General features: G+C 43.1%; 2 protein-coding genes and 1 long non-coding RNA gene across 11 annotated transcripts; 1 reads left to right on the top strand and 2 right to left on the bottom strand.

Annotated features, from left to right (window-relative positions):
• Positions 1-10,030: 10,030 nt before the first annotated feature.
• Positions 10,031-60,400, bottom strand: tacc2 (transforming, acidic coiled-coil containing protein 2). Of its 9 annotated transcripts, none has more exons than XM_085368797.1 (25): positions 60,337-60,400; positions 58,812-58,912; positions 58,076-58,144; positions 53,958-54,202; positions 52,527-52,637; positions 45,100-51,186; positions 43,808-44,446; positions 39,926-40,204; positions 28,688-28,794; positions 26,401-27,802; positions 24,716-24,773; positions 24,403-24,610; positions 23,993-24,042; positions 23,720-23,829; positions 23,291-23,444; positions 22,726-22,872; positions 22,295-22,387; positions 17,102-17,161; positions 14,701-14,841; positions 14,527-14,603; positions 13,531-13,574; positions 12,020-12,180; positions 11,817-11,923; positions 11,012-11,132; positions 10,031-10,924 (listed from the first exon to the last, which is right to left on the bottom strand). In XM_085368797.1, the coding sequence occupies exons 2-25, from the start codon at positions 58,842-58,844 to the stop codon at positions 10,859-10,861; spliced, it is 10,569 nt and encodes a 3,522-aa protein (XP_085224923.1). In that variant the 5' UTR covers positions 58,845-58,912; positions 60,337-60,400; the 3' UTR covers positions 10,031-10,858. The 9 variants fall into 9 exon arrangements, with proteins under 9 accessions (XP_085224923.1, XP_085224924.1, XP_085224925.1 ...); XM_085368798.1 differs by having other exon boundaries at positions 52,527-52,634; positions 60,271-60,400; XM_085368799.1 differs by having other exon boundaries at positions 26,401-27,799; positions 60,271-60,400.
• Positions 18,105-20,008, top strand: LOC146620156 (uncharacterized). The gene is made up of 4 exons (XR_014906656.1): positions 18,105-18,191; positions 18,891-18,956; positions 19,307-19,462; positions 19,915-20,008. It is a non-coding gene; the product is annotated as an uncharacterized LOC146620156 (long non-coding RNA).
• Positions 60,401-63,684: 3,284 nt separating the features above from the next.
• nsmce4a (NSE4A component of SMC5/6 complex) lies at positions 63,685-69,166 on the bottom strand. Its single transcript, XM_085369420.1, has 11 exons — positions 69,049-69,166; positions 68,180-68,431; positions 67,995-68,075; positions 67,777-67,907; positions 66,737-66,882; positions 65,264-65,363; positions 64,381-64,471; positions 64,195-64,289; positions 64,061-64,109; positions 63,878-63,963; positions 63,685-63,766 (listed from the first exon to the last, which is right to left on the bottom strand). The coding sequence occupies exons 1-11, from the start codon at positions 69,164-69,166 to the stop codon at positions 63,701-63,703; spliced, it is 1,215 nt and encodes a 404-aa protein (XP_085225546.1). The 3' UTR covers positions 63,685-63,700.
• Between the last annotated feature and the right edge of the window lie 72,130 nt (positions 69,167-141,296).

The following is a 141,296-nucleotide window of genomic DNA, read 5'->3' on the forward strand; positions in this document are numbered from 1 at the left end:
ATTTCGCCCGGGCCTTGCCAGTGGCTCATGAGCTTGGGGGTCAGCCCCCGCTTCCTCTGGGGGCAGAACACCCAGACCCGATCTCCGGCCCCCAGCATAGGACCGTGCGCACGGGTATCATACGCCCGTTTCTGGCGGGCCCCGGCTCCCTCCAATGTCCGTCTTGCCAGTTGATGCACCGTGTGCAACCGCTCCCTGAGCCGCCGGAAGTAGTCCATCTCTGGTCCACCAGCAATCTCCGGCTCAGGGGGCGCTCCGAACACCAAGTCCACCGGGGTCCGGAGCTCCCTTCCGAACATCAACGCTGCAGGAGTACACTGACTTGACTCCTGCACTGCTGTTCGATATGCCCACAAAACAAGGGGCAGGTGTTGGTCCCAGTCCCTCTGATGTTGGCTGGTCAGGATGGCCAGCTGGGTGGCCAGCGTGCGGTTGAACCGCTCAACCAGACCATCGCTCTGAGGATGGAGGGGGGTGGTCCTCGTTTTTCTCACCCCCAGCCTCCGACACACTTCTCCCAGCACCTGGCTCTCAAAGTTCCTCCCTTGGTCGCTATGGAGCTCCTCCGGTACACCAAACCGCGTGAACATCTCATCCACCAGAGTCCGCGCCGTCGTCACCGCACTCTGATCCGGCACCGCGTACGCCTCTGGCCACTTTGAGAAATAATCCATCGCGACCAGGACATACCGGTTGCCGGCATCAGTAACAGGGAATGGACCCAGGATATCCACTCCGATCCGCTCCATTGGCGCCCCAACTAGGTATTGCTGCAATGGGGCATGGGAGCGCTGGCTGGGACCTTTCTGCGCCGTGCAGTCGTCACAGCAGTGGACGTGGATCTCCACGTCCTGACGACACCCCGGCCAGTAGAACCGCCGTCTCAGCCGTCGCAACGTCTTGCCGTTCCCAAAATGGCCAGTACCTGCAGCCCCATGGACCCAGCGGAGGACCTCAGGCCGCAAGGCCCGGGGAACCAGGAGCTGGAGTATGTCGCCTCCCCCGTCTGGCGCTCGCCACCGCCGGTAGATTACACCGCCATGGAGCTCCAGGCTGTTCCACTGGGAGTACAGCGACTTTGTCTCGGGCCCTTGGGAAGACACGGCGGACCAGTCTGGCCGTGTCCCTGCCTCCATCCAGTCCCTCACCATCTCCAGCGCTGGATCGCTCACCTGGTGCTGCTGTAGCTCCGCCGCGGTGAAAGGTTCCTGCCCTTCATCCACACCCTCAGGTTCTGCTGCTGCCGATGTCGGACCCCGGTCCAGCTCCTCCATGCGCCTGCAGTACCGGCACTCATCCGCAGAACAGGGGCGCCTGGACAGGGCGTCAGCGTTGGCGTGTTGCCGCCCTGGTCGGTGCTGGGCCTCAAAGTCGTACTCTTGTAGTATTTCCAGCCACCGGGCCACCTGACCCTCTGGCTGGCGAAAGTTCAGCATCCAGGTTAGGCTGGCGTGGTCTGTCCTGAGCAGGAACTTAGTGCCCAGGAGGTAAGGTCGGAAGTGACGAACCGCCAGGACCACAGCCAACAGCTCACGCCGGGTAACACAGTAATTCCTCTCGGCCCGGCTGAGGCTGCAGCTGTAGTATGCCACCACTCGCTCCTCAGCCTCTCCCCTCTGGGAGAGCACCGCTCCGACCCCCACGTTGCTGGCGTCGGTGTCCAAAAGGAAAGGCTGGCTGGGGTCAGGATACGCCAAGACCAGGGCACTCACAAGGGCAGTTTTCAGCTGCTCGAAAGCCGTTGCACAGCCCTCCGTCCAACCAAACCGCTGACCCTTGTTTGTCAACTGATGCAAGGGGCTAGCGACGGTGGCAAAGTCTTTTACAAACCTCCTGTAATAGGAGGCCAGCCCCAGGAAGCTTCGTAGCTCGGCGACGTTCGATGGGGTAGGCCAGTCCCCCACAGCAACCACCTTCTCGGGGTCAGTAGCCACCCCCTGTTCGCTCACCACATGTCCCAGGAACTTCACCTGGCGAGCAAGAAGGTTGCACTTGGCCGGGTTCAGCTTTAGTCCGGCCCCGCGGATGGCAGTCAGAACCTCTCGTAGGTTGGCCACGGCCTGTTCAAAGTCCTTAGCATGAGTCAGCAAGTCATCCAAATAGACCACGCAGCGGGCACGGGGAATGTCTTTGAGGACCCTTTCCATTAACCTTTCGAACGTGGCTGGTGCATTGCATAGTCCAAAAGGCATCACCTTAAACTGCCACAGTCCTTGCCCTATGGTGAATGCAGTCTTGGGCCGCGCCTCGGCAGCGAGCTCCACCTGCCAGTACCCACTGCGGAGGTCTAGCGAGCTGAACCAACTGGACCCAGCGATGTAATCCAGTGCGTCATCGATGCGAGGTAACGGGTAAGAGTCCTTGCGGGTGACCGCGTTCAGACGCCTGTAGTCCACACAAGGGCGCCACCCCCCTGTTTTCTTCCGCACCATAACCATAGGTGCGGCCCATGGACTATCCGAGGGTTCAATGACGCCATTAGCTGCCATCTCTTTTATCAGTCCCTCGGCAGCTTGGCGTTTGGCGAGGGGCAGGCGGTGGGGCCGCAGCCGGATTGGAGCAGCTGCTCCAGTGTCTATAGTGTGTTGCACCAGGCCCGTCCTTGTGCAGTCCTCTTCCCTGGCGGCAAAAGTGTCCATAAACTCTGCCAAGAGGCTCTGCAACTGCTGCTGCTGTGTCGCACTGAGGTGCACCCCACTTCGCCGCCCAAGCTCCTCTACTGCCGCGACAGTCTCAGGTGACGGGGAGACTGCCGAGCTAGGCGGCGACTCTGGCTGCGGGATGTTGGCCCTGCTTACGTCCACCCCCTGGGTCCTCTTCCGCACCCCTGCCGCCCTCGGCCCCTGGCTGTGGCATGGAGCTGCGGGGCGTAAGGGCTTTGGGGGTGCTGGTGGGGTGGGGGTCTGTCCCTGGCTACCGCGGCCCACTTGAAGCTGCACGGTCTCAGCACCAAGGTGGATGGCAACTCCCGGTACATCGACCCGTGCCCCCCAGTGGGCCAGCAAGTCCAGTCCAACAATGCACTCGTCTGTTATGTCGGCAAGCCAGAACTCATGGTTCACACTGTTCGTTCCCACCACCACCTGCAGAGTCTTTTTCCCCGGCATCACAGTCTTTTCTCCTGTGACAGTGTACAACGCTGTGTGAGTAGGGGTCCAGTCTTTTGGCAATGAGCCACCCGTCTCCGGGAGCACCCCCCTTCGCAGCAAGCAGATGGTGGACCCCGTGTCTACCAGGGCCCGGCAAGACCGTCCATCAACTATACAGTCCAGGTACAGTCCACGGGTGGACCCACAGCGGCCCACCACGGGATGAGTGTCATGGAGAGGGTTTAACGATTGGGGTGGGGGTTCCCTCACTGTCCCACCCCGTGGCCGTTTCCCGTCGGTGATGTCACTCGGCTCCGAGGACTAGGTGCGGGACAGTTCCGGGCGAGGTGACCAGGTTCCCCGCACCGATAACAGCAGTCCGTCCGGCGCCTCCGACGTGGAACTGCCTCTGATTGGGCTCGTCTGGCCTCCTCCTCCTCATCCGACTGGGACGCGTTCATCTCTCGCTCGACCATCCTGGCCGATCGTCGGGTCCCTGGCTCGCCCCGCAGCACCTCCTCAGCCCGCTCAGCCTCCCTCAGTGCCTCCTCCAGGTCTCGGGGGGATGACAGCCGGACATGCTGTCGCAGCCTCTCCGGTGTGAGGCCCCTCAGGAAGGCGTGGAGACCCAGCTCCTCTCGTGCCGCTCCTGGGAATGTCGGGTAGCCCCGTCGGGCATAGAGGCGGACGTCCGCAGCAAAGGACCCCAGGCTCTCTCCCTCGCGTCGGCGTCGGCAAGCCAGCTCCTCCCTGCTCTGTTCGGCTGGTGGTCTCTGTCCAAACCGTCTGCCGAGCGCCGTGGTCAAGGCCCGGAGGTCGCGCTGCTCCTCTGGGGGCAGGTCCAGCAGAACCTGGAGCGCTGGGCCCTCCAGTGCAAGCGCCAGGTGGGTGGCAGTCTCTTCTTGACCCCACCCGTTGTGAGTGGCAGCCAGCGTGACTTGGGCCAGATACGGCTCCAGCTGCGTCGCCCCAGTGTAGTGCTGTAGCTTAGCAGCCGTCCTGCCAGGAAGCTGTGGTGCGGCCCCAGGAATCCCCTCCCGTCGCAGGGAGAGCAGGGGGTGGCTGTTCCGGGGCGCGCTGTGGCCCTCTGGCTGCCCCAGCTCGGGTCTTCTCCGCTGGGTCTCGGCAGCCATGCTTTCCAGAAGCGAGCTGTTGTCTCGGATTACACGCTCTAATTCGCCTATGGTCGGCTCCATAGTGTCTGCTAGACACTCATGAATCCCACTTCTGACACCAATTGTAGCGACTGTGGGTTTGGGGAGCTGACTGGCTAAACTGCTCACTAGCTAAACGGCTAGCGGGGCGCTAGCAGCTATCGCTAAACTTCGCAATGAATGGAGAGCGCTCGTGCCTCGTACACCGCATGACCCCGAGCGTCTCAGCAGCAGACTGGTAATCCCCGAATAATCCAGCAGGAGGCAGTAGTGGTTCACCACAGGCATTTATTCACCATCTTTTTCAACAACAACGTAACACTGCTGACACCGAACCCCTATCACGCTCCCACCACATAGAGTCGCGGTGTCAGCCAACCATGCCAATTCACCCCCCTCCACAGAACACACATCAACTTCACTGTGGCTTACATTAACATAACACTAACACAACATGCAAATCAAACACATATGAACTAGCAGAACGATAGAAAACACAGAGACAACACAATACCCAGAATGCACCTGGCTAACAACCCCAGCCAGGTCATTACAATATATATGTATATAAATAAGTATCTAAAACATTTGTAAAAACATAAAACCATAATATACATAAAACACAATTACTTAAAATAAATCAATAAATACACAAACACTTTAACCAGTGCTTTCTGAGACTGGATGAGTAACGGGAACCACTCACTGTCGGATCTGTGAGTGCTAAAATTATACTGTTACTCGAACCGATAATTGGAGGTGAGCTTCCCTCCCTCCAAGACATCTACAGGAAGCGCTGCCTGAGGAAAGCGGGGAGGATCATCAAGGACTCCAGTCACCCCAGCCATAAACTGTTCAGACTGCTTCCATCAGGAAGGAGGTTCTGCAGCATCCGGTCCCGTACCAGCAGACTGAGAGACAGCTTTTTCCATCAGGCCATCAGACTGCTGAACACGTCATAGACACCTCAGCTTCACTACTGGAACTTCAACATTATGCACTCCACACTGTATATAAATGCCACTTGTTTTGCACATATTCAACTCTGTATATTTTATATATTTTATTATTATTTTTTATTTATTTTTTTTTTTTTTACTATTTAATTTGTAAAAATGTGTATACACACACACACACACACACACACACACACACACACGTAGGAAAATATTTAGTATACACATCCAGAAATGCATACACTATTATATATTGTACATATATTTATTAGTTTCAGGTTGGCCATTCTTGTATTTTGCTCGTTTGTGTTGTTGTGTTTGCACATCTCTGTTGCTTGTGGGGCTCGCACACAAGAATTTCACTCGCATGTGCTGTGCCAGTGTGCCTGCACATGTGATGTGACAATAAAAAGTGATTTGATTTGATTTGAACCATCCAGTCGTTCTCTAAAATTGAACATTAGCTTCCTTAAAAGTGCTTTAAAAGTCCAAACACCCACAGCTACAAACATCTGGCTGGCACTACCACTTCTAGGTATCCTGCAAAGGATTCTCATCGCATCATTATATGCAACATGCAGCTTCTGCATGCTACATTGTTTGTAGGATGACCACAAGGGGGCAGTATATAGCGGTGTGCAATACGCTTTAAACAAAGCCACTTTAACTGGAAGTGAACAAAAGCTGAATTTGCGTGCAATAGTATTTGCCTGCACATAGAGCTTACACCGTTGTCTGTATATGTCATCATCATCATTCATTTGCTCAGTAATAAAGTGACCGAGGTATTTCACCTTTTTATGAACTTCAAGAGTTTTTTGTGCCAGTTTAAACAAAGGGAAATTTAGCTGTTTATCCTGCTTGGTTCTACATATCAAAACAGCACTTTTAGCAGCATTGTACTCAATGTCATATTGCACACCATATTCAGTACAGACATTAAGAAGATCCTGTAACCCAGCACTGCTTGGACTAAAAACAACCAGGTCATCTGCATACATGAGATGATTTATCAGTGCTTTACCTAATATACACCCAGTGTTACAGGCTCTCAGTTGTATGGACAAATCATCAACATACAAATTAAATAAAATTGGAGACAAAATCCCACCCCGTCTAACACCATTGCTGACACCAAAGGGGGCAGAAATACTGCTTCCCCATTTAACCTGCATGTTCTGATGAGCGTACCAGTAAGAGAGAATCCTCACGATGTACTGAGGAACTCCCCGTGTCTTCAATTTATCAAAAAGTTTTCTGTGATTCACTCGATCAAAAGCCTTAGAGGCATCAATGAAACACATGAGGACAGATGAATTTTTAGCCCTATACAAACTGACTATTTCCTTGAGTGCATATATGCACATGTCAGTGCCGTGCTTTGAAGCCAAACTGATTATCCAGAGAAGAGATGAACACACTAACTCTGTCAAACAAGATTCTTTCTAACACCTTAGATAAAATACTGGCTAGTGCAATTGGCCTGTAATTATCCAAGCAGCTCACTTTTGCAGCTTTGTCCTTCATAACTGGTACCAGTAAAATACACAGCATTGAGTCTGGTAATATGCCATGAATCATAAACCCAGTGAAACAGAGTGCTAAAAGAGGAGCTAGCCTTACACTAGCATGTTTAAATGTTCTGCAGTGATGTGATCCAAACCAGAGGATTTATTATCAGACAACCTATGAATGGCTTCATATACTTCATGTGTCCTTACACTTATTGTGTCATTACTCATGTCAAGATTGTCCTCATATGGTTCACTTTTTATACAGTTAAACAACACACTGTAATGCTGTCTCCATAATGCTGCAATGTTATCTGCCCCAGAAACACCTTCAACAGTTGATGGTAGAGATGGTTTACAGTTATTAAGAGCTTTCACCTCTTTCCAAAAATCTGCCGTATTATTACACAGCATTTTCCTGGCCAAAGAATCTGCTCTTAGCATTTGCTCATTTTTAGTTATAAAGCGAACAGCGTACTTATATCTGGCATTCGCACATTTTTTCTGTTCAAATTCTGGGCCTTGTTTAGGTCTTCCAGCCATGGCCCAACATTTATAAGCTATGCGAGCTTCATCATGGTACATGGATACATGTTCTTTCCAGCCAGGTCTGATGTTAGGTTTCTTATGCTTATATTGTTTATCAAGCAGTGTGCCACTTTTATACAGAGCAGTCACTATATCATCATACATGGAGCAGAGTAAATGTTTATGCACAGCATTCTTACAGTTGACATCTTTGCACAAAATAGCTTCTTTATTTATATGCATATTAATAATCATACGGTTCTTGGAGTGAGTGCACACACTCATGAAGTTTAGTAACTTCCGGTCACTGCAACAAGCCCAGGTACAGTTTACCGACGGATGGGTGCAGGACCTTGAAATGCACCGTGTAGAACGAAAGACCATTGTACGTATCATAAGTTTACCAATCTCACAAATCGTCGTCATAAATACACATTCCTTAACCGTTTATTAATATAACCTTTGAGCTCAACGGTAATTAATTAGTGGTGGAAATAATTTCTGGTAGCATCACAGAAATGTAGCAGTGACAACAATACTGTATGCTGTAATCGTACTGGGCAATTAGTGATACAAAAAAAAACCTGTTTTATCCTGTGAATAAACGTATATGTTTTTGTCAATGTACCATAATAACATAAGCGAAACGCAATATTGTGTCAGGACAATTCACTATTTATGCACAATAAATAAAGGAGCATAGCGCCACAATTTCTGTTCAGCGCCAGACTTGCTTGTAACCTATATCACCAATTATGTTATGAAAATGACGTATTAACTACTAAAAAACACTGACCTTCGTGTAAATGCTTGGAGCAGACTAACCTGTGAGCTGGAGTGTTCTGGGACGTTATATTTGATCTTTGAATGGCTGCAATCCAGTCGCCTCTTTGTTACTTCGGAAACATGGCTCGAACAATTTCTCTTCAACGACGTAATCCGATAACAACCGATCTCTTTACCCGTCGGCTTCCCGTGGCTGTCATGCGACCGGCTATTGCAGTTAATAATACAACAGCTTCTTGACATTTTTGTGTTTCTTTTTATCGCTGTATAACTGATTTTAATTGAAAGCCTGCGTGCGCTAGTACCGCTTGCCACGAGTTCCCAGAATCCTTTGCGGTTCTACCCGTGAATGACGTCACATTTTCAATCTCTATATAATATGCATGTTAAATTTTATATTTGGGGTAAAATATCAAGTCTTTTCAAGTAAACCGGTTCAAGTCCAATTCAAGTCCCAAGTCATGGGTGTAAAAGTCCAAGTCAAGTCACAAGTCTTAGAACATTTTTTCAAGTCAAGTCTAAAGTCATAAAATTAATGACTCGAGTCTGACTCGAGTCCAAGTCATGTGACTCGAGTCCACACCTCTGGTTATTGAGGTTATAAATTCGGTTTCACTTTTACTTTGACCTTTTGGATTACAACACAAAGACAGAGACAGGAAGAGAAGGAGACACAGCAAAATGAAACACAATGGACGTATGGACAGTGGATGCAGTTAAAGTCAAGGTAATAAGTCAAAGTGACGTCATCAAACACACATCCCCAGCCTGCAATTAGAATCATTTAACTTAAATTATTTTTATGGCAATTTATTGATAAATATAATATGTTTATATGTGATTTTAGGTGCAAAAGAGGAGCGTGAAGAGAGTGACGACTGAGAGAAGAACAAAGTGAGCAGATTGCCAGAAGTTAGGAGGAAAAACTAAAGTTTAGCAAAATTAAAATAAAAAAAAATGATGCCCTGTGATGAGCCTGCACAAAGCGAGGGTTTGTATAAACTGGAGAAGCTTGATATAAAAGCAGCTCTCTTACCAGCTTGCTTCTTGTCCAGCGTGCATGGAGTAGCATTGTGATTGTTATGTGTCTGCTGAATGCTACTACTTACTTAATTGCTTTATAATTTGGTGGACTGCCTCTAAATGGTTAAGAGGCTAAAACAATGTTGTGCATCTTTCACCTCTTCCCTGCTTTACTAATTTAAGTATTTTCTCAACTTTCTGGAAAGTTGTAATCAACATGATTGATACTGTGTCTCAGATTTGATAACTATGGGGTCCACAGTTATCAAATCTGTGAGTATTCAATCTGATTTATTCTTAAGCATTACAACAAGTCATTCAACTAATTCTTTTGAATTTGAAAGTAAATTTGTAAAGTGTACATGATTTGAATTGAAGTTCACTATAGTGAAAAGGGTTGGATATGTTTGCATGCAGCATATTCTAATAGTGTTAATTGCAGGGCACTGTATGCATGACATTATGATTGGGGGCTAGTCCTATTCCATGTGCTTTTTGTTTTTTTAGTTAATTTGGGGGAGGTTTGGTTTATGTTTCACGTATAACAGAGCTCACTGGGAATCCAAAATCTCTGCTGTGTCTGCTTACCTACCACCTTACTAAACACTCAAGCCTGACTATTTCACGCTTACCATGTAGATCATGTTTATGACCATGTTTATGAGCACAGTGTAAACTTCTTCTCCTGTTCCCAACATGATAATGTGCCATTTGTCCCTAAATGGCCTCCAGTCACTAGATCTAAATCAGTAGGGCACCTTTGGGATGTGGTGTTATTGGAAGCACATCATGGATGTGCAGCCACCAAATCTGAGGCAACTGTGTGATGTTGTCATGTCAATATGGGCCAAAATCTCTAAAGGGAAAGAAGGGGTACAACATGGTACTATTAAGATGGGTGGATATCACATAGAGGAATATAAAAGATGTAAAAATGGGGGGGAAATGAGAAAAAAGAACCAAATTAAACTCAGCATGCTGTATTGCCATCTTTTATTGCACTTTGTAAGCAGATGCTGTACAGTAGCTGTGCAGAGAAGTTATTCCTCAGTGTGACAAACAACCATTGCAGGACTAGGACAGGTTCATCCAAAATTAAATTACTTCTGGTCACAACTGAACACAGTCACAATTAGTTTGCTTTTTATCAAAATAAAATCCCAAAAATAAAGTTCCACAATTTCATCAAAAAAGCTATGACAAGTATGACAAATATCTACAATGTTATGTGAGGGGAGTGGCTGAAGACAACAGAATAACTATCAAAAATGCACAAGTCTTGTTTCCTACAGTATATACAAACATTAACATTACAAGTTCTTCTTTATCTCTCACATGCAAGAATCTATAGTGATCGCTTGTATTCTCTTAGTGGTGCATCACCATTTTATGGATAACTCTAACAATCTGGTTCTCATCTTCAAAGTCTATCTTTCTCTTTATTAAGAGGAGACAATAACAGGAGTGGGTAAACAGTCTTCTCCCTCAGTGGCTGTCATGGCAACATCATAATAGATAATTTAACCCATAAACAATGCTTGCACTTTCTCATTATCATACACGCACTCGCGCACACAGGCATACTCATTAGTGATATGATAAAACTTGAAAGCAGACCCCCTGATACAGTACGATACACTGAAACATCAAAAATATACAGAGTAATTAGGAGGAAGCCAATCCTGTGGATGATGTATACACATGGTCAGTAGGAAATACAACCCCAAGACCACTTTGGTCTTAGAGGTCCATCAATTTGAGAAGGAGTGCTTCTCTTCATTTTCTGCTTGGCTTCATTGTGATGTGGCCTGCTAACTCTTCCCCATCTTAGCAATTAGTTCATCACAGATCTTTGTTAACTCCTCGATCTCTTTATTCTGTAAAACAGTTAGCAACAAAAAATTATACACTTGGATAACTTTAGAAAATTTTAATTTAATATCTTCTTATATCCTAAAACTGACCTTCTGCTCTAAAGTGCGTTCCAGAGAGTCCACCTTCATCTGCTCCTTCCTCAGACTGGCCTGAGAGGCAGCTTGCTCCTGCTTGGCCTTGGCCCGCACCTGAGCTATCTCTGCGTTGGCCCTGGAGGCACACAAATGATACAAGAAATCACCTCTTCGCAACTCACAAAAGCCTATAAAATCTAAAAAGCAAATAAAAGTCAACAAAGAGTTAATATGGATCATATGTAATCTATAGAAATATGTTTCGATACGAGCCACTGTAAATACTGGTTTAGCTTCAGCTAGCAATGTTAGCTAGACTCATTGCTAGCTAGCTAGCTAGACTTGTTTCCAATTACACTGACTCATATACAAACATAATTCAGCTCAGACAATAAGTTATGCTGTACACTTAAAGAACAGTTTTTGGTACAGGAAAGTACCAATGTTATGGAGACTCACTGCTAGCTAAACTTCAACACTGTTCTCAGTCCCACAAACGCTAGAAATCACATCACATATCGAGAAAAAATAAATAAATAAAATATGACTACAAAGAACTGAAATAAGCATTTAAACCAAAGTATTTGAAGTCAAAAATTTATATTGTTCATGAGCTTTTGTGCTCAGGAAGTAAGAAAAACTGAAATGCACATAGTGAAAAAATTAGCAGCTTTAAAAAGCACCAGCATTTACTTGCATTCACATAAGACACTGCATTACTGTACTACATTTACTGCATTTACAGTGTAGATAGTGTGGTGGCGAAAATAACACAGTTATTGCAGAAAATGTGACATAATAAGAATATGCACAGACTCACCGGTCTAGTTTCTCCTCTGCATGAATTTTCAGGGCTTGATATCGCTGTTCCTCCTTGCGAACCCTTGAAAGATACTCCTGAGCGCATTTCTTCAATACCTCTTCATTCTGTATGTGGGTGACACAAGGGGGCAAGTAAAAAAAATCTGAGATGACCAACCGAGATGTTCATATTGATAAAAACCTGGGAATAAATTGTGTTACTTTGCGAAAGCCCTCCAGCACATCTTTCATCTTCTCATAACGACGGAAGAGATCGGCAAGAGACTTCTCCACAGAGTTAAGGTCGGCCAGTGCCTGGTCCTTCTCCATGATGAGCTGCTGGATGGTGTGATGGGAAAGAGATTTCTCTTTCTGGTCATCCTCTGATGGACACACATAGAGAGGATGCAGATAAAGAGTCTACTAGGTGAAGAAACTGCTGTTATGGGTAAAAATACTGTTAAAAGACCCCAATCAGCACACAAACACACACACACACAAAAGACTTCTCTGACATTTTTCACAATATATCTAAATGTATTTGTGGTAGTATGATTCAACAAGATGTTTTACTACACTATATGAGGATTTCTGATAAACCAGTGTAGCATGCAAAACACAAAAAGCTGAACAATGAGAAAAGAAAAACAGAGGAGAAACATCAGAGTGGCCTCAAGACCTTTCAGTGTTAAATATCAATGTGCCTACACTATTTCAGCCTACAAATATCCCTTTCATTTCCCATCGATGAGCAACTCGGTTAACTCACCAAATCTGCACGAATGACTTCACAGCCATCGCCAGTCATGGGTGAAGTGCACGTGTTCATGTACAGATTTACAGTGTGTATTACATCTGACTGAATATGTATAATATTGTACTTTACATGAACAATAACAACAACAAAGTCATTTTTTAAAACTCATTAGATTCAGTCCTGTCTCTCTTTTAAAAACTAGTCTCAGCCTGCAGGGTGAAAGCCAAACCCCCCCCAAAAACCAAACAAATGAATGAATGGCTCTGAATGAGATGAAGAAATTGAGCACAGCTGCTCCCCTCTCTGATGGACGGATGGAGAGATGCGAGCTGACACAAACAAATGAAAGACAATTCCTCGTTACTCACCTGGCATGCCTGTCAGGGTTATCAAATAGTAAGGGGGGCAAAGATGGGAGCAGAACAGAAAAGAAGGGACTGTGTTAAGTCAAGCTGGGAGGGCAAGACACGTGACAGAGCCGAGTGTTAGACATTAGCAGAGGCAGACTGTTCCTGTGTGTGACAGTGTTTTAATGAGAGTAGGAAAAAGAAAAAGCCGGTCGCAGTGAAAGAAAAAAAATCAAATCTTCGGGGATGTTCAAAGGTGGAAAGGAAGATGTGGGTGAGAGCAGGAATAATGCAGGAGTGTGAGCCTGCGGTGAAATTTAATGAGTCCAGAGAAGCTGAACAAGAGCGGGCAAAGGAGAGTGCTGTCCCCTCCACTGACATGAGGATTCAGTTCACGTCATTCAAATATGAAAGCAAACACAGAGAAAAGCGAAATTTTGCAAAGGACAGAAAAAAAATTCAAATAAGATTCAAATATCTGTGATCAGTAGCACTGGGTAAGGCCTCACAAGGACCTTATAGCAGATCAGTTTGCAAATGAACAAGAGTAAAATAAAGTGGAAGAGTACGGGAAACAAAAATAGCAGCTTTAAAATGAAATTTGCGTGCTTATGGTTACGTGAACTCACCTATCATCTGGGCAATTGTCTTCTCATACTCAGCTACAATTCTCCTGTGGATGAGAAGTTGCAAATCTTCAGTATATGTCACATAAAAAGTCAAAAAAGAAGACTCCTCACATCGAATACCAAGAAGTCTATTTTTTCCAAAAATTCCCATCTCTCCCTCTGACATGTGCAGCCCTGCACCACCCGCCTGTTGCTCGAACCCTTCCAACAAACACCTGTGAGCTACTTATCGCCGTCCAGGTTTACAGTAAATGCGCCGTATTTAGAGGAAATGGAGAATTTGCTTTGAATTAGCTCCAAAATTTACTGCACAACTTTTCAAAATCAAATTGAATTTCTGTTGTTTGAAGTGTCTCGACACAACTAGTAGAAAAGCAACAGGACCCAGTACGAAGCTTCGTCTTTTTAAAAGCAAGTTTCCAGAGGTAAGAGGATAGATTAGCCATGCCTTCCCCTTAGCCTCTTAGCCTCTCCTTATCCAAAGTCTAATCATTCAAATGAAGTAAGCTCCGACTTATCCACACTAACTGAGCAGCAGACAGCTGACACCCGCCACCTGCTGACACACAGTAAAGTTTCTTTACTGTACATCTTTCCCAAAACCCCAATTGGAAGCTATGAATTTAACCTAGACTGATCATCATGAAACAAGTGTAGCTACTGCTAGTTACGAGCTCAGTTGAGCATAACCTAGGATATTTTCTCACATATAACTTTTTAACAGTAAAACCTCTACATTTACATCACATGATCTCCATCTATTTATCTCTACTCCTTGCCAACAGGACGAGGTGTTGATTTTTTTAAATGGCTATCCAGTCTCCCGTTAATCATGGCCTTGTCTGACACCTTAAGCGAGATAAACCGCTTGAGAGGTTCGGCGGTTGATAATGGGCGGAGTCCGAAACACAGCTAGGTGTTAGATTCATGCTTCAGTGTCTGCGTGTGGGATCCTGGTGTATGAAAGCGATAACAACCCAAGGTGTCTCTTCTTACCTCATCTCCACCACTTCCTGTCGACTGTCTTCATACTTCCTCTGCCACTCCAGCACTTCTTTCTCCTTTGTCACAATCTGAGGATGGAGACAAAATCATTTCATTAAATGTGAGATGCAGACTTAAAGGAACAAACAATGACTTACGGAGGAACAAGAAATATTTTCAGGGCACCTCCTCTCGTGCAATTCCCAAAGAGTGGTCCAGTTCTCTGGGCAAGTGGGGACTCTCCCCTTCGATGTAGCTGGCCGTGGTCCTGGAGTACAGCGAGTTCTTGGACACGCCACTCTCTAGTGAAGATGACACGTCTCTGTGCTGCTTCCGGAAAGCAAAGGAGAGGAGAGAAAGGACGCAAACATAACCTGTTACCAACGAGGCTGTGGCAACCGCAGGACACCCTCGCCCTCAGGGTCACTCGCACATTCTGGACTGAACCAAACTGCTAGGCAGCGTCAAACTATATCAAAATGTGCCACACAGCAAAAACAATACAAAATGAGGCAAGCCAGGGATGTTCTTGAAGACTTGGTCAGCTGCTACATGATTGGATGAAACAGTCTTCATTGCCACAGTATTAGCCGTGTTATTGGCTGATGCTGGCCCCAGCCGAGCAGTCCTGGTCAACTGCTCATTGAAAGAGCTTGAATGTGATTGGGTCCAAGCAAGACAGAGGGGAAGGTGGGCAGCAGCTGATAGTATACAGGAGAGGGAGGTTAGGGGGGGGCAGATTGGGCAGCAAGGGATAGATATGTTAGTCTAATGTTAAAGCATGTTAGAGCATAGTTAACAGGTCTTACCCGTTGTTCCTAGAATCACAGGATTTAACTCATTTTTTTACAGCTACAGAGACTGTAATGTGATGAGGGCTAAGGTGAATCAGAAAATCTTCAGGGTTAATCATTAGAAAGAGTCAGACTTTGGATCTAAAGTATAGACACTACAAACCCAAATGCATCTCCAAGTGTCCGTTGCAACCTATGACAAAATAAATAAAAGCCTCCTCACTTTATCATATTAAAATACAGTTGTTCTAGTACCACGTTTGGGTCCCTGAAAACTCTGAAAAGGATTTAGCTATCCTTGGTAGATAGGGATTACAGGAGGATTTGATGATGGGGGGTCACAGGAGACAAGGAGAGGTCTACCGCTACTTTGGAAAGAGTTAAGTGTTTGGTCCGGCTGTACAGCTAATTGCATTACTTCTCTGAACAGAAACGGTCAAGTACATATAACAACAAACATCAGTCAGATACTGATTAGGTTTTTATCTACCAATACAGAAAGGTTCAGGTTCAGAGACTTTAAGGAAACAAATCAAACCTGTGGTTCTTTGGTAAAGCTGCAGCAAGAATCCGCTAACAAAAAGCCCCTTTTAGTAAATCATCCTGAATCACATGTTAAATAAAGAGCTTTTTTCGTTTAGTAGTACTTCAGGCAAATGTCACAGACTTTTCATTAACAGCACTGACTGTACTGCATGGGACAAAACATGCAGGATTCAGATTTTTAACGATAACCTGCTTTGTATTTGTTTTGCGAGGAAAGACTCACGTCTATGAAGCCTCAATGATGCACCTGAAATACCATGCCAAATGCCATGAACTAAACACTCAAAATGTTCACTGTTGTTTATCTACTGAAGTGAGAGCCAGGTTTCAAGTTGGAGATGAGTTACCATGGTAACCCAACCTCAGCTGAGATGCACAAAGTAATGACTAAAAAATAGAAAAAGGAAAATAAACTGGATTGTTTAATTTCTGCTGCCTTACTCATCACTGAGCAATGTCTGTTATGTTGTGAGATGTGTTTTCTGCTGGCACACTCTAATAATCCTCCAGAAACAGTCTGCACGTCAGGTACTACATGTAATATACTACATGTACTACAGGTAATGCAAAGATGTTTTGGACTGGCTAAAAAACACACACATGATATCAGCATAATAAATAACACATTAGTATGCAATTTCAGACACAGACAAGGTGAGCACACTGAAATCTAACCTCTCTTTACACGAAATGCCTTAATTGTAGATTTAATGCTAACAAAAAAGACCCAAAAACACAAGTCGAAGCCACATCCCCCAAAGACAGAGAGGACTGATTATTAGATGCACAAAGGCTACAACAGACATACTACATAGCTGTAACTGCACATAACAGCTCACAAAGAGCTTTTGGTAGGCAGCAAATTAATGGACTCTCTGTAACTTATGGATCTATTAGACTAGACAATCTAGTGGAGTCTGCAAGAATTTGGATGACAGTTTTGGCTTCACAGTCCATTACTAGGAGGCTAAAGTGCTGAATTTCAGCTATAATTGGAGTGCAATTACCTTCAAACTCTATGAATAATAGCGTTTATCGCCCTTATCTTGGTTTTACAAAAAAGTAAGCTATAATTCTTAACCAGTGCAGATGTGAACACCTTTAATCACCTTTAAAGCTTATATTCAGGACATTAATCTGGTCTGCTGACATACTGAGCCATTAAAACTATGTGTTTATAATGAAGTACTTGGACTGCGCTATGGGTGGACGTGAACACATCACAGGGGGAACTATGTTGCGCTTACTTTGAGTAAGGGTGAACCGTTGATATTCCACCGGCGAGTACTGGGTTTCTTGAGACGAGACTGTAAAATGCGTGGGACAACAGAATGAGACATGGAAGGAAAGACGTAGGTGGGAAGTGCGTGCCCTGCTCCAACTCTTGCAAGAGTTTAAGTTCAGCACCTGCCTCAGAATTTGGACCAGCAAATTCCCAGGTACTACTTACCCTGCCTAACGCTGTTTTGTTAGTACTGTTAGTCAAATAGATGGACCAAATCACAAAACAAGAATGTGACCTGGGATTTGGGGAGGTGATCATGAAACGTCAACAGATCTGCACCGTAATATGTAACTCCTCAGCTGCCGAGTCTAATGTGAGACATTCCCAGTCACATTCATGCTGACGTAAGTTTCTCATGAAACAGGCAACATGCATGTTGCCCAACATGCATCACAAAGGCAAGGGACTAAGACACAGCACTTGGTTCCTAAGGCTTAATGGAGCTCGCTGGTAGTCAGGGTGGGAGCTGGGACGCATCAAGCCATGTTAGAGTCCAATGTGGGGACGCGGAAGGTGGCGGGACTGTGGATGCAGCTGTACAGCCACCATGTTGATAAGGCCATGGATTCACAGTCACACTCAAAATGGTGTGTTTAAGGGGAGGGAGAGGCAGGCTGAGACACACTCATGCACACACACACACACACACACACACACACACGCACACACAGTCACGCACATGTGCATTTCACACACACACTCAAAAAAATGAATGAGGTGGATTGTTCAGTGTATATTAATTATTTATTTTCATTTTACTTAAAATATATGTTTTTGTTAAGTTAACATATGTTTTTCTAATCAAGTCTACGTAATTGTGTCTATTATTCAACGTACATAATACTAATGTGTTACTTGATCGCATAACATTTAAGTTAAGTCAATTAGGATCGATATACCTTGTATATCCACAAGGTGGCAGTAATGCAAAAACAGTTGTAATGAAACCGCGCAGAACAAGAAGGTTTCACGGCTTGTGCCTGCTCATGCACAAGACTTCAAATTTAACTGAAAAAGGCTGTTTTGGCGCCAAGCTGCTGTTTCTTTGAGAGGTAAGACCACTTTTTTTCTTTGACTATGTTGTGTAGTATCTATATGTCCAGCATGGTTATATTTTGCGTTTGTCTTACAAGACATGTTATATCGTTTGCGTGTGCTTGTTTTACATTAGTTTTACTGGGTCCTGGACATGCTTATTTTGTGGACTGTGTAAGAAACATTTTTATTGTTTTTTGTTTTATTAAGGGATTAGCTACAGGGGTTCATGGGGTTATTCTTTCAAGGGGTTATTTTTCCATTTGCTTTCTTGGGATTCCTTTTCTGTAATCCGAGAGTCGGAAATATCGAATAGGATAGCAAGGATAGCATAAAGTGACATTTAAAATCCAAAAAGTCAAGGGCGAAAGCCACTGTGACACCATTGTTCTGCTCTATCAGTAATCTGTATTATGTAAAAATGGTCTGTAAATACAGCATGTTTCCTAGCGGAGTTATACATATCAATGTAGTTATAAATTACAGTTTGTGAAAGTACACACTTAATTTTTTTTAATAAAATTATTCAAGACATATGAGTGGACAGACAATGGAGGTCGACAGACCTGGTGATAATTGCTTCTATAGAAAGTTTGCACATGGCAGTGTCAATCTCTTGCTTTTCTTCTGAGTAGTATTTTATTTAGTTGTAATTCAAACAATAATTTGCTTCTTGAAATTAAGGAATTAATTTTTTTTTTCTTTATAAATCTCAGATCCTGCCTTTACCTGCTCCCTCCTATACTGATGTGGTGTATGTGGTATTGCTGAGCTTGTATGTGGTATGTGAACTGTTATACTTTTAAAAACAAAACTGTTTTATAAGTTAAGTTTTCTTTTGTGACCCATCCCATGCCCCTGTTATTTCTTCTCCACATCTGAACCATGGTAAAGGTTGCAGTTCAAGGGCCTGAGGCATGAAATTCTTTTCAGATCAGCTGTGATCAATATTTTTTGGAACTTGATAAATAACAATAAAAGCTGTAATGGCTCCATTAGCATTTTGTGTAAATGTTTGTGTTAAAATTATAGCTTTAATGAGGTCTTACTACATTAGTTTTAGTTTGTATATGTGTACATATAGTATGTATATTTACAGTACAGTATGTTGTGTTTGTTGACATATTTTCAGGTGGAAGCAGAATATGTGAGGATTACTACTGCTGCACATGTTCCAAGGCTTTTTACACAACTTGACCAATACACTGACCAGCTCATAAAAGTCTTCAAGAAAAAAGGAGGCGTTGCAGGGAAGAAAATTAGACAAACTTTGGCCCCAGCCACACAGGTGCGTTATTCTGTTGGTAGCAAAATATTATGGCTAATAAGATCATTTTCAAATTTAAACAGCTAGTGTATGGTAGCTGCACAGTGCACTTACATTTATATTAAGCAAGACAAAGTTTGGTACTCAAAACGTTGGAAAATTTAAATTACCTAAACATATGTAAAATCTGATCCCTTGATTTAGGTTAAACCAGAAGTGAATGTTTTTATGTTATGTTTTGAATGCAAAAAAGATGATGTATTAGTTTGTCTTTACCTCCATTATGGACATATATAATGTGGTGGAAACCCTGCCCAACAGGTTAACTATTCATGTCCATGTGATGATTAGTTGGTCTTGTGTACATGTCTATCTGTGCAGTGGATATGTCATTCATTTTGCGTATAATGTGAGTTTCTGTCATCCTAAAGTATATCTGTTTTCTCTTCCTGTATCTCTGCCACTCTCTACAGAAGGAAACCATTGAAAAGGGGAGGGAGTGTGTCCTCAGGGCACTACCTTTTTACCTGAATGAAGACCCAAGCATCCTCTTCAAAGAATAATTGGTTGGTAATTTTAGTTTAGTTTTTTATCTGTATTAAACCAAATTTTGAATAACTAATGTTGTCGCATGTTGTAATGTTGTTGTTGTTGTAATTTGCATGGAACCTGTTTAAATGTTTTGGGAAATCTTCTTGTATACCCAAACTATTTATATTTATCGTTGAATCTGTAGTCTGAAATAGTGGCACACTGGGGTGCATGTTCCTAATATTGTGTTTACGTCATTAAAGGGTAGCTTTGGCCCTTTTTCTTTCTTTTTTTAAAACTGGATGCCATTTTTCTATGTTTTTGTGTCTAAGCTACAGCTGTTCAGAGGGAGCTGGAACAAATTACCCTTGCTATCTTTACCATCGAAAGAGCTGATGCCAGCACTCCTCCAGCCGATGTGGGTATAACCATCTAGTGTGTCCTGCATGACCTGGAAGACCTGGCCTCTGCATGTGCACTCTTAATGGGTGGGATACATGCACTGAATCTCAGTTAACCTCAAGACTGAAAGCTAAGAGACAAAAGTATTGAGATTTAAAGGATTTAATTGAGAGATGATACTGCACCAGAAATGTTGAAGGGTGGTGTGTATATTAGCGTTCAAGGCATATTGTTATGAGGTGGAAATATATTCATATTCAGTTTGTGTTACATTGTGTGCATTGTAAAGGTAATTGCAATACATACTAAAAATAAGGGTAAGTTAGGAGGTTGATCTGATATCCTCGTGTTGGTGTTGTTCCCAGATCATCATACTAAATGTTGTTCCAGGATCAACATTGCAAGTGACCAATCAGAATGTTGTGACGTCATACCTTTGCGACTTCGGGAAAAACCGGCGTAAAACAAAAAACTGTACTTAAGCTGCGTGAAACCGCCTCTGTCCGCCGATCAACTGACCCTAACCCTAACCGTAACCCTTTAATAAACAGTAAGCAGAATTGATATTGTCCTTGCAACACTGGAATTTCATAAATGCACGAATGGCTTGGAATAGAATAACGTCACAACAATGTGATTGGTCACTTGCAATGTTGAACCTGGAACAACATTTTCATGATGGTCTGGGAACAACACCAACACGAGGATATCAGATCATCCAAGTTGGGAATGCAGGATGAATGTATATTTTGTGGACTTTTAAAGACGAACAATTGTTTCCATGTTAAAATGTTTACATCTGAAGTTTTTTGCCCAAACACTGGTAAAATAAATGTTGACAGTGGCGAGTGTTAAATGGTTACTGCTGTGCTGTTGCAAAAAAACTGAACGCTGACAAGCTGTTTTATTGTTAGACCATAATGTTGGCATGTTTTGTTAAAGTTTTATTTGGGATGGTGATGTAATTTTCTTTGATTGCTAATATCAGTGGACTATTTATTATTATTATTGTTGTTGTTGTTGTTGTTGTTACATTTTTTTTTTAAATTGTGGCTGTTGAGGTGGACACTTCACTTTGCATTGTTAAAGGAAAGCACTTCATTGGCATTGTGTTACTGGACTGACCCTAAGCAATCATTGCAAATAGCAACTTTGCTATCCATTTTAGACACTAAAAGAAAAAAACACTCACAGACCTTACTAGCATCACATGTGCATAACTCAAGTGTCATCTTATCAATGTGTTATGTGATCTTCAATGCGTTTTTTTTTCTTCTATTTCTGGTAGATACAGACATTTAATTTAAAGTCTTGATGTTGCATCTGTCTACATACTGTTAATTACTAACCCTAATGAGCTGTTGTGTTTTATTTTGGACTGGGTTTACACAAATGCTCACTGAATGTGTTGGCAATAAAATAAATTTAAAAAAATAAGTTGGATGTACTTAATTCATTTGTGTGGAACCTGTTGACAAAATAGATTTATGTAAAACTAATTAATAAAGCACAAGGTGGCTGAAAATATAATATTTGAATTAATCTAACTTAAATTTAACATTTTACTGCCACAAATAAGAAATGTGTTGAAGTAACTAATCTAAACTATCTAACCTGAAAATATATCATCTATGTTCATACAACATAACTTGATTTAGTTAGTCTTAAATATGTCTTGTTAATCTTAAGTAGTTTTTTTAAATTAGATGAACTAAAGATTTTTGCTTTAAACTAACATAATTCAATTTCGTGGAACCTGTTGACAAAATAATTTTAATTAAAGTCAACGTTTCATTTTTTTGAGTGCACCTGCGTTTCGCTAATCCCTCATTCAAGATGCATCTTTTGCTCTTGCAAACACACTTGTTCACCCACACACACACTTGCATACAGCAGGTGCAGGCTGACTCAGCGCAGTACCTGGGGGGTTACAGTGGAGAGGGAGGGGCACTGAGAGATGTTTTTGGCTACCTGCAGAGCCTCTATCCTCAGGGCAGCAAGCACCAGCTCCTCCTTGGCCGCACACATTGGGAGGGCCGAATTTCAGTGGTAAGGGAGGAGAGGTTGCAGCCCAAGAATGACAGAGTAAGAGGGAAACACATGAAATTTGAGTTGATCTGCCATCTACATTTTATGCACCAGTAATCTATTTTACCCAGCAAGCTAAAAAAAAACCTGCAACTTATGGAGGAGGAGGAGGAAAAAATGGGAAAATGAAAAGGCAGGATGTAACACAGTGACACAACGGGGAATAATGTTTTGTACAAAAACACACACAGAGACAAATATCAAGGCCCAAATATGGGTCGGCAAATTTATCAAGTAGGGTCTTGTGTGGTTTCTCAACACACCTGCAGTTTTTGGGCGAATGCTGTGGGGTTGGTCTCAGCCAGGTCAGGCTCCAGGTACTGCAGGGGGTCGTCACACTCAGACAGCCTGTCTAACAGGGGCATGGCCAGGGCTGGCGCAAGTGCCTCCACGGGGCCCTGGCTAGGGGGCTTCAAGGGCACCAGGAGGTATAGGCAGAAGGGGAGGGAGGAGGGGGCAGGGGGACAGCATGGCAAAGCAAGCGCTGAGATTTTTTTTTGAGTGGCAGCATTGGGAGGTGGTTTGCTGAATCTGAGCTGGGAACCTAGTGTGACTGACTGGCTTTTCATTATCAGTGACAAGGATTTAATAAGAATCCCTGTGACTGATGGTGTTCACTTTGGAGGGCTGAGTCACAGCCTATGACAAAGCATTTACAGCGTGGCACTGTCTCCCCCTTGTGACTAAACAACAGCATGGTGCAAATGCTCCGAAATCAAAAAACATGACAGTTTCCCCTTAAATGGTAATGACTAGACATGAGTGTAAATTACATTTATGCACAACAAATTAACTGTAATTAAATGTCCGCAAAGGCACTTGACTTACCTGCTCCTCCATCTCGGTGCTCTGTGTTCGACTGAGCACCTCGCTTTCTCTCTTCCTGCCCTTGTCTGCAGCAGAGCCCTCGGGGCCAGGCCGGGAGCTGAGCACCGGTGTCTTCATACCTGCTGTAATCTGGGCCTCCATCTCTTCAAAACTCCTGCACAGAATGAGAAAAACCCAACAGGAGATGAGGCGGGGAAAGGCACGGCATGTAATGCATCGCAGATGATGGACGACAGCATTAATGAAAACATTGCTGAAGGAGCTGAAACGAATACATTATACATTATTTGTGGTGTACACTTAGCACACACGAGAATAAGAAAGGGACTTAAAAATGCAGTGTAAAACTCACATAGTATACGTTAACAAAACCATTACGTAGTACAGCAAAGAAACAAAGTTGCAAGCGTAACAAGTAAACTATTTTACCCTGTGCAGGGGGAGCTGGGTTCAGATCCATGCGCACATGTATTTTTGGTTAAGTTGTCAGATACTGAGTCCAACTTCAAGTACAAAGATGGCTTCTTTGCAGACGGAGGCTAAAAGACACACAAGGTTAAAAACAAGAACGAAGACTATCTACTTTTAAAAGCTAAAATATCATATAGCACACAAACAATGTAAAATAAATGCTATAAATACTAAAAGTAGTGACCATAAGACAAGCTCAAATACAATCTCTCTGTAATATTAAATACTCACTGGGGAAGAGGAGCCAATCTTCTCCATGTACTCAATTTCATAGTCTTGTACTGAGAGGGAAAGGCAAAACAAAGCATTAGATACAGTAAACAAAATGAAGAGACACATCAGTGGTGTGCTGAGCTCTGGTTTGACGAGTTCAGAGGACGAAGCAGGGCTGTTTGTTTTCCCATCTCTGACCCAGATGGGGTGAACCAGATAGCCTCTGGGAAGCGTTGGCTCTTGCGTAAGGTCAGAGGGTAGTACAGAATTGGGCCAGCAGACTTATATCGCTGCCACAAGAAAAATCAATAACACAGCAGTATGAATAAAAGCTAAAGTTTCTGATTCATATACAGTATGTAAGGATTTATCCAGACATAAGCTCTGAATTACCGAGAGTTACAGAGAGTCAGACAGTTATGCCTCACCTGGAGTCTCCTTAGGAAGGCTGTTCTCATTAACAAAGGATGTAAGGTCGCACGGTTGAGGAAAGTCTTGCTGGTCAGAGTTTAAATCTCCATCCATGTCGTGCAGGGCTGCCCACTTATGACTGGTGGAGGAGGCTAGTTTCTCCTCATCTGTGGCATGGTCATCCTGCTGGTGAAGGGAGGAAGGTTCATCTGCGGGTATAAGATCCTGCGACACAAAAAAAGGCGGCAGAGAGTGATGACACATGAAAGAGGGAGAAATGCACATAGATAAAGCGGGAGAGCCAAGCGAGATTGCATATCAGATACATACCTGTGATGGGTCAGATAAGGGTGATTTCTTTGGCGACCTCTTCACTCTGAAAGTATTACTGAGGGGATATAAAAAGATCCACCGTCAAACTCTAGAGTCAATCATTATCTGTATTTAATTCTGCATTTGCTGCACATTTATATAGCATTTGTGTAGTCGTAGATGCTAAAATATGAGCTAGTTGGAAAGACTGGATTTTGCATAAAATCATCATTGCAAAAAACATTAATTTGCATAGTTCATTTCCACATGTGCAACAGTGCTGCTTACTGTGTGTGGCTGAAATGGATAGAACAGTAAATGCTTCTGAAGAGGGCTGAATCTATAGTTAGTAACTGGACAGTGAAGAGTAATGGAAAATTAATATTATGTTATGAGCAGCTTGGTTTTCCAGGTTTAGTGATCATGATGATGAGGTAAACAATACTGTAGCTTAATTATTAGAACTTTGCAACAACCTTTAGAAGGAATTATCCAATTTTACACTTACTTACACTGTAAATACATACAGTCACGTGCAAAAACAAGTTTTCACACGGCTCTATGCAGTTTTCTTTTTTCTCAGACTTTATCAGTCTCTCACATTGTTGTGGAGGAATTTTGACCAACCTTTCTTTACAGTGCTGCTTCAGTGATGATCAGTTAATCAGGTGCATTAGCAGCACCTGGCTACTACTTACCCCCTTAATTTTTATCAAAGCAGTAATGATGTACTTAGTTTTTCACAGGACTGCATAGACCCTGTTGTTTTTATGCTCAGTGTTTAATGTGTAATGCATGCCTGAATTAATAAAAGGGTTATGTATCCCTGTAAAAATATATTAAATAGCAGTAGTATCAGATACAGTATGTGGTCTGAGCCAAATTTGCTCTAATTCACATGCAATAAAACATACTGTTGACATTGTACATGTTTTTTATGATATCTGGGTCCTTGATTAAATATTATCACTAAGTTGTAGTTCACTGCATTAAAAGAAAGGTAGCTTCTGGTCCAGCCTGTTTCAAACTGTATGTGATCCTGGCACACGCTGATACACTGTAGCTTTCGTTCTTTCCTCAATAGCAAACAATGAACACCAGAGGGGGCACCAGCACCTTCTTTGTTAAACACTTACAACTGGATACAAATGAACAAAATTATTGCAGATACTTCAGTGTAAAAAAGGAAAGCAAAATAACAAAAAACAAGAGAGTTTTTCACCACTATCCATCCATAAGTCAATAGAAATATAGCATTAATTTACTAACTGGATCTTCTATTGGAGGGATTATGGGTGATTTAAACTGGCATGGATACTCCAGTTAAAATGGGTACGTTTCTGATGAGTTTCAGTGATTTAATAGCGAGCGCAAATGATTTTGATGTTTCTGTTAATAGGGACAACAGGGCAACATGCTGGTTCAAAGAGGGCCAGATTGAATTAGAGGGCAAAAGGGTGGATGGCTGTATTGTCCCTGTACTTACAAAAAACAACATAGAGAAGACACACCCCTGGACTTCCTGTGACATATGAGAATACACAGACACAGGTGACAGACAGACAGACAGACAGACAGACAGAGGACACTGGCAAAACTGGCTAGAGAACCACATACAAACACAGACTAACCTAAAATCCTCACAGACTGATGCAGACTTTTCTGTGAATAGACAATCCTCTGGTAATACAGAGTGAACTTACGATTTGATGGGAGTTTTCTTCTTCTTGGCAGGTTTGTTCTGGTTCTGGTCCTCTAATTCCCCGAGGTTGTCATTTTCAGTATCATTGTCATTGGATGACAGTTCAAATGAGGCAGAAGTCTTAGGAGGGGAATTGGCCAACTTGTTGGAGCTTTTGAAAGGGTCTATGGAGTCATCAAAGTTATAAGGCGGCCTGGATAGTTTGGGGGAGTTGGTGATACTTTTCCTTGAAGTAAATGGATTCAAGTTTGGATCTTCATACTTGTCGAGTTCAAAGGTGTAAGATGCTTTAGTTGCCGGGATTTCATCCTCGTTGCTGTTGTGAGATGCCGGAGGAATGTTGTCCAGCTGCTCTGTCTGTGCTGGAGGCGCCTTTTTCAGCCCCAGCTTTGGTTTCCTCAGAGGCATCTTGGCACCTGGCTTCTTGCCTAGCTTCTTAGGTGGAGGAGAGGCCTGATGTGATGCCTCACCACTTTCCTCGGAGTAGTCAAACTCCAGTCTTAGTGACTGACGCTTGGGTATAATGGGCTGCTCCTCAGGATTCGTGACTGGCTCTCTAATAGGAGCGGGTGGACTGGGGTAATGTGGTTCCTCAGATGGGACGGGGGGACTCTCTAGAGGGGTGGAAATGGGGGCACACACAGGCTCCTTACGACCCAAAACAGGGGAATTGGCAATTTTACTACCTCCGGTTTTAAAGGGGTTGATGTTCTCAAAGTTGTCTGGATCCCATTTGTAGGAGCCACTGGGAGGGATGGGGGTTTCTTCTTTGTCTGCTTGACTTTCAGGGAGGGGTATCTCCTCCTGGCATAAAGGTAAGGCAGGAACAATAAGGCTCTCCTCTTGGGTGGTATGATTGGTCTCCTCTGGCAGGGGAGGAGGAGTCTCAACACGGGTCTTTCTGGCTTTTCGCTGCGTTCCTCCAGGACTCGGTGTTGCAGAGCCTCCTTCAGTTTCCTCCTGAGCCTGGAGAGGGCTGGCTGTTCGAGGTTTCGCCCGCTTCTTAATTTCTGGGGTGCTGCTGGATGAGTCTGGCCTTGGGCTCTCTGGGTTAGAGTTCTGTCTGAGAAGAGGCTTTTTCTTTACAGACCCAGGACGACCTTTCTTGGGCCTGCGGAGTGTCCCTGGGGCACTCTCAGTGCCTACACTGAAAGACTCGGAGTGTGGACGGAAACCTCCTGAAGGTGATCCGTCCAACAGAGCAGAACTATCTAGTTCTCCTCCCTGGAGGCTCAGAGAACGGGTTAGAGTGTGAGTCGTTGATTCTGCAGCAAAAAAGTCAATGTTATATGTACCACTGGCAGCGATGGGCTTGTTTTCATCAAAAGTATTTGACTCAGAATGGCATGGTAGTTCGGCTGCAGTGAAGTCAGATGTAGGATCAGTGATTGAGGTGTCTTCTACTGCAAAAGGAGATTGAAAGATGTGGAACATAAGACAAAGATTTCTAGAGTCTAACTAATCCAACCATTCAGTCGAACATAACATGCTTTTTCTTGCTTGTTTTTTTTTTCGAATCAGTGAAAAATACCAAAGATACAGTTATACATGCATGAAATCATATTTTTGCAAGGTGATTGCCAAAGAATAAAGTACAGTGAAGACCCTATCATTTTATGGGGAGGCGTTTTAGCCTTTTCTTGATAATCTTGTCAAAATTGATGGGATTTATGAATACAGAAAAATATGGTCAGATTTTGATCCACCATACAGTACCATCTGGTAAGCATCTGAATGGCAACAGCTTCATTTTTCAGCACGAAACCTTTGCTAAGAGTTCAGGCTGTGTTGAAAAATAAAGATGGTCATACCAAATATTGACTAAGCTCAGTAGAATTGTAAAAGCTTTATTTATTCCCATCTGTATTTGCACATATTTTAATAAACTGCTGGGCCTATTTCCTGCTTTTCTGAAAAATATAAAGAAATGAGGGGTGAAGTTTTGCACAGTACTGTAGATTATGGTAGAATTTAACTGCTGTGTGATTGTCTTTGTGTGACACTTTAAACTCTAGAGATGGATGTGTTATAAATAATTCAATGAATGTCCCAACTGGACAAAAAGGCATGAAAAAAAAACACATAAAAGAGAGAATAAAGTGTCCCCAGAGATGTAGCTCTGAGCGCTGTAGGCTGACACGGCAAAAAAAAAAAGGCAGATTTAAATTACAACTTCATTCCACTAGGTGGTGTAACAATCCATCCAGTAACAACACTTTTTCAATAGTGAAACAGCTTAAATCGGTATAAAACTAAGCAAAGGTCATGAAATAATTGTCCTGCTGTACCTTTCTCGTCAGATGTTGTTTGCTTTATCTGAGGCTCAGCTGGAGAAACAGCCTTCACTGGAGTTGTAGATTCAGGGGTCTCAAAAGCGCCATCAGAGTCTGAGCTCCTACAATAAAAGATGAGGAAACATTAAGTGAAAGGTGCTGTGAAGCAGGCCGATACCCACTGGACTATAACGACCCATATCAGGCTCATTAACATAAATATCCATCCATCTCAAGAAAAAGGTGAAAGATAATATCATCACGAAGGACAGAATTATTTTCCAGTCGTGCAGCTCTAATGTTATTCTTTATGTCACGGTATGTTGGAGGTATTTTTAATCAGAGGCTACACAGTTTATTACACGCTTGCAGTACATCATGTGGGAATGGCAGTAAGAGTATTTCCTGTCATGTGTGATGGTTTAAAAAATTTAAAAAGCTCCAGGCTATGATGAGTTTATGTTTTCATTTCTAGGTGCTCCAATGAGAATGCTGAATCTGCAGTGAGGTGACAGATAACGACACGCCTGAGACAAAGCATTACCTTACACAGCACACACTAAGACTCAAATATACCAGAAAGCCTCAAGAGCCTTGATGAGATATGACAGCTATAAAATACAGGAAATACACAGGAAATACGGAAACACCTGAATTAAAACAATGAGAAATTAAAGCTTTCTGCGTGCAAATAAAGTCTGTACATCTGATCATTCTCAGCAAAACACACTCAAGTACACAAGTGGCAGCGAAGCTGGAAACATAGCCTGGCTACCCAGCTTAATGCTATGCTGATCAATGGATTATCTGACGGTATATGATTCCGGTCCCCCATCCTGTCTCACCTCTGTCTGACCGGTTCCCTGGCAGCCCTGATCATGCTGTCATGACGTGAGCCCCAGGAGAGACGGCGAAGGAGCCCCAGAGCCGGATCAGCGTCTGGGCTGTTCCCGTCTCCTGCCCCACCCAGCAGAGTGTCCCAGCCCCATCGAGCCCACTGCAGTGGAGACAGAGCCTGCCACGCACTCACTGCCATGGTTGCTGGTGGGCTGCACCTCTCCGCACAAGAGCTACTGCCTGACACACAGGTAGGAGCCCACAGATAGGATCCTGGATGCAGCCTTCCCTCTGCCTTGTCTCTTTCTCTCTGTCGTCTAGTATCCAGATCTCTTTGTCTCTAATCTACAGTCCTTTCATGCTGCTCTTCTTTGTCATCTGTAGCCATATCAGTTTGTCTCCACTCCTGTTCAGTAGGAAATGCTGTCTCCCAATCTAAATGCGACCGCCTGCAGAAGCCCACCTCCAGCAGTACACTATATTCTCTCTCGCTCTCTCTCGCTCTCTCACTCCTCCATCCCTCTACCCCTTCCTCCTTTTTTCCTGAAAATCTTTGCTATAACCACACTGCACAGGTCTAAAACACACCAGCCAGTTAAACCTCATTCTCTTGGATTGTATATTATACTGTACTGCAATAACACCATTTCAACTGGCATGTAATATATGTTACAGCACCCTTTAATCTTTTTCTATTCATACTGTCCATTCCTGCCTGAATTCAACAAATTTTGCTTTTCTTCAAGCAAAGACACACAGAGATTTACCCCCCAGGCAAATTCCAAAGCTTTCAATGGCTGAAATAAATGTGTACCATGAATGAGAAGGGTACATGGGACACCACTTAAGCCTTCAATGTGGTCAATAATAGAAACCAAGCAAGCTAGCAGTAATGTAGCATTACATTACAGCAACAGCAGATACTGCTGTAACAATATCGCATGCATCTAAAACATGAATGTTAATACACCAACAGCATATCAAATATTAGGTGGGCGTAATTAATACTTGTTTTTTTTATCTTAACTCTACAAAGGTGCTGTGATGCCAGATGAGACAGCACATGGTCTAGATGTGAGACAGAGCTGTAATCTCTGTGAGGGCCTAGTGTGTCCCAGCAGGATAAGACGGGTATGCCTACAAATCCATCTGGATCAGTCACTAGTAACTGCTTTGTACATTCAGGTGGTCAGGCAGGCAGTGACACAGACAGCTTCAAGGACAAGGACCCACTTACAGGGAGTAATATGCAAAGAGCAAATAAGCTTACAGACCACCGATCTAGGTTTACTGTACAAAATAAAGCCACTCAGTTAATTCATTGATAAAAAAGAAATTTAGCCGCCTAGTTAATGTTTATAAATTTAAAAAAAAATCTCAAAAGCTTCTACTTTCCAGATGTATGCAAATAAAGCAAAAAGGCAATAACAAAGTAATTAGGGCTCATTTCAGAGCTCTGTTTATGTCCTTGTGGATAGCATTTTTCATGCAACTGCAAACACAGTGTTGCTATGGTAACTAGAAGTTGCTCGCGCCATATGTTCCACGAATACGGAAGAAAAAAAGCTGTCTGGATCCACGCTGTTGAAAATACACACACAACCTAAAAAGGCCCCCACAGCTGACTGAGTGAAGTATATTATGATACGTGAAATGCTATAAATGCACACTGTAGATCTACACAGAGGTAAGCAGCTGTTGCATCAGCATCCTTTTGTTCAAAGCTCATTAGGAAAAACATGATCAATTTCTATTTACTTTTGCTCTATTACTTAATCCAGTAAATGTCCTTATTGGCCATCATTATTCTAATTTATTCCACTGGCATCTATTCGATCAAACACCGACAGAATTTATATAATTAAATGTGGATATCATGGAAATTAATAAGATGAATAATAATCACCGGGGAATGCCCACTGTGTTCATGCAACCATATCAGCAGCAGCTCCTGTGCTACATAGCAGCTGATGAAACGTAGAAAGAAGATGAGCAGGGTGTGGGAGAGCAGTCGGGAATATGGGGACGAGCGGAGACAAAGAGAGCAGCAGTTAATAGCAGCCTCTCGCAGGCTGAGATGACTGCCTGGAGACAGAAACTCTGCAGCGTGAGGCAGGAAGATGCTGCTTTTCAGACAGCCAGCTGTGTCGCTGCTTCCAACCGAATCCAACGCAGTCTGTCTAAACAGCTTTCAGAGCGCTGGAGGGAGAGCCGCCGGGAGAAACGGGGAGCAGGGTTAAAACCGACACAAAAACAGAATCCGGCTCAAAAGAATAAATTTTAAATTGTAAATTGAGACGAGCAATCGTCCGTTTTTTGCAAAAAGAGTAAATCTGCCATTGTCACTAAAGAGAGAAATAAGGAGACATGGAATGAGATGGGGGGGGAAAGAAGAAGGGAGGGAGGACTAGAGGCAGGCTGATGGTCTCCAAGCTGCTGTTTGATTAGCCTTAAAGGATTAGCTGCTGCACACTCCCTCCATCAAATCTTGACTGTCATACATCCCCAAAGCTAAACCTCTACAATTCATTACATCTTTGTTTTCTGCTCCTGATCCAGCGATTTTTTTTCCACTCTCAGCTCTGCACGGGTTTCAGCATCGGGCAGATTTGTGATTTGCTTTTAGCATTTTGGCCAACAAAGAACCTACTTCCCCCCCAACAAAAAGGGAAAGAACAGTGTAAAGTAGCAGTAGCAATAATCTTTATCTTAATCTGTTGGATGCTTCATAGCAATTATGAGTGACAAACTAATTATCACCAAAGAAAATGGATAATGAAAAAGGCACAACTTTTACAAAGTGTCTTTTCTAATAAGGTAACGCTGTGTTTTGATCTATACTAGGAACAGAGAAGGAAGAGGAAAATATGGCATCATAATGAAATATAGAGGCATACTATGCCTGTCCTAGATAGTTTAACTACAGAGGCCAACAGAGGGAGCTCCGACACATTTATCCTACTGATGAATGAGTCTGAATATGAAATATTGCATCATAGCCACTGTACGCTACAACCTATTTTCATTTTACAAAAGCACGTGCACAGTTTCTAGGATGGGATTAACAGGGAGCAGCCTGCAGAGGATTTACAGTGGAAAAAAAACAAACAACTATGACATCTGCAAATGATTACTGAACCTGCACTATCAAAATAATCTCTCAAACAGCAGATGGTTTGAAGTTTTCGTCTCTCATCTCCATCCAGGCTGACGTCAACTCTGATCAGCGATCACCTGTAATCTGGGGTCATTTGTCCAAAGTCTCAGAACAAGGAAGCCATTAAGATAGAATGTCAGGCTAAGATAATCTTTATGAGTAATACCACACTTAGCCTAATCTGACCAATGACTGTAAGCAGATGGCGCATTAAAAGGCAACAGGCCAGGCTGACGCCAGTAAAGCAGGCGATCGGCAAGTAGGGGGCTGCAACATCTCTCTCCATTTGGATTATGAGATCAGATGCTTGGTTCGTTCTCCTACCTTGGAAAGCAAAGGTAGGCGAGAGACAATGCCCCAGTCCTCATTCAGTTAAATTCAATTTTATTTACATAGCAGCAAATCACAAAAACTGTCACCTCTAGATGATTTATACTGTAAGGTAACGACACTACAGTAATAGACAGAAAACCCCCAAAATCAGACGGCACCCTATGAGCAAGTACTTGGCGACAGTGGAAAGAAAAAACTCCCTTTTAATAGGAAGAAACCTCCAGCAGAACCAGGCTCAGGAAGAAGCAGCCATCTGGTATAATCAGTTAAGGATGAAGGGAGAAAGACAGGACATGAGAACCAGAGATTAATAATAACTAATGATTAAAGAGCTTGGACTCTTGTTTTACATTTTAAAATAAAATGTGACTGAAAAGAACTAAAAGTCAGTAATTTGGTCTTTTTTCTTACACTCCGATTAGTAACATATAATGTTTTGATGTGTGAAAGCTTCTTATTAGTGCCTTAAACAGTGTTCCACAACTGATGGAGTAAAGTAGAAGTCGTACTATTAATGGTTGGGAAAGCTCTGCACACCTTTAAGAAAAATAGCTGCTGACTTTTATTACAGCTAGCCTGTGATAAAAGCTCACAGCAGTGAGTTGTGAATATTAATACAAAAGTATCCAGTCCTCCGAGGCCTAGACTTTGTAGGACTTTAAGATGAAAAATGACTTTATTATGCCATTAATCTTTAATTTCTACAGCACACAAACACCAGCGTTCAGTCCATTTCCCTGATCTCTCTCCTCTGTTGCTCCCCCGGGCGCAGTAGTGTGTCTGAGTTATAAATAAAACAAAGCAAAGTGGAGCACTCTTGCTCCGTCTCGCTCCCTCTAACTCCCTTTCTCTCATCCACTGATATTCCCGTGGTAACTCCCTCCCACCCCACACACGCAGCCACACACACATGCAGCGTGTTCTATTTCAACACAGTCACCACGTCCCACTCCCAGCGCGTCAGACGCGTCCTCCTTCCCAGAGAACGAAACATCACCCCACCAGCTTCCCAGCAGTACTTGCTGCACTGTATTCTGGCTCTGCTGAGCCAGGTCTCATCCGTACTGTAGTCGCAGGCAAAACGATGTGCATTTGCATGCACACGTGCTCCGATTTCCTCATCCTTGTTGACATCACAATAGCAAACAACAAAACAATACTGGCATCCTCAGCTGGCTACACAGGAGCGTTACAGGCTGGAAAGGTTTTGTGGGCAGAATGCATAGGGAAGAGCTAATAGGCTGAAGTGGGAAGGTTTCAAAAACAACAACAACAGAGGAGGGAAACAAAAAAGTGAGCCACAGGGATTGTCTTCAGCCTTCATCTCTCAGCCGTATCAGTGACATAACCAACAATCAGCCCTGTATGCACCTATAGTCACAAGTGACGGCACACTGAGCATTCGTGTGGCATGAAAGACTAAGGCAAAGCCATGAATTCATAGAAAACAAACACACCACATGTCAGTACACCTCAGTTCTCAATGGATCTATGATGTTGTTCTCCTTGTTAATGGGTTTGATCACACCTCTGAACATCTTCAGACGCCACACTGAGCAGCGATGCAAGAGTTAAAGTTAAGTTCACTCACATGTGTTCTTGAGAGGGACAGGGACTCTGTCCTTGCTCCATGGACTCGTTGGCTCCCATCCTCAACTAGCTCAGCACCCCTGCCCCCCCCTGCCTCTTCCTGTTCTCCGGCCACCCTCCACATCCACCTGCTACCCCCAAAACTCCTTCCTCCTTTTGATGGTGATCCTTGCAGAGCAGGCAGGCAGGGAGCCTGTACCGGAGGCTGGCTGAGCGTACAGTGCTGCAGTGCAGAGGATGAGCGAGCTTCTCGCATCAGGAGCAAAACACGGGATGATTAAGGGCTCCTCACTTCATGCACATCATCCCCGATCCTCTACACCTCTACAGACGGGGAATGTTCCTGCTTCACATCTGGCGTTAAATAAAGCTACAGGAGGGAACAAAATATCCAAGAGCAGGATGTAAAAGAGGGAATGAAGCAAAACAAAAAGGATGTAAGTGTAATCCTGTTTTCATGCAAGTCTCTCAGAGGTGCCTCTTGTCTCTTTGGTTGCTGAGATCGCTGAGCGGTGTTGCTGCTCTCGCTGCCTCCTCCCCCCTCTTTCCTTCACTCTCTCCCCTGACACCAGCCTCCTGTGCCTTTAAAAAGACAAGCAGCTTTTCTTTTCTTTTTTTCATCTGCTACTGCAACTATGGGGGAGCCAAACAATAGCAGTTTCTCCCCCCAAATCCAGTCTGATTAAGAGACGCTTTCCCCTTCACTCTGTTTGTCCCTCACTCCCGCATTACCAGCACCTTGCAAATTTGGCTCTCTCCTGCCAGGGTCCCTCTGACTCGTGCAATGAGCTGCATAGTGAAAATGTCATTTTTGTGCCTCCTTTTCACACAATGGAAGCTTCCAGCACTCGGCTTAGCCAACCAGAGTGATGCACGGGGTAAACAATAGACTCTGAGAAACTATGCGTGAGTGTGAATGTGTGTTATTCAACTTCAGCTCCACTATAGTCTTCCCTTGAAGACAGTCGAACAGTGCCTCTATGAAAAAAAACACAAATTATAAAAACAAAGAAAAAATTTTTTTTTTAATGCATTTCTGTGTGACATACAAAGAATGGAAATAAGAGTAGAAACAATATATTTCCTACTGACTGTCAATGAGCAATAGGAAAGAGAGGCACTGGAAATATGAGAAGAATAAATCCATTGTAGACTCATGGGAACGTGAGGAATTGAGGACTCACTACAATAACATGAGCCCGAGGGACTGGTAGTCACAGTGAGTTGCTGTATTGAGGTATCAGGTATCTTATCTTTGCCTGGGAGGACAAAAAAAACACAATGAAATGGGGAATCTCCAATTCCCCCCCCAAAACCTAACACAGCATTTGAAAGGGGGAAGTGTTTGCATGTAAACATGGGAGTCCATTAACCCTGATTTTCACAAAGAATATCGATGTGATCTGAGACTCTGATGGGCATGACAATCGATATTCCACGACCCGAGGGGACAAGCAAACTCAAAACCCACAACTCACAACACAGACCCCTTCTAAAAAATATTGATCGCCCAGTGTTCCCCCAAGATTGGATGCTTTGGAAGGGGGGCAACACGAAAGTGGGTGGAGACTGGGTGTGCTGGGTGGGAGCATGTATAGACAAGTCTCCCCATCTGGCATTATGTGGAACCTTCACTAGGTCTTTTATTGCACTTAGAATAATATGTGATGTTTCATCTGAAGAGTGGAGAGGCTTTACACAAAGACAGAAGCATGGTGAACATGGTCGACACACAAGGTAAAACCAAAAAAAGAGGAGAGAGCCTAGCACATCTGGAAAATGGAAACTAATCTCTGTGCAGAGAAATTAAGTAAAAAAACAAAAGAAGATGTTATTTCTATTCTTTTTCTACTCCTTTTGAGACTTCAGCACATACAAGTTCTAGATGATTCCATATACAGGCTGTAGTATCTAGTGCAGTGCTGTTTGTGGAGTACATGTTCCTGTCATATTGAATGTCTGACATAAACATCCACCTTTTGTCGCAGCTTTAAGGGCCTGGCCTTAAACTTGAGCTTCGACTGCACGCTGAAAAAAATGAAGAAATGAAAAATTCAGCAGACTCAGGCACTGGAAGATATAGCTCTGGCAGATTTATCTGAAAAATTCATAACGCCACTCAAGAAGAATCAGGTCATCACAATCCATATATACAATATACATATGTATATATAGCCTTGTTGAAGTCCTTTCAAAATGAACTTTAGGTGTATTAAAAATCCACAACATACAGCTTTGTCTGCATTAAATATGATTAGAAGAATGCAGGACATGTTGGAAAATAATCATTTAAAGCATAACTAGAATTTTATGATGTAGAAAGCTTCATTATGAAAGGAACTTCAGTGTAGCGGGTCCACATTGAGAGCAAGTAAAGTCTCAAAGTTAAAAAACAAACAAAACCAATTATATATCGAATAATGTGGCACCAAAAAAAAAACTTCATAAGAGACCACAAAAATTTGGCCCTCAGCAGTGAGCTGTAGAACGATCCATGGCTCTGTAAGCAGTAGGGGGCTTTTTGCTTCCATGGGTCACTGGGTCACTGCAAATCAAAGCTGTACTGAGAGTTCGCCTCCTGATTGGAGTGTTCACCTCCGGGTCACAACGCTCCCATCCACTGTGCACGAGGGGTCACCGACAAATATGTTACCAGTGACAAAGCTGTGGCAATAATCGAAAATGGGACACTAACTCCGCATTTGTTCATGTTTGTAGTGTAACTCCTAAGTACAGGGAGACTGGAATAGCTATGCTTTCGTTCCATTAAATCAAGAAGTTCTAGGATACATCTTACAGGAATCTTGACTTTAGATGATGACACATGCTCCTCTGATCCTCCTGCCTTAGAGCTGCTGACTGAGCAGAGTAGTCTCAAGCTTTAATTCTTATATGCCAAGAAAAACCTGCATTCCTCCCATTAATCACTTGTGGGACTGACTCCTCGGGTTGGCACTTACAGTACACTCCTCCACCACACCTTGAGATTCAGTGGGATTTCTTTTTGTTTAAGTAAAAGACGAGAGCAGGCGAGTAAGTGGAGCACCTCAAAATGAAAAAGAAGCTGTTAAATTGGAGCTGAGATAGCCATCAGTCTAGTATCCTGATTACAGTCATGTGGTCACGTAAAATAGCGGCGAGAACACATTTGCCACAAACACATTTCAAAGAAGAGCGTGAGTTGTTTAAATCCTATAATCTTGCTTTGTCCATATTCTGAAATACATGAATTGCCAATTAATGTAACAGCATGGGAGGAGCTTTTGTTTTGAGGGCTTTTGCCAGAATCCCGTCAGCTGTCAGGAACTTACTTCACACAAAAAAGCATGTCTCTAAGATGTGTGGGAGGCTTTAACGGATTAATTATTCAGAATATTTGTTTTGGCTCTGTTGCATTCATCTCAATGTGATATAATTATTACTCTTGAAAATCAATGAGTCATTTATGAAAAAGGGACAAAATATAAGTTTGTTTTTGTTTTTTGACGTATTGGCATTTTCATTACCTCATAGCTATAAAGGTCAATTTTCAATTAAAAATAGTTTTAATACTGCCCAGTGTATAAGTCAAATTAATGTCTAGGAGCAGAGAGGGTGTGGCACATGCACTCTAATACTATAATAACCTGTGTTTAAGAGGTGTTTTTGCAGTGCACATAACTCAAAACGCAATCTACAGATTAAATTTATATATACAGCCGCACTGGCACTGTTGCTGTGCGTGCAGATAAATGGGAAACTCGAGCATCCAATCAGAATATTCAGTCAATGTTGCCGCACTGGTGCTCCACTCCTCTCCAGTTCTATCTAACAGGCCTCTCAGATATAAATAATGTAGCATCAATATGCTCGCCTTGCATTCTCAAAATCAACTCTTAGTGAGGGGTATGCTCACAAAGCTGAACAGTCACACAGTTTACATCTGCCACAACCAAATGTGCAGAAAACAGGTTTGGTCATTTGCTCTAATTGAGCATATGTGCATAATCCGGCACAGGAGAGCTGAGGTGTATTCATGTGTGCTCCAGGTTACTGCAGCATCCAGACGGCAGAGTGCAGACACAGTCTGGCAACACAACATGAAGACTGGACTCTGCAAACCCTCTGCTGGTGGTAAATGACACTGCAACAGGGAAAGTGGCTGAGTCATTCCTTCTAATATAATAAAGTCTATGATACAGTTGCAAAGGCCAAAAGCGGCTGCGGGGGAATGTTTAAATGAATAAACTATACTTGAAACAATAAAATAGTAATCACAGTGTCAAGTAATTCAGTGAGAAAAATAATGTTTCTTAAGTTGAAACAGCCAGTTAAAGGTCAAGATATGTGCTATACCACATTAAAGGACTACTTGGTTAGACTGCACTGCAATAGTAAAAACTGCGGAATGTTTAAGCATCAATAGGTACATTTTGTCTTGGTGTTTCTGCTATTTTCACCATTAACAAGCCACAATTATACAGTATGCATTTGGCTTTCCATGACCACTAAGTTCACATTTTGCAAATCTTATTTTCTTTGAGTCCATGTGGTGGACATGCATAGCAATGGTATACTGTAATTTTGTCAGTGGTGTAATGAGACTGGGTGTTCACATAGCTGTGGTTCTTTATATAGAAAATGTCAACAATGCTGTGTATCATTTATCTATATATGGCCAGCACTGTCAGGAAATATATGTCACAATTTTTCATATAGGAATAAATCAATATTTAAGCAAACACACCTAATGCTTTCTTGCTGACAATTAGATATGACTGATGCCACCTTCATAGTAAATATGAAGCAGGAGCTTGTAGCTAGTTAGCTTAACTTAGCCCGAAGACACAAAATATAACCCAGTTCTCCCCAATCACAAGAAAAAACAACACATTTTATCTTTTTTTTCTTGGTTTGTACAAAGGATAATAGTGTCTTTTTTGATGTGCGTCTACTTCTCACTGGAAAAAAGTGTGCAGCCACCAAAGACATATTCAAGCACACAAAGATATGCGAAGACAGAATATAATAAGAATATTAACCACAATGCTAAAATAGTCCTTTAGCTTTGAATATTTGAACAGGATAGATGATTGATTTTGACTAGTTTTCTGTTTAGTACCTCTAAGAATCAAGACTTGTTAATCAAGTGTGCCAGATGTCAGTTTAATGCTGTAATTTGACCTGAACCTAATGACAGTTAACAGGATAAGGAGAAGACTACTTTTTGTGAAGCACGCTAAAGAGACAAGTGTCAGCAAATCTACGTCAAGGACTGAATGAGAACACACAGTCACATCACCTTTTTACAAGTGCCAAAAAGATGAAGAGGTTCAGGAGCAGCCACATGTTCATACCTTAAAGGGATATGGCAGGGTGCAGAAGCGGGGTAAACATCCTCACAGGGGTCAGCAGAAGATGCAGGAGGGGAGGCAGGGGCTGGGTGAGGAGGACAGGGGGACGCAGGCGGGGTTGGTAGGGCTTCAAGTGTGTGACCCTCTGGAAGTGTGGGGACGGAGGTAGGGAACTCTGCGGTGTCTCGGAAGTGAGTAGGAAGGAGGTGGTGATCGGAGGGTAGTGGTTGAGGAGAGGCGGGGGCCAGGTGACCGCTTTCTACTTTGTCACCGAGGGAGGGCCTGCATGGGAGGGAACACAAAACATCAACAAACAGACCAAAACAAGAAAGCCAAGTTTGGAAATTTGGAGTTCCCACTCAGTTTTTCTCCAAATTCCCATCCAAATGGCCCATGAAGTAAACTCACCACAGAGCAGAGTAAATGTAAGGAGGATCGCTCTGTTCTGTGCCATCACTTAAACCTAGCAGCGACTTGAAAAACAGAAGACTCGCTCCAACCATCCTAAGAACGTTTTGTCACCTCTCTCATCGCTCCCCTTACACGATAGTCCATGCTTGCCCTACGGAGAAGTAGCCCACTTGAGGGAGTGCGGCTCTGTCATCATCGGCCACCTGGTGGAGTGGATTTGGCACTGATCCAGGCCCTGCTTATCAGGAGTGGTAGGCTCTTCTAATCTGACAGGCAAGGCGATGGACGCCCTTGCAGCTGTTCCCCACTTGGGGCATGCCTCCTGTTTAGTGCTAAAAATATCCCAGTAGTCGCTTCTGGAAAATAGAGCTTCACAATGCCTCCATAAAGTAAAGCACATGTATCGTGTGCTTACGCTCAACCATCTGCTGAGCTGCACTTTTTAAATGCCCCTGCCAGCTCGTGTCAGACTGAAACAGAGCTCAGTTATTCGCCCTCTCTCTCCGCAGCAAAGCCTGAACTTAATAGCATTTAATGAGGGTGTGTGCTTTTCTTAAGGGCGCAGCAAGTTACAGGTTACATTTAACAATGTGGTTATTATCATTCCACTACAAAGCAGGGAATTTTCTAATTGATGCAAGGCCACTGCATACATGATTTTTAATGTTCTCTGAGTTCAAATCAGATTTTTTTTCTGTTTTTAATTTGGTCCCATTCCTCTCTTTTTTTTTACCCACAATTAGAAACTTACACCAGAAGGCCAAAGCTATACATGTGCCAGCATCTGCGGCCAACTTGGCACATGCAGTTTGAAAATAGAAGCATAAAAGTGTCATAAAGCTCACTGCTGCCTCCGAAGATGGACAAAAGCAGTCCTGGGGGGGCATGAAGACAAAAACATTTTGTATTTTCTGACTCGCTGCCTTCTAAATGTAGCTAATATCAGCTGACCCGCTCAGGTTAACAGCTGGCGATTTCCAGCCGGGTTCTGCCTCCAGATCCAACGTGCATGAAGTAACAGAGGCTTCTCCTTCCAGAGTGGGATGAACAAATTAGATGGAGCACATGTGCTCATTTACAGCCAGACATCAAACAGCTTAGTTCTACTGTTGGCATTAACACCTGGAGTCTGCTCAATACAGAGTTTACTGTAAGTAATTCAGCTGTGCGCATTACTCAAAGGCACCTCACGGGCAGTTCAAAGAGAGCACAGATATGACAATTCTCAGAAAAAAGCACCGATCCTCTAACGCCCATGCTCATGACTTTGCCAACTACAGCATTCACGCCAAACACACGCACACAAGTTGAAAGCGACCAACAAGAAATAACAAGACACAAAGTCCAGAGAGTGTGTTTAATGAGTGTTTATAAGGATGACTGTTTAAGAACACACGAATGCGCGTTTCATAATCATTAGCCAATGCTGAGCTTAAAGTATTATTAGGCAGGCATGAAAGTGGGTTTTTTTTTTACTCCACTTGTGCCGGCACAGGCAAATGAACCTACTATTACCATGGCAACACATCTATTTACAGTACAATGTGGGTTATAGGACATCCTACCTCTGTTTTGAGAAATATCCCACATTCTGGGCTAAAGAGTCACAGCTGTTTTCCTGCGTTCCTCAACAGAAAAAAACTAGCTGTGCTGCTTTTTAGAAAAAAAAAATTTATATGATACTTTTATGTAATGCAGTCACGAGCCCTCAATGTTTCCTGGAAGACCCAAAAACATTTATTAAATCACAGAGCTATGATTTAGACTGGATTTATGGACAACTTTGATTGTTAGTGTTGATCTTTACCATTACTGAGGAGATTTCCAAGGAAGCATAACGTGTTCTAACCTGTTTTTTCTTTTAACATGGGAGGAGGTGCACCTTTCATTTCACAACTTAGTTCTGGAAAAGCCTTCTCTTCCCTTCGTCTCTCTCTGCTCTTCCCTCCCCTCCACCCATCTGGTGAGGTCAGCAGAGGCAGAGCATAATTAGAACTAGTTACCTACAGACCATCTGCTGCATCCACCTGGAAGGACGTACGCAAACACGCACACACATGCACACATAAAACTACCAGAGCTACTGTTTGTCAACTCACCCAGATTTCAGCCATCACACGACTTCAGAGGTTACAGTAATTACAGTAAGCGATGGAAATGACCTGAACTCCAAAACAGCGGAGCCGATGACCGCACGTCCCAGTCCTCCTCTCCTCTCTCTTTGACTCTCGGACTAACTCTGTCAAACAAACTCGCACCGCAGCACATGCTCGAGTGTTTCTCTGAACCCTGGCTTTTGTTCCACTCTGTCTGGTCTGTGCAAATGACTTCAGTGGGGCTGAGTGCCTGCCCAAATTCCTCCCACTACAAGCTTCAGTTCACAAAGCCGCACAGACTGAGTAGGACTGACAGCTCGGACAGCCTTCGGGGGCGGAGAGAAAAAAAACACAATGTACACACAGACACACACACACACACGCGTATCATATCATATATCATATGCTGTCACGTTTGTTTCTGTGGCACATGTACGCAACAGTAACTGTATCTTTTGATGAAACCTCAGGGAAATAACATTCTTCCTTTTTCCTGCTCTGAACAATGCTGTGTGGATCCAACAGCAGTGATGGGACAAGTGTTGAGACTGACAGGCAGCAAGTGCTAATCTGGCATGTGGGATGGCTCCACGGCATGTGGTCGGAGACAGTGACAAATAAGGGAATTTGAGTTAATGAAGATAGGCCGAAAGGGATGGATCCCACGGAGAGGTAAATGGAAAAGCATTGTGCTTTTACCTAATTCTAGTGAGAAATCTGGCTTTTCGCTAAAGGAATTAGTCAGTCCAACTTGTGCTGCTGAAATGCTTACATTAACACTGACTGATACACTGCTTTACAGCGCTTATTTAACTTGGAAATTTCAACAACTACATATAAATCAGTATACATCTGAGATTCGTATTAGTTCGTAGGCACTGTTAAACCTCTGTAGAGAGAACAGTCACCCAGACACCGTTGAAGTGTCTGAAAGCCAAAACAAATCCACCAAGGTTGTTTTCCAAGCACACGGAAATCAGTTTTAAATGTGTGGCACGCACAGCTGACCTGTAAAGCACATGTCCCCCAAAGCTCCCTATTTTACACACATCTTCGCTCCAATGAAATGCATCTGATAGATCAGTACAAAGGAAATGTTATGACAAAATCTCCTTTGTTTGAATTATAAATGATCTCCAGTTGGGAAATCACTAAACCACAAAAACTTCAGATCAGCTGGGGGTTAAATGGACGTCTTTTCTTGAATCCAGACCCCGAATGCGGTGTGAAGAAGAGCGAGTCTGTTGGTTAAAGGAGTTTCTAAGGAAACATTAGTTGGCTGTTTTACTTAAAGCGGTGAAATGTGTTTCCACTGGAAACTGTGGGCATCAATTCAAAAATATGACAAGCATGTGATACAGACAGTAAAAACACTCACCCACTGTCCCGTAGCTCTGCAGCCGGATCCTGAACAGCCTCTGTCGCTGCAGTTTCCTCAGCTAGGACTTCAGCTGGCTCCACGGGCTGGATGTCTAAAGGTTTTTCCACTAGCTCCACTGGCAGCTCGCTGACCGGCTTCTCCTCTGACTGTGGGGACTCTGTAGTCGGCTTTGTTGTTTCTTGTTCTTCATACTTTGCTGGTTCTACGAGCTCATTATCATTAGCTGTTGGTTCTGGGATCTCATCTGTCCTTTCTCTTGCCTGTTCCTCATTCACTACTTCTGTTGAAGTAACTTGCTTCCTTTTTGGTTCTTGAACCTCATCTGGATGCTCTTCTTCTTCTTTCTTGGCTGCTTCTGGAAGCTCTGCCTTTGTCGTTTCTTCTTCTTCTACTTTTATACTCTGCGGTGGTTTGGAAAGCTCTGCTATCTCATGTGCTGATTCTAGGAGATCTCCTGCCTTTTTTAAAGGTCTGGGAAGGTCTACTGGCTTCTTCACAAGATTCACAGGTGGGATCTCTGCTGTCTCCTCCGCTGCTAGTTCTGGTGGTGGGGTCTTCTCCTGTCTCACGGGAGCTGCTATCTCCTCAGTCGGAGTGAGAAACTCTTGTTGAGGAGACTCCAGAGATGGAAAGGGTCTGAGAAAAAAACAACAGAAGAAGAGAAGAGGTGGGGGGTTTGTTGTTTAGTTTATAGCACATGCTCAAGGAATTACTCACAAATCAAAAATGTGTGTGTGAGCAAGAGGATGTGTGTGGGTGAAGTGCTCTAGGTATGTTGTTGTATTGTGTTGAGCAGTGTGTTTTGTGTAAGAAAGGCTCATTCTTGCCCAGGGGACCAGGGACGATGTCACGGCTGATGTCACTCTTTGAATATAAAGGGCTGCATTACTTCCATTAGACTCCAACAGGCACAGTCATCTGACCCGAGCTCGAGTTAATACAAAGTGCAGCTCTGTGTTTACCTCCTCATTCATATTCATTGTCACACTGCTCTCTGTAATATCCCTTCAAACAAGCCTTGAACATGGTGCTACTTGAATGCTAAGTTAGGGGAACAAAATGCCAGAAATCTTTGGTAAAAGACACAAAAAAAAAATGTAGCTGTTTGTCCAGTTCATAATTCGTTCCTTTCCTCTTTCTATTTTCTTTGCCTTTTCACGCTGAGCTTTAACATGCAACATGATACATCTGTATCACTGTGAGGTTCTGACTGCGCTGCTCTGATCTGCAGTTCCTAACATATTTGGCTCATATGATCATTTTAAATAAGCACACGCTCTTTCGTTTACCTTAAGGCATCCACTGGGTTCACTTGTTCGCTTTGAGAATGGGATGCAGCTTCCCTGAGCGCTTTTATCCAGTTTGTGTCTGCTTCAGCAGCTTCTACTTGTTCAGCAGGAGGGCGGCGGGCTGGAGCTCTATCGAGTGATTCTGATTCGCACCGAGAGGCAGCAGCAGTGGGTTTAACCACAGTGTCATCTGGGGGCTTTGACAGTGGCACCACATCTTGTGGTTTCTCTGAGTGGGTAAGAGTTTCGAAATCTTCTAGGCATTTTGATGAAACAACAGATGGGCCTGTGTCCACGTCCGCAGTCATTTTTTCTGTTGCATCACTGTCACTTTCCCTTGCCTTACAAGGACCGGTGTTGCCATCAGAGTGACAAACAGCAACCTCCGTGCTAATCTGTGCCTCCCCACTTTGGGAGTTGCCTAAAACGGTGATTGATCCCGAGCCCATTTCTTTATCACTTCCTGCTAAATGCACAACCCCCTGCTTTCCCAAAGCCCCACCATCTATGACTTTTATCCAATTTTGTTCCTCACCCTGCTCGCTAACATTCCCTTCATCCAAGGCTTCTTTATCTTCCTTTGTCATCTCCTCAACATCAGGCCCTTTTATGGGTGTTTGTTCTATTGGGCTGTTTTGTGTGGCTGAGGTTTTATTGGGCCTTTGCAGCCCATGAGGCCTGGACACTGTATCCTGACTTTCACACGCAACGCTTTCACTACCGGTGCTTTTTAGAGCCACAGCAGCACTGAAATCCTCTCCTCCAGTTTCTGGATGCGCGGCAGGATCTGGCAGAGAGCTGCATGTGTGCATAGAAATTTCACCAGCCTGGTTTGTACTTGGTGAAAAATCTGCATGAATAGCATCACTAGCTGTGCTATCTTTAGTTAAAATGGGAATATGAAAAGATGAGCTTTCGTGTTCCTGTGAAACAGGCTCAACAGATACAACCAGATTCTCTGACAGCTCGGATTTTCTACTCTGCTCTTGACAGACAGCTGATAGATCACATTTTTGCTGATCTTTATCACTCAGATCACTCACAAACCCAGTGTCTGGCATTAAATCTCTACCTGACCCCTCTAACCCTGGGCTTTCATTCTCATCTGTCTCCTGACTTGTCTCACTTACATGAGAGTAACCCGCTGCTATCCCTGCATCAGGTGAAGCATTTCTCCCATCAATTTCATTTGAATCAAGGGAAGATGGCAACCTATGAACCTCTAGTGAAGCATCCTCGCCTTTCACTGACTTTATCACTCCTTCATTGCTCATGCTGGCATCACCTGCTAACTCATCCTTGCTTCCTGACTGACAAATATCCCCAGCAGAGCTGTCTCCTTCCTCTGGGGCTCCTTTTACTCCCTTAACCAGTGTCTGGGTCTGATCGTTAGCCTTTTCTCCCCCCTCTAGACAGCCACCTGACATTGCCTCTGTGGGATGTCTGGATCCCAGATACTGTTGATGGTGCTCCTGTTGCTGAGCAAAACAATTTGGATCTGGTGTGGACTGTGATTGGCCAAGAGCTGCACCCAAATCTGGTGCAGAGTCAGAGCTGCATTCCAGCGCTGCTGTCGGAATTTGGCGCAAACTGGAATCATAAACAGTCAGAGGTTCGCTACTAGACTCTAAGTCAGCACGCAGCACGTCCTCGGATGATCCCGGAAATCTGCTGGGAGATGAGGAACAAGTTTCAGTCTCGCTTTTGGATTCAAAAGTGTTCTTTATTTCTTTTTCCTTCTTCACATCCTTTAATGACAATTCACTCTTTTGTCCCATATATGCGTGTGGTGGCTGCAGGGCTCCAATTTCTTCTATAGTCTCTTTATCTGCTTCATTATTCTGTTGTGGCATTGTGCCTGTCTTTCCTGTCTGTTGCTTGCTGCTGTCTGCTGCTTCCTTTTGATTATCCATTGCTGCCTCTTTAGCTTGTTTCTTTTGCTCTTCAAACAACATGGCGGTCTGATCTCCCATTGTGTGGTTTTCTTTCACATTGTCCCCTTTAATTGTATCATAAACCTCGTTGGCGGGCAGGTCGGAGTTAAATGGGTAGCTGACATTTGTGATGTCATCCCTAATGGAGGCTTCACAAATAATAGGTTTAATGCCAGCAGAGTCTGGCACTGTTTGAGATAGAGGAATTACATTAGCAGGTTTATTTCTTGTCACTGCATCGCTGGGAGGCTGAGGTGGAATCGGATTTTCCTCTTGTGATAACTGACTATTTACATTACTGGTAGCAGCAGACTCTTTAGTATCAAAATTTAAATTCTCCAATTTTGGCAAGACCTCATTAGCGTTAACATAGACATCGCCGATCTCAGCATGCTGTGCTAATGAAGTGTGTGTCACTTCTCGGCTCTTATGGGCATCCACCTCTCTGGAGTCACTGCTGCTGTCACCATCAGCACTGCAGTTATATGCCTTTTCAGAGACAGATGCATCAGAGTCGGTAACGAACTCTAGGTGACTCAACATTGGGCCAGGAGGCTGCAGCTCAAAAGCAGGATTACTGACACACTGCCCGATAAACGTGCTTGACTCGTCAGACGCCGTCACTTCTGAAGTCACCCACGCGTCCTTTGTGGGATCGGCAGAGCCGGTGGGGGACTTGGGCCCTTCCCCAGCCTTCGTAATATCTGGGTTAACTGGCTCGTTAGGAGGTTTTTCACCTAATTGCATAACAGGCTGATCAGCTGGGTCACAATGCTTCATCTGCAGAGGAGCTGCGCAAGTCAAGGTCACAGGTTCAGATGTTGAACTTGTGTCAACACCACTTAAAGGTGCACAGTTATGCTGGTTCCCTTTGTTTTCTTCAAGAATGACAGGAGTAGCACTTAAAGGTGATTCCTGAGGCTGGTCAATGTCAGCTGTACCTTTAGACTCTGCCACCACCTTCTTAATCTCCTCCTCCTCCTTGGGCAAACACACAATTGCAGCATCTTTCTGTGTCTCCGCCTCTGCCTTTGCTGTGACCAGTTCAAATGTCAGATGATTTGACTCAGAGATGGCACTTCCTGGTGGTTGTAAAACATCAAAGCACCCTTTATTACCAGTCTGAGTCTCCTCAGCAGGACGTGGAAGCTGTTGTGAGCTGTTCACCGACTGTGAATCTACAGTGTTTGTCTTCAAACTGTCACTATGTGATTGATCTGTGGCAATGTTCTCCTTTGTTTCTTTAGTCCTCGTGTCCCCTTTAGCCAAACAGACATCTTTCTGTGCCTCTGAAAACGCAGCTGCTTCATCCTTGGTAGGAGCTGGATTCATAGGGATGTCTGGCTTCTTTGAGTTGAGAAAGTCTGTGAAAGTATAGCTGGCCTCAAAAACAGGATGACGCAACTGCTCGTGAACAGTCAGCGGGGGTAAAGACGCACAGTCCAGGGCTGGCACCGGCATGGTCTTGAGATCCACGGAGGAACTGCCCATTTCCTTCTCTGCATCCATGAAGTGAACTCTGTTACCTCCACTCCTGCCACATAGATACACACCGACTTCAGACATAGCGGTGCTACCACTGTTGCTCTGGCTATAGGCTTCGACTTGAAGCTTGGCTGCACTTTCGACTGTCTCTGCTTCTGTTGTGCTACTAGGCTGAACCTGTTGATTGTTGCTCGCTTGTTGCTTAACTGGGATTTGCTCTGAAGTGATCAAATGCTGGCGTGAGGTTAAAGACGGGAAGACTCGACTGTAGTTTGTCTCTGTGACGGATGACTCCTCGAAAGTGCGTCCCAGAGCCAGCCCTTCCTCTGACACTAACTTCTGATCGAGATCGGCCCGTCTGCCTCCGCTTGTTTTACTGTAGCTCTGCTCAGCGTCAAGGAGGAGAGGTGAAATTGTTGCGCCACGGTGCTCCCGGCGGGGTCGACAGAGACGCTCCTCTTCGGTGCAGATGCTCTCAGTGATGGTAGCGATCGACTCCCTCCAGCTCTGTGATTTCAGCTGTGACTCGGCAACATCGGTGGGCGGACACCTTTCAGTCTGAGCAGATGACAGCCCACTAGCAGAGCCTTCTGGCTGGCTGAATGAACTGTGCTCTCTCACCAGCCCTCCTTTCTCTACCACCTCCTCTCCTCCTCCCTCTCCTTCTCTCTTTGATCCCGCGGCAATGTGATCCTGACAATCAGAACCAGTAAGTAGCCCAAGGGGAGAAGTATTGATAAAAGCCTCTAAGCACTGTGGCTCCTTTTCTGCATCTCCCTCTTCGGCCGGTGACAGCTCTCTGCGCGAACTCCGAGCGGTCGCCTCTCTCGGTGCCTTGATTTCGCTCTCGGCCGAGTTGTGTGGCATTTTGCTGGTGCAGCTTTCCTCAGCTGCAGCCGGTCCCTCTTTGGCTGACAATGCAAGTGAGCATTTTGCCTGGGAACAGATTAACGCGAGCCGAGAAGGGCTGCCCAGGACTTCGTCCCTCTCTCCGTCTGCAGAAATGAGGCACTTTTCTGTCCCTCTCTCCTCTACTCCTTCCTCACTCTCTGCAACTGCTCTAGCAGCTACTCTCTCCACTAAATCACACCTCACGCTTTCTCCCTCTCCCTCGCTTTCTATCACTTCTGGCAGTGTGGGTGTTGTCAGTGGCAACGCAGTAACCACCGCTAAAGCCTCTTCAAGGACGCTCTCCATGCAACTCTCTCCCACACAAGTTCGGCTGTTGGAGAGTGGGACGTGATTCTCGGGTGTGAGTATTTTTGCTTCTGTAACTGAAGCCTGGCATGTTTGTGTATCTGATCTCTTATCACTAGAAGCAGCTTGATTGATCGCTGTATTTTGGACATGTGTCATGGGTATATTTTGGTTGCTGGTTTCACCTCCGGTTACATGTTGCCCCCACTGCAGGCTTTCATTGGAGCTTTTATTTATGCTGCTTAGGGGATCATTATGGTTGTCTGATTGATGAGGCTTCTGCAAAAGAGCCCGCATGGGTGCAGGTGAACAGGCTGAGGGAGTAAGATGATCCTGACTGCTATGAGGAGATGATAGTAGGGAGCTGGATGTGGGTTTTCCTTCAAGCTGCTCCTTGTAATCAAGCCTGTTGTCAGGGTGTTGCCCACAAATCACAGGACCTGAAGGTGAATCGGTGGGATTTCCAGCATTTATGACTTCATTTTCAGATTGCACTGCTGTGCGTGCCTCCTGCCCAGTTTCCGGGCTTTTCTCCATCTTTTTCTTTTTCCTGTGTCTCTTTTTCTTTGCCTCTTTGTTCTGGGCGGCCTGTTTATCACCAGCTGAACTCTGCTTGTATGGGTCTGATTCCTGCTCCACAGTGTGCTTGCCTGCTCCTGTCTGTCCTTTTGATTGCAGCTCTGGTAATGCGTCTCTATCCCTTAAACGAGGGCTACGCTCTGATGTTTCCATAGCTGAATTACCTACCTTTGTTTCAAAACAAACACCAGCACTGAAATCATCACTTAGATTTTCTTCTTTGTCTGTCTTTGCCTCCGTGTCTTTCTTCCTAATCACTACATCAGAGTCTACAGTGCTACTCCCCCCCACAGATGCACTGGAATTAGCATTTCCCTGTCTTAGATCGTTTGTATGATCACTAAACACAGCCTGTTTTGGTTGTTCTCCAGCTGAATATGTTGGCATTTCTAATTGTATTTGCGTGGGTGCTTCCTTCTCTTCATCTGTCTTAATTTCTTTTTCTGCTTTCAGGTTTTCAGTCTCTGCTGTCCCATCATTATTCACAGTGCCTAGTATGTAATCCCTAAAACTAAACACAACTGTATCCTTCTGACTGTCTGCTGTCTCACTGTTTCCATGTGCATTCCTGTTTCCATGGCCCCCGTTGCTATGTCCTAGCTGGACAACGATTGGAGGTGGAGACGATGACTCACTGGACTTGTTAGCCATCACTTTTCCGGTTGTATTCCCTTCATTGCACCACGTCCCGGGCTCGGGGCTGCAAGGCTGAGTGGGAGTGACTATGCCCAGTGACACCAGTTGTTCTTCACATTCTTGGAAGGCCTCTTGGAGTTCCCGGTCTAAGAATGTGGATGGGGAAGGGGCCAGGGGTCTGTTACCCGGGTAAGGTGTGGCAGCAGGCTGAGTTAAGAGCTGGACATCTGCGACAAGTGGGTCGCAGCCGTGAGGCCTGAGGCAAGGGTAGGGTGACAGAGTTAGGAGTACACAGAAACAGCTGCCCAGTAGAAGGCCATGCTCTGACACAGCACTCTGTGACATGCACAGATGACACACAACTGCACCCGGGATGCCTTTTCTAAGATACAGATTCTCTTACAAGAAATAATATCAGCCGTTTATAAGAATACAAGACGGTTGTTAATGGACATGCACTCCAAAATTCATTGCAGTAAGTAGCATTTGTGCAGTTTTACTCACCTATTTCAAACCCTGCTGCAACACGCCTTCAGCATCTCAGTTTTTTGGTATGATTTTCTTATTTTCAGTGTGTATCAAAAGCTTAAAAGCCTAGCGAAATTTATCATCTAATTAAAATGATTTAATTTCTTATTGGAACTATAAATTATTTACTGTAGTCTCATCATACATTAGTTTGATTATATATAATGAGAAATAGTGTCAAGTCATTCATCCTGATTACAGTGATGGGTAGTTTCTGGGTTATTGGAAACAGTTTTATAGCCTAAATAATTTAGCATTCGTGCTACTTTAATGCCATTCATCTGCACCTGCTGAGTCACTGCTAAAACATTACCTGCATTAAAGGAAAATGAGGGACCATTTTAATCTTTCACGCTGTCTGACTACAGAGAATAACCATCATTATCAAGCTATAATCGTCATAGCATAGTCCGTTCAAGTTTCGTTATTTTAACGCATTCTTTTCTAAAGAAGTTCCGATAAAGCGAGTAGGAATATCACCGAGGATCACTACGAGGGATTGGTTAACACAGTCACACATGACTTCTGCATAAAGACTCTGCCAGATCCTTGTAAACACAGCGTCTGTCCTCACATGTTCACTTGGCAGTCTCTGCTAAAGGGTGGAGAAGCAAAACAGACTAAACTGTGTGCAGGTGTCCAGTTTTACTACGCAACAAAGCAGGAACTCTGCTTTTTCAAATGATTTGTCCTTTCTGAAGTTTTGATATTTCTAGTTATTCAAAGCTTTTCACTTGTTTTACCTGTACATTTTTACAAATTCACATCAAGCAATGATACTTATACTTCTGGTTGACAGAAGACATCAAAGCATCAGAAGAATTAGTGCATTTAACTTTAGATAAAAGCAGGCAACACTGACCACATCAGACCATGTTAAGGCGTGATTGCTGCAGAGCCACAGCAATCATACCCATCACGCTCGAGCATAAGTTAGAAACATTAGATCACCCTGCCAACTTCTTGTTCCTCTCCATGCTCCCTAATTTCACTCTTTATCACCACGCCTTCTGCTGACAGCACAGAGGACAGCCGTCTAGCCATCATCATGCTGAACCTATGAGGTACCTTGTATCTTGAAACAGCAATGGTTGACTGACTTCTATGTGATGCTGCAGACCCGCCAGCAGGGGGTTCACCTGTTCACATTTCCTGTCACCTGAGCTGGTTTTAGCTCTGCTAACACAAACCCACACACACATATGCAGACATATTCACACATGAAGCAAATCAACAACAGGTTTGCTTTCACTCTGACTAAATAAACTGTTACAAGTGTGTTTCCTCACAGCCATAAAAAAAAGTAATATTTAACGTATTATACAGTATTATTAGTGTATGCACATACTGGCCACTTTATTAGTTACTCCTTGCTAGTCTAGGTTGGACCCCTTTTCCCTTTATATGTAAAAAAATGTAACGATGAAGGAAATACATGGAAACTGCAGATGTTCCAGCTAACAGAGCATTCTGATCGGGTATATATTTAACTGTCTATTATTACACAGACAATTAAAGCTCTAAGGGCAAACTGAATCTACATTTAATATTTATTATGAGAAGTATTAGGAACAACTGACGGACAGTTCTGGCAATATAAGAAAATATGTTAACATGTCAGCTTATTTTGATATTTTTCCCAAACTTCTATCCTTTTTTTCGGAGATATATGTTTTCAGTATTGCTCACTTTAAACTAGAAAAAGAGAAACTTGAGAAAAACCAGAAAGTTATGACAAAAAAATATCCCAAACACACGAATCTGTTCAAGTCGTGAGAAGGAGAAAAAGGAAAATTCATTTTTCAGGCCTTTAAAATCACCTGCGGTACACAAAGCCAGCAAAAAAATGCGTGGGTAGTCATTTATGAGGCCTATTTGTCACTAATGGAAAAAGAAGAATACTTACTTTTATCGGCAAGTAGACAAAGAAACCAAACAATTGTAGCCGTTTACATTCCTCAGTACTAAAGAGTCTTTCTAGAATGAGTCTTTCTTCATTTTGTGATCGTCACTGATGTTTATGATGACACTGACAAAACTGCCAGGTTTAATCTTGCACTATCAATTCTGCCACCAGCACTAAGAATCAGCTCTGTCTCAATGATTTTTTGCCACTTGTAGCAGCAAATCAAACCTGATAATCCTCATCTGATTATGCATGATAAAGCCAAAAACAAATTGCCAGAGCATTACCTCAATTCTTAAGTCAGAGTAGTTAAAAGGACCTCTGTAAATCGGCATAACTTGGAACCATCCCAAAATGGTTGTGGTGTTACAAGTACAGTCTGTGTTTGGGCGCAGATCTGTTATGTAACGCCACCAGATGTCACCAATTATATAAAAGATTCAATTTAAGGGGGAAGATTTTGTTTAGGGTGAGTGCAGGGCTTCAGGTTAGAGGAGTAGTGATTATGGTTAGAGTTGGAGTAAGTATCCAGGAAGTTATGTCTTCTGAAGTGTAAAAGTCTGTGTGTATGTGTGTGTAACCCCTCCACTTACCCCAGTGAGGACTCCCAGATGTTGAGCTCGCTGCTGAAATCTAAACTGGGCAGCAGGTCGTGAGGAAACTCAAGCTCCTCCTTGTCCTCCTGGTCTGCGGCCGTGCCTCGGCTCTCCTCCACCCCGGTGATGACTGGGATGTCTGGCAGCACGGGCTGAGACAGCAGGCTGTGCTGGCTGGTGGAAACCTCGGTCAGTAGCGCTCCGTCGTCCCTCTGGGTCGAACTCTCGGCTCGAGCTTCAGCCTGCAGGAACGGTGAAGGATACCAGTGAGCTACACGAGGGAGTCTGCCACACAACACACACACACGTGTATACTTAAGCAAGTGTGATCATGTCGCGGGCAAACACGGGAACACCCACAAATTAATGCTCAAAGCCAGACATCACATGAGCAGATAACTCCACCCATGTGTTTGTTTGTTATAATGTAAAGGCCACACTGGCTGAACTACGTCCTTCCACTCAGACGTCTTATCTGATACGTCTCTCAACGTGCTTTTCTTATGCTATTAAAAGATTATTTCCAGTATTAAATCCTAGCATTTATCCCGGCTCACTGCAGTTTAATCTCTGCAGCTTTGTTTACACCCCACATTTGAGCATGTCCTCTGAATGGGACAAAAAACAACTAATGAATTGAAAAATATTGTCATCAGAAGTACTTTCCACCTCACAAACACCTCTGAGGAAATACAAATGTATTTTTTCCCAAGGTGTTGAAATAATAATCATTAAAGCCAAACCAGTTTTGCTGGATGGTGACAAGCATAATTAAGCAGCACAGACAAGAGCAGGTATTTTGGATGATATCTTCTGCTTCAGATGTGTCTTTATCTGAGCCAATCATTTTTCCAAGCAACCTGAAATACAGTAAATGAAATAATCTGAACTCTCATCTGCTTTTTATTTCCTGATTGTTCAACAGTCAGTTGGAAAGGATATAGCCACAGCCACAGCACTCGCTATGAGGACAATAACAGCCTCACGGTGCACAACACTCAGCTAAGCTGCAATGCAATAGAGCTGGGGTGCTCTTGTCTGTGGATGGAGGTGGAGAGTCGGAGGTTATTTTTCTTATTTCTTTTCATTTGTTTCGCGTGTCCAGATTTAGAGATCTAACACAGCCCTGCCTGTTATATTTAGTGTTTCCTTTTTTACACAGAGATCCTGATTTTAGCCAGTGAGTTGATTTCACGTGTGAGTATGGATACAGCCACACAGTGGTAATGATATCCTTTGAGGATCTGCTGAGATTCAGTATTAAAGCACATTGATTATTTATGAATCACTCATAGCTGGCGTGCAGTCATTGCAAGCAGAAACGAAGGTTAAATCAATTCAATGCAGCACTTACACGAGAGCAAGTTTGACCTTATATACACTTGCTTTAGCGTCTTCACTCATATGATGTGATTACAGTAATGCTGCAAACTATTTCAAGCCAGAAACAAAAAAATATATTCAAGACCGACTAGAAAAACACCAACTTACGCTGGAGCTTCGCTTTAGCGCTGTATTTCCTTAATGTGGAAACTGGAGACACATTAACAAATAAATTTGGGCTGCAGGCTCTGAGTCACTGGCCTCACCTGTGTGACCACAAAGAGCCTCCTTTGTGGGACATGTTAAGCACAGAATGTGCTTGCATGAACACACACAAAAATTGTGTGCTAGACTTTTAAAAGACATTTGCACAAGAATGGTGTCATGCCGTCTTAGTTTATTTTTAAATGTTCTAATTTAGATTCTTTTTTTTCTCGTTGTAGCAAGAAACCCAGCTACACAACTGGCTGCAGAAGAGAAGATAAAACATTAAAAGAAACCGGATGCAAAAAAAAAAGGCCTGCTGCAGGTATGAGTGTCACTCTGAATGTCTGTGATCTCCCTGCTGCTCCTATTTTCTGGATTAATGTTATATAATCAGGTGTTAAAACAGTTCCTTCACTCCTTAACAGTGATGCACGCTGGGATCAGCACAGTCATGAGAAAACTGTATGTTGCCATGTGTCGAGTTTCCTGTTTCCTGCCTGTCATGCAAAAGACAGAAAACATACAACCCGTACCTTTTCTCAAATGAGAGAATGACGAGGAAAAGCACGCCAAAGTTTACAGCAAACACTCATTCAACATTTCTTAAAAGGTCAAGAAGGTGGAAAATCACACCTGCTCTTTGTTTGTTCGATCCCTACGCAGAAAGCACCTTTTGTTAATATTTAACCCACAGGAACTAAACGAAAAGCCACAGTGAGAGACAGCGAGGCTGACTGGCTATTACTGCCTGTGCTGCAAATACTCTCTATTCAAAACGTCAATGCTCGAGCCCTGAAAAAAAGCCTTAATGCTTCACACATGACTGCTGTAAACATGAAAGAGGAGTGCTGAAGAAGGAACAGGTCCCCTCTTCACCCACAGACACACAAAACCGACTCAACATATCCACTCCATCCACCCTCCTGTATAAAACACACCTTTGATTGCACGTCCTACGAGCTTTATCTCATTTCATCTCTCTTGCACTTACCCAGCAGTGTGCTCCACTGTCCTGAAGGTGACTCTACAGTGCAGTGCAGCTTCTCTGCTACCCTTATACTATGCTCACACTGTGCAGGCAGGCTCTGCAGGGCTCTGTGTTTTGAAGGAGGGCAGTCGAGAACACAAACATGCTGCAACACATGCTGCTGACGCTCCCGCTCCTCCTCTCCTGTACTTCCTTCTCCTCCTCTCCACAGCCCTGTCCTCTTTGTAGAGTCACTGCCGCTCCCCCTTTAAATTTCCATGAGCCTCCTCTGTTTCTTCCAGTGTGTGTATGTGTGTGTGTGGTCTCTAGAAACACTACACTACCAAACCTGCTGCTGCTGCTGAGACTGACTAACTTGACTTGTGCTGGCCTCGTGGAAGTGCTGAGCATTCTCCTCCCCCTCTACTGTAAACTCTTTCCACTCAGCTCTCCTTCTGTCTCCTCCTCCTAGTCTAAGAACTTTCCCTCTTTTCTTTTCTTTCCTTCCCTATTCACCTCCTCCCCCTTTCTCTTGCTGCTGTGTCTTGTGGTTGGTAGCATTGACAGTGCCTCTGCAGGTGAATGCTGGGAATTGGGCCAAGAGTCAGGCCTGCAGTGACCCCCAAAGAGAGGATCAGGTTACGCTCTAGGAAGCTGTGGTTACACGTAAACGTGGGCATGTATGCCCTTTAGAGCCACAGCTCACCCCGCTGTCAATCAAGGGATGTCAATTCTGGATAAGAAACTTAACAACGGCTCCATAAGAAGCCGTCTCACGGATAAACTATTCCACAGAAGGCAAAACAAGAATTTAATAAAAACTCAATCAACAGACTCATTTTAAAACTCTGACTGACATAAGACTAGAGTTTAATAATAATGAAAATATAAAAATAACAACCAAGAAGAATCTGATTTGGCCTAATTTTATAAAACAAAAATTACTAATTGTGCTGTAATGTTATTTTGTGTATAGCCACATTTCTTATGCAAAGCAGAATTATGAAACCACGCCTCAAATTATCGTGAACAAATTGAAATTTTATATCAAATCTTTAAAATGATAAATGCTATGATATTCTTGCTTTTCTTTTTTCATTTTCTCTGTCTTTTTCATCTAATATTACACTCTATTGAAAACATGTTAAATAATGTTTATATGCATAAACGTTCATTACATTGTTCATTGCACATCACACAATAATAGTTGAGTAGTTTAAAAAAAACTTATGAATGTGCACCACAATTTCTTCCTGCATTGACCGCAGCTTCCTGCTTTAAATATGACCTTTCGATGAGGTTCACGTGCGTCATCACCACATGATTAAACATACTGATATGACAGTTCACTGTTTTTAAAGGTTTTACCATGAAAAAAAAAACAACTTTCACCTTTCACATGGCATGAATGGGTTATGGTGACTTGATCATGATGAAAGTTGCTACGAACAGGCACAGTTTGAGTGGTAATACCCCACCCCAAAACAAAAAAAAACAAAAAAGCAAAAACAAGAACAAAAGCCACAGCCATCCGTTCCTGTGAGCACTACAAATATCGTACCCACACACAAGCTAATATTATCAAAGTGGCAGTCACACGTACACACACACATTGTACCTGCACGGAGTCATTTTGACTTTCCTTAGGTGGCAACAGAACAACATTTTCTGCAGCGCCCTCTTCTGGCTGTAACGAGGGAATGAAATGGTTCACAAAGAGATTTTTAAAGGAACAACTTTACATTAGATAGAAGCAGTTGCATGCAGAGTGCACTGAAAACAACTCGCCACTATTTTTTTTAAGAGGAGTAGCATGTTAAGCTCAGTCAGTCTGTGAGTACTTAGTGCTGGAGCATATAGCTCATGAGTCAAATGTTTAAATTAATCCTATTAGGTTAATCCAGAATTCCACTTCTGAAGTCCTTCAGTCACATTTTAAATTCCCGTTTTTCTATAGGTGTCCTTCTTCTGGTATGTTTGTCTTTGTTATTAGAAGTGCACAACAGCAACATTGCAATAATGAGACACGCAACGGCCTTCTAAACATCATAAAGGCATGAATTATTATTAGGGTGTGTAGCAATGGGCATAGATTAAGACACATGCTGTGAGTCATTAAATAACACATCTGATCTTTATCGTTATCGCAGCTTTACGAGGGTAAATCACAAAATAAGACAAGCCATGTTATCTTATCTAAATGCTCATTAGACAAGCCTCAGCATTTAAAGCCCGTGTATTTCACCGAAGCAAAAAGTTAGTAATCATGCGACTGTGTTAGTTAAAAGAGCTCAAGGTGTGCATAGCAGCAAGTAGAGATCCTAGCTATCCAACGTCTGCAAGCTTGCCCTTACCAATGTCTCAGTCGTGCTGCTCTCGTTCCCCATGGCTTACCCAGCTGCAGGGCCACAACTGCCCAGAGCAACAGCCTCTCACATCAGCTGGCTGTAAGAAACTAGCAACAGAGACACCATCAGCGTACAGCAAGGTCAACAAGGAGACCTGGAGTCTGAACAGCCGTCCCTCAGTAGTCACAGACTCCTGCGTCACAGGATTAAAAGTCTTTGGTATGAGGTTAAACTTCTGTGGAGTGAGGGGGAATTGTAAGTGTGTGTTGTTTTAGAGATTAGGGACGTCTGATGCAAGAACCTTACACCAAGACCAATGTGCAGGTTTCAAGTCTGCTGATGTGGCCTTAAATGTGGGAAAGCTGGAGCTTCGTTGGTAGAAGGACAGTTGAATTATTTTTTTTAATTGTTCTAAACATGAAATGTGTATTAGTTAGATTAATCTCCAGCTGCAGTAACTTTGTATAACCTCGTGTCTAAAAGACATGAAACAAACGGACTCCCAGCATCAGAGCATCCATGCATCAGCACATTGGAGGATACATCAGATGCAGAAATATTCTCTCACAATCATCTCCCTGTCTCGTGAGGATACTTTTGTGTTGTCTGTAATGCAGCTGAGCCGTGAAAGGGAAAGGCCCGTTAATGCATTCCCTGTATGACTGTAGCTCTGTTTAGTCAGAAAGCACTGACCTGAATATGCAAGACTTTATAAATAGATATTTGCCCTGTTCACTGCTGTTGACGTTTATTACAGTCTTATGCACAATTTTGTCACACAAACTAGATTTCCAAAAGAACGCAGAGGCCATATAGTCCATCCGTGCAGTCAAAGCATGGCCTGAAATCATTTTTTGTCTCACATTTTTACATTAAAACAAAAGACAAAATGGACATCCTATCCTCACATATTAAATCACACCTATTCTGTGCTGCGGCAGCTTATCGGCCCTGCTCGCCTGCTTGCTATTTGTGTGATTGGGGTGTAATTTCAGCCCCTATAGTGACACGTGTGCACTTTAAGTGGCAGCAGTGTTTCGGGGCTTTTTGGCAGCCCAGAAAGCACTGAGGGGAAATCATGTGATTAGGCTGTTGCCAGGTCTCTTCTCACCTCATCACGGCCTGACCATCACTCAACGTGAGTAATCTTTTAAGTTCACGGGTTTGGCTCAGAGCCATGAATGTCTTTGGTCAGACAAATATGAGTTTGTCCATCAGCGGGCAAACAAACCGCCAAACTAAACAACACAACACGTAATTTCTCAGAACTTTGCAAAGCATTGATGTGCATATAAAGTTGATACATTTGTGATTAAACCCATATTCACCATCACACCACCAGTAACCGTAAACACTCACACTTAATCGAATACAGTCACACTAATCTCAGTACAGGTTTTAACAATGTCACCGTAATATAATCCAAAGTTTTAACACAGCTGCAACTCACCAAAAAACTACTCACCACGCCAAACAAAAGTCTTTTTTCTGCTACAGTGTGTGCCCCCCAGCTTTGACAAACCCCTCCAACCTGTGTTTACTGTCAGACTCAAGGCCAGTGTTTCTGTCCTGTCTTCTGAGGAGCCCCGGTTCCTCTGTTGCTATTTTTTGCACTGGACGCAGGACAGGGACAGAAGTTGGGACAGGATCAAGGGAGGGAGGGAGGGGAGGAGACCGAACTGGAGCTGGGGAAGCCATGTCTGCTCAGGGAGTCAGTGGGCCGAGGAATTGTAAACAAAGACACACGTTATGGAGAGGAGGACGGCATGTCAGACCTCACTTGTCACATAAGAGGCTGCAGATGGTGTTAAAGTGTCCAAACCACCTGTAGCATCCTTTAATATCTACACCTTAACATCTACTGATCCCCTCGATTTCAGTCTGGTGGTCCTCTTTTAAGTCCAACACCTCCCTGTAGATTTCCCTGTGACTGACGTGTAAGGACAACACCAACACACTCACACAGCAACCTGACAGATGGGAAGAATAACAAACAGGAGCCCCAGTTACAGATTTGACAACAGAGAGGCTTTAAATGTTTTTTGGATCCTCTCATCTGCCATCTTCAAAGGCTATTTTCAGCCAAGCGCCCCAGTGTGTGCTGATAGCATCATCCCTATAAATAACAGTACACGCATTGTTCACCAAACACACTTGTTATAGATTTTCTTTATTTGTAGGCTATGGACTAAATGAATCTGCAGATGTAAACAATCCCTTCTCTTGTCAGTCTGTCTCCCATCTTTCCTCGACTACGATCAGCCTCACACTCTCACGTTTATACTCAGCTCCTCCTTTCCCTACTCCCTGATCTGTCTCTGCAGCTCCTTTTTTACTGCTGACATCGCCCCTCCTCCAACACTTGAATGCACCTTCCCTCTCCCCGCTTTCTCCTCAGTAAAGACTCAGCACTTGACCAGTAAAACCTGCTATGGTTCTTCTCCCATGCTATCCCCTGCTCAGTCCCACAGACATGGATGCAATGCTGCAGCCAGTCTCTGACAGCCCCACAGTTTTCCACCTCTCCTCTGTTTACCTTGCCGTGTGGGATTCCGATGCAGCTCCCCATCTTGTATTCCATGTCCTCCTCTGGTGAAGTGACTCTGGCACTACACGGCTGGCAAAGCACCTTTCTGCAGAACTGCATCGTTGTTAGTCAGACTCAGCATTGCCAAAGCAGGAAGATCTCTGCAGGAGCTACAGAGTGAGGGTGTGCACGCCTCTGTGTCTGTGTGAGTGTGTCCCTCAATGACTAATAAACGCTCTGCATTGCATTGCCCATGGTGTCCCTCTGACATATATTTTCAAGCCATTGTTATATAAAATCTACATTACATAAGGAGTCCAACCTAAATCAAATCAGAGTGAAAAAAGGGAGCCACTCTTTCCAGTCTTAATGCAGCCTCACTCTACATCAGTGCACAGGGTGAGCAGACTGAAGCACTGCTTTGGAGAGAAAAAAGCTCAGAGTGGGAGAGAGGAAGAGATGGGAGGCAGCACGAAGTGTGCCTGTCTCTTTAAAAGAACCAAGATGATGCTGGTACATCATCATGATGGGTATGTTTGATAGTATCAGTGCATTCAGCCAAATGAATTCGATCATACTGATATTCACTCAGCCAATATGGAATAACAAAGAAACCCAATAGCAAAACAGAATAAAGAACTTTTATCTTTTAGCTGTTTATCGATTTAGCTGTTTATTGTTTAACTCAACCTTTTTGTTACATTTTTGTAGCATAGTAACAGGGATATATCTATACCTGATGAGTTCCTGACATCTACAGAGAGGAGGTCAGAGGCTGCTCCCTGTTATGCTTCTGGAGGTATTTTGCAGGCATTGTTTGGGTCCCTTTTCTCCTTAGAAAGAGGCATAAAGGCAGATTCTACAAAGTTGTTTTGAGATATCACCTTTATCCTATGATGAATCATTCTTCTCCTGAAGGGAGTGGTCTCTTCTGTGATGAAAACCTCCTCTCCAAACTTGGAGGATCAATAGAAAAGCATTGTGTCTGGCCTGTTTTGGCCTGGGTTGTGTCTAATGTAGCATGACTTTCCACTGTAAGGAATCTAATTATACAAACAAGCAAAAAACAGACTGGTCTTGGACATACTGAAGCCTAAATTGTTCCCGGTGCCAGGCCAGGGCTTTGAATGGCTGCTTGTGCGTGAGTATGTGTATAAATACACTGTGAAGTGATATAGAACCTCTAAGGTTAAAAAATATGTAAGGGTAGGTTGGCCAAAACATCAGTATGCAGTCTAATATCACTAAGATAACATTTTGGCTCCTTAAAAATGAGCAACTCACAAAATTTCCAGTTGAGACAACCATGCATCATAAATACAGGCAGATAAAAGATTCTGACATGGTCCAGGGATCAGACCAGCTGCAGAAACCGGCACTCCAGTGATCACGCTTCATAGTAGGTTTACATGAAGAAAACCAGTGTAAAAAGAAACCTGACTTTCCCTTTCCCTTGATTCGCGCAAGACTTAAGACTCCTATGTCATGGACAGACTAATCCGTCATAGGAAATTATGGGATATGAACAAAATATCAAAACAATCCTTACTGCAAACTTTCTTGCACTAACGATATACAGTTCTGTGAAAAATAAATTAGCTGCAAGTAGAACTGCTGTCAGCAGCAACTTAAAGCAATCACTATCTATGTGACTTCATCAGTCTTTCACATTGTTATGGAACAACTTTAGCCCATTTGTCTTTATGTTGCTTCACTTTATTGAGGTTTGCAGGCATTTGCACTGCTTTTTTTAAGGTCTCGCCACAGCATTTCAGTCAGCTTGAGGTCTGGACTTTGACTCGATCATTGCCACACTTCCATTCTTCTCTTTTACAGCCTTTCTGTTGCATACTTGCTGCTTGCTTGGGATCATTGTCCTGTTACATTACCCATGTTGGTTAAATCTTAACTGTTGTACAGATGACCTCACAATGAAGTTCAAGGTCAACTGAGTAAATCCAAGGTACCCAAGCCATGTGTCTGCTAACCAAGCTGAAATAAAAATCTTCCACCACCATGGCGAGTTAGTGTGAGATGTTTGTGCTAATATCCGGTTTGATCATTGCCAGTCATGGAACCTTCATTTCTACCAATGTGTTATGTCAAAGCTCAGATTATCAGAAGCATATTATGTTAAGGCTTTTGTGTATCAATATTCAAGAGTTGCAATAAAATAATTTTAAAAAACTTTCATTTCTTTTTTATTATTCAAACTTAAAACACAGTAAAAAATAAACAAATGTGCAATAGAACGATTATTATACATTGACCTCAACTGATAAAACTGTAACACATCACTTGAATTTTATTAAGTAAAACGTTTAAGAACAATGTTTAGGTTTTTCAGTGGGGAAGATGGTGTAGTCTGTCAGTCATTCTGTGTGTTTGGAGGCCGAATAATTGAATCTTTGATGTCGAAGGCATCTATGAGCTCCTGAGAAGGACAAAGCAAACTTTACAATTAATATCACAGGCACAAAACAAAATCTTGATTGTAGCTACCGTGCTTTTAATTAATGTGCACTTCAGGCCAAAACCTGCTAACCTTCCATATCTTTGGGCTGATAGAGAGGATACACTGTTTACGGCTGGTGGAACCTCCGGCTTCCACCTCCCCCTCCTCTACAGGAGCTGAAACATGAAAACATTGTTTTATTTCATTATTTACCTCAAGGGATTTTCTATGCTATCCCCCAGTCAGAACAGTACAAGTGTCACATCATCTCACCTATACATGGCAATTTCTCCTCATCAAGATACATTCTTGCCAGTCCATCCTGAAACACAAATGAAACTGTCATGCCTGTTTATGGTCACCAGGAGGCACTGGAGTTCACTTTAAATCTTTAGTAAATTCCTTACTCTGATCAGAAAAGAAGTGTGAAAGATGTTCTCCACTGTCCGGGAAAAGGAGCTGGGGTCAATGACGAACTCGTAATATGATATTGGTGAGGTTGCTGTGATAGAAGGAGAGGGGAAAAAAGTACACGTGAGCAACTAATAGTTTACACAGCCGTGCAATGTCTCTGAGGTCGACTTCAAACTCACGATCATCTTGGTAATAACTCTTCAGGTACCCCAGAATCCTTTCCACTTCTTTTTCTGTCGCTTCTTGTTGCGACTCTTCCATTTTCTTCAGCTAAAAGACATTTAATGACACACCGAATAAGTGGGATAGGTCCACAAAATTAAAAAAATAAATTTAAAAATCTGTTGATTTCATTTGTAAGAAATACAATTAGATAATAAAAAGTCAAGAAAAGGCCCTGTCCCCCTAACATTCCTTGTGGATCTCAGTACTTCCAGGAGCAGCTGGTCAGCTGACTTGAGAGTGTGTAGGGGTGAAGAAGCTCAGAGAGGTACGGTGGGGTAAGATTGTGAAAAGATTAAAGTTGAACTTTAAAATATACGATCAGCCAGTAAGTAAGGCCAGGAGAGGGGTTATATGCTCTGTTTTACAAGTTCCTGTTAACATTCGTGCAGCCGCATTTTGAACCAGCTGCAGGCGCAAGAGTAGCGACTCACTGACTCCCACATAAAGAGAGTTGCAGTAATCCAGATGGGATGAAATAAAAGCATGGATCACTGTTTCAAAGTGCTGCCTAGAAAGAAAAAAAATTGACTGTTGCCAATCGCCTTAAATGATGAAAACTAGACTTAACGACCACTCTGATTTACCGTCTAATTTAACATCACTGTCCAACTTCAAATCAAGATCACTAATAATAGCTTTAAAATAGAACTTCCAGGGGTTCCAAATCAACAGAAGAAGATTCACAGGGATCATTTGGTCCAAATACCAACATTGTGGTGGATAATGTGGCGAAACTTTGTGTATGTGTGGAAAATGGAAACAGGGACGGGGTGGCTACTACATTTATCTTAAACTACATGTAGGTAACAGCAGCCATGGAAGTGTCATTTCAGTTACCTGAGTAGGCATTATCCTTTTGGCTTCTTTGCTGGGTGCTTTTCTTTGCCGTTCTATCCTTTGTTTTGGGGGAGGTGGTTCTGCATAGAACGAGCCCATCCTGCAAAGAACCAGAGGGATGAGAAATAAAAAAAAAACCGAAAATCAGAAAACGTATCCACATAAAACCACTGTGTTATTCCATCTTATGCCATAATTTGACAATGCGCCTTCTGTTTAGAACTTCTCATATGTAAAATCCACAGGTGAGGTTGCGTTGATGACATTTTGCTCACATTGTTGAGAGTTGTCCACCATATTGGACATGACACCGCCACCAGGGAGGGAAAAATGTGTCTTCCCTGACTGATTGGTGAGTGGTAGGTTGAATCAGCCATAAAGAGGGTGCCACACCAAAAGCCTCCTTGTGATCATTTTAGTCCTGCAGATTGCTTTGTAGTTTCCATGGAAGACACCAACTTGTCTGCAAACACTCACCAACTAACTCCATCGCGGTAGTAAAAAAATGACCACTCGGAGAGTTGCTGGCAAGTGTCTACAGAAAAGCTTCCTGCATGCAATCTACAGGCAGCTGGAGCAATCTGCCAGTGAAAAACAATTAAAAGAAGGATATTTGTGCAGAACAGCAGACCTCTTTGTGTCCAATTTCACCATGTGACGGGCAGCAACCATTCACCAGCTGGTCAGGAAATACACATCTCTCTCCATCACGACTGCTGGTTGCCAGGGGGTTGCTGACTGTGTGACTGGGACCTTATTCACGTCATCGTACAGCATCAAATTCTCAAAATAGCATCACATGACTGCAAAAGCCAGAGTATGACTGAGTAAGCATTACCCTGCTGCAGTATAATTTTGGTGCCACATCATACCATCCATAATATACCAGCATAAATTTTTATGCGATATAAAAGTGTCGCAACCTGATGTGAGTGGTACAACAGTGTCATGCGTTTACATTTCCCAGCAGGCACAACAATGACACAATCCCAGACTGCATAAACAACAGCCAAGAAATTCCAACACCACAAAATACTTTGTAAAATATGCAAGAAATCTCCTCCTGTTAAAGGTAGAAACAACAAACTTGTTTTGCCATTTGAGACAAAAGTACAAAGTTGAGTATACCCAGGCTATGACAGCAAACGACACAACCTGGCATCACTCAAGCACTTGTTATTTGCACTCCATGAGACAGGAGGAGCAAACGGTGGAAGAGAAAAAAAAATAAGAGAAAGGAAGGTTTTTAGGAAACGACAAAGAGCTGTTCAAGGACGCTTTGATTGCTGGCAGCAAATCTGGAACCACTTATTCTACTTTTATGGACTGGCAGAAGACCACGTGCGCTTGTCGAAAGAAAATTTCTGTGTTATTAATTTGCTTCTTCACAGAACATCAGTCTATTTTTAGTTGGCAGGCAAAGACCCTGGCACTGCAGTCCCAGCTAGTAAACAGACTTGCTAAATCACTCACATGTAGTGGAAAGAGGGTGCTGTCCTAAAGCAGCACTCTGCTCTCCTGGCCAATCGGTGCCAGGCGTCCTGTGGCAGGTAGCCATTAGCGGTGTTCTGCTGCTCGTCTTCATCATCTTCTAGTCGGTTCAGACCCATGAAAGACAACTGTAGAGAAACATAGACATGACCACTGCAGTATGTGATGCTTTGGAAGTTGTGTTAAAATCGCACATTTTCCTACATTTATTAGTATTTGTGTCTGTATAACTCACTTAAATGAGCAGGAAAAAAACTAGTACAAAGCTGCTATAGCTACCGCGTTATCATAAAGAAACATAGGGCTGTGCCATATGACTCATATCCCAATATAAGACATTTCTCATCCACCATTTTCTGTAAATTCTGTGAATCTCAAGCAACTCGACTTGTGTGAAGTGTTTTCACTTTTCAGTTGGAGTCAAGTGTTTGGGCAGTACATTAAACTATATATTTTTAGATACAAGTTGTAACGGCCACCATTTCCTTTGTATTTCTTACAAGCCGTGTGGCGGGTAAAAGCCTGTTCTAATGTTTGAGTCTAAGGTTTATTTTTTTGCTTCTCATCCGTAAACTCTCTCCATACTCTTTCTGCTGGTATTCTCTGTGCCTGCATCCACACGATGACCATCCAAACAATTAAGAAAATATTGCCATAAACAGTGTATTTTGTGATACCACAAAACAAATGATAGCGTATAATATGAAACGATAGATGTTTTCATTTCATCATCTGATATATTTCAATCATATCACACAGCCCTACAGACAGATATTTAACAATTCATGATTACTGGGGTTTGTCTGGCCATCATATGAGTCCACTAAACAAACTCCTGTCAGCTTTGTTTTGCCCTCCTTGCCTTTTTTTAACCATACATAACTTAAGGTAAAAGAAAAGCATGTGCAGCTCGAGTTACAAATCCAGACAGAAATACTGCAACTGTACAAAACTGCAAGGTCTGTATGGACCACTCGTGCAAGGTGACTGAAGGACAGACATGATACAGTAATCATACTCACGAGATGCTCAGCAAAAGCAGTGGGATCGAAAGCGGTTCCCTCGGAGAACAGCTGGCTGGCTTTCTCCTTCCCCAGGTCTGTAGCCACAACAAGGAGCTGTGCATCCAGGGCTGCTTCTCTCGCTTGTCGAACTGCCACCAAAACCCAACCAAAAAAATGTAAAGTATAAAGGATTGATCTGCTGGCATGTGTTATTCATTTACATGTATCAGACCTACCATCTTTAAAAAGTTTGTTTGCTTCCTCTAAAACCTCTGTTAGTTTGTTGTTTGAAGGGCTCAGCATATCTTCCCTGTTCTCTGAAAAACAAAACAAGAAGAAAAGCACATCAAGGATTTGTTTGTAATACATACAAATCAACAACTTTGGCCATCCCCAAACCTGCTGGCCTGTAGTCACTCACGTTGTACTGAGCTGATGAGGTCTCTGTATTTGCTCCTTATTTCTCTCCTCAGGCCCTGGTCATTGTCGTCGTCTTGCAGGTCGGCTGGGCCGATGTCACTGCCACCCTCGTCCCCGTCACTTTGCTGCTGGTCTGCTTTCCTTCGGCCCGCTGAGCCATTATGCCGGGGAGCTTCCTCGTCACCACCGCCTTTGGATCTCTTCATCTTCACTCTCGCACTAGTTCGGCTGTGTTTTGTGAAAGGGAAGCAGGCTGACGGAAATCAAACATAAACAAAGCGCGTTTCTATCGATGAACAGGACTAATTATTACCTTCTAAAACAAGTCTTGGAGACAGGGTACAGAAACGGTCTGTTTACGGCTTCGGTTGTCAAGATGCTCGATGTTTTATTGGTACATATACCTAACGTAGCCACACCGTTTTTCTCAAAGTTTAGCCAAAGACACATAAAAAATCAAGATAAAAATCCGCATACGCTAGTGCTTACATGTGGTAAACCCAGCCCAAATATAATATAAAATGCGGATTAGCAAATCTTACCATACAGTTGCTTTTTGAAAAAGACTACTATGTCATGTTAGCTTTAACAGGTCAGTTAACAAAACAGAACCCTCTCATGCCTGCATACGCGAACGCGGAAGTCCTGCGAAGTTATATATCTCGCGTTACTCGTGTACATCTTTGGTGTTCAACGTTAGCCGACGTTAGCTAGCAAAAGCAATAGCCGCTTAGCTTAGCTCAACTGTTGGACGTTTGACTGTCACGGCCAAATAACGTCTTGGTTAAAAGCAAATACACAGCCTGTTGTGAGTGTCACAAATCCACCCGTGCGCAGTTTTTTTTTTTTATTATAATTGCTTCAACGTACCTGTGAGGCAAACGGACACAAGGCGCGCCAATTGGGTGTCAGTGAAATCGTCATGAAAGTCTAGACTTCTTCTTCTTCTAAATTTTATTGACGGTTGGTAAACAACTGAATGGCGCATTACCGCCACCAACTGGTATGAAGTGTGAACTGGAACGTCGTCCCCCCCCCCCCCCCCCCCCCAAAAAAAAACCCCCAAAACAAAACAAAAAAAAACAACAACAAAACAACAACTAAAATCCTCCCAAACAATTTACCCTCTTTTAAAAACTGGAATAAGGCCTGATAACCTTTACTTCTAGAGTCCTTTTGCAGTAAATAAATAAGATCTAGTTTCATTTTTATCTTACTGAGATTTTGGGTCAGTTATCATCTCTCCACCTGCACTTCTGACAGTGTAAGATGACATGTTCTATCGTTTCGTCTTCTCCACAGTTGTCACATTTCCCTGTTTTATCTTTCCTTATCAAAGTGTAGTGTTCACACCAGTATGTCCAAATCCTATTCTCGATATGACCACCTCCTTATTTCTCCTTTCCTTTGAATGTTGTACATACACTGCCCCTTCCTTTCTATGGCGTTATTTTTGTGCCACTATTCTGAGCGCACGTAAAAAAAAATGCAGGTGCAAGTGTTGCATTTTGAGGAGAAATTTATTTTGAGCGAAGAAAAGGTAAATTTGAGTGAACTAAATTCATTGCTGCGTGCAAAAAATGTATTTCAGTGTTTGCTATTATCTAAACACACACACAATAGCAGCCCCTGTCGCTCAGTTTTTGCACTTGTGCTTGCTCACATTGTGTTGCTTGCGCTCTCAACATTTCTGCCTGTGCACGCTCAACTCTTTCTGTACACCGTTATATTTGTGCCACAAAACCAGCCAATCACAGACTTGGATGCAAAAAAAATCTGATTGCCTGTTTTTTTGTTTTTTTGTTTTTTTGGAATGCATTTATTGAATAACAAAAACACGGCACAGTGCAGACGTCACAAACAGACAAGTGCAGATGACATAAAGGAGCACAAAAAAGGACAAATCTGATTGCCTGTTCTGGTCTGCAATCAGCTCGAAATGACGAAATGCAATATCCCAGAATCCATTTCGTCCAAAAACTCAAATGAGGCAGTGGCGGAGGAACACAGAGTGGCGGAGTTTGAAATATTACTCTTTCTGGGTCACAAAATAAACTTTTTTCTTTTTACTTTTGTAAAGTAACCTAAAATTATTATTGCCTCAAAGGGATTTAGTATTTTGCGAGATTGTTATTTACATACTTATTTGTATAACACTTTTAACAAAATACTCGTGTTACCTTGTTTTGTCTAATTCATACTGGCTGCAAGATTTACCCACGGTGGTACCACAGGGGCTGTGCCAAGAAGCCCCGCAAGACCAAAAAAAACCCCATTTGTTTGTGAAGCATGCTGGTCAGAAAGTTAGGGTCGCTGTCAATTTTTCAATGTTTTTGAAATGTTTCTTGTTTTGTATCGTTGTCTCCTATAATATTTATTGGTTGTTTATTTGTTTATTAATTCATTAATTTATGTTCGTGTTGCTGTGTGTGTTTCTGTGTTGTTCACAACATTAGAGTTCAGCTTTGATTGCAATTTGTTTGTAGGATTATTCAATTATTTTGTGTTTCCTAACATGTTAGCATAGTTACTGTATGCAAAGAATTAATATATATGTTGTTCCATGGTTTACTGGTGTTGAGCTTCCGCTGTACCCCCTGTTTCTGGTCTATTTGTTAGTTTATTTTAACTGGTGGTTTCTTCTTTAATTGGGTGTAATTGTTATTTGTTTTTGGTTTTCGTTTCAATTAATAAGTGCTGTATTGGAATGACATTTTTATTACCGTTGTTTTGAGCTGCTGACCGTCTTCTACCGCTGCTCCATTGAAAGTGTGCTGACATATTGCATCGGTGTGTGGTTCTCCAGCTGCACCACAGCACACAGAAAGGCACTCCAGAGGGTCATCAACATGGCCCAAAAAATCATTGGACATCCTCTTCCCTCCCTGAAGGACCTGTACAGCACTCGCTGTCTCAAGAGGGCACGCAGCATCCTACGGGACTGCACACACCCAGGACACCGGGTGTTTAAGCTGCTGCCGTCTGGCAGGAGGTTCAGGCTGCTGAGGTCCCGAACAAATAGACTCAAGGACAGCTTTTACAACAGGGCAATAGCCCTGATCAATGTAAATAGCTGACCTGACTGGATACCTCCCTGGACTTTTTAGGGGGAGGTAACAATGTTTAAAACGATAACAATAATATTTATATTTATAACAAGGTGCAATAATAATTAATGTGCAATAATAACAGTGTGCAATACACATACACTTATTCTTCTTTTTTATACTAAGTTAATATACTGTGTTGTGTTGTTTGTTACGTTGTGATGTGTCATATCGTGTCGTGTTGTGTTATATGTAGTGCCGACGTAGGACAGTTTTTCCAATTTCATTGTACTACTGTACTATGTATGACTGTGCAATGACAATAAAGAGTTATCTTATCTTATCTTGTCTTTCCTATTACTTGGTGTTCCTAATCCTTTTTTTGTATTATTTTTGAATTACAACATTTTTGAAATTTGACTTTTTATGCACAGGTTGAAAATGACATATTATCGGTATTAATGTTCTTTTAAAAGTTATTCAGCAGTTCTTGGAGAGTGTTTGGGATATAATATGTCACATGTAACCCTTCTGGATGATATCCAACAAGTTTGAAGCAGAAATATTGTTTCAGTGACAAGTTATAGTCCACAATCACTTTTTGGCAGGTTGAAAATTGCATATTGTCAGTTTTATTGTTCCCTTAATGGTAATTTAGCAGTTCTGAGGGACTGTTTGAGATGTAATATTTGACATATGACTGTTATGGCCCTGGCCATAATCTGTTTTGGTGGTTGTTTTGGTGGTTGTTTTCTTTGTCTGTGCCTTTAAGTCTTTGCAGGTCCCTGAGTGGATGAGCAGACGGCTGCCGATTGGTCTGCCGATCATGGGTCGCATTCAAAATCCCTCACCAGCAGTTGTCCTGGGGCAGCCACTGACAGGAGCAGCAGCAGACCTGACCCTGGCCTCCAAAACCTGAGACATTTGTGCGACCTTCTGAGTTCTGTATATAGTGTGTACATTAGTTTTCATTGTAAATAGCACATTGTAAATAGCACTGGAACAGAAGGGGTGAGCTGCCTTATTGTTTTCCTTGCACTGTTTTCTCCTGTTTATTTCAGTTAGGGAGTTAGGTGTAGCGCTTGTCTTTTGTTTGATGTTTGATTTCACATAGGGTTTAGATAGCACCTCCTCCTGACTTAGCTTGTTTTGTTTGTTATTTTGGCCTTTGTTCACCCCGGAGCTTCATTTTTGCAGTGTAGAAAAATAAACCACCATTCACTAAGAGATTGGTTTTCCCTCTGTGTATGGTTTTGGGGACCAGGGCCCTGTTTCAGGAAGCCGGTTTAGTGGAAAAACTGAGTAAGTATACCCTGAGTTAACGAAAACTCTGGGTTTTCGGTTTCACAAAGCGAGTTCAGCTGAAGCCTGAGTGAGTCACTATGACGACACACTCCGTGAAGCTAACCTGCCCCCTAGCAGGTTTACTACAACTAACCCTGACTGTCTCCGCCCCTTTGTCGGAAACCTGACAGTAGGAAGTGTCGGACATGGCGTGTCCCTTCCTTGAAGAGCCAGTAGATCGTGAAGCCCAAATTCTCCGCAGAGCTCTCCGCCGGGAGAGAGTGATTCGAGCGCGTTTGGACATTTTATCATTTCCTGATGATTTTCTGTGCGAACGTTACCGTTTCTCAGCACAATCTATAAGTTATTTGAATAACATCCTCAGGCCATATATTACGCATGTGACACATCGCGGACATGCTCTCAGTTCTGTACATATTATTTGTATTGCACTTCGTTTTTTTGCAAACGGGAGCTTTCTGTATAATATTGGTGACGCTGAGCACGTTTCCAAGGCTACCGTCTGTCGGGCAGTCAGGAATGTTACAGTTGCACTGAAACGTCTCCTGTACTCGTCTGTGGTGTTCCCCGGTCATAGACCCACAAGATTTATCAAAGAGGGATTCCACAAAATTGCAGGTATCAGGATGAACGAAACTTAATTTATGGTGTGGTGATACTTGGACTACTACTTAAATTTTACATTTATTTTCAGGGTTCCCAGGCGTGATTGGCTGTATAGATGGCACTCACATTCCAGTCATTGCTCCTTTAGTAAATGAAGGAGACTATGTGAACAGGAAGTCTTTCCACAGCATTAATGTACAGGTACATAGTTCCCTGTAGCATTTCAAACTAACAAATTATTTTATCATAGTAATGGATGCTAATTTGTGTTCTCTGCACTGTGAAGATCATATATGATGCTGCCAACATTATCACAAATGTGGAAGCCAAGTGGCCAGGCTCTGTCCATGACTCACAAATATTCCGTGAATGTACACTGAGCACAAAATTTGGACATGGTGAGTTGAGAATACTTTAAAATATATAAAGACCAATTGCTTCAGGGACATTTGAACTGAAGTGTATCCTTCTGTCTTAGGAGAGTTCACTGGCTACTTGCTTGGTGATAGGGGGTATCCATGTTTACCCTATTTGCTTACCCCTTACCCTGACCCTGAACCGGGCCCACAGCAGCGATATAATCTGGCTAATTGCAGGACAAGAGCCAGAATTGAAATGACTATCGGAATGCTTAAGGCCCGGTTCCAGTGCCTGCAAAGACTCAGGGTCACCCCAGAAAGGGCATGTGACATTATTGTGGCATGTGTGATTCTTCACAACATTGCCACAATTAGAGGAGAACACTGTCCTTCTGAACCAAACATCAGCAGTGATCCAAACCATGAACATCCTGACCCTCCCACGGACATACAAGATGGAAGTGCAGTCAGAGACACCATATGTCACAATCATTTCTTTTGACCCATCACCTCAACATGTTGAAAGAAGAATAAACAGATTTTTTGTTCAACTGGCTTTATTGGTCGCCTGTATTTCCTGTACACAAAGTATTAAAAGATGTAAACCTCATAAAGTGTCTCTGTTGCTTCCTCCTCTGTAACAGCTGTCAATGTTTCTTCATTATTTTCCTGTAGTAAAGAAATAAACAACATTGCTGTTCTACTGTACACTCATATAATCTGTGGAGTATTACTCACAACTGCATGTTGGTCTGGCTCAACAGGAGGCTGCACCAGATGCAGTACACCACCACCATCAACTGATAGAATATGAGGTTTATACAGGTCACTTATAACTTACAAGGGACCAAATGGCAATTAACAAACATACCAATCACCTTACACTTCATTGTCATTATGCTCTCAAAGACAACCAAGGCTGAGGGAAGGCAAAATCAGTCGGAAAATAACTTCACTACAAAATAATCCATTATGGTAAAGAGTTTATCAAATGAATGAGTAGCACTGCAAAGGTGACTGTGAAGAAAGGATGTATGCACATCATGTATTATTTTGGATTTACCCCTTATGTAGGCACTTGTGTCTTGCGGGGTTATTGACTCAGAGGATGTCCCCGCAGAGATGCCTTCGGCCACAGGGCGCCCACTGTTTTGGCTGAGGGCCAACTGCTCAGCCTCTGTGAGTGGTGGTGGTGGTGGAGGACCCCCACCTGTTTTTCGGGCCTCCGCTTTTTTTCTGTTGGCTATAACGGGCCACATTTGAGCATACAGAGTAAGCAAATATGTACTTGTAATGTGCTCAGATAATTTCAATAAGTGCTTACAGAAAGAAAATTAATGTAGCCTCTAACTGCAATTGATTTACATCGGACAAACAGACCAAGCACTGTGGCTCATAATACAATTACACCTTACCTGTTTGGACTATATTTTTATATTTCATTTTTACTTGCTGCCAGGAACGTTTGGGGCCTGTTGGGTTGCACCTGCGCTCACATCACATCACAAAATAAAATGTATGAAATAAAAAATAAAATAAAAAATAATAAAATAACGTGTTAAATGGGTGGAAATCCCTAGATCAATGTTTATATTAACACTCACGCATTGACTCTGTCGGCTATGTTTTGCCATGCATGCTCCCTGTCTTTCGCAGCTGTGGCTGTGTTACTTTTTTCCGCGGAATTTGCATGTTATCGGCATATGCTGCCATCAGAATTTCGGCCTCAAGCGCTGTGAAATACATTGATCACGCCTTCTTTCCCTCCGTCTCCATGGTGACTCGCTTAATCTGTGCTCCGCTTATCAGGGCTTTATGTATCCTCGTCCGCGCGCTTCACTTGGGGTTAAAGCAACTCCGCGTTGACTGAACTAATTGTTATCAGCCTTTCTGAAACCGAATATTCCGAGTTGGACAGGTCGGGATTACTCAACCCTGCGTATCGTTTTTCACTCTGAGTTTTCTAAACCGGCTTCCTGAAACAGGGCCCAGGGCGGGGCAATTTTCCAAACCTATGTTGCATCCCTGTACCCCTAGACTGGGGCGTAACAATGACCCTTCTGAATGACATGCACCAAGTTTGAAGCAGAAATAGTATTTCAGTGACAAGTTATAGTCCACAGTCACTTTTTGGCAAGTCGAAAATGGCATATTATGGGTATTAATGGTCCTTTAATAGTTATTGAACAGTCCTTAGAGATTGTTTGAGATATAATGTGTCACATGTAACCCTTTTGGATGATACCCAACAAGTTTGATGCAGAAATATTGTTTCAGTGACAAGATATAGTCCACAATCACTTTTTGGCAGGCTGAAAATGGCATATTATCGGTATTAATGTTCTTTTAAAAGTTATTCAGCAGTTCTTGGAGAGTGTTTGGGATATAATATGTCACGTGTAACCCTTCTGGATGATATCCAACAATTTTGAAGCAGAAACATTTTTTCAGTGACAAGATATAGGCGGCAATCACTTTTTGGCAGGTTGGAAATTGCATATTATCAGTTTTATTGTTCCTGAACAAGTTATTCAGCAGTTCTTGGAGAGTTTTTGGGATATAATATATCACATGTAACCCTTCTGGAATATATCCAACAAGTTTGAAGCTGAAATATTGTTTCAGTGACAGGTTATAGGCCACAATCATTTTTTGGTAGCGCTAAAATGCCATGTTCAGTCGTTATTCTGAACAAACAAGAAAGAGTCATGGTGATACTGGCACAATAGGTCTTTATTGTTTTAACTACTATTCGACAGTCTTATAACAAATATGAACAACAAGAGTAGACATCAGGGCTGGACTGGGACAAAAAATCAGCCCGGGCATTTTGACTAGAGACCGGCCCACCAGGTATTATAGGAAAAACCATAAAGCCTTTGAATGAAAACAAACGTCGTTGTGACAGTGATGTACACTGTCTTGTTGGTACATATGTATCAATCTAATAAACTTAAACCTACACCATCCTCCCTATTCTGGTATTCTAAGCAGTACTTAGCCGAAACCCAAAGACTGCTTGGTTGAGTTAACTTCCTGAACTATCTACAACATATGGTGGAAACCTGAAATTAAGACAGAGAAGACTAGAGGTGAGACATGACCATTACTGAATATTAAAAATAATAAATGACAGATTTAGTGATATTTTCATAAACTATTCATTTACCACATCAATAAACAGCATGGCAGGGCAAAATATTTTTTCTAACATGGCAACCTTTTAAAAGTGAAAGGAGACAGAAAGACAGGTGAGAAAGAATAAAACTTAACTGACTTTTCGATGGCATTTTACACAAAGTACTAGTACAGTATCTAGAAAATGTGGGAAAATACTGGCATCATGTACAGTACTTTCTTCTGAAGAAATTATGTTGGGACCCTGAAAAAAACTTACTATGTACAATAATGGATTTCTATAAATTTGACATCGGATGAAAACTTTGGTTGTAAGATTCGGATAATTATTTGTTGAAAGCTAGAAATTTTAAATGAGAATAAGAAAGAAAAGTATTTCTTTGTGCCCCCTTTCCCTGTTAATGCTCTACCTGGCCCCATGGCAAAACTTTGCTAGACCCGCCCCTGCACAGTTACCAGCTGTCAGCTACATAGAAAAGGTGTAAGTTGTCTCTCAGAAACAGTTCATGGCTTTCCTTCAACCCATTCATGTCACCTAAAAGGTAAACCTGTTTCTCCATCACCTGTTCAGCGCTGATGATTCAGTAAGGACATCTCCTGGTTTCATCTTCATGTTTCCCTCTCACCAGATAACCAAACCGATATCATGGCCAGCAGCTTTTACAGCTGTGGCTCCAACAAACATCAGCTGTTACTAGAAAGTGATATTAAATAAATTCTAACAACAGCTTATCAAGTTTAAAGGCGCTTCTGCTGTTTAACGCGACCTCCGCTAGTTTCCTCTTTCTGGCGCAAAGCGGGAGATAATATAGGAGTATCAGTATAGGAAGACAGATTGGACTCTACTCCGCCCCCCCACCCACGCACACTCTCCAACAAGGAAACACTCTCTGAACCAAGAACTGAAAACATTCCTGACTTGCATTGCAATTGCACACACCTGCTGCTATATATATATTTTTAGTATTTCTTTTAGCACTATTTATATTATTATATTACTATTTATTACCTTATTGTTAGGGCTGTTTTTGTTGTGCATCTGCACCTTATTGTTGTCAATGTCTACGCATGGGACAGTGTAAAACGTAATTTCAATTCCTTTGTATGGCAAGTACATTTGAAGAAATTGACAAATAAAAGTATTCTATTCTATAAACAAGCAAGAGAGAAACGCAGATCAGCTGATCATTGATCAGTTTCATGATTGAAGTAGCAGCAGGAGAGGGAGAACGAGAGAAGAAGAGGCAGCTGTGCAGCAAAGACACAGAATAACTCCAGCTTTTTGTCTTTTTTTATTGTAGCTGAAGTACGGGACAAATCGCTTTTATTTTCAGCTCAATACAAAACGCATAATATTAACTCTGAATACCAGAGGATTCCGTTTTTTATGGCACGGTTGGCAACTCTACTAACTAACCATATGAATAAAATAAAGTTCACCAGTAACATCATAGCACCCACCCAACTGTACAGAAACTCCATCATGCTAGCTAGTACACAGTACGAGTTATTGTAACTGACTGTAAAAAGTTAGCACAAGGAAAATAAACTCCACCTAAACTTGGTTTGACCCAGATAGACTGCAGGTCATAACTTCTTACCTGAAGCTCATTTCACCTGACAGTCGGACTGGCGGCCGCCTTGCGTCTCTCCACCTCCAGTCCTTTCCCCCATCCACCTGCTGGCCTCCACCACTTGCTAATTTTACTGAATCTGTGAAAGCTCCACCATAGCCACTACCAAACAACGGAGTTATTTTTACACGTCTGCCAGCATCTGTCCAATCCGCCAATTTCACTGTTTACACGGTTAGGGAAAAAAGACAACAACAAAACATTGGGCCATTTAAAATGAAAAATTAGCATCGGCCCACCGGGCAAATGCCCGGTATACCCGATGGCCAGTCCAGCTATGGTAGACATACTAAACCTGTAGGGATTAATTATTCCATCGTGATGCCTGTAGTCATTCGTGACTGCGCTACTCACTGAAAGCAACCTTCTGATAAACGTCATAATTCGGTTACAAGATATGCAAGAAACGTTAAAGCTCCATAAATGCATAACTTTGCCTAACAACAAAGGCATAAATGTGTTTGGGGGTTTTTTTCGCCCCACGTTATATCAGTTGCACGGAAGTAGCTGGAAACGCAAGTAATCTGGGCGCTGCAGCTTTAAGCAGCTGCGCACGCTCCCGCGGACGGCAATCACTTTCTGTCAGACAATCACTTTTAGGCACAACACCGGCAAATGCTCTGCGCCACCTGCCGGCCCGTGGAATTCGTGCAAATTTGATATATTTGACTTCTCTGTTTTTTTCTCTCTGAATTATTTTTGAAAAGGAAAAATAATAATTTGAATGTGAAGCAAAACATGTATGGTGCTCGGTAAAGATGACACACCGACCCACTCCTTTTTTGTTTTTTGTTTGAGAAAGTTTGTTTTCATATTAAATAGTGTCAGTGACGTCATTCTACCCGACTACCACAGGTAAAGAAAAGCCTGAATCTGTAGATCTTTTTCTTTTCTTTTTGTCTAAAACACAAGAAATAAAAAAGGCAAAAAAGCCAGGGAAACATAGGAAATAATGTTTTGTCAGGCAATGACTTGTTGGCACAAGAAGAGTGGTCGTTGGTAGCCATGACAACAAGGAGGTGTGTTTGTTGCTGGCAGGTAAATGAAAAAAAGCAAAGCAAAGAAAAAAAGTCAGGGGAAGCCCAGGCTACGAGGGGTCATCCCTTGGAATTTTCACTCCAAGATCGCCCGCCTGGACCTCCCCCTAGCAGGTGAACATACAGAGGGAAGTGAGCCGAGGGCTCGAACCCGGGCCTGTATGTTGCTAGCCTGCTAGCCCGCCACATGTGGCCACATGACGGGCGAAGAGAATGGGGCAAATTGTTCTATTTAAAGAGCACTACGCGCACATCGTGCGATCAGCCTTTTCCATTAGCTGGAGACCACACATTTTTGCACTCAAAAATAGCGGCGGGGCCTCAGTCTGTCTGTGGGGCATCGGGTATACCGGCCATTTGCCCGGTGGGCCGATGCTAATTTTGCCTTTTAAATGGCCCAATGTTTTGTTGTTGTTGTTGTTGTTGTTGTCTTTTTTTCCTAACTGTGTAAACAGTGAAAGGTGGCGGATTGGACAGATGCTGGCAGACGTGTAAAAATAACTCAGTTGTTTGGTAGTGGCTATGGTGGAGCTTTCACACATTCAGTCAAATTAGCAAGTGGTGGAGGCCAGCAGGTGGATGGGGGAAAGGACTGGAGGTGGAGAGACCCAAGGCGGCCGACTGTCAGGTGAAATGAGCTTCAGGTAAGAAGTTATGACCTGCAGTCTATCTGGGTCAAACCAAGTTTAGGTGGAGTTTATTTTCCTTGTGCTAACTTTTTACAGTCAGTTACAATAACTCGTACTGTGTACTAGCTAGCATGATGGAGTTTCTGTACAGTTGGGTGGGTGCTATGATGTTACTGGTGAACTTTATTTTATTCATATGGTTAGTTAGTAGAGCCAACCGTGCCATAAAAAACAGAATCCTCTGGTATTCAGAGTTAATATTATGCGTTTTGTATTGAGCTGAAAATAAACGCGATTTGTCCCGTACTTCAGCTACAATAAAAAAAAAAGACAAAAAGCTGGAGTTATTCTGTGTCTTTGCTGCACAGCTGCCTCTTCTTCTCTCGTTCTCCCTCTCCTGCTGCTACTTCAATCATGAAACTGATCAATGATCAGCTGATCGGCGTTTCTGCCACAAGTCCCGTCTCTCTTGCTTGTTTATCTCCCGCTTTGCGCCAGAAAGAGGAAACTAGCAGAGGTCGTGTTAAACAGCAGAAGCGCCTTTAAACTTGATAAGCTGTTGTTAGAATTTATTTAATTCGGTGCAATTACTTTTTCATATAGGACCAAGTATGTTTGGATAGCTTTTTCCCCTTGAAAACTGCCGTTTAATATTAGACATTCTTGTCTAATATTAACATTTATTGATCTGAAACGTGTAAGTGTGACAAATATGGAACAAGATACGAAATGAGAAAGGAGGCAAATATTTTTTCACAGCGCTATAGTCTGTAAATGATCTTTTGGCTATAGTAGATCTTTGACTTGTTCCTTTTTTAATTGTTTGTTTAAAATAGTTTTCTCTAGGTTAAGGCGTACGGTCCAGGCCTACAGAGCAGTGGTCTGGCTGTTGGAAAACCCAGTGAACTCACAGTTGATGCCAAGCAAGGAGGAAAAGCTCCTCTGAAAATTATAGCCCAGGTATATCTGGCTTTGTATATGATCACAAATATGTTAAATATATTGTATGTACCGTATTTTTCGGACTATGAGTCGCACTTAAAATCCTTTAATTATCTCAAAAATCGACAGTGCGCCTTATGTATGAATTCTGGTTGTGCTTACTGACCTTGAACCGATTTTATGTAATACACGGCGCTTAAAAATCTGTCAAAAAATGTTTTAGTACGACTTTGGTAAGCTACGAAGTCGCACCGCTTGATGGATTGTCGGAGCATTACGGCTACGTAGTCAGGAGCCTGGCGGAGTGATACGTACTGTGCTGCAACATAATATTACTGTATTGTGTGTGGATCATGACCCCAAAATGCCACCTGTTAAGAGACATGCTGACGAAGCGGATTTCAAACTCAAGGCTGTCAGTCACGCAGTAGAACATGAGAATAGAGCAGCTGCGAGAGATTTCAACATGAATGAATCAATGGTACGGAAGTGGAGGAAGCAAGAAGAAAGAGTTGAGTAAAGTTTGACTTATCTGGCTGTTTTGTTTCGCTTAATGCGTTTTATAGTCCAGTGCGCCTCATGTATGAAACCAGACCTGTTCATCGACAGTGCGCCTTATGGTCCGAAAAATACAGTGTGTTAAATCTGATTGAACTATAATCCCTTGTCTTCTGCACAGGATGGTGAAGTCAATTCTGTGGATGTCCAGGTTAAGGATAATAGCAACAGCACATACACCTGCACCCCACGTAAGCCTGTGAAGCACACTGTGATGGTCTCCTGGGGAGACGCTAACATCCCTGAGAGTCCATTCAGGGTGAGTATGCACTCACACACACTCTCACTTTCACTCTGGCATGCAAGGTTTGCCTTTTCTTCTCACTGAAAAGTCTCTTGAGTTTTGGTGTTTGTGCCCACAGATGAATATCAGAGCAGGCTGTCATCCAAACAAGGTGAAGGTCTCTGACCCTGGAGTGGCAAAGACGGGCCTGAAAGCCTTCCAGCCAACATACTTCACTGAAGGCGGGCTCTGCTGCAGATATTCCACTGGACATAGGCGAGCTTGACCTCAGCCAGCTGACAGCCCCTCTTACAACACCCTCAGGCCCAGAGGAGCCCTGCCTGCTGAAGATGCTGCGTAACGCTCACATTGGTGAGTGTCCGTCTGATAAGTGAGAAGTTTGCTAAACAATGAGACTCATCAGAATCCAAATACTTTATTAACCCTTAAGTAAAAGACAGAGGGGGAAAGTAATAAAAGTTAAAGCGTGGAGAAAGAAGCAGGAGCAACTGAAACGGGCTGCATGCACACACAAGAATAAGCGTTGTTAACATCTGTTTTGTCGGTCTGTCTTAGGAATCTCGTTTGTTCCCAGGGAGATTGGTGAGCACCTTGTTAACATCAAGAAGAACGCCCGTCATGTTCCCAGCAGCCCAATTGCTGTTATGATCAAGCAGTCAGGGATTGGTGACGTGTGCGTGTGCGTGGACCGTGGCTGACCAAAGCCAGGACTTTTCAGCCTTGAGAGTTCATCATTGATGCAGGTATATGCTCAGTGAAAGCATAAATACTGTGATATTTTTCTTTTTAAACATTCAAATAGAATATAATATGAGAATTTCGATGTGAAATTTAACCTTTAAGTGACTAGTACTTTGAGAACTGCCATCAATTACACAATGAAGTTCATTTGCATACAGGTTCTTGTATTAGTAATGCTATATTGTACATAGAGACAGAATATGACATGAAGGGCTACTGACCACAGAAAAGTAAAAGGTAACTGGGCCTAAAGACTAACGGGAGAGAAACACGCTTTCTGTGATTCTATTTGTGTTTTTGTGCTAATCTTGGATATCTTAGGTTGTCTCATTACTGTCATATATGTCCTGTCATTAAAACACTGGCTTCTAACAACTAACAGTGTCTCGAAAATAATTTAATAAATAAACAAATAATATGGATGCATGACTTTTAACTTGTCTATTTTTTAGGCTGAACACTGCTGCTAATGTCACTTAGGTAAATGGTTTCAGGCTCTCCCCTCCTGAGTTTGACAAACGTTCAGGATCAGAAAATGTGTGACTCACAGGTGCTGTAGCGTATGGCCACAGCTTCACTCTGAGCTCCATCTCCATAGAGTGCAGACAGTGATATCTCATACTCCTTAAGACACAGGACAACAGTTTATTGAGATATTGTATTTTTTTTACTTCATATAATGTACCCCAACAATCCAATAGTTCTTCCCCACCTGTCTCAGGTCGCCTCCACTTAGTGAGGTAAGAAACATCATCATCAGCTGCAGCTTCCCAGCGCACTGTCATGTCACTGTCTGAGAAATTAGTTACCCTAAGGTCAGAAGGAGGAGGCACCTTCACTAGAAGATTCGTGCAAATTTGATATATTTGACTTCTCTGTTTTTTTTCTCTCTGAATTATTTTTGAAAAGGAAAAATAATAATTTGAATGTGAAGCAAAACATGTATGGTGCTCGGTAAAGATGACACACCGACCCACTCCTTTTTTGTTTTTGTTTTTTGTTTGAGAAAGTTTGTTTTCATATTAAATAGTGTCAGTGACGTCATTCTACCCGACTACCACAGGTAAAGAAAAGCCTGAATCTGTAGATCTTTTTCTTTTCTTTTTGTCTAAAACACAAGAAATAAAAAAGGCAAAAAAGCCAGGGAAACATAGGAAATAATGTTTTGTCAGGCAATGACTTGTTGGCACAAGAAGAGTGGTCGTTGGTAGCCATGACAACAAGGAGGTGTGTTTGTTGCTGGCAGGTAAATGAAAAAAAGCAAAGCAAAGAAAAAAAGTCAGGGGAAGCCCAGGCTACGAGGGGTCATCCCTTGGAATTTTCACTCCAAGATCGCCCGCCTGAACCTCCCCCTAGCAGGTGAACATACAGAGGGAAGTGAGCCGAGGGCTCGAACCCGGGCCTGTATGTTGCTAGCCTGCTAGCCCGCCACATGTGGCCACATGACGGGCGAAGAGAATGGGGCAAATTGTTCTATTTAAAGAGCACTACGCGCACATCGTGCGATCAGCCTTTTCCATTAGCTGGAGACCACACATTTTTGCACTCAAAAATAGCGGCGGGGCCTCAGTCTGTCTGTGGGGCATCGGGTATACCGGCCATTTGCCCGGTGGGCCGATGCTAATTTTGCCTTTTAAATGGCCCAATGTTTTGTTGTTGTTGTTGTCTTTTTTTCCTAACTGTGTAAACAGTGAAAGGTGGCGGATTGGACAGATGCTGGCAGACGTGTAAAAATAACTCAGTTGTTTGGTAGTGGCTATGGTGGAGCTTTCACACATTCAGTCAAATTAGCAAGTGGTGGAGGCCAGCAGGTGGATGGGGGAAAGGACTGGAGGTGGAGAGACGCAAGGCGGCCGCCAGTCCGACTGTCAGGTGAAATGAGCTTCAGGTAAGAAGTTATGACCTGCAGTCTATCTGGGTCAAACCAAGTTTAGGTGGAGTTTATTTTCCTTGTGCTAACTTTTTACAGTCAGTTACAATAACTCGTACTGTGTACTAGCTAGCATGATGGAGTTTCTGTACAGTTGGGTGGGTGCTATGATGTTACTGGTGAACTTTATTTTATTCATATGGTTAGTTAGTAGAGCCAACCGTGCCATAAAAAACGGAATCCTCTGGTATTCAGAGTTAATATTATGCGTTTTGTATTGAGCTGAAAATAAAAGCGATTTGTCCCGTACTTCAGCTACAATAAAAAAAAGACAAAAAGCTGGAGTTATTCTGTGTCTTTGCTGCACAGCTGCCTCTTCTTCTCTCGTTCTCCCTCTCCTGCTGCTACTTCAATCATGAAACTGATCAATGATCAGCTGATCGGCGTTTCTGCCACAAGTCCCGTCTCTCTTGCTTGTTTATCTCCCGCTTTGCGCCAGAAAGAGGAAACTAGCAGAGGTCGTGTTAAACAGCAGAAGCGCCTTTAAACTTGATAAGCTGTTGTTAGAATTTATTTAATTCGGTGCAATTACTTTTTCATATAGGACCAAGTATGTTTGGATAGCTTTTTCCCCTTGAAAACTGCCGTTTAATATTAGACATTCTTGTCTAATATTAACATTTATTGATCTGAAACGTGTAAGTGTGACAAATATGGAACAAGATACGAAATCAGAAAGGAGGCAAATATTTTTTCACAGCGCTATAGTCTGTAAATGATCTTTTGGCTATAGTAGATCTTTGACTTGTTCCTTTTTTAATTGTTTGTTTAAAATAGTTTTCTCTAGGTTAAGGCGTACGGTCCAGGCCTACAGAGCAGTGGTCTGGCTGTTGGAAAACCCAGTGAACTCACAGTTGATGCCAAGCAAGGAGGAAAAGCTCCTCTGAAAATTATAGCCCAGGTATATCTGGCTTTGTATATGATCACAAATATGTTAAATATATTGTATGTACCGTATTTTTCGGACTATGAGTCGCACTTAAAATCCTTTAATTATCTCAAAAATCGACAGTGTGCCTTATGTATGAATTCTGGTTGTGCTTATTGACCTTGAACCGATTTTATGTAATACACGGCGCTTAAAAATCTGTCAAAAAATGTTTTAGTACGACTTTGGTAAGCTATGAAGTCGCACCGCTTGATGGATTGTCGGAGCATTACGGCTACGTAGTCAGGAGCCTGGCGGAGTGATACGTACTGTGCTGCAACATAATATTACTGTATTGTGTGTGGATCATGACCCCAAAATGCCACCTGTTAAGAGACATGCTGACGAAGCGGATTTCAAACTCAAGGCTGTCAGTCACGCAGTAGAACATGAGAATAGAGCAGCTGCGAGAGATTTCAACATGAATGAATCAATGGTACGGAAGTGGAGGAAGCAAGAAGAAAGAGTTGAGTAAAGTTTGACTTATCTGGCTGTTTTGTTTCGCTTAATGCGTTTTATAGTCCAGTGCGCCTCATGTATGAAACCAGACCTGTTCATCGACAGTGCGCCTTATGGTCCGAAAAATACAGTGTGTTAAATCTGATTGAACTATAATCCCTTGTCTTCTGCACAGGATGGTGAAGTCAATTCTGTGGATGTCCAGGTTAAGGATAATAGCAACAGCACATACACCTGCACCCCACGTAAGCCTGTGAAGCACACTGTGATGGTCTCCTGGGGAGACGCTAACATCCCTGAGAGTCCATTCAGGGTGAGTATGCACTCACACACACTCTCACTTTCACTCTGGCATGCAAGGTTTGCCTTTTCTTCTCACTGAAAAGTCTCTTGAGTTTTGGTGTTTGTGCCCACAGATGAATATCAGAGCAGGCTGTCATCCAAACAAGGTGAAGGTCTCTGACCCTGGAGTGGCAAAGACGGGCCTGAAAGCCTTCCAGCCAACATACTTCACTGAAGGCGGGCTCTGCTGCAGATATTCCACTGGACATAGGCGAGCTTGACCTCAGCCAGCTGACAGCCCCTCTTACAACACCCTCAGGCCCAGAGGAGCCCTGCCTGCTGAAGATGCTGCGTAACGCTCACATTGGTGAGTGTCCGTCTGATAAGTGAGAAGTTTGCTAAACAATGAGACTCATCAGAATCCAAATACTTTATTAACCCTTAAGTAAAAGACAGAGGGGGAAAGTAATAAAAGTTAAAGCGTGGAGAAAGAAGCAGGAGCAACTGAAACGGGCTGCATGCACACACAAGAATAAGCGTTGTTAACATCTGTTTTGTCGGTCTGTCTTAGGAATCTCGTTTGTTCCCAGGGAGATTGGTGAGCACCTTGTTAACATCAAGAAGAACGCCCGTCATGTTCCCAGCAGCCCAATTGCTGTTATGATCAAGCAGTCAGGGATTGGTGACGTGTGCGTGTGCGTGGACCGTGGCTGACCAAAGCCAGGACTTTTCAGCCTTGAGAGTTCATCATTGATGCAGGTATATGCTCAGTGAAAGCATAAATACTGTGATATTTTTCTTTTTAAACATTCAAATAGAATATAATATGAGAATTTCGATGTGAAATTTAACCTTTAAGTGACTAGTACTTTGAGAACTGCCATCAATTACACAATGAAGTTCATTTGCATACAGGTTCTTGTATTAGTAATGCTATATTGTACATAGAGACAGAATATGACATGAAGGGCTACTGACCACAGAAAAGTAAAAGGTAACTGGGCCTAAAGACTAACGGGAGAGAAACACGCTTTCTGTGATTCTATTTGTGTTTTTGTGCTAATCTTGGATATCTTAGGTTGTCTCATTACTGTCATATATGTCCTGTCATTAAAACACTGGCTTCTAACAACTAACAGTGTCTCGAAAATAATTTAATAAATAAACAAATAATATGGATGCATGACTTTTAACTTGTCTATTTTTTAGGCTGAACACTGCTGCTAATGTCACTTAGGTAAATGGTTTCAGGCTCTCCCCTCCTGAGTTTGACAAACGTTCAGGATCAGAAAATGTGTGACTCACAGGTGCTGTAGCGTATGGCCACAGCTTCACTCTGAGCTCCATCTCCATAGAGTGCAGACAGTGATATCTCATACTCCTTAAGACACAGGACAACAGTTTATTGAGATATTGTATTTTTTTTACTTCATATAATGTACCCCAACAATCCAATAGTTCTTCCCCACCTGTCTCAGGTCGCCTCCACTTAGTGAGGTAAGAAACATCATCATCAGCTGCAGCTTCCCAGCGCACTGTCATGTCACTGTCTGAGAAATTAGTTACCCTAAGGTCAGAAGGAGGAGGCACCTTCACTAGAAGATTCGTGCAAATTTGATATATTTGACTTCTCTGTTTTTTTTCTCTCTGAATTATTTTTGAAAAGGAAAAATAATAATTTGAATGTGAAGCAAAACATGTATGGTGCTCGGTAAAGATGACACACCGACCCACTCCTTTTTTGTTTTTGTTTTTTGTTTGAGAAAGTTTGTTTTCATATTAAATAGTGTCAGTGACGTCATTCTACCCGACTACCACAGGTAAAGAAAAGCCTGAATCTGTAGATCTTTTTCTTTTCTTTTTGTCTAAAACACAAGAAATAAAAAAGGCAAAAAAGCCAGGGAAACATAGGAAATAATGTTTTGTCAGGCAATGACTTGTTGGCACAAGAAGAGTGGTCGTTGGTAGCCATGACAACAAGGAGGTGTGTTTGTTGCTGGCAGGTAAATGAAAAAAAGTCAGGGGAAGCCCAGGCTACGAGGGGTCATCCCTTGGAATTTTCACTCCAAGATCGCCCGCCTGGACCTCCCCCTAGCAGGTGAACATACAGAGGGAAGTGAGCCGAGGGCTCGAACCCGGGCCTGTATGTTGCTAGCCTGCTAGCCCGCCACATGTGGCCACATGACGGGCGAAGAGAATGGGGCAAATTGTTCTATTTAAAGAGCACTACGCGCACATCGTGCGATCAGCCTTTTCCATTAGCTGGAGACCACACATTTTTGCACTCAAAAATAGCGGCGGGGCCTCAGTCTGTCTGTGGGGCATCGGGTATACCGGCCATTTGCCCGGTGGGCCGATGCTAATTTTGCCTTTTAAATGGCCCAATGTTTTGTTGTTGTTGTTGTTGTTGTCGTCTTTTTTTCCTAACTGTGTAAACAGTGAAAGGTGGCGGATTGGACAGATGCTGGCAGACGTGTAAAAATAACTCAGTTGTTTGGTAGTGGCTATGGTGGAGCTTTCACACATTCAGTCAAATTAGCAAGTGGTGGAGGCCAGCAGGTGGATGGGGGAAAGGACTGGAGGTGGAGAGACGCAAGGCGGCCGCCAGTCCGACTGTCAGGTGAAATGAGCTTCAGGTAAGAAGTTATGACCTGCAGTCTATCTGGGTCAAACCAAGTTTAGGTGGAGTTTATTTTCCTTGTGCTAACTTTTTACAGTCAGTTACAATAACTCGTACTGTGTACTAGCTAGCATGATGGAGTTTCTGTACAGTTGGGTGGGTGCTATGATGTTACTGGTGAACTTTATTTTATTCATATGGTTAGTTAGTAGAGCCAACCGTGCCATAAAAAACGGAATCCTCTGGTATTCAGAGTTAATATTATGCGTTTTGTATTGAGCTGAAAATAAAAGCGATTTGTCCCGTACTTCAGCTACAATAAAAAAAGACAAAAAGCTGGAGTTATTCTGTGTCTTTGCTGCACAGCTGCCTCTTCTTCTCTCGTTCTCCCTCTCCTGCTGCTACTTCAATCATGAAACTGATCAATGATCAGCTGATCGGCGTTTCTGCCACAAGTCCCGTCTCTCTTGCTTGTTTATCTCCCGCTTTGCGCCAGAAAGAGGAAACTAGCAGAGGTCGTGTTAAACAGCAGAAGCGCCTTTAAACTTGATAAGCTGTTGTTAGAATTTATTTAATTCGGTGCAATTACTTTTTCATATAGGACCAAGTATGTTTGGATAGCTTTTTCCCCTTGAAAACTGCCGTTTAATATTAGACATTCTTGTCTAATATTAACATTTATTGATCTGAAACGTGTAAGTGTGACAAATATGGAACAAGATACGAAATCAGAAAGGAGGCAAATATTTTTTCACAGCGCTATAGTCTGTAAATGATCTTTTGGCTATAGTAGATCTTTGACTTGTTCCTTTTTTAATTGTTTGTTTAAAATAGTTTTCTCTAGGTTAAGGCGTACGGTCCAGGCCTACAGAGCAGTGGTCTGGCTGTTGGAAAACCCAGTGAACTCACAGTTGATGCCAAGCAAGGAGGAAAAGCTCCTCTGAAAATTATAGCCCAGGTATATCTGGCTTTGTATATGATCACAAATATGTTAAATATATTGTATGTACCGTATTTTTCGGACTATGAGTCGCACTTAAAATCCTTTAATTATCTCAAAAATCGACAGTGCGCCTTATGTATGAATTCTGGTTGTGCTTATTGACCTTGAACCGATTTTATGTAATACACGGCGCTTAAAAATCTGTCAAAAAATGTTTTAGTACGACTTTGGTAAGCTATGAAGTCGCACCGCTTGATGGATTGTCGGAGCATTACGGCTACGTAGTCAGGAGCCTGGCGGAGTGATACGTACTGTGCTGCAACATAATATTACTGTATTGTGTGTGGATCATGACCCCAAAATGCCACCTGTTAAGAGACATGCTGACGAAGCGGATTTCAAACTCAAGGCTGTCAGTCACGCAGTAGAACATGAGAATAGAGCAGCTGCGAGAGATTTCAACATGAATGAATCAATGGTACGGAAGTGGAGGAAGCAAGAAGAAAGAGTTGAGTAAAGTTTGACTTATCTGGCTGTTTTGTTTCGCTTAATGCGTTTTATAGTCCAGTGCGCCTCATGTATGAAACCAGACCTGTTCATCGACAGTGCGCCTTATGGTCCGAAAAATACAGTGTGTTAAATCTGATTGAACTATAATCCCTTGTCTTCTGCACAGGATGGTGAAGTCAATTCTGTGGATGTCCAGGTTAAGGATAATAGCAACAGCACATACACCTGCACCCCACGTAAGCCTGTGAAGCACACTGTGATGGTCTCCTGGGGAGACGCTAACATCCCTGAGAGTCCATTCAGGGTGAGTATGCACTCACACACACTCTCACTTTCACTCTGGCATGCAAGGTTTGCCTTTTCTTCTCACTGAAAAGTCTCTTGAGTTTTGGTGTTTGTGCCCACAGATGAATATCAGAGCAGGCTGTCATCCAAACAAGGTGAAGGTCTCTGACCCTGGAGTGGCAAAGACGGGCCTGAAAGCCTTCCAGCCAACATACTTCACTGAAGGCGGGCTCTGCTGCAGATATTCCACTGGACATAGGCGAGCTTGACCTCAGCCAGCTGACAGCCCCTCTTACAACACCCTCAGGCCCAGAGGAGCCCTGCCTGCTGAAGATGCTGCGTAACGCTCACATTGGTGAGTGTCCGTCTGATAAGTGAGAAGTTTGCTAAACAATGAGACTCATCAGAATCCAAATACTTTATTAACCCTTAAGTAAAAGACAGAGGGGGAAAGTAATAAAAGTTAAAGCGTGGAGAAAGAAGCAGGAGCAACTGAAACGGGCTGCATGCACACACAAGAATAAGTGTTGTTAACATCTGTTTTGTCGGTCTGTCTTAGGAATCTCGTTTGTTCCCAGGGAGATTGGTGAGCACCTTGTTAACATCAAGAAGAACGCCCGTCATGTTCCCAGCAGCCCAATTGCTGTTATGATCAAGCAGTCAGGGATTGGTGACGTGTGCGTGTGCGTGGACCGTGGCTGACCAAAGCCAGGACTTTTCAGCCTTGAGAGTTCATCATTGATGCAGGTATATGCTCAGTGAAAGCATAAATACTGTGATATTTTTCTTTTTAAACATTCAAATAGAATATAATATGAGAATTTCGATGTGAAATTTAACCTTTAAGTGACTAGTACTTTGAGAACTGCCATCAATTACACAATGAAGTTCATTTGCATACAGGTTCTTGTATTAGTAATGCTATATTGTACATAGAGACAGAATATGACATGAAGGGCTACTGACCACAGAAAAGTAAAAGGTAACTGGGCCTAAAGACTAACGGGAGAGAAACACGCTTTCTGTGATTCTATTTGTGTTTTTGTGCTAATCTTGGATATCTTAGGTTGTCTCATTACTGTCATATATGTCCTGTCATTAAAACACTGGCTTCTAACAACTAACAGTGTCTCGAAAATAATTTAATAAATAAACAAATAATATGGATGCATGACTTTTAACTTGTCTATTTTTTAGGCTGAACACTGCTGCTAATGTCACTTAGGTAAATGGTTTCAGGCTCTCCCCTCCTGAGTTTGACAAACGTTCAGGATCAGAAAATGTGTGACTCACAGGTGCTGTAGCGTATGGCCACAGCTTCACTCTGAGCTCCATCTCCATAGAGTGCAGACAGTGATATCTCATACTCCTTAAGACACAGGACAACAGTTTATTGAGATATTGTATTTTTTTTACTTCATATAATGTACCCCAACAATCCAATAGTTCTTCCCCACCTGTCTCAGGTCGCCTCCACTTAGTGAGGTAAGAAACATCATCATCAGCTGCAGCTTCCCAGCGCACTGTCATGTCACTGTCTGAGAAATTAGTTACCCTAAGGTCAGAAGGAGGAGGCACCTTCACTAGAAGATTCGTGCAAATTTGATATATTTGACTTCTCTGTTTTTTTTCTCTCTGAATTATTTTTGAAAAGGAAAAATAATAATTTGAATGTGAAGCAAAACATGTATGGTGCTCGGTAAAGATGACACACCGACCCACTCCTTTTTTGTTTTTGTTTTTTGTTTGAGAAAGTTTGTTTTCATATTAAATAGTGTCAGTGACGTCATTCTACCCGACTACCACAGGTAAAGAAAAGCCTGAATCTGTAGATCTTTTTCTTTTCTTTTTGTCTAAAACACAAGAAATAAAAAAGGCAAAAAAGCCAGGGAAACATAGGAAATAATGTTTTGTCAGGCAATGACTTGTTGGCACAAGAAGAGTGGTCGTTGGTAGCCATGACAACAAGGAGGTGTGTTTGTTGCTGGCAGGTAAATGAAAAAAAGCAAAGCAAAGAAAAAAGTCAGGGGAAGCCCAGGCTACGAGGGGTCATCCCTTGGAATTTTCACTCCAAGATCGCCCGCCTGGACCTCCCCCTAGCAGGTGAACATACAGAGGGAAGTGAGCCGAGGGCTCGAACCCGGGCCTGTATGTTGCTAGCCTGCTAGCCCGCCACATGTGGCCACATGACGGGCGAAGAGAATGGGGCAAATTGTTCTATTTAAAGAGCACTACGCGCACATCGTGCGATCAGCCTTTTCCATTAGCTGGAGACCACACATTTTTGCACTCAAAAATAGCGGCGGGGCCTCAGTCTGTCTGTGGGGCATCGGGTATACCGGCCATTTGCCCGGTGGGCCGATGCTAATTTTGCCTTTTAAATGGCCCAATGTTTTGTTGTTGTTGTTGTTGTTGTCGTCTTTTTTTCCTAACTGTGTAAACAGTGAAAGGTGGCGGATTGGACAGATGCTGGCAGACGTGTAAAAATAACTCAGTTGTTTGGTAGTGGCTATGGTGGAGCTTTCACACATTCAGTCAAATTAGCAAGTGGTGGAGGCCAGCAGGTGGATGGGGGAAAGGACTGGAGGTGGAGAGACCCAAGGCGGCCGACTGTCAGGTGAAATGAGCTTCAGGTAAGAAGTTATGACCTGCAGTCTATCTGGGTCAAACCAAGTTTAGGTGGAGTTTATTTTCCTTGTGCTAACTTTTTACAGTCAGTTACAATAACTCGTACTGTGTACTAGCTAGCATGATGGAGTTTCTGTACAGTTGGGTGGGTGCTATGATGTTACTGGTGAACTTTATTTTATTCATATGGTTAGTTAGTAGAGCCAACCGTGCCATAAAAAACAGAATCCTCTGGTATTCAGAGTTAATATTATGCGTTTTGTATTGAGCTGAAAATAAACGCGATTTGTCCCGTACTTCAGCTACAATAAAAAAAAAAGACAAAAAGCTGGAGTTATTCTGTGTCTTTGCTGCACAGCTGCCTCTTCTTCTCTCGTTCTCCCTCTCCTGCTGCTACTTCAATCATGAAACTGATCAATGATCAGCTGATCGGCGTTTCTGCCACAAGTCCCGTCTCTCTTGCTTGTTTATCTCCCGCTTTGCGCCAGAAAGAGGAAACTAGCAGAGGTCGTGTTAAACAGCAGAAGCGCCTTTAAACTTGATAAGCTGTTGTTAGAATTTATTTAATTCGGTGCAATTACTTTTTCATATAGGACCAAGTATGTTTGGATAGCTTTTTCCCCTTGAAAACTGCCGTTTAATATTAGACATTCTTGTCTAATATTAACATTTATTGATCTGAAACGTGTAAGTGTGACAAATATGGAACAAGATACGAAATGAGAAAGGAGGCAAATATTTTTTCACAGCGCTATAGTCTGTAAATGATCTTTTGGCTATAGTAGATCTTTGACTTGTTCCTTTTTTAATTGTTTGTTTAAAATAGTTTTCTCTAGGTTAAGGCGTACGGTCCAGGCCTACAGAGCAGTGGTCTGGCTGTTGGAAAACCCAGTGAACTCACAGTTGATGCCAAGCAAGGAGGAAAAGCTCCTCTGAAAATTATAGCCCAGGTATATCTGGCTTTGTATATGATCACAAATATGTTAAATATATTGTATGTACCGTATTTTTCGGACTATGAGTCGCACTTAAAATCCTTTAATTATCTCAAAAATCGACAGTGCGCCTTATGTATGAATTCTGGTTGTGCTTACTGACCTTGAACCGATTTTATGTAATACACGGCGCTTAAAAATCTGTCAAAAAATGTTTTAGTACGACTTTGGTAAGCTACGAAGTCGCACCGCTTGATGGATTGTCGGAGCATTACGGCTACGTAGTCAGGAGCCTGGCGGAGTGATACGTACTGTGCTGCAACATAATATTACTGTATTGTGTGTGGATCATGACCCCAAAATGCCACCTGTTAAGAGACATGCTGACGAAGCGGATTTCAAACTCAAGGCTGTCAGTCACGCAGTAGAACATGAGAATAGAGCAGCTGCGAGAGATTTCAACATGAATGAATCAATGGTACGGAAGTGGAGGAAGCAAGAAGAAAGAGTTGAGTAAAGTTTGACTTATCTGGCTGTTTTGTTTCGCTTAATGCGTTTTATAGTCCAGTGCGCCTCATGTATGAAACCAGACCTGTTCATCGACAGTGCGCCTTATGGTCCGAAAAATACAGTGTGTTAAATCTGATTGAACTATAATCCCTTGTCTTCTGCACAGGATGGTGAAGTCAATTCTGTGGATGTCCAGGTTAAGGATAATAGCAACAGCACATACACCTGCACCCCACGTAAGCCTGTGAAGCACACTGTGATGGTCTCCTGGGGAGACGCTAACATCCCTGAGAGTCCATTCAGGGTGAGTATGCACTCACACACACTCTCACTTTCACTCTGGCATGCAAGGTTTGCCTTTTCTTCTCACTGAAAAGTCTCTTGAGTTTTGGTGTTTGTGCCCACAGATGAATATCAGAGCAGGCTGTCATCCAAACAAGGTGAAGGTCTCTGACCCTGGAGTGGCAAAGACGGGCCTGAAAGCCTTCCAGCCAACATACTTCACTGAAGGCGGGCTCTGCTGCAGATATTCCACTGGACATAGGCGAGCTTGACCTCAGCCAGCTGACAGCCCCTCTTACAACACCCTCAGGCCCAGAGGAGCCCTGCCTGCTGAAGATGCTGCGTAACGCTCACATTGGTGAGTGTCCGTCTGATAAGTGAGAAGTTTGCTAAACAATGAGACTCATCAGAATCCAAATACTTTATTAACCCTTAAGTAAAAGACAGAGGGGGAAAGTAATAAAAGTTAAAGCGTGGAGAAAGAAGCAGGAGCAACTGAAACGGGCTGCATGCACACACAAGAATAAGCGTTGTTAACATCTGTTTTGTCGGTCTGTCTTAGGAATCTCGTTTGTTCCCAGGGAGATTGGTGAGCACCTTGTTAACATCAAGAAGAACGCCCGTCATGTTCCCAGCAGCCCAATTGCTGTTATGATCAAGCAGTCAGGGATTGGTGACGTGTGCGTGTGCGTGGACCGTGGCTGACCAAAGCCAGGACTTTTCAGCCTTGAGAGTTCATCATTGATGCAGGTATATGCTCAGTGAAAGCATAAATACTGTGATATTTTTCTTTTTAAACATTCAAATAGAATATAATATGAGAATTTCGATGTGAAATTTAACCTTTAAGTGACTAGTACTTTGAGAACTGCCATCAATTACACAATGAAGTTCATTTGCATACAGGTTCTTGTATTAGTAATGCTATATTGTACATAGAGACAGAATATGACATGAAGGGCTACTGACCACAGAAAAGTAAAAGGTAACTGGGCCTAAAGACTAACGGGAGAGAAACACGCTTTCTGTGATTCTATTTGTGTTTTTGTGCTAATCTTGGATATCTTAGGTTGTCTCATTACTGTCATATATGTCCTGTCATTAAAACACTGGCTTCTAACAACTAACAGTGTCTCGAAAATAATTTAATAAATAAACAAATAATATGGATGCATGACTTTTAACTTGTCTATTTTTTAGGCTGAACACTGCTGCTAATGTCACTTAGGTAAATGGTTTCAGGCTCTCCCCTCCTGAGTTTGACAAACGTTCAGGATCAGAAAATGTGTGACTCACAGGTGCTGTAGCGTATGGCCACAGCTTCACTCTGAGCTCCATCTCCATAGAGTGCAGACAGTGATATCTCATACTCCTTAAGACACAGGACAACAGTTTATTGAGATATTGTATTTTTTTTACTTCATATAATGTACCCCAACAATCCAATAGTTCTTCCCCACCTGTCTCAGGTCGCCTCCACTTAGTGAGGTAAGAAACATCATCATCAGCTGCAGCTTCCCAGCGCACTGTCATGTCACTGTCTGAGAAATTAGTTACCCTAAGGTCAGAAGGAGGAGGCACCTTCACTAGAAGATTCGTGCAAATTTGATATATTTGACTTCTCTGTTTTTTTTCTCTCTGAATTATTTTTGAAAAGGAAAAATAATAATTTGAATGTGAAGCAAAACATGTATGGTGCTCGGTAAAGATGACACACCGACCCACTCCTTTTTTGTTTTTGTTTTTTGTTTGAGAAAGTTTGTTTTCATATTAAATAGTGTCAGTGACGTCATTCTACCCGACTACCACAGGTAAAGAAAAGCCTGAATCTGTAGATCTTTTTCTTTTCTTTTTGTCTAAAACACAAGAAATAAAAAAGGCAAAAAAGCCAGGGAAACATAGGAAATAATGTTTTGTCAGGCAATGACTTGTTGGCACAAGAAGAGTGGTCGTTGGTAGCCATGACAACAAGGAGGTGTGTTTGTTGCTGGCAGGTAAATGAAAAAAAGCAAAGCAAAGAAAAAAAGTCAGGGGAAGCCCAGGCTACGAGGGGTCATCCCTTGGAATTTTCACTCCAAGATCGCCCGCCTGAACCTCCCCCTAGCAGGTGAACATACAGAGGGAAGTGAGCCGAGGGCTCGAACCCGGGCCTGTATGTTGCTAGCCTGCTAGCCCGCCACATGTGGCCACATGACGGGCGAAGAGAATGGGGCAAATTGTTCTATTTAAAGAGCACTACGCGCACATCGTGCGATCAGCCTTTTCCATTAGCTGGAGACCACACATTTTTGCACTCAAAAATAGCGGCGGGGCCTCAGTCTGTCTGTGGGGCATCGGGTATACCGGCCATTTGCCCGGTGGGCCGATGCTAATTTTGCCTTTTAAATGGCCCAATGTTTTGTTGTTGTTGTTGTCTTTTTTTCCTAACTGTGTAAACAGTGAAAGGTGGCGGATTGGACAGATGCTGGCAGACGTGTAAAAATAACTCAGTTGTTTGGTAGTGGCTATGGTGGAGCTTTCACACATTCAGTCAAATTAGCAAGTGGTGGAGGCCAGCAGGTGGATGGGGGAAAGGACTGGAGGTGGAGAGACGCAAGGCGGCCGCCAGTCCGACTGTCAGGTGAAATGAGCTTCAGGTAAGAAGTTATGACCTGCAGTCTATCTGGGTCAAACCAAGTTTAGGTGGAGTTTATTTTCCTTGTGCTAACTTTTTACAGTCAGTTACAATAACTCGTACTGTGTACTAGCTAGCATGATGGAGTTTCTGTACAGTTGGGTGGGTGCTATGATGTTACTGGTGAACTTTATTTTATTCATATGGTTAGTTAGTAGAGCCAACCGTGCCATAAAAAACGGAATCCTCTGGTATTCAGAGTTAATATTATGCGTTTTGTATTGAGCTGAAAATAAAAGCGATTTGTCCCGTACTTCAGCTACAATAAAAAAAAGACAAAAAGCTGGAGTTATTCTGTGTCTTTGCTGCACAGCTGCCTCTTCTTCTCTCGTTCTCCCTCTCCTGCTGCTACTTCAATCATGAAACTGATCAATGATCAGCTGATCGGCGTTTCTGCCACAAGTCCCGTCTCTCTTGCTTGTTTATCTCCCGCTTTGCGCCAGAAAGAGGAAACTAGCAGAGGTCGTGTTAAACAGCAGAAGCGCCTTTAAACTTGATAAGCTGTTGTTAGAATTTATTTAATTCGGTGCAATTACTTTTTCATATAGGACCAAGTATGTTTGGATAGCTTTTTCCCCTTGAAAACTGCCGTTTAATATTAGACATTCTTGTCTAATATTAACATTTATTGATCTGAAACGTGTAAGTGTGACAAATATGGAACAAGATACGAAATCAGAAAGGAGGCAAATATTTTTTCACAGCGCTATAGTCTGTAAATGATCTTTTGGCTATAGTAGATCTTTGACTTGTTCCTTTTTTAATTGTTTGTTTAAAATAGTTTTCTCTAGGTTAAGGCGTACGGTCCAGGCCTACAGAGCAGTGGTCTGGCTGTTGGAAAACCCAGTGAACTCACAGTTGATGCCAAGCAAGGAGGAAAAGCTCCTCTGAAAATTATAGCCCAGGTATATCTGGCTTTGTATATGATCACAAATATGTTAAATATATTGTATGTACCGTATTTTTCGGACTATGAGTCGCACTTAAAATCCTTTAATTATCTCAAAAATCGACAGTGCGCCTTATGTATGAATTCTGGTTGTGCTTATTGACCTTGAACCGATTTTATGTAATACACGGCGCTTAAAAATCTGTCAAAAAATGTTTTAGTACGACTTTGGTAAGCTATGAAGTCGCACCGCTTGATGGATTGTCGGAGCATTACGGCTACGTAGTCAGGAGCCTGGCGGAGTGATACGTACTGTGCTGCAACATAATATTACTGTATTGTGTGTGGATCATGACCCCAAAATGCCACCTGTTAAGAGACATGCTGACGAAGCGGATTTCAAACTCAAGGCTGTCAGTCACGCAGTAGAACATGAGAATAGAGCAGCTGCGAGAGATTTCAACATGAATGAATCAATGGTACGGAAGTGGAGGAAGCAAGAAGAAAGAGTTGAGTAAAGTTTGACTTATCTGGCTGTTTTGTTTCGCTTAATGCGTTTTATAGTCCAGTGCGCCTCATGTATGAAACCAGACCTGTTCATCGACAGTGCGCCTTATGGTCCGAAAAATACAGTGTGTTAAATCTGATTGAACTATAATCCCTTGTCTTCTGCACAGGATGGTGAAGTCAATTCTGTGGATGTCCAGGTTAAGGATAATAGCAACAGCACATACACCTGCACCCCACGTAAGCCTGTGAAGCACACTGTGATGGTCTCCTGGGGAGACGCTAACATCCCTGAGAGTCCATTCAGGGTGAGTATGCACTCACACACACTCTCACTTTCACTCTGGCATGCAAGGTTTGCCTTTTCTTCTCACTGAAAAGTCTCTTGAGTTTTGGTGTTTGTGCCCACAGATGAATATCAGAGCAGGCTGTCATCCAAACAAGGTGAAGGTCTCTGACCCTGGAGTGGCAAAGACGGGCCTGAAAGCCTTCCAGCCAACATACTTCACTGAAGGCGGGCTCTGCTGCAGATATTCCACTGGACATAGGCGAGCTTGACCTCAGCCAGCTGACAGCCCCTCTTACAACACCCTCAGGCCCAGAGGAGCCCTGCCTGCTGAAGATGCTGCGTAACGCTCACATTGGTGAGTGTCCGTCTGATAAGTGAGAAGTTTGCTAAACAATGAGACTCATCAGAATCCAAATACTTTATTAACCCTTAAGTAAAAGACAGAGGGGGAAAGTAATAAAAGTTAAAGCGTGGAGAAAGAAGCAGGAGCAACTGAAACGGGCTGCATGCACACACAAGAATAAGCGTTGTTAACATCTGTTTTGTCGGTCTGTCTTAGGAATCTCGTTTGTTCCCAGGGAGATTGGTGAGCACCTTGTTAACATCAAGAAGAACGCCCGTCATGTTCCCAGCAGCCCAATTGCTGTTATGATCAAGCAGTCAGGGATTGGTGACGTGTGCGTGTGCGTGGACCGTGGCTGACCAAAGCCAGGACTTTTCAGCCTTGAGAGTTCATCATTGATGCAGGTATATGCTCAGTGAAAGCATAAATACTGTGATATTTTTCTTTTTAAACATTCAAATAGAATATAATATGAGAATTTCGATGTGAAATTTAACCTTTAAGTGACTAGTACTTTGAGAACTGCCATCAATTACACAATGAAGTTCATTTGCATACAGGTTCTTGTATTAGTAATGCTATATTGTACATAGAGACAGAATATGACATGAAGGGCTACTGACCACAGAAAAGTAAAAGGTAACTGGGCCTAAAGACTAACGGGAGAGAAACACGCTTTCTGTGATTCTATTTGTGTTTTTGTGCTAATCTTGGATATCTTAGGTTGTCTCATTACTGTCATATATGTCCTGTCATTAAAACACTGGCTTCTAACAACTAACAGTGTCTCGAAAATAATTTAATAAATAAACAAATAATATGGATGCATGACTTTTAACTTGTCTATTTTTTAGGCTGAACACTGCTGCTAATGTCACTTAGGTAAATGGTTTCAGGCTCTCCCCTCCTGAGTTTGACAAACGTTCAGGATCAGAAAATGTGTGACTCACAGGTGCTGTAGCGTATGGCCACAGCTTCACTCTGAGCTCCATCTCCATAGAGTGCAGACAGTGATATCTCATACTCCTTAAGACACAGGACAACAGTTTATTGAGATATTGTATTTTTTTTACTTCATATAATGTACCCCAACAATCCAATAGTTCTTCCCCACCTGTCTCAGGTCGCCTCCACTTAGTGAGGTAAGAAACATCATCATCAGCTGCAGCTTCCCAGCGCACTGTCATGTCACTGTCTGAGAAATTAGTTACCCTAAGGTCAGAAGGAGGAGGCACCTTCACTAGAAGATTCGTGCAAATTTGATATATTTGACTTCTCTGTTTTTTTTCTCTCTGAATTATTTTTGAAAAGGAAAAATAATAATTTGAATGTGAAGCAAAACATGTATGGTGCTCGGTAAAGATGACACACCGACCCACTCCTTTTTTGTTTTTGTTTTTTGTTTGAGAAAGTTTGTTTTCATATTAAATAGTGTCAGTGACGTCATTCTACCCGACTACCACAGGTAAAGAAAAGCCTGAATCTGTAGATCTTTTTCTTTTCTTTTTGTCTAAAACACAAGAAATAAAAAAGGCAAAAAAGCCAGGGAAACATAGGAAATAATGTTTTGTCAGGCAATGACTTGTTGGCACAAGAAGAGTGGTCGTTGGTAGCCATGACAACAAGGAGGTGTGTTTGTTGCTGGCAGGTAAATGAAAAAAAGTCAGGGGAAGCCCAGGCTACGAGGGGTCATCCCTTGGAATTTTCACTCCAAGATCGCCCGCCTGGACCTCCCCCTAGCAGGTGAACATACAGAGGGAAGTGAGCCGAGGGCTCGAACCCGGGCCTGTATGTTGCTAGCCTGCTAGCCCGCCACATGTGGCCACATGACGGGCGAAGAGAATGGGGCAAATTGTTCTATTTAAAGAGCACTACGCGCACATCGTGCGATCAGCCTTTTCCATTAGCTGGAGACCACACATTTTTGCACTCAAAAATAGCGGCGGGGCCTCAGTCTGTCTGTGGGGCATCGGGTATACCGGCCATTTGCCCGGTGGGCCGATGCTAATTTTGCCTTTTAAATGGCCCAATGTTTTGTTGTTGTTGTTGTTGTTGTCGTCTTTTTTTCCTAACTGTGTAAACAGTGAAAGGTGGCGGATTGGACAGATGCTGGCAGACGTGTAAAAATAACTCAGTTGTTTGGTAGTGGCTATGGTGGAGCTTTCACACATTCAGTCAAATTAGCAAGTGGTGGAGGCCAGCAGGTGGATGGGGGAAAGGACTGGAGGTGGAGAGACGCAAGGCGGCCGCCAGTCCGACTGTCAGGTGAAATGAGCTTCAGGTAAGAAGTTATGACCTGCAGTCTATCTGGGTCAAACCAAGTTTAGGTGGAGTTTATTTTCCTTGTGCTAACTTTTTACAGTCAGTTACAATTACTCGTACTGTGTACTAGCTAGCATGATGGAGTTTCTGTACAGTTGGGTGGGTGCTATGATGTTACTGGTGAACTTTATTTTATTCATATGGTTAGTTAGTAGAGCCAACCGTGCCATAAAAAACGGAATCCTCTGGTATTCAGAGTTAATATTATGCGTTTTGTATTGAGCTGAAAATAAAAGCGATTTGTCCCGTACTTCAGCTACAATAAAAAAAGACAAAAAGCTGGAGTTATTCTGTGTCTTTGCTGCACAGCTGCCTCTTCTTCTCTCGTTCTCCCTCTCCTGCTGCTACTTCAATCATGAAACTGATCAATGATCAGCTGATCGGCGTTTCTGCCACAAGTCCCGTCTCTCTTGCTTGTTTATCTCCCGCTTTGCGCCAGAAAGAGGAAACTAGCAGAGGTCGTGTTAAACAGCAGAAGCGCCTTTAAACTTGATAAGCTGTTGTTAGAATTTATTTAATTCGGTGCAATTACTTTTTCATATAGGACCAAGTATGTTTGGATAGCTTTTTCCCCTTGAAAACTGCCGTTTAATATTAGACATTCTTGTCTAATATTAACATTTATTGATCTGAAACGTGTAAGTGTGACAAATATGGAACAAGATACGAAATCAGAAAGGAGGCAAATATTTTTTCACAGCGCTATAGTCTGTAAATGATCTTTTGGCTATAGTAGATCTTTGACTTGTTCCTTTTTTAATTGTTTGTTTAAAATAGTTTTCTCTAGGTTAAGGCGTACGGTCCAGGCCTACAGAGCAGTGGTCTGGCTGTTGGAAAACCCAGTGAACTCACAGTTGATGCCAAGCAAGGAGGAAAAGCTCCTCTGAAAATTATAGCCCAGGTATATCTGGCTTTGTATATGATCACAAATATGTTAAATATATTGTATGTACCGTATTTTTCGGACTATGAGTCGCACTTAAAATCCTTTAATTATCTCAAAAATCGACAGTGCGCCTTATGTATGAATTCTGGTTGTGCTTATTGACCTTGAACCGATTTTATGTAATACACGGCGCTTAAAAATCTGTCAAAAAATGTTTTAGTACGACTTTGGTAAGCTATGAAGTCGCACCGCTTGATGGATTGTCGGAGCATTACGGCTACGTAGTCAGGAGCCTGGCGGAGTGATACGTACTGTGCTGCAACATAATATTACTGTATTGTGTGTGGATCATGACCCCAAAATGCCACCTGTTAAGAGACATGCTGACGAAGCGGATTTCAAACTCAAGGCTGTCAGTCACGCAGTAGAACATGAGAATAGAGCAGCTGCGAGAGATTTCAACATGAATGAATCAATGGTACGGAAGTGGAGGAAGCAAGAAGAAAGAGTTGAGTAAAGTTTGACTTATCTGGCTGTTTTGTTTCGCTTAATGCGTTTTATAGTCCAGTGCGCCTCATGTATGAAACCAGACCTGTTCATCGACAGTGCGCCTTATGGTCCGAAAAATACAGTGTGTTAAATCTGATTGAACTATAATCCCTTGTCTTCTGCACAGGATGGTGAAGTCAATTCTGTGGATGTCCAGGTTAAGGATAATAGCAACAGCACATACACCTGCACCCCACGTAAGCCTGTGAAGCACACTGTGATGGTCTCCTGGGGAGACGCTAACATCCCTGAGAGTCCATTCAGGGTGAGTATGCACTCACACACACTCTCACTTTCACTCTGGCATGCAAGGTTTGCCTTTTCTTCTCACTGAAAAGTCTCTTGAGTTTTGGTGTTTGTGCCCACAGATGAATATCAGAGCAGGCTGTCATCCAAACAAGGTGAAGGTCTCTGACCCTGGAGTGGCAAAGACGGGCCTGAAAGCCTTCCAGCCAACATACTTCACTGAAGGCGGGCTCTGCTGCAGATATTCCACTGGACATAGGCGAGCTTGACCTCAGCCAGCTGACAGCCCCTCTTACAACACCCTCAGGCCCAGAGGAGCCCTGCCTGCTGAAGATGCTGCGTAACGCTCACATTGGTGAGTGTCCGTCTGATAAGTGAGAAGTTTGCTAAACAATGAGACTCATCAGAATCCAAATACTTTATTAACCCTTAAGTAAAAGACAGAGGGGGAAAGTAATAAAAGTTAAAGCGTGGAGAAAGAAGCAGGAGCAACTGAAACGGGCTGCATGCACACACAAGAATAAGTGTTGTTAACATCTGTTTTGTCGGTCTGTCTTAGGAATCTCGTTTGTTCCCAGGGAGATTGGTGAGCACCTTGTTAACATCAAGAAGAACGCCCGTCATGTTCCCAGCAGCCCAATTGCTGTTATGATCAAGCAGTCAGGGATTGGTGACGTGTGCGTGTGCGTGGACCGTGGCTGACCAAAGCCAGGACTTTTCAGCCTTGAGAGTTCATCATTGATGCAGGTATATGCTCAGTGAAAGCATAAATACTGTGATATTTTTCTTTTTAAACATTCAAATAGAATATAATATGAGAATTTCGATGTGAAATTTAACCTTTAAGTGACTAGTACTTTGAGAACTGCCATCAATTACACAATGAAGTTCATTTGCATACAGGTTCTTGTATTAGTAATGCTATATTGTACATAGAGACAGAATATGACATGAAGGGCTACTGACCACAGAAAAGTAAAAGGTAACTGGGCCTAAAGACTAACGGGAGAGAAACACGCTTTCTGTGATTCTATTTGTGTTTTTGTGCTAATCTTGGATATCTTAGGTTGTCTCATTACTGTCATATATGTCCTGTCATTAAAACACTGGCTTCTAACAACTAACAGTGTCTCGAAAATAATTTAATAAATAAACAAATAATATGGATGCATGACTTTTAACTTGTCTATTTTTTAGGCTGAACACTGCTGCTAATGTCACTTAGGTAAATGGTTTCAGGCTCTCCCCTCCTGAGTTTGACAAACGTTCAGGATCAGAAAATGTGTGACTCACAGGTGCTGTAGCGTATGGCCACAGCTTCACTCTGAGCTCCATCTCCATAGAGTGCAGACAGTGATATCTCATACTCCTTAAGACACAGGACAACAGTTTATTGAGATATTGTATTTTTTTTACTTCATAATATGTACCCCAACAATCCAATAGTTCTTCCCCACCTGTCTCAGGTCGCCTCCACTTAGTGAGGTAAGAAACATCATCATCAGCTGCAGCTTCCCAGCGCACTGTCATGTCACTGTCTGAGAAATTAGTTACCCTAAGGTCAGAAGGAGGAGGCACCTTCACTAGAAGATTCGTGCAAATTTGATATATTTGACTTCTCTGTTTTTTTTCTCTCTGAATTATTTTTGAAAAGGAAAAATAATAATTTGAATGTGAAGCAAAACATGTATGGTGCTCGGTAAAGATGACACACCGACCCACTCCTTTTTTGTTTTTGTTTTTTGTTTGAGAAAGTTTGTTTTCATATTAAATAGTGTCAGTGACGTCATTCTACCCGACTACCACAGGTAAAGAAAAGCCTGAATCTGTAGATCTTTTTCTTTTCTTTTTGTCTAAAACACAAGAAATAAAAAAGGCAAAAAAGCCAGGGAAACATAGGAAATAATGTTTTGTCAGGCAATGACTTGTTGGCACAAGAAGAGTGGTCGTTGGTAGCCATGACAACAAGGAGGTGTGTTTGTTGCTGGCAGGTAAATGAAAAAAAGCAAAGCAAAGAAAAAAGTCAGGGGAAGCCCAGGCTACGAGGGGTCATCCCTTGGAATTTTCACTCCAAGATCGCCCGCCTGGACCTCCCCCTAGCAGGTGAACATACAGAGGGAAGTGAGCCGAGGGCTCGAACCCGGGCCTGTATGTTGCTAGCCTGCTAGCCCGCCACATGTGGCCACATGACGGGCGAAGAGAATGGGGCAAATTGTTCTATTTAAAGAGCACTACGCGCACATCGTGCGATCAGCCTTTTCCATTAGCTGGAGACCACACATTTTTGCACTCAAAAATAGCGGCGGGGCCTCAGTCTGTCTGTGGGGCATCGGGTATACCGGCCATTTGCCCGGTGGGCCGATGCTAATTTTGCCTTTTAAATGGCCCAATGTTTTGTTGTTGTTGTTGTTGTTGTCGTCTTTTTTTCCTAACTGTGTAAACAGTGAAAGGTGGCGGATTGGACAGATGCTGGCAGACGTGTAAAAATAACTCAGTTGTTTGGTAGTGGCTATGGTGGAGCTTTCACACATTCAGTCAAATTAGCAAGTGGTGGAGGCCAGCAGGTGGATGGGGGAAAGGACTGGAGGTGGAGAGACGCAAGGCGGCCGCCAGTCCGACTGTCAGGTGAAATGAGCTTCAGGTAAGAAGTTATGACCTGCAGTCTATCTGGGTCAAACCAAGTTTAGGTGGAGTTTATTTTCCTTGTGCTAACTTTTTACAGTCAGTTACAATAACTCGTACTGTGTACTAGCTAGCATGATGGAGTTTCTGTACAGTTGGGTGGGTGCTATGATGTTACTGGTGAACTTTATTTTATTCATATGGTTAGTTAGTAGAGCCAACCGTGCCATAAAAAACGGAATCCTCTGGTATTCAGAGTTAATATTATGCGTTTTGTATTGAGCTGAAAATAAAAGCGATTTGTCCCGTACTTCAGCTACAATAAAAAAAGACAAAAAGCTGGAGTTATTCTGTGTCTTTGCTGCACAGCTGCCTCTTCTTCTCTCGTTCTCCCTCTCCTGCTGCTACTTCAATCATGAAACTGATCAATGATCAGCTGATCGGCGTTTCTGCCACAAGTCCCGTCTCTCTTGCTTGTTTATCTCCCGCTTTGCGCCAGAAAGAGGAAACTAGCAGAGGTCGTGTTAAACAGCAGAAGCGCCTTTAAACTTGATAAGCTGTTGTTAGAATTTATTTAATTCGGTGCAATTACTTTTTCATATAGGACCAAGTATGTTTGGATAGCTTTTTCCCCTTGAAAACTGCCGTTTAATATTAGACATTCTTGTCTAATATTAACATTTATTGATCTGAAACGTGTAAGTGTGACAAATATGGAACAAGATACGAAATCAGAAAGGAGGCAAATATTTTTTCACAGCGCTATAGTCTGTAAATGATCTTTTGGCTATAGTAGATCTTTGACTTGTTCCTTTTTTAATTGTTTGTTTAAAATAGTTTTCTCTAGGTTAAGGCGTACGGTCCAGGCCTACAGAGCAGTGGTCTGGCTGTTGGAAAACCCAGTGAACTCACAGTTGATGCCAAGCAAGGAGGAAAAGCTCCTCTGAAAATTATAGCCCAGGTATATCTGGCTTTGTATATGATCACAAATATGTTAAATATATTGTATGTACCGTATTTTTCGGACTATGAGTCGCACTTAAAATCCTTTAATTATCTCAAAAATCGACAGTGCGCCTTATGTATGAATTCTGGTTGTGCTTATTGACCTTGAACCGATTTTATGTAATACACGGCGCTTAAAAATCTGTCAAAAAATGTTTTAGTACGACTTTGGTAAGCTATGAAGTCGCACCGCTTGATGGATTGTCGGAGCATTACGGCTACGTAGTCAGGAGCCTGGCGGAGTGATACGTACTGTGCTGCAACATAATATTACTGTATTGTGTGTGGATCATGACCCCAAAATGCCACCTGTTAAGAGACATGCTGACGAAGCGGATTTCAAACTCAAGGCTGTCAGTCACGCAGTAGAACATGAGAATAGAGCAGCTGCGAGAGATTTCAACATGAATGAATCAATGGTACGGAAGTGGAGGAAGCAAGAAGAAAGAGTTGAGTAAAGTTTGACTTATCTGGCTGTTTTGTTTCGCTTAATGCGTTTTATAGTCCAGTGCGCCTCATGTATGAAACCAGACCTGTTCATCGACAGTGCGCCTTATGGTCCGAAAAATACAGTGTGTTAAATCTGATTGAACTATAATCCCTTGTCTTCTGCACAGGATGGTGAAGTCAATTCTGTGGATGTCCAGGTTAAGGATAATAGCAACAGCACATACACCTGCACCCCACGTAAGCCTGTGAAGCACACTGTGATGGTCTCCTGGGGAGACGCTAACATCCCTGAGAGTCCATTCAGGGTGAGTATGCACTCACACACACTCTCACTTTCACTCTGGCATGCAAGGTTTGCCTTTTCTTCTCACTGAAAAGTCTCTTGAGTTTTGGTGTTTGTGCCCACAGATGAATATCAGAGCAGGCTGTCATCCAAACAAGGTGAAGGTCTCTGACCCTGGAGTGGCAAAGACGGGCCTGAAAGCCTTCCAGCCAACATACTTCACTGAAGGCGGGCTCTGCTGCAGATATTCCACTGGACATAGGCGAGCTTGACCTCAGCCAGCTGACAGCCCCTCTTACAACACCCTCAGGCCCAGAGGAGCCCTGCCTGCTGAAGATGCTGCGTAACGCTCACATTGGTGAGTGTCCGTCTGATAAGTGAGAAGTTTGCTAAACAATGAGACTCATCAGAATCCAAATACTTTATTAACCCTTAAGTAAAAGACAGAGGGGGAAAGTAATAAAAGTTAAAGCGTGGAGAAAGAAGCAGGAGCAACTGAAACGGGCTGCATGCACACACAAGAATAAGTGTTGTTAACATCTGTTTTGTCGGTCTGTCTTAGGAATCTCGTTTGTTCCCAGGGAGATTGGTGAGCACCTTGTTAACATCAAGAAGAACGCCCGTCATGTTCCCAGCAGCCCAATTGCTGTTATGATCAAGCAGTCAGGGATTGGTGACGTGTGCGTGTGCGTGGACCGTGGCTGACCAAAGCCAGGACTTTTCAGCCTTGAGAGTTCATCATTGATGCAGGTATATGCTCAGTGAAAGCATAAATACTGTGATATTTTTCTTTTTAAACATTCAAATAGAATATAATATGAGAATTTCGATGTGAAATTTAACCTTTAAGTGACTAGTACTTTGAGAACTGCCATCAATTACACAATGAAGTTCATTTGCATACAGGTTCTTGTATTAGTAATGCTATATTGTACATAGAGACAGAATATGACATGAAGGGCTACTGACCACAGAAAAGTAAAAGGTAACTGGGCCTAAAGACTAACGGGAGAGAAACACGCTTTCTGTGATTCTATTTGTGTTTTTGTGCTAATCTTGGATATCTTAGGTTGTCTCATTACTGTCATATATGTCCTGTCATTAAAACACTGGCTTCTAACAACTAACAGTGTCTCGAAAATAATTTAATAAATAAACAAATAATATGGATGCATGACTTTTAACTTGTCTATTTTTTAGGCTGAACACTGCTGCTAATGTCACTTAGGTAAATGGTTTCAGGCTCTCCCCTCCTGAGTTTGACAAACGTTCAGGATCAGAAAATGTGTGACTCACAGGTGCTGTAGCGTATGGCCACAGCTTCACTCTGAGCTCCATCTCCATAGAGTGCAGACAGTGATATCTCATACTCCTTAAGACACAGGACAACAGTTTATTGAGATATTGTATTTTTTTTACTTCATATAATGTACCCCAACAATCCAATAGTTCTTCCCCACCTGTCTCAGGTCGCCTCCACTTAGTGAGGTAAGAAACATCATCATCAGCTGCAGCTTCCCAGCGCACTGTCATGTCACTGTCTGAGAAATTAGTTACCCTAAGGTCAGAAGGAGGAGGCACCTTCACTAGAAGATTCGTGCAAATTTGATATATTTGACTTCTCTGTTTTTTTTCTCTCTGAATTATTTTTGAAAAGGAAAAATAATAATTTGAATGTGAAGCAAAACATGTATGGTGCTCGGTAAAGATGACACACCGACCCACTCCTTTTTTGTTTTTGTTTTTTGTTTGAGAAAGTTTGTTTTCATATTAAATAGTGTCAGTGACGTCATTCTACCCGACTACCACAGGTAAAGAAAAGCCTGAATCTGTAGATCTTTTTCTTTTCTTTTTGTCTAAAACACAAGAAATAAAAAAGGCAAAAAAGCCAGGGAAACATAGGAAATAATGTTTTGTCAGGCAATGACTTGTTGGCACAAGAAGAGTGGTCGTTGGTAGCCATGACAACAAGGAGGTGTGTTTGTTGCTGGCAGGTAAATGAAAAAAAGCAAAGCAAAGAAAAAAGTCAGGGGAAGCCCAGGCTACGAGGGGTCATCCCTTGGAATTTTCACTCCAAGATCGCCCGCCTGGACCTCCCCCTAGCAGGTGAACATACAGAGGGAAGTGAGCCGAGGGCTCGAACCCGGGCCTGTATGTTGCTAGCCTGCTAGCCCGCCACATGTGGCCACATGACGGGCGAAGAGAATGGGGCAAATTGTTCTATTTAAAGAGCACTACGCGCACATCGTGCGATCAGCCTTTTCCATTAGCTGGAGACCACACATTTTTGCACTCAAAAATAGCGGCGGGGCCTCAGTCTGTCTGTGGGGCATCGGGTATACCGGCCATTTGCCCGGTGGGCCGATGCTAATTTTGCCTTTTAAATGGCCCAATGTTTTGTTGTTGTTGTTGTTGTTGTCGTCTTTTTTTCCTAACTGTGTAAACAGTGAAAGGTGGCGGATTGGACAGATGCTGGCAGACGTGTAAAAATAACTCAGTTGTTTGGTAGTGGCTATGGTGGAGCTTTCACACATTCAGTCAAATTAGCAAGTGGTGGAGGCCAGCAGGTGGATGGGGGAAAGGACTGGAGGTGGAGAGACGCAAGGCGGCCGCCAGTCCGACTGTCAGGTGAAATGAGCTTCAGGTAAGAAGTTATGACCTGCAGTCTATCTGGGTCAAACCAAGTTTAGGTGGAGTTTATTTTCCTTGTGCTAACTTTTTACAGTCAGTTACAATTACTCGTACTGTGTACTAGCTAGCATGATGGAGTTTCTGTACAGTTGGGTGGGTGCTATGATGTTACTGGTGAACTTTATTTTATTCATATGGTTAGTTAGTAGAGCCAACCGTGCCATAAAAAACGGAATCCTCTGGTATTCAGAGTTAATATTATGCGTTTTGTATTGAGCTGAAAATAAAAGCGATTTGTCCCGTACTTCAGCTACAATAAAAAAAGACAAAAAGCTGGAGTTATTCTGTGTCTTTGCTGCACAGCTGCCTCTTCTTCTCTCGTTCTCCCTCTCCTGCTGCTACTTCAATCATGAAACTGATCAATGATCAGCTGATCGGCGTTTCTGCCACAAGTCCCGTCTCTCTTGCTTGTTTATCTCCCGCTTTGCGCCAGAAAGAGGAAACTAGCAGAGGTCGTGTTAAACAGCAGAAGCGCCTTTAAACTTGATAAGCTGTTGTTAGAATTTATTTAATTCGGTGCAATTACTTTTTCATATAGGACCAAGTATGTTTGGATAGCTTTTTCCCCTTGAAAACTGCCGTTTAATATTAGACATTCTTGTCTAATATTAACATTTATTGATCTGAAACGTGTAAGTGTGACAAATATGGAACAAGATACGAAATCAGAAAGGAGGCAAATATTTTTTCACAGCGCTATAGTCTGTAAATGATCTTTTGGCTATAGTAGATCTTTGACTTGTTCCTTTTTTAATTGTTTGTTTAAAATAGTTTTCTCTAGGTTAAGGCGTACGGTCCAGGCCTACAGAGCAGTGGTCTGGCTGTTGGAAAACCCAGTGAACTCACAGTTGATGCCAAGCAAGGAGGAAAAGCTCCTCTGAAAATTATAGCCCAGGTATATCTGGCTTTGTATATGATCACAAATATGTTAAATATATTGTATGTACCGTATTTTTCGGACTATGAGTCGCACTTAAAATCCTTTAATTATCTCAAAAATCGACAGTGCGCCTTATGTATGAATTCTGGTTGTGCTTATTGACCTTGAACCGATTTTATGTAATACACGGCGCTTAAAAATCTGTCAAAAAATGTTTTAGTACGACTTTGGTAAGCTATGAAGTCGCACCGCTTGATGGATTGTCGGAGCATTACGGCTACGTAGTCAGGAGCCTGGCGGAGTGATACGTACTGTGCTGCAACATAATATTACTGTATTGTGTGTGGATCATGACCCCAAAATGCCACCTGTTAAGAGACATGCTGACGAAGCGGATTTCAAACTCAAGGCTGTCAGTCACGCAGTAGAACATGAGAATAGAGCAGCTGCGAGAGATTTCAACATGAATGAATCAATGGTACGGAAGTGGAGGAAGCAAGAAGAAAGAGTTGAGTAAAGTTTGACTTATCTGGCTGTTTTGTTTCGCTTAATGCGTTTTATAGTCCAGTGCGCCTCATGTATGAAACCAGACCTGTTCATCGACAGTGCGCCTTATGGTCCGAAAAATACAGTGTGTTAAATCTGATTGAACTATAATCCCTTGTCTTCTGCACAGGATGGTGAAGTCAATTCTGTGGATGTCCAGGTTAAGGATAATAGCAACAGCACATACACCTGCACCCCACGTAAGCCTGTGAAGCACACTGTGATGGTCTCCTGGGGAGACGCTAACATCCCTGAGAGTCCATTCAGGGTGAGTATGCACTCACACACACTCTCACTTTCACTCTGGCATGCAAGGTTTGCCTTTTCTTCTCACTGAAAAGTCTCTTGAGTTTTGGTGTTTGTGCCCACAGATGAATATCAGAGCAGGCTGTCATCCAAACAAGGTGAAGGTCTCTGACCCTGGAGTGGCAAAGACGGGCCTGAAAGCCTTCCAGCCAACATACTTCACTGAAGGCGGGCTCTGCTGCAGATATTCCACTGGACATAGGCGAGCTTGACCTCAGCCAGCTGACAGCCCCTCTTACAACACCCTCAGGCCCAGAGGAGCCCTGCCTGCTGAAGATGCTGCGTAACGCTCACATTGGTGAGTGTCCGTCTGATAAGTGAGAAGTTTGCTAAACAATGAGACTCATCAGAATCCAAATACTTTATTAACCCTTAAGTAAAAGACAGAGGGGGAAAGTAATAAAAGTTAAAGCGTGGAGAAAGAAGCAGGAGCAACTGAAACGGGCTGCATGCACACACAAGAATAAGCGTTGTTAACATCTGTTTTGTCGGTCTGTCTTAGGAATCTCGTTTGTTCCCAGGGAGATTGGTGAGCACCTTGTTAACATCAAGAAGAACGCCCGTCATGTTCCCAGCAGCCCAATTGCTGTTATGATCAAGCAGTCAGGGATTGGTGACGTGTGCGTGTGCGTGGACCGTGGCTGACCAAAGCCAGGACTTTTCAGCCTTGAGAGTTCATCATTGATGCAGGTATATGCTCAGTGAAAGCATAAATACTGTGATATTTTTCTTTTTAAACATTCAAATAGAATATAATATGAGAATTTCGATGTGAAATTTAACCTTTAAGTGACTAGTACTTTGAGAACTGCCATCAATTACACAATGAAGTTCATTTGCATACAGGTTCTTGTATTAGTAATGCTATATTGTACATAGAGACAGAATATGACATGAAGGGCTACTGACCACAGAAAAGTAAAAGGTAACTGGGCCTAAAGACTAACGGGAGAGAAACACGCTTTCTGTGATTCTATTTGTGTTTTTGTGCTAATCTTGGATATCTTAGGTTGTCTCATTACTGTCATATATGTCCTGTCATTAAAACACTGGCTTCTAACAACTAACAGTGTCTCGAAAATAATTTAATAAATAAACAAATAATATGGATGCATGACTTTTAACTTGTCTATTTTTTAGGCTGAACACTGCTGCTAATGTCACTTAGGTAAATGGTTTCAGGCTCTCCCCTCCTGAGTTTGACAAACGTTCAGGATCAGAAAATGTGTGACTCACAGGTGCTGTAGCGTATGGCCACAGCTTCACTCTGAGCTCCATCTCCATAGAGTGCAGACAGTGATATCTCATACTCCTTAAGACACAGGACAACAGTTTATTGAGATATTGTATTTTTTTTACTTCATATAATGTACCCCAACAATCCAATAGTTCTTCCCCACCTGTCTCAGGTCGCCTCCACTTAGTGAGGTAAGAAACATCATCATCAGCTGCAGCTTCCCAGCGCACTGTCATGTCACTGTCTGAGAAATTAGTTACCCTAAGGTCAGAAGGAGGAGGCACCTTCACTAGAAGATTCGTGCAAATTTGATATATTTGACTTCTCTGTTTTTTTTCTCTCTGAATTATTTTTGAAAAGGAAAAATAATAATTTGAATGTGAAGCAAAACATGTATGGTGCTCGGTAAAGATGACACACCGACCCACTCCTTTTTTGTTTTTTGTTTGAGAAAGTTTGTTTTCATATTAAATAGTGTCAGTGACGTCATTCTACCCGACTACCACAGGTAAAGAAAAGCCTGAATCTGTAGATCTTTTTCTTTTCTTTTTGTCTAAAACACAAGAAATAAAAAAGGCAAAAAAGCCAGGGAAACATAGGAAATAATGTTTTGTCAGGCAATGACTTGTTGGCACAAGAAGAGTGGTCGTTGGTAGCCATGACAACAAGGAGGTGTGTTTGTTGCTGGCAGGTAAATGAAAAAAAGCAAAGCAAAGAAAAAAAGTCAGGGGAAGCCCAGGCTACGAGGGGTCATCCCTTGGAATTTTCACTCCAAGATCGCCCGCCTGAACCTCCCCCTAGCAGGTGAACATACAGAGGGAAGTGAGCCGAGGGCTCGAACCCGGGCCTGTATGTTGCTAGCCTGCTAGCCCGCCACATGTGGCCACATGACGGGCGAAGAGAATGGGGCAAATTGTTCTATTTAAAGAGTACTACGCGATCAGCCTTTTCCATTAGCTGGAGACCACACATTTTTGCACTCAAAAATAGCGGCGGGGCCTCAGTCTGTCTGTGGGGCATCGGGTATACCGGCCATTTGCCCGGTGGGCCGATGCTAATTTTGCCTTTTAAATGGCCCAATGTTTTGTTGTTGTTGTTGTCTTTTTTTCCTAACTGTGTAAACAGTGAAAGGTGGCGGATTGGACAGATGCTGGCAGACGTGTAAAAATAACTCAGTTGTTTGGTAGTGGCTATGGTGGAGCTTTCACACATTCAGTCAAATTAGCAAGTGGTGGAGGCCAGCAGGTGGATGGGGGAAAGGACTGGAGGTGGAGAGACGCAAGGCGGCCGCCAGTCCGACTGTCAGGTGAAATGAGCTTCAGGTAAGAAGTTATGACCTGCAGTCTATCTGGGTCAAACCAAGTTTAGGTGGAGTTTATTTTCCTTGTGCTAACTTTTTACAGTCAGTTACAATAACTCGTACTGTGTACTAGCTAGCATGATGGAGTTTCTGTACAGTTGGGTGGGTGCTATGATGTTACTGGTGAACTTTATTTTATTCATATGGTTAGTTAGTAGAGCCAACCGTGCCATAAAAAACGGAATCCTCTGGTATTCAGAGTTAATATTATGCGTTTTGTATTGAGCTGAAAATAAAAGCGATTTGTCCCGTACTTCAGCTACAATAAAAAAAAGACAAAAAGCTGGAGTTATTCTGTGTCTTTGCTGCACAGCTGCCTCTTCTTCTCTCGTTCTCCCTCTCCTGCTGCTACTTCAATCATGAAACTGATCAATGATCAGCTGATCGGCGTTTCTGCCACAAGTCCCGTCTCTCTTGCTTGTTTATCTCCCGCTTTGCGCCAGAAAGAGGAAACTAGCAGAGGTCGTGTTAAACAGCAGAAGCGCCTTTAAACTTGATAAGCTGTTGTTAGAATTTATTTAATTCGGTGCAATTACTTTTTCATATAGGACCAAGTATGTTTGGATAGCTTTTTCCCCTTGAAAACTGCCGTTTAATATTAGACATTCTTGTCTAATATTAACATTTATTGATCTGAAACGTGTAAGTGTGACAAATATGGAACAAGATACGAAATCAGAAAGGAGGCAAATATTTTTTCACAGCGCTATAGTCTGTAAATGATCTTTTGGCTATAGTAGATCTTTGACTTGTTCCTTTTTTAATTGTTTGTTTAAAATAGTTTTCTCTAGGTTAAGGCGTACGGTCCAGGCCTACAGAGCAGTGGTCTGGCTGTTGGAAAACCCAGTGAACTCACAGTTGATGCCAAGCAAGGAGGAAAAGCTCCTCTGAAAATTATAGCCCAGGTATATCTGGCTTTGTATATGATCACAAATATGTTAAATATATTGTATGTACCGTATTTTTCGGACTATGAGTCGCACTTAAAATCCTTTAATTATCTCAAAAATCGACAGTGCGCCTTATGTATGAATTCTGGTTGTGCTTATTGACCTTGAACCGATTTTATGTAATACACGGCGCTTAAAAATCTGTCAAAAAATGTTTTAGTACGACTTTGGTAAGCTATGAAGTCGCACCGCTTGATGGATTGTCGGAGCATTACGGCTACGTAGTCAGGAGCCTGGCGGAGTGATACGTACTGTGCTGCAACATAATATTACTGTATTGTGTGTGGATCATGACCCCAAAATGCCACCTGTTAAGAGACATGCTGACGAAGCGGATTTCAAACTCAAGGCTGTCAGTCACGCAGTAGAACATGAGAATAGAGCAGCTGCGAGAGATTTCAACATGAATGAATCAATGGTACGGAAGTGGAGGAAGCAAGAAGAAAGAGTTGAGTAAAGTTTGACTTATCTGGCTGTTTTGTTTCGCTTAATGCGTTTTATAGTCCAGTGCGCCTCATGTATGAAACCAGACCTGTTCATCGACAGTGCGCCTTATGGTCCGAAAAATACAGTGTGTTAAATCTGATTGAACTATAATCCCTTGTCTTCTGCACAGGATGGTGAAGTCAATTCTGTGGATGTCCAGGTTAAGGATAATAGCAACAGCACATACACCTGCACCCCACGTAAGCCTGTGAAGCACACTGTGATGGTCTCCTGGGGAGACGCTAACATCCCTGAGAGTCCATTCAGGGTGAGTATGCACTCACACACACTCTCACTTTCACTCTGGCATGCAAGGTTTGCCTTTTCTTCTCACTGAAAAGTCTCTTGAGTTTTGGTGTTTGTGCCCACAGATGAATATCAGAGCAGGCTGTCATCCAAACAAGGTGAAGGTCTCTGACCCTGGAGTGGCAAAGACGGGCCTGAAAGCCTTCCAGCCAACATACTTCACTGAAGGCGGGCTCTGCTGCAGATATTCCACTGGACATAGGCGAGCTTGACCTCAGCCAGCTGACAGCCCCTCTTACAACACCCTCAGGCCCAGAGGAGCCCTGCCTGCTGAAGATGCTGCGTAACGCTCACATTGGTGAGTGTCCGTCTGATAAGTGAGAAGTTTGCTAAACAATGAGACTCATCAGAATCCAAATACTTTATTAACCCTTAAGTAAAAGACAGAGGGGGAAAGTAATAAAAGTTAAAGCGTGGAGAAAGAAGCAGGAGCAACTGAAACGGGCTGCATGCACACACAAGAATAAGCGTTGTTAACATCTGTTTTGTCGGTCTGTCTTAGGAATCTCGTTTGTTCCCAGGGAGATTGGTGAGCACCTTGTTAACATCAAGAAGAACGCCCGTCATGTTCCCAGCAGCCCAATTGCTGTTATGATCAAGCAGTCAGGGATTGGTGACGTGTGCGTGGACCGTGGCTGACCAAAGCCAGGACTTTTCAGCCTTGAGAGTTCATCATTGATGCAGGTATATGCTCAGTGAAAGCATAAATACTGTGATATTTTTCTTTTTAAACATTCAAATAGAATATAATATGAGAATTTCGATGTGAAATTTAACCTTTAAGTGACTAGTACTTTGAGAACTGCCATCAATTACACAATGAAGTTCATTTACATACAGGTTCTTGTATTAGTAATGCTATATTGTACATAGAGACAGAATATGACATGAAGGGCTACTGACCACAGAAAAGTAAAAGGTAACTGGGCCTAAAGACTAACGGGAGAGAAACACGCTTTCTGTGATTCTATTTGTGTTTTTGTGCTAATCTTGGATATCTTAGGTTGTCTCATTACTGTCATATATGTCCTGTCATTAAAACACTGGCTTCTAACAACTAACAGTGTCTCGAAAATAATTTAATAAATAAACAAATAATATGGATGCATGACTTTTAACTTGTCTATTTTTTAGGCTGAACACTGCTGCTAATGTCACTTAGGTAAATGGTTTCAGGCTCTCCCCTCCTGAGTTTGACAAACGTTCAGGATCAGAAAATGTGTGACTCACAGGTGCTGTAGCGTATGGCCACAGCTTCACTCTGAGCTCCATCTCCATAGAGTGCAGACAGTGATATCTCATACTCCTTAAGACACAGGACAACAGTTTATTGAGATATTGTATTTTTTTTACTTCATAATATGTACCCCAACAATCCAATAGTTCTTCCCCACCTGTCTCAGGTCGCCTCCACTTAGTGAGGTAAGAAACATCATCATCAGCTGCAGCTTCCCAGCGCACTGTCATGTCACTGTCTGAGAAATTAGTTACCCTAAGGTCAGAAGGAGGAGGCACCTTCACTAGAAGATTCGTGCAAATTTGATATATTTGACTTCTCTGTTTTTTTTCTCTGAATTATTTTTGAAAAGGAAAAATAATAATTTGAATGTGAAGCAAAACATGTATGGTGCTCGGTAAAGATGACACACCGACCCACTCCTTTTTTGTTTTTGTTTTTTGTTTGAGAAAGTTTGTTTTCATATTAAAGCAGTGTCAGTGACGTCATTCTACCCGACTACCACAGGTAAAGAAAAGCCTGAATCTGTAGATCTTTTTCTTTTCTTTTTGTCTAAAACACAAGAAATAAAAAAGGCAAAAAAGCCAGGGAAACATAGGAAATAATGTTTTGTCAGGCAATGACTTGTTGGCACAAGAAGAGTGGTCGTTGGTAGCCATGACAACAAGGAGGTGTGTTTGTTGCTGGCAGGTAAAAGAAAAAAAGCAAAGCAAAGCAAAAAGTCAGGGGAAGCCCAGGCTACGAGAGGTCATCACTTGGAATTTTCACTCCAAGATCGCCCGCCTGGACCTCCCCCTAGCAGGTGAACATACAGAGGGAAGTGAGCCGAGGGCTCGAACCCGGGCCTGTATGTTGCTAGCCTGCTAGCCCGCCACATGTGGCCACATGACGGGCGAAGAGAATGGGGCAAATTGTTCTATTTAAAGAGCACTACGCGATCAGCCTTTTCCATTAGCTGGAGACCACACATTTTTGCACTCAAAAATAGCGGCGGGGCCTCAGTCTGTCTGTGGGGCATCGGGTATACCGGCCATTTGCCCGGTGGGCCGATGCTAATTTTGCCTTTTAAATGGCCCAATGTTTTGTTGTTGTTGTTGTTGTTGTCGTCTTTTTTTCCTAACTGTGTAAACAGTGAAAGGTGGCGGATTGGACAGATGCTGGCAGACGTGTAAAAATAACTCAGTTGTTTGGTAGTGGCTATGGTGGAGCTTTCACACATTCAGTCAAATTAGCAAGTGGTGGAGGCCAGCAGGTGGATGGGGGAAAGGACTGGAGGTGGAGAGACGCAAGGCGGCCGCCAGTCCGACTGTCAGGTGAAATGAGCTTCAGGTAAGAAGTTATGACCTGCAGTCTATCTGGGTCAAACCAAGTTTAGGTGGAGTTTATTTTCCTTGTGCTAACTTTTTACAGTCAGTTACAATAACTCGTACTGTGTACTATGTAACCCACATCAGATTTGTGGGTTGTGCTGCTGCATAAGGTTGGAGGTGTAATTTTCCCTCCCCGCCGCTAGGAGGCGAGTATGCCTTGAGATGACTTTCTGTTAGTCAACATTTCCTGTTGTGGAAGCCATTACTCACGAGGCAACCGCTACTCACGAGGCAACCGCCAAATTAGCTGAAAGATCCTGGATCTGAGATCTGTGAAATACGGCCGTGGGAAGCTGCGTCAGCTGGACGAGCTATCTCACCACGAGCTCCGATTGGTTTTTGACCAGGACTGGATCATTTGAGATCTGAACCCTGTGGGTTCAGTGGCGAGCCAATCCCGAGAGAGTGACTGTCGACGGACCCGAGTGCGGTGTGGCCAGCCGTGGGATCCATCTTCAGCGAACCTCAGGACTATTACTACCTTCCTTGATACAGATAAGACTAACACTTTAAAAATCTACCCGGGTAGTGTTCGAACCAATGGACAGAAACACACACACAAGGAACTCTAATTTCTCTTTCTAAAGAGAAGTGGACTGAGCAACGGGAGCGGAAGCTCTTTAATTGAAACTCTTTGGAGAATTTCCTTAAAGAGGATGTTGTTTTGATTTTATTTTTGGGCCCTTTAATGTGCGTTTGTGCACTGTAGGAAGCCGGCTTTAGACAGGCAGGGTTTGTAAACTTTACAACTTTCAATACAGTTTCTACTCAAATCACATCTATTCTATCATTGTGTGGTTCCTTCTCTGCTGATCCTTTCAAGGCTCCATAGTCTTACCTAGAACTTTCTGATACTGGTCCAAAGTCGTTGAGACAATAATTTAATGCATATCTCATGTTGTTTAATTGTAATACCTGTTACAAAAGTGGCGAGCCAGCCAGGAGCCTAGTTAAGTGTCAGCAGTGAAACATATCTCAAGTTTGGGGAATTGTATAAAAAAAAAAAAAAGTTGTTTAAAAGTTGTTTGTCATTGCCAAAGATGGAGTTCATAGCTAACTCAGGTATCAAAGTCCCTAATGCAGTGATTGTAAGTGGGTTGCTTGAATCGCCAGAAGATGAGGAGATTATAGACTTTCTGAAGAAATTTGGTTCTTTTAGGCTTGTTTCAGTAACTGATGCTGAATCAGAGTTTTATAAAAACCTGATTATTGAATATCAAGATGGTGCCGCCATTGAAGCCTTATCTTCTCTTTTGCCTTACACACATGAACTCAAAGAGAACCCAAGTGTCAGGTATCTCGTTCAAGCTTTGGCTAGCATTTACACTACGAAGGTTGGCTGCAATGTTACCAAAACCTACCTCAATGAGATAAAGAAATTGGCAAAATTAAGTGGGAAAGACTACGAAGAAGTGCTGAGAGACATGATGTCAGAGATCAGTGAGGCAATTGGAACTGACAGCATTGATGAGGCATCTGTAGCCAAACCGTTCGACACATCTCTTGAAACAGTTGAAACCTCAGAGCACCGGATGTTCAGAAGTCCCTCCTTAACAGATTCCGGTCAAGATTGCCCCAAACCAAAGCCACCCACCATCCTGAGGCAAAATCTACCCATCAGGGAGAGTGACCTCCATCCACCTGAAGTTCAAAAGGTCATCGTTGAACACATTGTAAGGAAAAGTGACTGTAACACATATCCACATTTTCCCATCAAGCTTCACCCATTTTCAGGAAAAACCCCAAGACCCAGTAATGAGACCGACTACGACACATGGCGATCACATGCTGAGCTTCTCAGGAAAGATCCCACTCTGTCCAATCTTCAGAAGTCTCGGAAAATGGTTGAAAGCTTGCTCTCCCCTGCAGCAGATATTGTTAAAAGGCTAAGTCCTGAAGCTACCCCTGAAACTTACCTTCAACTGCTGGATGCAGCCTTTGGAACTGTTGAAGATGGCGAAGAACTTTTCGCCCAGTTTATGAACACTCTTCAGGATCCTGGTGAAAAGGCTTCGTCTTACCTCTGCCGCCTCCAGGCTGTTCTAAACCTTGCTGTTAAGAGGGGAGGAATTGCTGCTGAAGAAGCAGACAAATATATTCTCAAACAATTCTGCCGCGGTTGTTGGGACAACATCTTGCTCTCTGACCTCAACCTAGAAGAAAAGAAAAGTCACCCTCCAGCGTTTGCAGAGCTCCTGTTACAGATCCGTACTGAAGAGGATAGACATGCAGCCAAAGTCACACGCATGAAGAAGCACCTCGGCTCAAATCGACAGCGGGCCATTACTAGCTCGCAAAGCACATGTGCCTGCAGCCAGCAAGTAGTGATCCCACCCGAGTCCAACACGTTGGCGGAACTCAAACAGCAGGTCGCATCTCTTCAGAGCCAGCTTACCGCATTGATGTCAAAGAAACCCCAAAAGACCTCGAAACCCAAGGGGAGCGCTGAGCACACATCCAGCCAACCACTACCACCTAAACTTAACCCTAGAGCACCAAGCTGGAAGCCCTCCAACCCAAAACAGAATGCAAGGCCAAAGGCTTGGTATTGTTTCAAGTGTGGTCAGGATGGCCACATTTCCTCAACTTGCACTAACGAACCAAACCCCACTCTCGTTGATGAAAAAAGAAGTCAGCTAAGAGAAAAGCAGCGTCTTTGGGATGCAACCGACCATCTAACTCCCAATGAAAATTTTTAGATGTAGCCTCAGTTGTAGGGCAAACTGAGGCTGTAGCAGCTCACCAGCGCCCTGTTAATAAAGACGCTACACCTAAATTAAGTGCTGCTTTGAACCAGTGTAATGTCAGGAAACACCTTTCGAAGGTTTCCCCAAAACTGATAGGTACAAAGAGTACATGCCAAGTGATGATCCAAGATAAACAGTTTAACTGTCTGATGGACACAGGTTCACAAGTGACTACGGTTACCAAGTCCTTCTTTGATCAACATCTGTTCAAAACACAGATAGAGCCACTGTATGATCTATTGGAAGTTGAAGGTGCCAATGGGTTACCCGTGCCTTATTTGGGCTACATTAAAATCACCATCACCTTCCCAGAACAATTCCTGGGGAAGGAGTGTGATGTCCCAACCTTGGCCTTAGTGGTCCCAGACAGTGGAACATCTGGCTTTCATGTACTGATTGGTACTAACACCCTTGATGTGGCATATAACATGCACAAAGAGAAAGGTCCAGTGATCCACCACCCTTCAGCAGATGGCTACAAGACTGTGCTGAAAGTATTACAACTGCGACATGAACAATGTCATGACAGTAACATTGGAGTGGTGAGGATGCATGGGAAAGACAAGAAGGTTGTTCCGGCTGGAGAAACTGTTGTTTTAGAGGGAACTGTAGCAGTCAAGGGACTCCAGTCGGAGAAGTGTGCCATTGTGGAGTACCCTACATCATCTCTGCCTGGAGGACTTCTAGTAAAGACCTGCCTCCTTAACATACCGACCAGATCCCCATGCAGGCTACCAGTTGTGATTTCTAATGCGTCTGAGCACGACATCACTATTCCAGCCAAGAGCGTGATTGCTGAGCTCAATGCAATCCAGGCTATTCTACCGCACAAACAGAGTGCGATGGAGGGTCAGGAGCCAACCAAGCTACCTGGATCCAAGTCCCCTGATCAACCTAAGCTGGTCTTTGACTTTGGGGAATCTCACATTTCTCCAGAGTGGAGAGACAGAATTGTGGAAAAGCTAAATGGATTGCCTGAAGTCTTTGCCATGAATGATATTGACTTTGGGAGGACAGATAAAGTAAAGCATCACATCAAGCTGTCTGACCAAACACCATTCAAGCACAGGGCCCGGCCAATCCACCCAAACGATTTGGAAGCCGTCAGAAAACATCTTCAAGAACTTCTTGATGCTGGAGTGATTCGTGAGAGCGAGTCTCCATTTTCATCTCCCATTGTTGTGGTCAGGAAGAAAAATGGTCAAGTTCGCCTCTGTATTGATTACAGGAAGTTGAACCTGCAGACAGTGAAGGATGCGTACGCACTCCCAAGGATGGACGACACTTTCACAGCACTCTCTGGTTCCAGGTGGTTCAGTGTTCTCGACCTCAAGTCTGGTTATTACCAGATTGAGGTTGATGAAGCTGATAAGCCCAAGACTGCCTTTGTCTGCCCGCTTGGTTTTTGGGAGTTTAATCGCATGCCTCAAGGAGTGACGAACGCCCCAAGTACCTTCCAGAGGCTGATGGAAAAGTGCATGGGCGACATGAACCTGAAGGAGGTTGTAGTTTTTCTGGATGACCTGATAGTCTTTTCAAAGACTTTAGAAGAACACGAAGCCAGACTCATCAAGGTTCTCAACCGGTTGAAGGAGTACGGGCTGAAGCTGTCTCCAGAAAAATGCAAGTTCTTCCAGTCTTCGGTTCGTTATCTGGGACATGTGGTGTCGGAGCGGGGAGTGGAAACAGACCCAGAGAAGATAGCAGCATTAAGGACCTGGCCAGTTCCTCACTGCCTAAAAGAGCTGAGAGCCTTCTTGGGATTCTGCGGGTACTATAGGAAGTTCATCAAAGGCTATTCAAGCATAGTAAAGCCTCTGAATGACCTGACATCGGGGTACCCACCTGTTCAGAAGCATCCCAAGTCAAAAGACAAGAGTGGGCAGTATTACCACCCAAAAGAACCATTTCTGGACCGTTGGACACCTGCTTGCCAGCAGGCCTTCGAAATGATTATAGACAAACTGACAACATCCCCAGTTCTAGCCTTTGCAGATCCCACGTTGCCCTACATCCTACACACGGATGCAAGCTCCACCGGCCTCGGAGCGACCTTGTATCAGGAGCAGGAGGGGCAGCTGCGTGTTGTTGCCTACGCTAGCACAGGGTTATCACGTAGTGAATCCCGCTACCCGGCTCACAAGCTTGAGTTCCTGGCATTGAAGTGGTCTGTGACAGAGAAGTTCAGTGACTATCTGTATGGCAATCAGTTTACGGTGGTCACTGACAGCAATCCTCTCACTTATATACTTACTTCTGCCAAGCTCGATGCAACCAGCTATAGGTGGCTGGCTGCACTCTCCACCTTCTCTTTTAAGCTCCAGTACCGCCCTGGGAAACAAAATGGAGATGCTGACGCATTGTCGAGACGCCCTCACGGCAATCTGCGTGATGACCTACCATCTCAGAAAGAGTGGGACAGGATACGTCGTTTCACTCAACATCACCTATCTGACCCAGGAGACATTGAAGTGGTTAATCCAGAGGTCGTTCAAGCCATTTGTGAGAGACAACTTATCTATTGCACCGACAATGCAATGGACTGCGATGGTAGTATCTCCCTGGTTGAAAGCCTGGCCATTTCTGCAGATGCGGTGCCTGACAGTTTTGGTCATGAGGACGGGCTTGGAGGACTACCCATCATCCCAAACCTTTCAGAAGAGGACCTCAGAGACAAGCAACGAGCTGATCAGTGCATTAAGCATGTCATTTCCCAGATTGAGCACGGAGTGAAACCACCATCTAGTCTAAGAACCGAGCTTCCAGATCTGCCTCTCTTGTTGAGAGAATTGAACAAGTTTGAGCTCCGAAATGGCATCCTCTATAGAACACGCCTAGAAGAGGGACACCCCCAACATCAGTTAGTCTTGCCTGAGGAACTTCGGGACGTGGTATTGACCAGTCTGCACGACGACATGGGTCACACGGGAAAGGAACGCACAGTGGATCTAGTCAGAGCTAGATTCTACTGGCCAAGAATGGCTTTGGACATTGAGAAGAAAATAAGGACGTGTACCAGGTGTGTGTGCAGGAAAGCTCTACCCGAGAGAGCTGCACCTCTGGTGAATATAACAACGACGCGACCACTCGAATTAGTATGCATGGACTTTTTGTCTGTTGAACCAGACAGAAGCAACACAAAGGACATCCTCGTGATCACTGATCACTTCACCAAGTATGCTGTAGCTGGACCGACACAAAATCAAAAGGCTCGAACAGTTGCAAAGTGGTTGTGGGACAATTTCATCATCCATTATGGATTCCCAGAGAAGCTGCACAGTGACCAAGGTCCTGATTTTGAGTCGCGGTTGATCAAGGAACTCTGTCAGATTGCGGGCATCCGCAAAACGCGAACAACACCATACCACCCGAGGGGCAACCCGGTGGAACGCTTCAACCGCACTCTATTAGACATGCTTGGCACTCTGGGAAGTCAAGAAAAATCTCACTGGAAGGACTTTGTAAAGCCGTTGGTCCACGCGTACAACTGTACCAGAAGTGAGGTGACTGGGTTCACATCATATGAACTAATGTTTGGACGCCAGCCAAGGTTGCCTGTCGACCTCGCATTTGGGTTACCAGTGAAAGAACAGCGACACAAGTCACATTCCCAATACGTACAAGACCTTAAATCTCGCCTTGAGCAGAGCTACAAAGTTGCCACAAGAACTGCTGCCAAGGTAGCTGAGAGGAATAAGATTCGGTTTGATAAGCGAGTGAGTCCTTCTGCTTTAGGCGTTGGCGACAGAGTACTCGTCAGAAACGTGCGTATCCGAGGAAAGCACAAGCTCGCTGATAAGTGGGAGTCCACAGTCCATGTGGTAGTAAAGAAAGCTGGAGACCTCCCAGTCTATACAGTTAGACCAGAGAACGGCGAGGGTCCCAAGCGCACGCTGCATCGTGACCTCTTACTCCCATGCGGATTTCTTGCCGCACCAACGGAGGAGCGTGCTCAGCCCAAACGAGCTAGAAAGCCTAGGACACGTCAGAATACTCCCAACAGGACAACGGAGCTTGACCAGTCTTCAGACGAGGAGGACATTGTTCCCATTGCCTGGTTCGAAACACAACCAGTCTCTGAGACGACTGGGGGTGCTGCAAGGCAAAATGTCCCAAGAGACCTAGGTTCCAGTCACGCCAAGAATAACCTGACATCAATCTCCGCTGAGTCAACGGATGTTCCGGAAGGTGCCAATGTTATGCCTGATGCCACATCAATTTACCATGAAACAGATCAATGTGGCGATGAGCAGACTCCAGATGATGGTCAGACCTCACCTCCTGCTGCGGACGTACCAGCACCTGAACTCCATGAATCTGTGGGAGAAGCAAAGATGGATGATAGTGCATCCACTGAATCTGAGGGACAAAGGATGCTGCTGGATAGCAGTTCAGGAGAAGATGAGTTGTTTAACGAGGTCAAGGATTTGAGTGAGGACCAACCTAAAGAGATCCCAGTCCTCCCGGACAGGTTGGAGGATGTGATGAATGATCCTGGAACTGAAGGACAAGAGGAGAGTGGTGAAGTAGAGGAACGAGCTAACGCTGATATCCATGTCAGGAGGTCTGAGCGGGATCGTCAACCACCAATGAGGCTCGACTACACTGAATTGGGGAAACCAATTGTCACCGTGGTGAAGTCTTTCTTCCAAGGGTTGACCGATGTGTGGAATGACATGGTAAATGAAGGTGAAGCACCTGCTTCTTCCCTTGCCTTTCCCCCCAAGAAACATTTGTGTGAACCTTGTCATGCACAGGGACGTGCAAGAGTTCAGGAGGGGAGAGTGTAACCCACATCAGATTTGTGGGTTGTGCTGCTGCATAAGGTTGGAGGTGTAATTTTCCCTCCCCGCCGCTAGGAGGCGAGTATGCCTTGAGATGACTTTCTGTTAGTCAACATTTCCTGTTGTGGAAGCCATTACTCACGAGGCAACCGCTACTCACGAGGCAACCGCCAAATTAGCTGAAAGATCCTGGATCTGAGATCTGTGAAATACGGCCGTGGGAAGCTGCGTCAGCTGGACGAGCTATCTCACCACGAGCTCCGATTGGTTTTTGACCAGGACTGGATCATTTGAGATCTGAACCCTGTGGGTTCAGTGGCGAGCCAATCCCGAGAGAGTGACTGTCGACGGACCCGAGTGCGGTGTGGCCAGCCGTGGGATCCATCTTCAGCGAACCTCAGGACTATTACTACCTTCCTTGATACAGATAAGACTAACACTTTAAAAATCTACCCGGGTAGTGTTCGAACCAATGGACAGAAACACACACACAAGGAACTCTAATTTCTCTTTCTAAAGAGAAGTGGACTGAGCAACGGGAGCGGAAGCTCTTTAATTGAAACTCTTTGGAGAATTTCCTTAAAGAGGATGTTGTTTTGATTTTATTTTTGGGCCCTTTAATGTGCGTTTGTGCACTGTAGGAAGCCGGCTTTAGACAGGCAGGGTTTGTAAACTTTACAACTTTCAATACAGTTTCTACTCAAATCACATCTATTCTATCATTGTGTGGTTCCTTCTCTGCTGATCCTTTCAAGGCTCCATAGTCTTACCTAGAACTTTCTGATACTGGTCCAAAGTCGTTGAGACAATAATTTAATGCATATCTCATGTTGTTTAATTGTAATACCTGTTACAACTAGCTAGCATGATGGAGTTTCTGTACAGTTGGGTGGGTGCTATGATGTTACTGGTGAACTTTATTTTATTCATATGGTTAGTTAGTAGAGCCAACCGTGCCATAAAAAACAGAATCCTCTGGTATTCAGAGTTAATATTATGCGTTTTGTATTGAGCTGAAAATAAACGCGATTTGTCCCGTACTTCAGCTACAATATAAAAAAGACAAAAAGCTGGAGTTATTCTGTGTCTTTGCTGCACAGCTGCCTCTTCTTCTCTCGTTCTCCCTCTCCTGCTGCTACTTCAATCATGAAACTGATCAATGATCAGCTGATCGGCGTTTCTGCCACAAGTCCCGTCTCTCTTGCTTGTTTATCTCCCGCTTTGCGCCAGAAAGAGGAAACTAGCAGAGGTCGTGTTAAACAGCAGAAGCGCCTTTAAACTTGATAAGCTGTTGTTAGAATTTATTTAATTCGGTGCAATTACTTTTTCATATAGGACCAAGTATGTTTGGATAGCTTTTTCCCCTTGAAAACTGCCGTTTAATATTAGACATTCTTGTCTAATATTAACATTTATTGATCTGAAACGTGTAAGTGTGACAAATATGGAACAAGATACGAAATCAGAAAGGAGGCAAATATTTTTTCACAGCGCTATAGTCTGTAAATGATCTTTTGGCTATAGTAGATCTTTGACTTGTTCCTTTTTTAATTGTTTGTTTAAAATAGTTTTCTCTAGGTTAAGGCACACGGTCCAGGCCTACAGAGCAGTGGTCTGGCTGTTGGAAAACCCAGTGAACTCACAGTTGATGCCAAGCAAGGAGGAAAAGCTCCTCTGAAAATTATAGCCCAGGTATATCTGGCTTTGTATATGATCACAAATATGTTAAATATATTGTATGTACCGTATTTTTCGGACTATGAGTCGCACTTAAAATCCTTTAATTATCTCAAAAATCGACAGTGCGCCTTATGTATGAATTCTGGTTGTGCTTACTGACCTTGAACCGATTTTATGTAATACACGGCGCTTAAAAATCTGTCAAAAAATGTTTTAGTACGACTTTGGTAAGCTATGAAGTCGCACCGCTTGATGGATTGTCGGAGCATTACGGCTACGTAGTCAGGAGCCTGGCGGAGTGATACGTACTGTGCTGCAACATAATATTACTGTATTGTGTGTGGATCATGACCCCAAAATGCCAGCTGTTAAGAGACATGCTGACGAAGCGGATTTCAAACTCAAGGCTGTCAGTCACGCAGTAGAACATGAGAATAGAGCAGCTGCGAGAGATTTCAACATGAATGAATCAATGGTACGGAAGTGGAGGAAGCAAGAAGAAAGAGTTGAGTAAAGTTTGACTTATCTGGCTGTTTTGTTTCGCTTAATGCGTTTTATAGTCCAGTGCGCCTCATGTATGAAACCAGACCTGTTCATCGACAGTGCGCCTTATGGTCCGAAAAATACAGTGTGTTAAATCTGATTGAACTATAATCCCTTGTCTTCTGCACAGGATGGTGAAGTCAATTCTGTGGATGTCCAGGTTAAGGATAATAGCAACAGCACATACACCTGCACCCCACGTAAGCCTGTGAAGCACACTGTGATGGTCTCCTGGGGAGACGCTAACATCCCTGAGAGTCCATTCAGGGTGAGTATGCACTCACACACTCTCACTTTCACTCTGGCATGCAAGGTTTGCCTTTTCTTCTCACTGAAAAGTCTCTTGAGTTTTGGTGTTTGTGCCCACAGATGAATATCGGAGCAGGCTGTCATCCAAACAAGGTGAAGGTCTCTGACCCTGGAGTGGCAAAGACGGGCCTGAAAGCCTTCCAGCCAACATACTTCACTGAAGGCGGGCTCTGCTGCAGATATTCCACTGGACATAGGCGAGCTTGACCTCAGCCAGCTGACAGCCCCTCTTACAACACCCTCAGGCCCAGAGGAGCCCTGCCTGCTGAAGATGCTGCGTAACGCTCACATTGGTGAGTGTCCGTCTGATAAGTGAGAAGTTTGCTAAACAATGAGACTCATCAGAATCCAAATACTTTATTAACCCTTAAGTAAAAGACAGAGGGGGAAAGTAATAAAAGTTAAAGCGTGGAGAAAGAAGCAGGAGCAACTGAAACGGGCTGCATGCACACACAAGAATAAGCGTTGTTAACATCTGTTTTGTCGGTCTGTCTTAGGAATCTCGTTTGTTCCCAGGGAGATTGGTGAGCACCTTGTTAACATCAAGAAGAACGCCCGTCATGTTCCCAGCAGCCCAATTGCTGTTATGATCAAGCAGTCAGGGATTGGTGACGTGTGCGTGGACCGTGGCTGACCAAAGCCAGGACTTTTCAGCCTTGAGAGTTCATCATTGATGCAGGTATATGCTCAGTGAAAGCATAAATACTGTGATATTTTTCTTTTTAAACATTCAAATAGAATATAATATGAGAATTTCGATGTGAAATTTAACCTTTAAGTGACTAATACTTTGAGAACTGCCATCAATTACACAATGAAGTTCATTTACATACAGGTTCTTGTATTAGTAATGCTATATTGTACATAGAGACAGAATTTGACATGAAGGGCTTCTGACCACAGAAAAGTAAAAGGTAACTGGGCCTAAAGACTAACGGGAGAGAAACACGCTTTCTGTGATTCTATTTGTGTTTTTGTGCTAATCTTGGATATCTTAGGTTGTCTCATTACTGTCATATATGTCCTGTCATTAAAACACTGGCTTCTAACAACTAACAGTGTCTCGAAAATAATTTAATAAATAAACTAATAATATGGATGCATGACTTTTAACTTGTCTATTTTTTAGGCTGAACACTGCTGCTAATGTCACTTAGGTAAATGGTTTCAGGCTCTCCCCTCCTGAGTTTGACAAACGTTCAGGATCAGAAAATGTGTGACTCACGGGTGCTGTAGCGTATGGCCACAGCTTCACTCTGAGCTCCATCTCCATAGAGTGCAGACAGTGATATCTCATACTCCTTAAGACACAGGACAACAGTTTATTGAGATATTGTATTTTTTTACTTCATAATATGTACTCCAACAATCCAATAGTTCTTCCCCACCTTTCTCAGGTCGCCTCCACTTAGTGAGGGAAGAAACATCATCATCAGCTGCAGCTTCCCAGCGCACTGTCATGTCACTGTCTGAGAAATTAGTTACCCTAAGGTCAGAAGGAGGAGGCACCTTCACTAGAAGATTCGTGCAAATTTGATATATTTGACTTCTCTGTTTTTTTTCTCTCTGAATTATTTTTGAAAAGGAAAAATAATAATTTGAATGTGAAGCAAAACATGTATGGTGCTCGGTAAAGATGACACACCGACCCACTCCTTTTTTGTTTTTGTTTTTTGTTTGAGAAAGTTTGTTTTCATATTAAAGCAGTGTCAGTGACGTCATTCTACCCGACTACCACAGGTAAAGAAAAGCCTGAATCTGTAGATCTTTTTCTTTTCTTTTTGTCTAAAACACAAGAAATAAAAAAGGCAAAAAAGCCAGGGAAACATAGGAAATAATGTTTTGTCAGGCAATGACTTGTTGGCACAAGAAGAGTGGTCGTTGGTAGCCATGACAACAAGGAGGTGTGTTTGTTGCTGGCAGGTAAATGAAAAAAAGCAAAGCAAAGAAAAAAAGTCAGGGGAAGCCCAGGCTACGAGGGGTCATCCCTTGGAATTTTCACTCCAAGATCGCCCGCCTGGACCTCCCCCTAGCAGGTGAACATACAGAGGGAAGTGAGCCGAGGGCTCGAACCCGGGCCTGTATGTTGCTAGCCTGCTAGCCCGCCACATGTGGCCACATGACGGGCGAAGAGAATGGGGCAAATTGTTCTATTTAAAGAGCACTACGCGCACATCGTGCGATCAGCCTTTTCCATTAGCTGGAGACCACACATTTTTGCACTCAAAAATAGCGGCGGGGCCTCAGTCTGTCTGTGGGGCATCGGGTATACCGGCCATTTGCCCGGTGGGCCGATGCTAATTTTGCCTTTTAAATGGCCCAATGTTTTGTTGTTGTTGTTGTTGTTGTCGTCTTTTTTTCCTAACTGTGTAAACAGTGAAAGGTGGCGGATTGGACAGATGCTGGCAGACGTGTAAAAATAACTCAGTTGTTTGGTAGTGGCTATGGTGGAGCTTTCACACATTCAGTCAAATTAGCAAGTGGTGGAGGCCAGCAGGTGGATGGGGGAAAGGACTGGAGGTGGAGAGACGCAAGGCGGCCGCCAGTCCGACTGTCAGGTGAAATGAGCTTCAGGTAAGAAGTTATGACCTGCAGTCTATCTGGGTCAAACCAAGTTTAGGTGGAGTTTATTTTCCTTGTGCTAACTTTTTACAGTCAGTTACAATAACTCGTACTGTGTACTAGCTAGCATGATGGAGTTTCTGTACAGTTGGGTGGGTGCTATGATGTTACTGGTGAACTTTATTTTATTCATATGGTTAGTTAGTAGAGCCAACCGTGCCATAAAAAACAGAATCCTCTGGTATTCAGAGTTAATATTATGCGTTTTGTATTGAGCTGAAAATAAACGCGATTTGTCCCGTACTTCAGCTACAATAAAAAAAAGACAAAAAGCTGGAGTTATTCTGTGTCTTTGCTGCACAGCTGCCTCTTCTTCTCTCGTTCTCCCTCTCCTGCTGCTACTTCAATCATGAAACTGATCAATGATCAGCTGATCGGCGTTTCTGCCACAAGTCCCGTCTCTCTTGCTTGTTTATCTCCCGCTTTGCGCCAGAAAGAGGAAACTAGCAGAGGTCGTGTTAAACAGCAGAAGCGCCTTTAAACTTGATAAGCTGTTGTTAGAATTTATTTAATTCGGTGCAATTACTTTTTCATATAGGACCAAGTATGTTTGGATAGCTTTTTCCCCTTGAAAACTGCCGTTTAATATTAGACATTCTTGTCTAATATTAACATTTATTGATCTGAAACGTGTAAGTGTGACAAATATGGAACAAGATACGAAATCAGAAAGGAGGCAAATGTTTTTTCACAGCGCTATAGTCTGTAAATGATCTTTTGGCTATAGTAGATCTTTGACTTGTTCCTTTTTTAATTGTTTGTTTAAAATAGTTTTCTCTAGGTTAAGGCGTACGGTCCAGGCCTACAGAGCAGTGGTCTGGCTGTTGGAAAACCCAGTGAACTCACAGTTGATGCCAAGCAAGGAGGAAAAGCTCCTCTGAAAATTATAGCCCAGGTATATCTGGCTTTGTATATGATCACAAATATGTTAAATATATTGTATGTACCGTATTTTTCGGACTATGAGTCGCACTTAAAATCCTTTAATTATCTCTCAAAAATCGACAGTGCGCCTTATGTATGAATTCTGGTTGTGCTTATTGACCTTGAACCGATTTTATGTAATACACGGCGCTTAAAAATCTGTCAAAAAATGTTTTAGTACGACTTTGGTAAGCTATGAAGTCGCACCGCTTGATGGATTGTCGGAGCATTACGGCTACGTAGTCAGGAGCCTGGCGGAGTGATACGTACTGTGCTGCAACATAATATTACTGTATTGTGTGTGGATCATGACCCCAAAATGCCACCTGTTAAGAGACATGCTGACGAAGCGGATTTCAAACTCAAGGCTGTCAGTCACGCAGTAGAACATGAGAATAGAGCAGCTGCGAGAGATTTCAACATGAATGAATCAATGGTACGGAAGTGGAGGAAGCAAGAAGAAAGAGTTGAGTAAAGTTTGACTTATCTGGCTGTTTTGTTTCGCTTAATGCGTTTTATAGTCCAGTGCGCCTCATGTATGAAACCAGACCTGTTCATCGACAGTGCGCCTTATGGTCCGAAAAATACAGTGTGTTAAATCTGATTGAACTATAATCCCTTGTCTTCTGCACAGGATGGTGAAGTCAATTCTGTGGATGTCCAGGTTAAGGATAATAGCAACAGCACATACACCTGCACCCCACGTAAGCCTGTGAAGCACACTGTGATGGTCTCCTGGGGAGACGCTAACATCCCTGAGAGTCCATTCAGGGTGAGTATGCACTCACACACTCTCTCACTTTCACTCTGGCATGCAAGGTTTGCCTTTTCTTCTCACTGAAAAGTCTCTTGAGTTTTGGTGTTTGTGCCCACAGATGAATATCAGAGCAGGCTGTCATCCAAACAAGGTGAAGGTCTCTGACCCTGGAGTGGCAAAGACGGGCCTGAAAGCCTTCCAGCCAACATACTTCACTGAAGGCGGGCTCTGCTGCAGATATTCCACTGGACATAGGCGAGCTTGACCTCAGCCAGCTGACAGCCCCTCTTACAACACCCTCAGGCCCAGAGGAGCCCTGCCTGCTGAAGATGCTGCGTAACGCTCACATTGGTGAGTGTCCGTCTGATAAGTGAGAAGTTTGCTAAACAACGAGACTCATCAGAATCCAAATACTTTATTAACCCTTAAGTAAAAGACAGAGGGGGAAAGTAATAAAAGTTAAAGCGTGGAGAAAGAAGCAGGAGCAACTGAAACGGGCTGCATGCACACACAAGAATAAGCGTTGTTAACATCTGTTTTGTCGGTCTGTCTTAGGAATCTCGTTTGTTCCCAGGGAGATTGGTGAGCACCTTGTTAACATCAAGAAGAACGCCCGTCATGTTCCCAGCAGCCCAATTGCTGTTATGATCAAGCAGTCAGGGATTGGTGACATGTGCGTGTGCGTGGACCGTGGCTGACCAAAGCCAGGACTTTTCAGCCTTGAGAGTTCATCATTGATGCAGGTATATGCTCAGTGAAAGCATAAATACTGTGATATTTTTCTTTTTAAACATTCAAATAGAATATAATATGAGAATTTCGATGTGAAATTTAACCTTTAAGTGACTAGTACTTTGAGAACTGCCATCAATTACACAATGAAGTTCATTTACATACAGGTTCTTGTATTAGTAATGCTATATTGTACATAGAGACAGAATATGACTTGAAGGGCTACTGACCACAGAAAAGTAAAAGGTAACTGGGCCTAAAGACTAACGGGAGAGAAACACGCTTTCTGTGATTCTATTTGTGTTTTTGTGCTAATCTTGGATATCTTAGGTTGTCTCATTACTGTCATATATGTCCTGTCATTAAAACACTGGCTTCTAACAACTAACAGTGTCTCGAAAATAATTTAATAAATAAACAAATAATATGGATGCATGACTTTTAACTTGTCTATTTTTTAGGCTGAACACTGCTGCTAATGTCACTTAGGTAAATGGTTTCAGGCTCTCCCCTCCTGAGTTTGACAAACGTTCAGGATCAGAAAATGTGTGACTCACGGGTGCTGTAGCGTATGGCCACAGCTTCACTCTGAGCTCCATCTCCATAGAGTGCAGACAGTGATATCTCATACTCCTTAAGACACAGGACAACAGTTTATTGAGATATTGTATTTTTTTTACTTCATAATATGTACCCCAACAATCCAATAGTTCTTCCCCACCTGTCTCAGGTCGCCTCCACTTAGTGAGGTAAGAAACATCATCATCAGCTGCAGCTTCCCAGCGCACTGTCATGTCACTGTCTGAGAAATTAGTTACCCTAAGGTCAGAAGGAGGAGGCACCTTCACTAGAAGATTCGTGCAAATTTGATATATTTGACTTCTCTGTTTTTTTTCTCTCTGAATTATTTTTGAAAAGGAAAAATAATAATTTGAATGTGAAGCAAAACATGTATGGTGCTCGGTAAAGATGACACACCGACCCACTCCTTTTTTGTTTTTGTTTTTTGTTTGAGAAAGTTTGTTTTCATATTAAAGCAGTGTCAGTGACGTCATTCTACCCGACTACCACAGGTAAAGAAAAGCCTGAATCTGTAGATCTTTTTCTTTTCTTTTTGTCTAAAACACAAGAAATAAAAAAGGCAAAAAAGCCAGGGAAACATAGGAAATAATGTTTTGTCAGGCAATGACTTGTTGGCACAAGAAGAGTGGTCGTTGGTAGCCATGACAACAAGGAGGTGTGTTTGTTGCTGGCAGGTAAAAGAAAAAAAGCAAAGCAAAAAGTCAGGGGAAGCCCAGGCTACGAGGGGTCATCCCTTGGAATTTTCACTCCAAGATCGCCCGCCTGGACCTCCCCCTAGCAGGTGAACATACAGAGGGAAGTGAGCCGAGGGCTCGAACCCGGGCCTGTATGTTGCTAGCCTGCTAGCCCGCCACATGTGGCCACATGACGGGCGAAGAGAATGGGGCAAATTGTTCTATTTAAAGAGCACTACGCGCACATCGTGCGATCAGCCTTTTCCATTAGCTGGAGACCACACATTTTTGCACTCAAAAATAGCGGCGGGGCCTCAGTCTGTCTGTGGGGCATCGGGTATACCGGCCATTTGCCCGGTGGGCCGATGCTAATTTTGCCTTTTAAATGGCCCAATGTTTTGTTGTTGTTGTCGTCTTTTTTTCCTAACTGTGTAAACAGTGAAAGGTGGCGGATTGGACAGATGCTGGCAGACGTGTAAAAATAACTCAGTTGTTTGGTAGTGGCTATGGTGGAGCTTTCACACATTCAGTCAAATTAGCAAGTGGTGGAGGCCAGCAGGTGGATGGGGGAAAGGACTGGAGGTGGAGAGACGCAAGGCGGCCGCCAGTCCGACTGTCAGGTGAAATGAGCTTCAGGTAAGAAGTTATGACCTGCAGTCTATCTGGGTCAAACCAAGTTTAGGTGGAGTTTATTTTCCTTGTGCTAACGTTGTGCTACAGTCAGTTACAATAACTCATACTGTGTACTAGCTAGCATGATGGAGTTTCTGTACAGTTGGGTGGGTGCTATGATGTTACTGGTGAACTTTATTTTATTCATATGGTTAGTTAGTAGAGCCAACCGTGCCATAAAAAACGGAATCCTCTGGTATTCAGAGTTAATATTATGCGTTTTGTATTGAGCTGAAAATAAAAGCGATTTGTCCCGTACTTCAGCTACAATAAAAAAAGACAAAAAGCTGGAGTTATTCTGTGTCTTTGCTGCACAGCTGCCTCTTCTTCTCTCGTTCTCCCTCTCCTGCTGCTACTTCAATCATGAAACTGATCAATGATCAGCTGATCGGCGTTTCTGCCACAAGTCCTGTCTCTCTTGCTTGTTTATCTCCCGCTTTGCGCCAGAAAGAGGAAACTAGCAGAGGTCGTGTTAAACAGCAGAAGCGCCTTTAAACTTGATAAGCTGTTGTTAGAATTTATTTAATTCGGTGCAATTACTTTTTCATATAGGACCAAGTATGTTTGGATAGCTTTTTCCCCTTGAAAACTGCCGTTTAATATTAGACATTCTTGTCTAATATTAACATTTATTGATCTGAAACGTGTAAGTGTGACAAATATGGAATAAGATACGAAATCAGAAAGGAGGCAAATATTTTTTCACAGCGCTATAGTCTGTAAATGATCTTTTGGCTATAGTAGATCTTTGACTTGTTCCTTTTTTAATTGTTTGTTTAAAATAGTTTTCTCTAGGTTAAGGCACACGGTCCAGGCCTACAGAGCAGTGGTCTGGCTGTTGGAAAACCCAGTGAACTCACAGTTGATGCCAAGCAAGGAGGAAAAGCTCCTCTGAAAATTATAGCCCAGGTATATCTGGCTTTGTATATGATCACAAATATGTTAAATATATTGTATGTACCGTATTTTTCGGACTATGAGTCGCACTTAAAATCCTTTAATTATCTCAAAAATCGACAGTGCGCCTTATGTATGAATTCTGGTTGTGCTTATTGACCTTGAACCGATTTTATGTAATACACGGCGCTTAAAAATCTGTCAAAAAATGTTTTAGTACGACTTTGGTAAGCTATGAAGTCGCACCGCTTGATGGATTGTCGGAGCATTACGGCTACGTAGTCAGGAGCCTGGCGGAGTGATACGTACTGTGCTGCAACATAATATTACTGTATTGTGTGTGGATCATGACCCCAAAATGCCACCTGTTAAGAGACATGCTGACGAAGCGGATTTCAAACTCAAGGCTGTCAGTCACGCAGTAGAACATGAGAATAGAGCAGCTGCGAGAGATTTCAACATGAATGAATCAATGGTACGGAAGTGGAGGAAGCAAGAAGAAAGAGTTGAGTAAAGTTTGACTTATCTGGCTGTTTTGTTTCGCTTAATGCGTTTTATAGTCCAGTGCGCCTCATGTATGAAACCAGACCTGTTCATCGACAGTGCGCCTTATGGTCCGAAAAATACAGTGTGTTAAATCTGATTGAACTATAATCCCTTGTCTTCTGCACAGGATGGTGAAGTCAATTCTGTGGATGTCCAGGTTAAGGATAATAGCAGCAGCACATAGACCTGCACCTGCACCCCACGTAAGCCTGTGAAGCACACTGTGATGGTCTCCTGGGGAGACGCTAACATCCCTGAGAGTCCATTCAGGGTGAGTATGCACTCACACACTCTCTCACTTTCACTCTGGCATGCAAGGTTTGCCTTTTCTTCTCACTGAAAAGTCTCTTGAGTTTTGGTGTTTGTGCCCACAGATGAATATCAGAGCAGGCTGTCATCCAAACAAGGTGAAGGTCTCTGACCCTGGAGTGGCAAAGACGGGCCTGAAAGCCTTCCAGCCAACATACTTCACTGAAGGCGGGCTCTGCTGCAGATATTCCACTGGACATAGGCGAGCTTGACCTCAGCCAGCTGACAGCCCCTCTTACAACACCCTCAGGCCCAGAGGAGCCCTGCCTGCTGAAGATGCTGCGTAACGCTCACATTGGTGAGTGTCCGTCTGATAAGTGAGAAGTTTGCTAAACAATGAGACTCATCAGAATCCAAATACTTTATTAACCCTTAAGTAAAAGACAGAGGGGGAAAGTAATAAAAGTTAAAGCGTGGAGAAAGAAGCAGGAGCAACTGAAACGGGCTGCATGCACACACAAGAATAAGCGTTGTTAACATCTGTTTTGTCGGTCTGTCTTAGGAATCTCGTTTGTTCCCAGGGAGATTGGTGAGCACCTTGTTAACATCAAGAAGAACGCCCGTCATGTTCCCAGCAGCCCAATTGCTGTTATGATCAAGCAGTCAGGGATTGGTGACGTGTGCGTGGACCGTGGCTGACCAAAGCCAGGACTTTTCAGCCTTGAGAGTTCATCATTGATGCAGGTATATGCTCAGTGAAAGCATAAATACTGTGATATTTTTCTTTTTAAACATTCAAATAGAATATAATATGAGAATTTCGATGTGAAATTTAACCTTTAAGTGACTAGTACTTTGAGAACTGCCATCAATTACACAATGAAGTTCATTTACATACAGGTTCTTGTATTAGTAATGCTATATTGTACATAGAGACAGAATTTGACATGAAGGGCTTCTGACCACAGAAAAGTAAAAGGTAACTGGGCCTAAAGACTAACGGGAGAGAAACACGCTTTCTGTGATTCTATTTGTGTTTTTGTGCTAATCTTGGATATCTTAGGTTGTCTCATTACTGTCATATATGTCCTGTCATTAAAACACTGGCTTCTAACAACTAACAGTGTCTCGAAAATAATTTAATAAATAAACTAATAATATGGATGCATGACTTTTAACTTGTCTATTTTTTAGGCTGAACACTGCTGCTAATGTCACTTAGGTAAATGGTTTCAGGCTCTCCCCTCCTGAGTTTGACAAACGTTCAGGATCAGAAAATGTGTGACTCACGGGTGCTGTAGCGTATGGCCACAGCTTCACTCTGAGCTCCATCTCCATAGAGTGCAGACAGTGATATCTCATACTCCTTAAGACACAGGACAACAGTTTATTGAGATATTGTATTTTTTTACTTCATAATATGTACTCCAACAATCCAATAGTTCTTCCCCACCTTTCTCAGGTCGCCTCCACTTAGTGAGGGAAGAAACATCATCATCAGCTGCAGCTTCCCAGCGCACTGTCATGTCACTGTCTGAGAAATTAGTTACCCTAAGGTCAGAAGGAGGAGGCACCTTCACTAGAAGATTCGTGCAAATTTGATATATTTGACTTCTCTGTTTTTTTTCTCTCTGAATTATTTTTGAAAAGGAAAAATAATAATTTGAATGTGAAGCAAAACATGTATGGTGCTCAGTAAAGATGACACACCGACCCACTCCTTTTTTGTTTTTGTTTTTTGTTTGAGAAAGTTTGTTTTCATATTAAATAGTGTCAGTGACGTCATTCTACCCGACTACCACAGGTAAAGAAAAGCCTGAATCTGTAGATCTTTTTCTTTTCTTTTTGTCTAAAACACAAGAAATAAAAAAGGCAAAAAAGCCAGGGAAACATAGGAAATAATGTTTTGTCAGGCAATGACTTGTTGGCACAAGAAGAGTGGTCGTTGGTAGCCATGACAACAAGGAGGTGTGTTTGTTGCTTGCAGGTAAATGAAAAAAAGCAAAGCAAAGAAAAAAAGTCAGGGGAAGCCCAGGCTACGAGGGGTCATCCCTTGGAATTTTCACTCCAAGATCGCCCGCCTGAACCTCCCCCTAGCAGGTGAACATACAGAGGGAAGTGAGCCGAGGGCTCGAACCCGGGCCTGTATGTTGCTAGCCTGCTAGCCCGCCACATGTGGCCACATGACGGGCGAAGAGAATGGGGCAAATTGTTCTATTTAAAGAGCACTACGCGATCAGCCTTTTCCATTAGCTGGAGACCACACATTTTTGCACTCAAAAATAGCGGCGGGGCCTCAGTCTGTCTGTGGGGCATCGGGTATACCGGCCATTTGCCCGGTGGGCCGATGCTAATTTTGCCTTTTAAATGGCCCAATGTTTTGTTGTTGTTGTTGTCGTCGTCTTTTTTTCCTAACTGTGTAAACAGTGAAAGGTGGCGGATTGGACAGATGCTGGCAGACGTGTAAAAATAACTCCGTTGTTTGGTAGTGGCTATGGTGGAGCTTTCACACATTCAGTCAAATTAGCAAGTGGTGGAGGCCAGCAGGTGGATGGGGGAAAGGACTGGAGGTGGAGAGACGCAAGGCGGCCGCCAGTCCGACTGTCAGGTGAAATGAGCTTCAGGTAAGAAGTTATGACCTGCAGTCTATCTGGGTCAGACCAAGTTTAGGTGGAGTTTATTTTCCTTGTGCTAACGTTGTGCTACAGTCAGTTACAATAACTCGTACTGTGTACTAGCTAGCATGATGGAGTTTCTGTACAGTTGGGTGGGTGCTATGATGTTACTGGTGAACTTTATTTTATTCATATGGTTAGTTAGTAGAGTTGCCAACCGTGCCATAAAAAACGGAATCCTCTGGTATTCAGAGTTAATATTATGCGTTTTGTATTGAGCTGAAAATAAACGCGATTTGTCCCGTACTTCAGCTACAATATAAAAAAGACAAAAAGCTGGAGTTATTCGCACCGCTTAATGGATTGTCGGAGCATTACGGCTACGTAGTCAGGAGCCTGGCGGAGTGATACGTACTGTGCTGCAACATAATATTACTGTATTGTGTGTGGATCATGACCCCAAAATGCCACCTGTTAAGAGACATGCTGACGAAGCGGATTTCAAACTCAAGGCTGTCAGTCACGCAGTAGAACATGAGAATAGAGCAGCTGCGAGAGATTTCAATAATAATGAATCAATGGTACAGAAGTGGAGGAAGCAAGAAGAAAGAGTTGAGTAAAGTTTGACTTATCTGGCTGTTTTGTTTCGCTTAATGCGTTTTATAGTCCAGTGCGCCTCATGTATGAAACCAGACCTGTTCATCGACAGTGCGCCTTATGGTCCGAAAAATACAGTGTGTTAAATCTGATTGAACTATAATCCCTTGTCTTCTGCACAGGATGGTGAAGTCAATTCTGT

This window comes from Diplotaxodon limnothrissa, linkage group LG13, assembly GCF_057381915.1.
Source record: "Diplotaxodon limnothrissa isolate DT_005_m linkage group LG13, D_limnothrissa_male_GT1.1, whole genome shotgun sequence".
Taxonomy (NCBI): domain Eukaryota; kingdom Metazoa; phylum Chordata; class Actinopteri; order Cichliformes; family Cichlidae; genus Diplotaxodon; species Diplotaxodon limnothrissa.

Bases quoted from the DNA above. Each gene is read 5' to 3' on its own strand.
- nsmce4a (XM_085369420.1), bottom strand. From the start codon at position 69,166: ATGCGCCATTCAGTTGTTTACCAACCGTCAATAAAATTTAGAAGAAGA. The intron at 66,883-67,776 runs GTGAGTATGATT...GTTTCTCTACAG, and splicing joins CTGCTTTTGCTGAGCATCTC to TTGTCTTTCATGGGTCTGAA. The intron at 65,364-66,736 runs GTGAGTGATTTA...GGTTCTTTGCAG, and splicing joins GCACCCTCTTTCCACTACAT to GATGGGCTCGTTCTATGCAG.
- tacc2 (XM_085368797.1), bottom strand. From the start codon at position 58,844: ATGGGGAACGAGAGCAGCACGACTGAGACATTG. The intron at 24,774-26,400 runs GTAAGTTCACTC...ATATCCCCTCAG, and splicing joins AAGAAAACTCCCATCAAATC to TAATACTTTCAGAGTGAAGA. The intron at 17,162-22,294 runs GTACTGCGCTGA...CGCATTTTACAG, and splicing joins TCTCCACTGTAACCCCCCAG to TCTCGTCTCAAGAAACCCAG.